Genomic DNA, 144,179 nt, shown 5'->3' on the forward strand with positions numbered 1-144,179 from the left:
ATTTTGCCTGAGTGGTTTGAGGGTGCCATGTCACATTAGCAGAGCCCCTGAGGTGCCAGAACAGCAGAACCCCCCACAAGTGACCCCATTTTACCAACTATATCTCCCAGTTAATTAATCTAGGGGTGCATTGATCATATTGACACCGCATGTGCCTCACAGAATTTTATATCATTGGGCGGTGAAGAAAAAATAATTAAATTTTTACCACAAAAAATGGTTTTAACCCCATAAATTTACATTTTCACACAGGAAAATGGGTAAAAATGACACCAAAAATTTGTCCCACAATTTCTGCTGAACGTAGAAATACCCCATATGTGGCTGTATAGTACTGCTTAGTCATATGGCGAGACTCTGGAGGGAAGGAGCGCTGTTTGCCTCCTGATTCACAGATTTTCCTCGAATAGTTTCCGGACTCCATATACAGAGACCCTAAGTTATAGAAGAGCAGAATCCCCCCTCAAGTGACCCTATTTTGGAAATTATACCCCTTTGGGAATTTATGTACAGGTGTAGTAATAATTTGACAGTCACCAAACAGCACAGTGAGGATCTGTGTTATGATCTGGTGGTTTAGGAGCAACATGGAACGAGCTCTGAAGGAAGTGGTACCTGTACTGACCGCAGTCCCTAAGCTCAACAGAACAGTAGAAGTAGCCGTGGGATGCTCCTAACACTCCCTAGGCACCTCGTCACAGCCTGAGAACTACCTACCCCTAGAGATAGAAACAGGAAAACTATCTTGCCTCAGAGAAAATCCCCAAAGGATAGATTAGCCCCCCACAAATAATGACTGTGAGTGGAGAGGGAAAAGACATACACAGAATGAAACCAGGATGAGCACAGGAGGCCAGTCTAGCTAGATAGATAGGACAGGATGGAATACTGTGCGGTCAGTATAAAACACTACAAAAAATCCACACAGAGTTTACAAAAATCTCCACACCTGACTAAAGGTGTGGAGGGTAAATCTGCTTCCCAGAGCTTCCAGCATCACTGAATTAATTCATACTGACAAGCTGGACAAGCATAGAAAGCACAGAACGGATAAGTCCACAACCTGTGGACAGAAAAGAGCAAGCAAGGACTTAGCTTAGCTGAACTGGTCAGGATAACAGGGAAATCCAAAGAGATGTGAATCCAACCAGGAACCATTGACAAGTGGCACAAGCTGAAGAAAAGAGCCAGGCTAAATAGCCGAGCAGAATAGACAATCAGTGGAAGCAGCTGCAGACAGCTAAATCCAAGGAGCAGCCATTCCACTTAAAACCATCGGAGGGAGCCCAAGAGCAGAACTCACAAAAGTACCACTTACAACCACCGGAGGGAGCCCAAGAGCGGAATTCACAACATATCTGTAGCCCTATATACAGGCCCACTCACTGATTCCAGGATTGTAGACCCCTGTGATGCTAGTTGGGGGACACACCGCGATTTAACATGTCCCTTTCGTCACATCATTTTCAGGGGTGCCATCATTTCTGTCCAGGGCTATTGCATGAGTTTTATTTTTAAAAATTTCCGTGGAAGCATGGTTGAAAAGCAATGTCTGACTTTCATTTGTTCATTTTCATAGATCTTTTCTTAATTACTACTTTTGTCAGATTCAAGTTATTTCTGTGACCATTGTGGGTTTTTCTGTCATTAAACGAGGGGTACCAACAATTTTGACCACGTGAGTATTCGTGTACTGATGGTGGGTTTAGTGATGCATTCATGTACTGATGGTGGTTCTGGTTACGTATTTATTTATTTATGGATGATGTTTCTAGTGTCATACTCATTTACTATTTATGGCTCTAGTGCTCTAAATAGGTACTGATGATAATTTTGGTTTTGTATTCAGGTACTGATGATGCTTCTGGAGATGAATATATCACCAGAATCATCTACTGGCTAACACGGTACGAAGATATATATCTTTCCTATATTAGAATCATCATCACATTAATTAAGCACCAACACAGTAATCACTACATGAATATGTTACCAGAAACGGAATGCGGCACCAGAACCCTTATTAGTACATAAATACATTCCCAGAATCACCACCAGTTTTGTTCAAGCTGTATTTGTTGCATGACGGACAAGCAAACCAACAAGCAAAGGACGTAGATCTGGGGATTTATTATGATGGAATATAGGCTGAACTGGATGGACAAATGTCTTTTTTCGGCCTTACTAACTATGTTACTATGTTACATATCCCTTTATCAATAATGGGGTCTGTGTATTTTCCATTAGGGTATCTGCCAAATGATTGACACCTTAATTGAAACCAAACAACCCCAATTATAGTTACGCTATACTAGTTTCCATTACTACCCTTTCGTACGACATTTTATAATATAGGACGTTAAGGATGAATATCGCAATTTTTTCCCCTGTATTGTGTAAATGGTCTGCACGCAATAAGTGATTGTAGCAATGAATGATCCGTGAAATCCACGGATAGCACTCGTACAAGAAAACCAGACGTCTGAATGAGGCCTTATCATACACATGTCCTATTCTAATTAATAGGTCGGGTGCATGATACCTGTTGGCAGACATGACACCTGAAACAGTCCCAATTGTGTGGAAGAGGTACAAACAAATTGATGGTGTCCAAGACCAAGAGAGGCACAGTTTACCTAAAAAGCACGCACAAATGGGGTATTTCCAGGTGGGATCGGGGATGTCCCAGGTGGAACCAGGACGAAAGCGTCCCTAAATTGCCAATACCAAGGTTGGTAACTATACATGTTACCATCCGCCTAAAGTTCATTTATATTTATGTATGTAAGAGCGGATATAGATGTTTGTGAACAAGTAGACCGCCATTTCACAGATAACACAGCGTGTAATTGGGTTGTCTGGCTGTACACACAAGGCCGTCATTGTGCTGAGCCTCTGCTCCTGTGTCCACACTGCTGGGGGCAGTCCAGGGATTTGTATCCATCCAGACCCTGCACCTTCTCATATAACATTGTGGTTTGTGCAACAACCATAAAAATCCAACACTGTGCAAAAGTTTTATGCAGGTATAGAAAAAAATAATGCAACGTTAGAAATTCAAGCTGTCCTGAAGGCTCAGGGTGCAACAGTGTCGCCGCGAACTATCCGTCCACATTTGAAAGAAATTAAACACTATGGCAGGAGACCCCACTGCTGACATAGACGTCAAAAAGCTAGACTGCAGTTTGCCAAAATGTACGTAAGCCAACGCTTTCGACCATGATTGTATGTCTATCATCATGGTATATATGTCGCTCATTCTAGCGCTATCCTGGTATATATATCCCCTGCCTTGGTTTTTGTCCCTTATTCTAGGCCCCATCCTGGTATATTTTCCCTTTTTGCTGCTGTTTTTTAAGGTATAGTAATAAAATAAACCAAGGGTGTACACAGCAGTCATAGGGCCCAAAAGCAGAAGTATAATCCACCCCCATAGTCTTCCATACAATATAATGCACCCCCCATAAGCCTCCATACAGTATAATGCGCCCCACAGTCCTCTATGTAGAATAACGTGCCCCACATAGTCCTCCCTTTATTATAATGCCCCCCACATAGTCTTTCATATAGTATAATGCACAACCCATAGTCATCCATGTAGTATAATTCAGAGCTTATAATCATCCATACAGTATAATGCACAACCCATAGCCATCCATGTAGTATAATGTACAGCCCCTATTCATCTACATAGTATAATGCACAGCCCATAGTCATCCATGTACTATAATGCACAGCCCATAGTCATACATGTAGTATAATGTACATCCCGTAGTCTTCCATGTAGTATAATGTACAGCCCATAGTAATACATGTAGTATAATGTACAGCCCATAGTAATACATGTAGTATAATGTACAGCCCATAGTAATACATGTAGTATAATGCACAACCCATAGTAATACATGTCGTATAATGTACAGCCCATAGTAATACATGTAGTATAATGCACAGCCCATAGTCATCCATGTACTATAATGCACAGCTTATAGTCATACATGTAAAGCAGATAAATGAAGCTGCAACCCATAATGAGGTCCTGGTTATGGGGGACTTTAACTACCCGGATATTAACTGGGAAACAGAAACCTGTGAAACCCATAAAGGCAACAGGTTTCTGCTAATAACCAAGAAAAATTATCTTTCACAATTGGTGCAGAATCCAACCAGAGGAGCAGCACTTTTAGACCTAATACTATCTAATAGACCTGACAGAATAACAAATCTGCAGGTGGTTGGGCATCTAGGAAATAGCGACCACAATATTGTACAGTTTCACCTGTCTTTCACTAGGGGGACTTGTCAGGGAGTCACAAAAACACTGAACTTTAGGAAGGCAAAGTTTGACCAGCTTAGAGATGCCCTTAATCTGGTAGACTGGGACAATATCCTCAGAAATAAGAATACAGATAATAAATGGGAAATGTTTAAGAACATCCTAAATAGGCAGTGTAAGCGGTTTATACCTTGTGGGAATAAAAGGACTAGAAATAGGAAAAACCCAATGTGGCTAAACAAAGAAGTAAGACAGGCAATTAACAGTAAAAAGAAAGCATTTGCACTACTAAAGCAGGATGGCACCATTGAAGCTCTAAAAAACTATAGGGAGAAAAATACTTTACCTAAAAAACTAATTAAAGCTGCCAAAAAGGAAACAGAGAAGCACATTGCTAAGGAGAGTAAAACTAATCCCAAACTGTTCTTCAACTATATCAATAGTAAAAGAATAAAAACTGAAAATGTAGGCCCCTTAAAAAATAGTGAGGAAAGAATGGTTGTAGATGACGAGGAAAAAGCTAACATATTAAACACCTTCTTCTCCACGGTATTCACGGTGGAAAATGAAATGCTAGGTGAAATCCCAAGAAACAATGAAAACCCTATATTAAGGGTCACCAATCTAACCCAAGAAGAGGTGCGAAACCGGTTAAATAAGATTAAAATAGATAAATCTCCGGGTCCGGATGGCATACACCCACGAGTACTAAGGGAACTAAGTAATGTAATAGATAAACCATTATTTCTTATTTTTAGGGACTCTATAGCGACAGGATCTGTTCCGCAGGACTGGCGCATAGCAAATGTGGTGCCAATATTCAAAAAGGGCTCTAAAAGTGAACCTGGAAATTATAGGCCAGTAAGCCTAACCTCTATTGTTGGTAAAATATTTGAAGGGTTTCTGAGGGATGTTATTCTGGATTATCTCAATGAGAATAACTGTTTAACTCCATATCAGCATGGGTTTATGAGAAACCAATCTAATCAGTTTTTATGAAGAGGTAAGCTATAGGCTGGACCACGGTGAGTCATTGGACGTGGTATATCTCGATTTTTCCAAAGCGTTTGATACCGTGCCGCACAAGAGGTTGGTACACAAAATGAGAATGCTTGGTCTGGGGGAAAATGTGTGTAAATGGGTTAGTAACTGGCTTAGTGATAGAAAGCAGAGGGTGGTTATAAATGGTATAGTCTCTAACTGGGTCGCTGTGACCAGTGGGGTACCGCAGAGGTCAGTATTGGGACCTGTTCTCTTCAACATATTCATTAATGATCTGGTAGAAGGTTTACACAGTAAAATATCGATATTTGCAGATGATACAAAACTATGTAAAGCAGTTAATACAAGAGAAGATAGTATTCTGCTCCAGATGGATCTGGATAAGTTGGAAACTTGGGCTGAAGGTGGCAGATGAGGTTTAACAATGATAAATGTAAGGTTATACACATGGGAAGAAGGAATCAATATCACCATTACACACTGAACGGGAAACCACTGGGTAAATCTGACAGGGAGAAGGACTTGGGGATCCTAGTTAATGATAAACTTACCTGGAGCAGCCAGTGCCAGGCAGCAGCTGCCAAGGCAAACAGGATCATGGGGTGCATTAAAAGAGGTCTGGATACACATGATGAGAGCATTATACTGCCTCTGTACAAATCCCTAGTTAGACCGCACATGGAGTACTGTGTCCAGTTTTGGGCACCGGTGCTCATGAAGGATATAATGGAACTAGAAAGAGTACAAAGGAGGGCAACAAAATTAATAAAGGGGATGGGAGAACTACAATACCCAGATAGATTAGCGAAATTAGGATTATTTAGTCTAGAAAAAAGACGACTGAGGGGCGATCTAATAACCATGTATAAGTATATAAGGGGACAATACAAATATCTCGCTGAGGATCTGTTTATACCAAGGAAGGCGACGGGCACAAGGGGGCATTCTTAGCGTCTGGAGGAGAGAAGGTTTTTCCACCAACATAGAAGAGGATTCTTTACTGTTAGGGCAGTGAGAATCTGGAATTGCTTGCCTGAGGAGGTGGTGATGGCGAACTCAGTCGAGGGGTTCAAGAGAGGCCTGGATGTCTTCCTGGAGCAGAACAATATTGTATCATACAATTATTAGGTTCTGTAGAAGGACGTAGATCTGGGGATTTATTATGATGGAATATAGGCTGAACTGGATGGACAAATGTCTTTTTTCGGCCTTACTAACTATGTTACTATGTTACTATGTAGTATAATGTACATCCCGTAGTCTTCCATGTAGTATAATGCACAGCCCATAGTCATCCTTGTAGTATAATGCATAGCCTATAAACCTCTATGTAGTATAATGTACAGCCCATAAACCTCTATGTAGTATAATGTACAGCCCATAATCCTCCATGTCATATAATGCCCAGCCCATAGTCATACATGCAGTATAATAAACACCTCATAGTCATCCATCAGAGAGACAAGTCATTCATGGTAAACAGTATGGTAACACCCCCACCCCCAGTAACATAAGTATAATCAAAACAGTTGGAAAAAATGTATTTGAAAAAATGTGGAAACTCCTCGTCCGTTTGTCAAACTGCATTGGATAAAAAAAAGGACTGTAAACAGTAATTAGTAGATAGAACAGCTGAGTATTGACCCAAAATGTTCAAAAATCACATTACATAAATGTAATCAAAATGTGCTCTGCATTTTCTAACACCCTATGAGGGCAAGAACACATACAGCGGGTACGGAAAGTATTCAGACCCCTTTACATTTTTCACTTTTTGTTTCATCGCAGCCATTTGGTAAATTCAAAAAAGTTCATTTTTTATCATTAATGTACACTCTGCACCCAATCTTGTCTGGAAAAAAAAAAAAACAAATGTAGAAATTTTTGCAAATTTAATAAAAAAGAGAGACTGTAGTCTACATCCGGTGGCGGCTGCATTAGCAGCGCTCCCGGTTGTAAACTGTACATTCCCCTAGATATGGATTACGGCGTGGGACTGACTGTACGCCAGACAGGTATGGGTATATTGTTGGTTTATTATTTGGGATTTTTTCGCAGGAGATCGAGGATTGGCAGACTAATAAAGATGGGAAACTTTGTGGTGTATGATTTCATTAAAAGACTTTATTCTTACTGTGTGGTGTTTTATTAACCCTTTAACAACTATAGGGTTAATAATGGAGAGGTGTCTTATTGACACCTCTCCATTACTAAGCCGGGCTTAATGTCACCTTACAATAGGAAGGTGACATTAACCCCTCAATACCCCGCTTGCCACTGCTACAGGGCAAGTAGGAAGAACCGAGCAAGGCTCCAGAATTGGCGCATCGAATAGATCTGGGCAGCTGTGGGCTGGTGTTTTTAGGCTAGGGGGGCCTATATCCATGGCCCCTTACCAGCCTGAGAATAGCCGCCTGTACCTGTGAGTTTTACTGGGTTGGTTTAAAAACATAGGGGGGACCCCATGTCGGGTTTTTCATTCATTCATTCTCCCCTGCTCATGCTGCTCGCTGGCAGAACAGGGGAGAATAATGACAGCCGCGTTCAGCACCAGCCGCCGGGGAACAGCACTTACTGTAGCGCTTCTTCCCCGGCGGCCGTCCATGTGCACTGTTCTCCGTGTACACGTGTGTGGCACGTTTTGCGGCCCGTGTGTCTGGGTGAAAAGGACATGTCCGCATGAAAACACGCTGACATATGTATAGACCCATTCATTTCAATGGGTCTATGTGTGTCAGTGTCTCTGATACGTCACCACAAGGACCGGAGGCACTGACATGTGAAACTGCTGTGAAAAGGTGTTTAGGGGCACGGGAATAGCTGTTGGACAAATTCCCCCCTTACACCTCTACCACCAAGGGTCTCCATATCATACAATTAAAGAGGCATAACACCACATTCTTAATAAAAGAGTCCCCCACCTTCTGCCACACAAAGAAATCCAATCATTTTACAGAGCACCATGACTGGCAATAACAGAATTATTCCACGGCACTTGGGCTGGCACTGATGTGGCCAATGTGAGCGGCACCAGAGAGTGCACAGGGGGCATTAGTGCTGGCACAGCGGGAGCATTGTGACTTACAAGGTGAGGCTCCATTGTGGCTGACTCTATAGGGACACTCTCATTGATAGTTACAGGGAATTGTGGCTGGCATTGAAGCATTGACTCATGGTGGCCACAGCTGGCACATTCATGGGGGAGCACTGTGACCCGCACATGGTATTAAAGTATGGGGCTGTGCATAGCACTATTATAAGGGGGACTGCTATGTGGGTCCCACGGCTTTACTCTTATTTTTTGTCAAAAGAAAATTATATATATATTAATAATTGAGAATGTGTTATGGTAACAGGGAGAAGGGCAGAGGCAGAGCGCCGAGAGTCTGAATACCACCCATCTGATATTGAGGGCGATATATGTTTATATCCATTTTGGGGAAAATTATCTCCCCAGCACTGGGCTGTAAAGAACTTGAATTTCACAGTTCTACATTTTAACCACTAGAGGGCAGGCAATGCATTACTTATTCTCTTTACCGCCACATCTGTTTGTAAAACCTGCTGGAGGCAGTGGTGGGTGGTGGGGGACACAGAGGAGGCGCCTGTGCAAAAACAGCAGAAATTGCAGTTTGGAGGAGGATCTGAAGGGAGAATTTGGTCAGGTGGCAAATAAATTAAAATATCGTAAATATCCTCAGTGGACAATCAATCGGGCAAAAAGGATTGTGGATGTAAAAGATCGCAAAGAGTTGGTAACATCTCAAAAAAGCGGTAACTTAGAAATGGAGAAAAAGCCATATATATATGTTTCCAATATAGTCCACAGTTTACCAAAATTAAGGATATTATTTATTCTGTGTGAGGATCAACAACTGTATGATATATTGAATTCTGGTATAAATGTGGTGTCCAGAAGAGCCCCGACAATTGGTAACAAGACAGCTCCTAGCATGTTCTGTTCTGATAGGACAAAACCCACAAAAAACCTGGCTTAATTATTCAGGGTTTTTCAGATGTGGCACAAATAATTGTAGCACCTGCAAACATGCTGTTGTCGCTAAAACAATTAAGGCTACTTTCACACTAGCGTTTTCTGCAATCCGTCACAATGCGTCGTTTTGCAGAAAAAACGCATCCTGCAAAAGTGCTTGCAGGATGCGTTTTTTCCCCATAGACTTGCATTGACGACGCATTTGCGACGGATTGCCACACGTCGCATCCGTCGAGCGATGGATGCGTCGTGCTTTTGCAGACCGTCGGGAGAAAAAAACGCTACATGTAACGTTTTTTTCTCCTGACGGACCGCTTTTTCCGACCGCGCATGCGCGGCCGGAACTCCGCCCCCACCTCCCCGCACCTCACAATGGGGCAGCAGATGCGCTGGAAAAATGCATCCGCTGCCTCCATTGTGCAATGCAGCAAACGCTAGCGTCGGAATCTCTCCCCGACGCATTGTGACGGGGAGATTCTGACGCTAGTGTGAAAGGAGCCTAAGTTTGATACAAAGCAGTATATTAACTGCAATTCAACCAACATAGTGTACAAAATTGACTGCAAAGAGTGTAACCTGTCCTATGTGGGATGCACGGCCAGGAAATTAAAGACACGCATTAGGGAACATTTATACAATATAGGCAACACGCACAGTGGGCATAGAAACATATCGGCAGCATCAAAACATTTTGCTACGCACCATGCACGTAGTACAACATGTTTCCAGGTCCACGGAATAGAATGGGTTAATATGTCTCCGCGTGGTGGAGACACCGGGCGCCGTCTCCTCACACGAGAAGCATATTGGATTTTCCAATTAAATACTCGATTCCCAATGGGATTAAACAAGAGAAATTAAATTAGGCTGCACTATTGTTGATTCTGAGGTGAATATTTTAATTATGTTTATATGTCTTGTATTGGTTTTAAGGTAGGACCTGTCAAATTGTCATGTGATTGACACAAGTGTTCTGGTTGGATGAGTTTCCTCATATAGAGGAGCACAGCCAGATTAAGGTATGGCTTTGATAAAGATCACTCTGATCGAAACGCGTTGCCGTATAGCTTCTGTTGCTTAGGGGCACATACCGGAGGGAGTCTGTACACCATGTACATTTGGCTTTTATTTTGGATTCAATAAACAGATTTTTTTAGGAGCTGGAACTCAACCCTTTTCTTTTCCTGAAGAACAGCAGTACAATGGCTCATCATAACGAACAATGCCACCTGCTTTTGAGGTGAAAGTCAGCTCCTTACATTCTGGGCCCTTGTGAAGCTGCACAGGTTGCTCCAATGAAGTGTCTGCCCCTGCGGTGGGTTGTAAAACACTGCAGGCTGTATGGAGCTGTGGGCTGTATGGGGCTGTGGGCTGTATGGGGCTGTGGGCTGTATGTAGCTGTGGGTTGTATGGGGCTGCGGGATGTATGGAGCTGTGGGCTGTATGGGGCTGTGGGCTGTATGTAGCTGTGGGCTGTATGTAGCTGTGGGTTGTATGGGGCTGCGGGATGTATGGGGCTGCGGGATGTATGGGGCTGTGGGCTGTATGGGGCTGTGGGCTGTATGTAGCTGTGGGCTGTATGTAGCTGTGGGTTGTATGGGGCTGCGGGATGTATGGGGCTGCGGGATGTATGGGGCTGTGGGCTGTATGGGGCTGTGGGCTGTATGGGGCTGTGGGCTGTATGGGGCTGTGGGTTGTATGGGGCTGTGGGCTGTATGGAGCTGTGGGCTGTATGGGGCTGTGGGCTGTATGTAGCTGTGGGTTGTATGGGGCTGCGGGATGTATGGGGCTGTGGGCTGTATGTAGCTGTGGGTTGTATGGGGCTGCGGGATGTATGGGGCTGTGGGCTGTATGGAGCTGTGGGCTGTATGGAGCTGTGGGCTGTATGGGGCTGTGGGCTGTATGTAGCTGTGGGTTGTATGGGGCTGCGGGATGTATGGAGCTGTGGGCTGTATGGGACTGTGGGCTGTATGGGGCTGTGGGATGTATGGGGCTGTGGGCTGTATGGGGCTGTGGGCTGTATGAAGCTGTGGGCTGTATGGGGCTGTGGGATGTATGGGGCTGTGGGCTGTATGGGGCTGTGGGCTGTATGGGGCTGTGGGTTGTATGGGGCTGTGGGTTGTATGGGGCTGTGGGCTGTATGGAGCTGTGGGCTGTATGGGGCTGTGGGCTGTATGGGGCTGTGGGCTGTATGGGGCTGTGGGATGTATGGGGCTGTGGGCTGTATGGAGCTGTGGGCTGTATGGAGCTGTGGGCTGTATGGGGCTGTGGGATGTATGGGGCTGTGGGCTGTATGGAGCTGTGGGCTGTATGGGGCTGTGGGCTGTATGGGGCTGTGGGATGTATGGGGCTGTGGGCTGTATGAAGCTGTGGGCTGTATGGGGCTGTGGGATGTATGGGGCTGTGGGCTGTATGGAGCTGTGGGCTGTATGGGGCTGTGGGCTGTATGGGGCTGTGGGTTGTATGGGGCTGTGGGTTGTATGGGGCTGTGGGCTGTATGGGGCTGTGGGCTGTATGGGGCTGTGGGCTGTATGGGGCTGTGGGATGTATGGGGCTGTGGGCTGTATGGAGCTGTTGGCTGTATGGAGCTGTGGGCTGTATGGGGCTGTGGGATGTATGGGGCTGTGGGCTGTATGGAGCTGTGGGCTGTATGGGGCTGTGGGCTGTATGTAGCTGTGGGCTGTATGTAGCTGTGGGCTGTATGGGGCTGTGGGATGTATGGGGCTGTGGGCTGTATGGAGCTGTGGGCTGTATGGGGCTGTGGGCTGTATGGGGCTGTGGGCTGTATGGGGCTGTGGGATATATGGGGCTGTGGGCTGTATGTAGCTGTGGGGTGTATGGGGCTGTGGGCTGTATGGAGCTGTGGGCTGTATGGAGCTGTGGGCTGTATGGGGCTGTGGGATGTATGGGGCTGTGGGCTGTATGGAGCTGTGGGCTGTATGGGGCTGTGGGCTGTATGGGGCTGTGGGCTGCAGTATGTAGCTGTGGGCTGTATGGGGCTGTGGGCTGTATGTAGCCGTGGGCTGTATGGGGCTGTGGGCAGTATGTAGCTGTGGGTTGTATGGGGCTGTGGGCTGTGGGCTGTATGGAGCTGTGGGCTGTATGGAGCTGTGGGCTGTTTGGGGCTGTGGGCTGTATGGGGCTGTGGGCTGTATGGAGCTGTGGGCTGTATGGAGCTGTGGGCTGTTTGGGGCTGTGGACTGTATGGGGCTGTGGGCTGTATGGAGCTGTGGGCTGTATGGAGCTGTGGGCTGTATGGGGCTGTGGGCTGTATGGGGCTGTGGGCTGTATGTAGCTGTGGGCTGTATGGGGCTGTGGGCTGTATGTAGCTGTGGGTTGTATGGGGCTGCGGGATGTATGGGGCTGTGGGCTGTATGGAGCTGTGGGCTGTATGGGGCTGTGGGCTGTTTGTATCTGTAGGTTGTATGGGGCTGTGGGATGTATGGGGCTATGGGATGTATGGGGCTGTGGGCTGTTTGGGGCTGTGGGCTGTATGGGGCTGTGGGTTGTATGGGGCTGTGGGCTGTATGGGGCTGTGGGCTGTATGGGGCTGTGGGATGTATGGGGCTGTGGGATGTATGGGGCTGTAGGCTGTATGGGGCTGTGGGATGTATGGGGCTGTGGGCTGTATGGGGCTGTGGGATGTATGGGGCTGTGGGATGTATGGGGCTGTGGGATGTATGGAGCTGTGGGCTGTATGGAGCTGAGGGCTGTATGGAGCTGTGGGTTGTATGGGGCTGCGGGATGTATGGGGCTGCGGGATGTATGGGGCTGTGGGATGTATGGGGCTGCGGGATGTATGGGGCTGTGGGCTGTATGGAGCTGTGGGCTGTATGGGGCTGCGGGATGTATGGGGCTGCGGGCTGTATGGGGCTGTGGGCTGTATGGGGCTGTGGGCTGTATGGGGCTGTGGGATGTATGGGGCTGTGGGATGTATGGGGCTGTAGGCTGTATGGGGCTGTGGGTTGTATGGGGCTGTGGGCTGTATGGAGCTGTGGGATGTATGGGGCTGTGGGATGTATGGGGCTGTGGCATGTATGGGGTTGTGGGCTGTATGGGGCTGTGGGTTGTATGGGGCTGTCAGCTGTATGGAGCTGTGGGATGTATGGGGCTGTGGGATGTATGGGGCTGTGGGCTGTTTGGGGCTGTGGGCTGTATGGGGCTGTGGGCTTTCCTGAAGAACAGCAGTACAATGGCTCATCATAACGAACAATGCCACCTGCTTTTGAGGTGAAAGTCAGCTCCTTACATTCTGGGCCCTTGTGAAGCTGCACAGGTTGCTCCAATGAAGTGTCTGCCCCTGCGGTGGGTTGTAAAACACTGCAGGCTGTATGGAGCTGTGGGCTGTATGGGGCTGTGGGCTGTATGGGGCTGTGGCCTGTATGGAGCTGTGGGTTGTATGGGGCTGCGATATGTATGGGGCTGCGGGATGTATGGGGCTGCGGGCTGTATGTAGCTGTGGGTTGTATGGGGCTGCGGGATGTATGGGGCTGTGGGCTGTATGGAGCTGTGGGCTGTATTGGGCTGTGGGCTGTATGTAGTTGTGGGTTGTATGGGGCTGCGGGATGTATGGGGCTGCGGGATGTATGGGGCTGTGGGCTGTATGGAGCTGTGGGCTGTATGGGGCTGTGGGCTGTATGTAGCTGTGGGCTGTATGTAGCTGTGGGTTGTATGGGGCTGCGGGATGTATGGGGCTGTGGGCTGTATGGAGCTGTGGGCTGTATGGAGCTGTGGGTTGTATGGGGCTGCGGTATGTATGGGGCTGCGGGATGTATGGGGCTGCGGGCTGTATGTAGCTGTGGGTTGTATGGGGCTGCGGGATGTATGGGGCTGTGGGCTGTATGGAGCTGTGGGCTGTATGGGGCTGTGGGCTGTATGTAGCTGTGGGTTGTATGGGGCTGCGGGATGTATGGGGCTGCGGGATGTATGGGGCTGTGGGCTGTATGGGGCTGTGGGCTGTATGTAGCTGTGGGTTGTATGGGGCTGCGGGATGTATGGAGCTGTGGGCTGTATGGGGCTGTGGGCTGTATGGGGCTGTGGGCTGTATGGAGCTGTGGGCTGTATGGGGCTGTGGGCTGTATGTAGCTGTGGGTTGTATGGGGCTGCGGGATGTATGGGGCTGCGGGATGTATGGGGCTGTGGGCTGTATGTAGCTGTGGGTTGTATGGGGCTGCGGGATGTATGGGGCTGTGGGCTGTATGGAGCTGTGGGCTGTATGGAGCTGTGGGCTGTATGGGGCTGTGGGCTGTATGTAGCTGTGGGTTGTATGGGGCTGCGGGATGTACGAGGTTGCTGGGTGTATGAGGCTGCTGGGTGTATGAGGTTGCTGGGTGTATGAGGTTGCTGGGTGGACGAGGCTGCTGGGTGTACGAGGCTGCTGGGTGTACGAGGCTGCTGGGTGTATGAGGTTGTTGGGTGTATGAGGCTGCTGGGTGTATGAGGCTGCTGAGTGTATGAGGCCGCTGGGTGTATGAGGCTGCTGGGTGTATGAGGCTGCTGGGTGTATGAGGTTGCTGGGTATATGAGGCTGCTGGATGTATGAGGCTGCTGGATTTATGAGGCTGCTGGGTGTATGAGGCTGCTGGGTGTATGAGGCTGCTGGGTGTATGAGGCTGCTGGGTGTATGAGGCTGCTGGGTGTATGAGGCTACTGGGTGTATGAGGCTGCTGGGTGTATGAGGCTGCTGGGTATATTAGGCTACTGGGTGTAAGAGGCTGCTGGGTGTATGAGGCTACTGGGTGTAAGAGGCTGCTGGGTGTATGAGGCTACTGGGTGTATGAGGCTACTGGGTGTATGAGGCTACTGGGTGTATGAGGCTACTGGGTGTATGAGGCTGCTGGGTGTATGAGGCTGCCGGGTGTATGAGGTTGCTGGGTGTATGAGGCTGCTGGGTGTAAGAGGCTGCTGGGTATATTAGGCTACTGGGTGTAAGAGGCTGCTGGGTGTATGAGGCTACTGGGTGTATGAGGCTACTGGGTGTAAGAGGCTACTGGGTGTATGAGGCTACTGGGTGTATGAGGCTGCAGGGTGTATGAGGTTGCTGGGTGTATGAGGCTGCTGGGTGTATGAGGTTGCTGGGTGTATGAGGCTGCTGGGTGTATGAGGTTGCTGTGTGTATGAGGCTCCTGGGTGTAAGAGGCTGCTGGGTGTAAGAGGCTGCTGGGTGTAAGAGGCTGCTGGGTGTAAGAGGCTGCTAGGTGTAAGAGGCTGCTGGGTGTATGAGGCTACTGGGTGTATGAGGCTGCTGGGTGTTTGAGGCTACTGGGTGTATGAGACTGCTGTGTGTATGAGGCTGCGGGGTATACGAGACTACTGGGTGTATGAGGCTGCGGGGTATACGAGACTACTGGGTGTATGAGGCTATGGGCTGTATGAGGTTGCTGGGTGTATGAGGCTGCTGGGTGTATGAGACTACTGGGTGTATTAGGCTATGGGCTGTATGAGCCTGCGGGGTTTAAGGGCCTGCGGGCTGTATGAGGTTGCGGCATGTGTGAGATACTGTTTATATTAAAGAACTAGATAGTGGCCCGATTCTAACGTATCAGGTATTCTAGAATATGTATAGTAGTATATAACACACCCCAAGTAGTATATAACACAGCCCACGTAGTATATAACACAGGCCATGTAGTATATAGCGAAGCCCCCACATGGTATATATCACAGCCACGTAGTATATAACACAGCCATGTAGTATATAACACAGCCCACGTAGTATATAACACAGCCCACGTAGTATATAACACAGCCACGTAGTATATTGCCCAGCCACGAAGTATATTGCATAGCCACATAGTATATAACACAGCGACTTAGAATATAACACAGCCACGTAGTATATAGCACAGCCCACGCAGTATATAACACAGCCCACATAGTATATAGCACAGCGGCGTAGTATATTGTATAGCCACGTAGTATAGAGCACAGCCATATAGTATATAGCACAGTCACGTAGTATATTGCACAGCCATGTAGTATATAACACAGCCCATGTAGTATATAACAGCCACGTAGCATATTGCCCTGCCACGTAGTATATTGCATAGCCACGTAGTATATAGCACAGCCACGTAGTATATAGCACAGCGACGTAGTATATAACACAGCCACGTAGTATATAGCACAGCCCACGCAGTATATAACGCAGTATATAGCACAGTGCACGTAGTATATAGCACAGAGACGTAGTATATAACACTGGCCACGCAGTATATAACACAGCCCATGCAGTATATAACACAGCCCATGTAGTATATAACACAGCCCACATAGTATATAGCAATGTGGGCACCATATCCCTGTTAAAAAAAGAATTAAAATAAAAAATAGTTATATACTCACCTTCCGGCGGCCCCCGGATCCAGCCCAGGCGTTCAGCGATGCTCCTCGCGACGGTCCGGTCCCAAGAATGCATTGCCGCAATAACACGTGATGATGTAGCGGTCTCGCAAGACCGCTACGTCATCATCTCGCGAGACTGGTACGTCATCTCCGGTCATTGCCGCAATGGATTCTTGGGACCAGAGCGTCGCGAGGAGCTGGAAAGGCGCCGGAAGGTGAAAATATAATGATTTTTTTTATTATTATTATTTTTAACATTAGATCTTTTTACTATTGATGCTGCATAGGCAATAGTAAAAAGTTGGTCACACAGGGTTAATAGCAGCGTTAACGGAGTGCTAAACAGCTATGGGGGCACTGACTGGAGTGGAGTAGGGAAGGGCGAATTCGCGGCCGGACTGTGCCCGTCGCTGATTGGTTGCAGCCGGCCTGCCGCGACCAATCAGCGACGCGGGATTTCTGTTACAGACAGACAAACAGACGGACGCGGACCTTAGACAATTATGTATATAGATGAGGACTGCTTAGCTCATTGTCATTAAAGGGCTATTGAGCGTCACCTGGACATAGACTGTAGCCTGAATCTAATGTGACATGACATGAATTGTGTATACCCTCCCAGAAAATAAATACCCCAAAAGCAGAACAAATGTTAAAAATTTTCAAGTTTTCGTGTAACTCCTTATGCCGCACACTCGGCATACAGCACCCAAACTCCCCACCCACCACCACCATTTCCCTTGGAAGCGTCTTCTATGCACCCATCAGTGACGGCCTCCAATCTCCTACCTGTCCAGGTTCTCATGGTTATATCCAATTTTATCTGTAGTGGAGGCTTAATGGAACATTTGCAAGAAAGGAAGCGCAGACTCGATAGCTGGACAGATTTGCTGTTATTGAGACCTTTCTGCAGTCATTATAGGGCCGTGGTGTGTGAGTCATTGCTGAGTGTTCTATGCTCCATAGGCGTCACATCCACACTCCAATCCTCATTGTACCCCTTTCGGAAGACACCAGCTCCTGATATGTCTGTTTAGTAACTAATTCTATTCCTACATTGTATCGTTCCTCTGTTGTTTCTTCTACAAAATTATGAAAAAATTAATAGGATTGTCTACTATCGTTTACCTTGTAAAATAAAAGCACCTTACAACTGCCTCTCGTTCCAGCATTGTTGGCATTGTTATAGTATGTGACCCCTGCAGCCAATCATCGGCCGCTAATGGACTGCTGTACTCTTACCTCGTCAGCTTGTCTGAGGTTCATCCAAAGGTGTCAAATAGAAGAAGTCAATAGTGACCACTGATTGTTATGTCACGTGAGCCCTGCAGCCAATGTCACGCGATCACTGGGAGACCCGATGCCGGTATGTTACGGGAGTACATGGTTTGTTTTTTTCAAGGTGGACTACTTCACTGAAAAAGGGTTGTCCACTGCCTGGCTGTTCCCATAGGGGGGTTGTGGTGCACCAAACAGGATTGCCAACCGCCTCTTATATCTTTTTCTTGCCACTTAGACCAAAAATCAGAACTTTTTAAAGACTTACATCACTCCTCTTTTTAGAGACCATGGACCCATCACATTTTCAGTTGCCAGCACCTGGAGAGGGCGGTCATGTGACCAAAAGAATGCAAACATATTTTTCGAGCACGCGGAAGTCACTTGGTTAGCACCTGAGCATGCTCAGATAACACCGAATCCGTGCACGTTCAGTCATCACTATTCGTCATCTTAGGACGATTTAGTGCTGATGCGTCACACACAAATTGAATTACAAACATATTTATACACAGGTTGTAGTGTAAAAAAATATGTAAAAAACCAAGAGGGGTGAATACTTATGCCAGCCACTGTAAGCCTCCATATCTGCGCAGTATCCGATTATGGCTGACATATGCATACAGCTCTGGCAAAAATTAAGAGACCACCACATCAAAACCCTGTCATGGGCAGCCCAATCTCCACACCTTAACTCCATTGAAAACCTCTGGAATGTAATCAAGAGGATGATGGATAGTCACAAGCCATCAAGCAAAGAAGAACTCAATCTGGCTTCCGTCCCCACCATTCCACTGAGACTGCCCTGACCAAAATTACTAATGACTTACTTACAGCCAAAGCTAACAGACAATTCTGTATACTCCTCCTCCTAGACCTGTCCTCTGCCTTCGACACAGTTGACCACTTCCTCCTACTACAGATCCTCTCTTCCTTTGGGGTCAAAGACCTTGCCCTATTCTGGATCTCCTCATACCTTGCCTACCACACATTTAGTGTTTCCTACTCCCACACTACTTCTTCATCTCGCCCCCTCTCTGTTGGAGTCCCCCAAGGCTCCGTCCTAGGACCCTTACTCTTCTCAATCTATACACTCGGCCTGGGACAACTCATAAGGTCCTATGGCTTCCAGTACCATCTATATGCTGATGACACTCAGATCTACCTCTCTGGCCCAGATGTCACCTCTCTGCTCTCCAGAATCCCAGAGTGTCTATCAGCCATATCCTCCTTCTTCTCCTCTCGCTTCCTCAAGCTCAATGTGGACAAATCTGAACTCATTATCTTTCCTCCATCACGCATACCTTCCCTACCTGATCTATCTATCAAAATAAATTAAATCATACTTTCCCCTGTCCCCAAAATCCGTTGCCTCAGAGTAACCCTTGACTCTGCCCTGTCCTTCAAACCGCACATCCAAGCTCTCGCAACCTCCTGTCGCCTACAGCTCAAAAATATTTCCAGAATCCGTCCTTTCCTCAACCCACACTCTACCAAAATGCTCGTGCGTGCCCTAATCATCTCCCACCTTGACTACTGCAACATCCTCCTTTGTGGCCTACCTTCTAACACTCTCGCACCCCTCCAGTAACTCCTCCATAACCCTGTAGAATGTAAGCCCACAAGGGCAGGGTCCTCTCCCCTCTGTACCAGTCTGTCATTGTTAGTTTTGTTTACTGTAAGTTATATTTGTATTTTGATTTAACCCCTTTACATGTACAGCACCATGAAATTAATGGTGCTATATAAATAACTAATAATAATAATATAGAACTGCTTACATTTTTGCAGCAGAAGCAGTGTGAACGATTGGTGGAAAGCATACCAAGACGCATGAAAGCTGTGATTAAACATGGTTATTCCACAAAATATTGATTTCTGAACTCTTCCTGAGTTAAAACATTAGTATTGTTGTTTCTAAATGATTATGAACTTGTTTTCTTTGCATTATTTGAGGTCTGAAAGCACTGGGGGGTTTTTTTTTGACCACTTTTCTTTGTCAGAAAAAAAATACAAAATGTCTTGCTTGGAAATTCTGAGACATGTTGTCAGAAGTTTATAGAATAAAAGAACAATTTACACTTTACTCAAAAATATACCAGTGGTCTCTTAATTTTTGCCAGAGCTGTATGTTCTACTATCATTTGTGTCACAGCAGCTCATTCACCAGTAATATTCAGCCTGGACGGTCGCATCTTGGCATCATCCAAAACTATTTATCACCGAGACATGGATTACGGTGAGGGACAGAACAACAGACAGGTGAGGGATATTTGTTGTTTTTTTTATTTTTGTTTTATTACAGGAGATGAGGGATTCAGTGGAATTAGGTCTTAGGTGAGTATAGCTGTGTTTATTATTTTTAAGTAAAAAAATGGAAAAGTGTGCTTTGTTCTATTTGTAATAAAATATTTTATTCTGACTGTGTCTTTATTTACCAGATAACTATAGGATTAGTAATGGATTGGTGTCTTATAGACGTCTCTCCATTACTAAGCCGTGGGCTTGATGTCACCAGACAATACAAAGGTGACATCAACCCCACAAATATGAACCCAACTTGCCACCACTACAGGGCAAGTGGGAAGAGGTGGGCAAAGCACCAGAATTCGTGCATCTAATGCGCCTTTTATGGGTGGCTGTGGGCTCATATTTTTAAATTGGGTCGGGCCAATGTCCATGGCCCCTTACCAGCCTGAGAATACCAGCGCCCAGCTGTCAGCTTTAGCAAGACTGGTTGTCAAAAATGGGGGGGGGGGCTCCACGCTGTTTTTTTAAATTATTTATTGAAATAATTTAAAAAAACAGCGTGGGGACCCCTTTATTGTTGATTACCAGCCTAGCTGAAGCTGACAGCTAAGGGTTACAGCTCCCAACTGTGAGTTTTGCCTGGCTGGTTATCAAAAATACAGGAGAACCCACGCCGCCAGATTTTTTATTTATTTAGAGCACAGATGACGGGTGATGAATACTCCCATCAGCCTCTGCCTACTATCACTGATATCAGTTGAATATAACTCTGATCATTCTCCCCTGGTTGCCCTGATCACCGGCAGAGTAGGGAGGAATGATGAGAACCTTCTTCAGCACTTGGCGCCAGGGAACAGCGCTTATTGTATCGCCACTCCCCTGTGGTTCTCATGCAGTACCTGAAATATTAGTATGTGTGAAACAGGCCTAAGACAGATTGATAAATGATAGATGCTGTATATGGATGAAGTAGATAGACAGAACCTCTTGATCCCTTTCTATAGTCTTTCATCCAGTTACATGTATTTCCCCAGCTGAGGATTCATTATTTCAGTTTTGTGCCAGTTGCTTTATTGCTGACTTTCTGCCTTGAAGAAATTTCTGTTCCATGTTGCAATAACAAGATCATCAATAATGTATTTGGGCGATGAGCTGTGGGGATGTATTCTGCAGATTACTGAAGACAGAAGGGAGACTGTGTTCAGACTTAAATATTGTACATGACGCACGAGGACTAGACGTGACCTTCGCTGGTCCACCTGTGCTGGGAAAAAGTATTTGCACCCTTCTAAATATCCTCAATTATTGGGTTTTTGTCATATTCTATTGCATTATTATTGCATTAATACATTTTATTTCAAGGGGTTCTCCATTTTTGATAATTCTTCACGCAGCCAGATGCACCCAATACCTCTTAGCCAGATATGTTTTTCATTCACCGTAAGGAAATTAAAGACATTTCTTCTGCCTGTGTCCCTCTCTAGGGGGAACTGTCATGACTCTGGATGGGCTGGTTCTACATCCTTCCTGGTCAGGTCTGGGTTAAATTAGTCCACCTCTCTTTGGCTCTGGGGCTGCTATTTAATGATGATAGTTCCTGGGTTCTGAGTCAGTTATACTTCTGTCTACACGGTCTGAGATAGCTGACCCAGGTTATTTGTCTGTAATCGTTGTGCGTGTGTGCCTTGCTGTGTATGACCCGGTTTGCCCCCTGACTTCTGCCCCTGTTTTCTGCTTGGTATGTCTCTGTCTGTCCTGGCTTTCTGACCGCTTGACTAGTCTCTGATTAATCTGATGTTTTGCCCCTTGGTACCTCGCTCCCGTCTGGCTCCCGACCCTCGGCTTGTCCTTTGACTACGTCTCTTTCTTACAACTCTGTGTCCTGCATTTTTTTGTAGTCCCTCCATTCTCGGGTGGTAGCTCCGCCCCATCGCCCCTGCAGTGACCACGTGACCTACCTAGTTCAGGTCCTGTGTGCACTGCGTGCCTCATTCCTCCCTCTCCCTGCGCTCCCGCTACTGCGGCGCCCCAGGGTCCTGGTCATCGCAGTGGTATTGCTTTCCTCTCGGGGAGAGTGATAATACGTTTGGAGGCAAGAAAGGATAACTGCATTCAGGTATCACAAACATGCAACACATTTCACACTCCAGGCCACCAGGCGGAGCTCCTGACCCTACTTATTAGGTCACTCCCCACATAGGTAAAACTGGTCGCCTGTAGGGAAAGTTACTTAGTTGCTGGCTGAGCTCTGCTCAGTTAGTTGGTCCCTGGCAGGGGTGGTATCCTGTCAGAGAACGAGGGAGAAGGACACGGAGCTGTGCATGCCCTCAGAGCTGCAGCTCCTAGGAAGAGACATTGAAGGCAGAACTGTATTGCAGCGAGCGTGAAGGACAGGTCAGAGAGGCCCGGCACCTGCGCACTGCAGTACTTTGCTCTGCCCTCAACAGGGCAGACAAAGTACGCCTGCGCCGGAGCCGCAGCGTGAAGATCACAAGAGGACATCGTCTGATGAAGATGGGAGGTGCCGGACCAGACCGCGACACCCATCAGACCGGACCGCGACCGCCCCTGGGAGAGTATAATATAACCTCTTTTTCTTATCTTTTAGGATACATCGGGGGCTTATCTACAGCATGCCAGAGTGCTGTAGATAAGCCCCTGATGCTGGTGGGCTTAGCGCAAACGCGATTTTTGGGGTGACAGGTTCACTTTAACATTAGCTAATGTGAGAGGGGCCTTTAGCTGCTTAGAAGTTACCTTGGGTTCCCTTGTATCTTTATGGAAAAATCTACAAATTGCTCTTGGAGTGATCTTGGTTAAATTGCCACCCCATTGAAGGGAAATAATGGTCTTGAATTTCCACTATTTGTACACAATGTGTCTGACTGTGGACCGGTTGAGTCCAAACTCTTTAGAGATGGTTTTGTAACCCATTACATCCTTAGGAGCATCAACAACTCTTCCTCTGAGGTCTCCTCTGTTCATATGGGTTGTAATGATCAAACTTTGATAGATCCCAGTTTTTTTTTTAATAAAACAGGTCACCCACTCACACCTGATTGTCATCCCATTGAAAACACCAAATTCTAATTTCACCTCCCAATAATCTGCAAGTCCCAAAGGTTCACCAAATTTTGCCACACACAGACATGTGATACTGGAGTATTTTGCTCAATAAAAAAATATGACAGAGTCTAAAACTTTCAACTTATTTGTTAGTTTTAGACACAAAAGAGAATGGTAAAACCAAAAACACTCAGTTTGAAAAAATGTTTGCAGTAATCCGCAAGTGCTAGTAAAAGATGTAAATAACAGGGTATTTGGTTGATACGTTTTTTGCAAAAAATGTATACTAAGCTGCTCTACCAATCTTCACGGTATACCCATATCAGAGCAGTCCTAACTAATGTATGCAATCCCTATCTGATGTATTTAAAAACCTGATCATCTGTATATTACCTGTGTGAACAGGGTTCAGAGAGGAAAAATCCATGTGTGCATACAGGGCAGAACAGCTTTTGTGCAGCTAGCCCAAGAGGAGTGGTGGAACTCCCCAGTCTTGTAGACACAAGAGAACAATCATGGAAACAGGAACACATGGGCTACTTGCACAGTGAACAAGTCTGTAAGAACATGTTCACACACCACCAAGAAACCTGAAGACACAAAAGAGAATGGTAAAACCAAAAACACTCAGTTTGAAAAAATGTTTGCAGTAATCCGCAAGTGCTAGTAAAAGATGTAAATAACAGGGTATTTGGTTGATACGTTTTTTGCAAAAAATGTATACTAAGCTGCTCTACCAATCTTCACGGTATACCCATATCAGAGCAGTCCTAACTAATGTATGCAATCCCTATCTGATGTATTTAAAAACCTGATCATCTGTATATTACCTGTGTGAACAGGGTTCAGAGAGGAAAAATCCATGTGTGCATACAGGGCAGAACAGCTTTTGTGCAGCTAGCCCAAGAGGAGTGGTGGAACTCCCCAGTCTTGTAGACACAAGAGAACAATCATGGAAACAGGAACACATGGGCTACTTGCACAGTGAACAAGTCTGTAAGAACATGTTCACACACCACCAAGAAACCTGAAGACACAAAAGAGAATGGTAAAACCAAAAACACTCAGTTTGAAAAAATGTTTGCAGTAATCCGCAAGTGCTAGTAAAAGATGTAAATAACAGGGTATTTGGTTGATACGTTTTTTGCAAAAAATGTATACTAAGCTGCTCTACCAATCTTCACGGTATACCCATATCAGAGCAGTCCTAACTAATGTATGCAATCCCTATCTGATGTATTTAAAAACCTGATCATCTGTATATTACCTGTGTGAACAGGGTTCAGAGAGGAAAAATCCATGTGTGCATACAGGGCAGAACAGCTTTTGTGCAGCTAGCCCAAGAGGAGTGGTGGAACTCCCCAGTCTTGTAGACACAAGAGAACAATCATGGAAACAGGAACACATGGGCTACTTGCACAGTGAACAAGTCTGTAAGAACATGTTCACACACCACCAAGAAACCTGAAGACACAAAAGAGAATGGTAAAACCAAAAACACTCAGTTTGAAAAAATGTTTGCAGTAATCCGCAAGTGCTAGTAAAAGATGTAAATAACAGGGTATTTGGTTGATACGTTTTTTGCAAAAAATGTATACTAAGCTGCTCTACCAATCTTCACGGTATACCCATATCAGAGCAGTCCTAACTAATGTATGCAATCCCTATCTGATGTATTTAAAAACCTGATCATCTGTATATTACCTGTGTGAACAGGGTTCAGAGAGGAAAAATCCATGTGTGCATACAGGGCAGAACAGCTTTTGTGCAGCTAGCCCAAGAGGAGTGGTGGAACTCCCCAGTCTTGTAGACACAAGAGAACAATCATGGAAACAGGAACACATGGGCTACTTGCACAGTGAACAAGTCTGTAAGAACATGTTCACACACCACCAAGAAACCTGAAGACACAAAAGAGAATGGTAAAACCAAAAACACTCAGTTTGAAAAAATGTTTGCAGTAATCCGCAAGTGCTAGTAAAAGATGTAAATAACAGGGTATTTGGTTGATACGTTTTTTGCAAAAAATGTATACTAAGCTGCTCTACCAATCTTCACGGTATACCCATATCAGAGCAGTCCTAACTAATGTATCTGCCCTGTATGCACACATGGATTTTTCCTCTCTGAACCCTGTTCACACAGGTAATATACAGATGATCAGGTTTTTAAATACATCAGATAGGGATTGCATACATTAGTTAGGACTGCTCTGATATGGGTATACCGTGAAGATTGGTAGAGCAGCTTAGTATACATTTTTTGCAAAAAACGTATCAACCAAATACCCTGTTATTTACATCTTTTACTAGCACTTGCGGATTACTGCAAACATTTTTTCAAACTGAGTGTTTTTGGTTTTACTATTCTCTTTTGTGTCTTCAGGTTTCTTGGTGGTGTGTGAACATGTTCTTACAGACTTGTTCACTGTGCAAGTAGCCCATTTGTTAGTTTTAGGTCAAATTTATGCAGAAAGATGGAAAATTCTTTCGGGTTCACAAACTTTTAAGCACCATTGTATTGAAAAATATATATTTTTTTCTTGTTCCCTTCATTTGAAGTTGCACAAATCTATATACAGTGAGCTCTTCCTAGTGGTGGGTGTATGCAATAGCTATGACTTTGTGCGAGAAAGCAGCTCAGTCCCGAGCCCCCTGCTCAGCGTAGACCCCTGAGCAGACAAGTGTTCTCTACTGTGGACTTGTTCATTGTGAATATACTCCTTTATATTATGGATTTTGGGGGGGTTTATGTCAGATTGTGTTTGCGTGCACAGATTTATCTCCGACGTTAATCACAGAGCTAACATAAATGAGACAGGCAGTCAGGCAAGCAAACAGGTGACGCACATTGTATGAAGTGGCAATATACATCAATGAACCGTAATAAATTGGACAAACTGTCACGTGCACGAACGCAGCAGATAACACGCGTGAAATATCGATAGACATGTGATTCTGTCTGCGTATACTTTAATGTCATTTTTTTCAATAAGCAAAAAAAAGTTTATTCTGTGGATATATAAGTTATATCAACTTCTCAGAAAACTAGGAGGCAGAAAATTCCCATCGCCGCCATTTTTGTACTCCCATAAAGATAGAAAGGCAAAACTGATTTATTGCAGTTAATTATAAAACGATCTACTAATCTCGGGTTCATTTTTCACAAAATAAAGTGAAAAATTAAGGAAAAAAAGTTTAATAAAAATAAAGATTAAAGACTAACTCACTCCCTTTTTCCAATTCCATTTTTTTTCTTTTATATTTGGTAAAAAGTTAAATTATTTAATGCGTATGGCAAATGTGAGAAAGAGAATGGAAACTCCAGAATTGACTGTTTTTTTTTTCAGTTGCTACACAACCCACCAACAATGCAATAAAAAGTGATTAAATTGTCGTATACGTACCTTAAAATTTTACAGCACGCAAAAACAATAAGCCCTTATACAGCTCCATCAATGAAAAATGTAAAATTTAAAAAATGACAACACAAAGAAAATTTATTTTTATAAAGTTCTACATTTTCTAAGTTTGGTATCACCTGGAGAATCACGTCATACTTGGTCGTGTTTATAGAACAATAAAAGCCATAAAAACTAAAACTAAAATGTTGAAAATCCTTTTTTTTTATCACCATTTCACCCCACTTGGAATTTTGATTTTTTCTTTGCTTTCCAAGACATTGTATGGTTAAAATGAATGGTGTCATTCCAACCTAGAACTCATCCCAAAAATAAAGATAAAAAATAAAGTTCAAAAATAAAAAAAAAGTTATTGTTTTTGGAAAAAGGAGTGGAAAATAGTGAAACTGGTGCAAAACCAGAAAATCACCGGGTCACAAATAAAGTGGTTTGCAGATTGTCTATCAAATGAGGTCAAGCTGTCTGTTAGCACGGGGACCATTGACATTTCACACATATAAAATATTTTTTAATTTTTTTTTTTTTTTGCTAGTTCTGTAAAGAAAAAGAAACTTCTGTCAACGTAGCGCAGTTATTTGAGCTGTTTATTTCATATTTTATTACAGTTATCCAAAACCTTATTTCAAAATTCAGCAAAACTGTATTGAAATCAGTAAAAAGCAGCAGAATACCGGTATTTACAAAACCAGAAAATTTAATCGTGTTCGGTTTCTAGACTCTTCATCGATTGTTTGAATGACTCAGTAAATGAAACTGATAACACTTACTTTTGGTAAGGCAGGAACAATCTGAAAATCCTCCCCAAAATAGGATTCAGGGTGATGTTATATGGTTGTAATATGGGCCGCACTTTAGGATCTGTATTATGGCCTCAACACTGGCATCTATGGATCCAATTCAGTCCTTCATAGGATTCTATACACACACATGTTTCTTTGACTCTTAAAGGGGAGCTCTCACTTTCCGTAAACATGTATGTTTTGTTACATGGTATAAATGCCACTGCTCTCCTGAATCTGAAGATGTTTTTATTTTCTTCTTGCGCCTCTCCGTTCCTGAGATATGGCCCCCTTTTCTATGTATTTAAATCTAGTCTTTTAGCTAAGTGGGTGTGGTCCTCACCTCTTCTTTATAGGAGTCTTCAAGGAGACCACACCCACTTAACTAACAAGACTACAAGGAAAAAGGGGCCATATCTCAGGAACGGAGAGGCGCAGGAGCAAGAGAAAAATATCGCCAGATTCAGGAGAACAGTGGCATTTACACCAAGTAAAAAAAATTCAATATTTATAGCAAGTGAGAAGTTTTTTTAAGGTGCATATTACAACCATGTCCAATCACTTATTAGCAATAAAAAAATATTCTTTGTATGATTTTCAAATTTTCCAACATATTTTCTGTATCCATTGTTCAAATGTTTCAAGATCTCTGCTTGCTGTCATTCATTAAAATCTGCCCTGGCTTGCTACCGCACACTTTGGTTTTATAACAACTGCGTGATCATTACATGAACAGAAAATTTTAATCCGCTGTTGTTAATGATGAGTGAATCAATTCTGATCTAATCAAAATCATTTAGAATTTCCAAAAAACTACAGATTCTGGCAAATATGAATTTTTTTGTGATTCCATTTGGGAGAATCCAGCAAAATGGCAACGCCATCTTGCTGGATTTATATGGACTGGCAAGTAGGCTATAGTGGTAGAGGTGAGGTGAGTATGATAGTTTATTGGGGTTTTATCCTCTTCCCGGCCCATTAGTTTATTATGTTTTGGAATCGAAAGACTTCAGTGCTTTTTTTCCGGTAATCGGGGCACATTCCAACCAAATTTGAGCCAGTCTGAGCTAATTAAAATTTTGGCAGATTTACTCCTCTCAAACTGGAAGTAAAATATTAACTTTTCTATTCAATGACAGCCAGCAAAAAAATCGTAACAAAATTTGACACAGAAAGTAAATCAGCAAATTGTATAACTTTTCAATACACCTTTATTTGCTAAAACCAGAATATCCATTTAAATATTGAAAAAAATATATATTATAAAATCCAAACTATATTGGAAAAAAAAAGATAAAAATGTACCCTGTTAATGTGCAACAACAGAAAGCTTAGAAATAAGTTTTGAAATATAATGTGATATTATTTAGATCCTGAGATCTGTAAATATATTCTCTGATTATTATCAACAGTGTTGGCGAATGATCCAAATTTAGTGTTATATTTTTTCCAATCTACAAATATACAATCCATATGATCTAGTATATTTTATCGTTTAGAGAGTTTTTAGACTTTTTTCTTATTAATTTATTTAATTACATGTTGATAACGGTTAATCAAGATATTTTTGTAAAACATAAAATTGCCCATAAAAATCGTAATTTATTATGTTAATATTTGGGGAGAATATCTTCTACTTTTTTTTTTCTTAAAAGTAAATATTAGTAGGCAACATGATGACAAATGCTATGTAGGAGCCCAAGGACAATCTAAGTTAATGTAGTTTAAAGAAACTTTTGATCAATTTTATCTGCATAAAAAAAAAAAAAACCAATCTGGTTTCATCAAGTATTATTGTAAATACAGTTGAGCAAAAACATTCGGACGACCCGTGGTCACAACGGTAGCCCGTGATCACCGGATCAGAACTCTGCCAACCTACTATTACCTGACAACATCCCTGGCGTCTCATAATTAGGAGACCCAGGGTGGCGCCACCATTGAGGAGTGATGTGCTGACAGGAAGGAGTAGATTCAGAAGAGTCTGTTCGACTGTTCCGACTACAATGTCAATAATCCATGGCAGCCGAACCAGTGCCCTACGAACCTCCTCCTACCTGCCAGCGTACCCGGCGCCTCTCCTGCTTAGTACACTCAGGGTGGCGCCATCATTGAGGAGTGATGTGCTGACAGGAAGGAGGAGGTTCGCAAGAGTCTGTTCGACTGTTCCGACTACAATGTCAATAATCCATGGCAGCCGAACAAGAGCCCTACGAATCTCCTCCTACCTGCCAGCGTACCCGGCGCCTCTCCTCCTTAGTACACTCAGGGTGGCGCCACCATTGAGGAGTGATGTGCTGACAGGAAGGAGTAGATTCACAAGAGTCTGTTCGACTGTTCCGACTACAATGTCAATAATCCATGGCAGCCGAACCAGAGCCCTACGAACTTCCTCCTACCTGCCAGCGTACCCAGCGCCTCTCCTGCTTAGTACACTCAGGGTGGCGCCATCATTGAGGAGTGATGTGCTGACAGGAAGGAGGAGGTTCGTAAGAGTCTGGTCCGACTACCATGTCAATAGTCCATGGCAGCCGGACCAAAGCCTTACGAACCTCCTCCTACCAGCCAGAATCTCAATGCCTCTTCTGATTAGTAGACCCAGTGTGACACCATTATTGTGGAGTGACGCTCTGGCAGGAAGGTGGAAGTTCACAAGGCTCTGGTGCGGCAGCCATGTTGATAGTCTGTGGTCGCTGGACTAGAGATTGGTGAACCTCCTCTTATCTACAGGCATCTCTGGTAACTCTACTGACCCAGCGTGATGCCATCACTGTAGAGTAATGCCCTGGAAGAAAGGAGGAGGTTTGCAGGGCTCTGGTCTGGCATCCATGTCGATAGTTTGTGGCCTGATGGACCAGAGCTCTGTGAACCTCATCTTGCCTGCTTGCATCCACGATGCGTGTTCTGATTAGTACACATAGTGTGAAACCATGATTGTAGAGAGACATGCTAGAAGAAAAGAGGAGGTTCATAAGGTCCTGGTCTGAGCCAATCGATAGTCTGTGGTCTGTCAGACCAAAACTCTGTGAACCTCCACCTACCTGCCATCATCCTTGATTACTCTTCTGATTAGTAGACCTAGAGTGATGCCATCATTGTGGACTGATGTGTTGGCAGAAAGGAGGAAGTTTTCAAGGTTTCCAAGGTTCTAAAATGGCAGCCACGTCAATAATAAATGACCTCCAGACCAGAGCTCTGCAACCCTCTTCCTACCTCCTGGCATCACAGATAACTCTTCTGATTAGTAGACCTAGTGTGATGGCCAACATAGTGGAGGGAGACGACAGCAGGAAGGAGGAGGTTCACAAGATTAAATGTGGCTGCTGGATCATGACCCTACAAATCTTTTTGCTAAACTCAAATTATAAGGCATCAAATATTGAGCATTGTTTGTTGCGAGCCTTTAAAATAAAAGGCATTAAAAGTTTTGCTATGTAATGAGGTTACATCAGCCGTACACAGATACAGAAAAATGGATCGCCTTCAGATACAGAAAAACTGATCGCCTTCCATCTTGAAGACTATCTGAGATGCTTCAGGCGATTGCACCATATTATTGATGCAAGATGCAACATCCTGGATTTTAAAAAAAATGTGCTCGGTACAATTTTTTGCCATCATTCATCGGTCGTCCTACCACCTGTCCTTCTGAAATACTTCCTTCTGAGCTATGTCATTCGGATGTTCAGAAATACAAGCCCCATTGATATCATTGAGTTTGTTGTCTGGCATTTCTTCCTGGCTGGTACATAGCTTTAACGCCCTGGTTATAAAAACATCCAGATCGAAAGAAGATTCCGCATTCTTGGAGATATCGTTAGGCGTGTGATGAGTAGGACATGGTTGACTTTGTTGAAGGTCCTCCTGTGTCTCGGAGACAGGACTTGCTGGACATTCAAGTCCTGCCTGGGTGCTCTTTACCCACTGAGCAATTTCCAAAAAGAGGTTTGATGGCTCTTCTTCCCTTACAAGGTCTCCCGTGGGTGGGATTGTATTGTTTTTCCAGGTGGAAAGATCTAAAATAAGTTTAGGTTCTGAATAGTGATGTGGCTTGTTGTCTCTCCATAATAATTTGTCCAGATAGGAAGGAGACCCTACTTTATACTCACATGACCTGCCACAGTCACCCTCAAAAACCCGGTCCATGGAAGAATGGGACTGTTCTAGGAACCTTTCTGAGCTACTTTGAGAGTATTTTCGAGGGTCAACCTGAGCTTCTTCTGCTTGTGATCCTGACCCCGCACGGGGATCTCGTTGGACGTCACTCATACCGAGACTCTGATCTTGTCTCCAGTCCATGTCTGAGGACAAACTCACTTGATACCTATAAGAAAATCTTCTATTAATAAAAAAAACTTTTCTAGTTACATCTACATTTTTTTTTTCATTTAAGAACAAAACTTTGTTTTTTTAATAAGAGGACCTGTTGTATACTCCTGACATATCTATTTGATTAAATATTAATGTTCCGCATGAAATAACAATTCTGAATGATGTTTTCTTAACATGTTATTCAGCTCCCCTCTTATTCCTCCAGGGAGTGGATGAATAAATTGACAACTGAGTGTTATCACTAGAAGGTCCTCAATGTAAATGAGAGTTTCCTGAAAATCTGTTCTGAGTTAATAGAGGGCTCCTCTGGTCAGGATCCACATCTTTTGACCAAATTGAAGACTGGCTACAAAGTGTGTCTGTCCAGTCCTACACAGATAACACATTGATATGAATGGACACTGTGTAATGCTTCATTCCTCCTGTGGTGGCGCTGCAGGGAAATTGAACACTTGCAACCAGGTTTACCTGCTGATTGATGGTTTCCCAGAAGGAGATCAGAACTTCTTTTACAACTAGGGGGACTACCCAAAGTGAAGACCTAATTTAATATGCTGAATGTAACCTAGAGAGAGGACAGTTGTGCTTGAAACTGCTGCTTTCAGCTCTGTTTTTACTTGGTTTATGTCCCCTTTCTCTATTTCCACTGCTATGCTAGTGTCGACAACCCTTTAAATGCAATATATGTTTACATAGGTGTAGAGGGGAAATCCCACAAGAAACATTTTCACCTATCTATGGGATAGGCAATAATTGTATGATCAATGGCAGGGGTGTCAAACTGCATTCCTCGAGGGCTGCAAACAGGTCATGTTTTCAGGATTTCCTTGTACTGCACAGGTGATAATTTAATCACCTACACAAATAATGAGTTGGTGATTAAATTATCACCTGTGCAGGACAAGGAAATCCTGAAAACATGACCTGTTTGCAGCCCCCGAGGAATGCAGTTTGACATCCCTGATCAATGGGATTCCCTACTGATCATTAGAATGGGTTCCTGAGCCACCTGTTCTGGAGAAGTGCCACCACCTTCTGAGTCTATGGCGCTAAGGGAGAAGCTAGCTGAAGCTTGTACTTGTCTATTGCCATCAGTCTCATAGAATTTGAACTAAGTAGGTGTCTGGATATGTGACCATGGTGGGGTCTTGTCGCTTGGGCCCCAAGCAATGAGGTAACTTTCTTAATTGCGCTAATCGTCTGCCAGTCTAGTAAGATGTTGTTCATTTGCTCGAGGCCACCGGCATCGTGGAAAGCTCTGGAGCCAGTGACCAAAACCATAGAAGATATCATCACTTATGAGAGAGCCAAAGAGGAGATACCAAATTATGCCTGGACACAAAGTTGACCAATTGTGCATGATTATCATCAAGAATGTCCATGGTGCCCACTGTCTTCTCTGTTCTATTCTCAATTACATGGTCATGTTTCTTTGGCGTGAATGGCTATCCTTAAAAGGGTTGTGCAATGAAAGAAAGTTATCACCTATTCATAGCTGATCAGTAGAGGTTTGACCGCTGGTACCAGAGATATTGGCAGAATGGGGAACTCTTTATTCCTGTTTGAATGAAGCGGCAGTGCACAGGCTCGAACCGAGCGCCACATTAACTCTTCAGGCTGATAAGTGCTGCACTTGGCTTTTTCTGGTTTCTACATGGAGAATGAATGGAGCGAGCATTGAGCATCCAATCTCATTTTCCGATCAGTGGAGACCCGAACCGATCAGTAAGTTATCACCTATCTAATGGATAGGAGATAACTTGTTTTCATTGGACAACCCCCTTAATGAGACACGTTAAGTATGAAGTGTTATTTGCAGTGCTCCATGGTGAAAAAAAACATGCCAATTAACTCTAGCTCAAAGGAGGAAAACTTGAGAGAATTTACCGAAATTCAAATTCAGCAGGGAAAATCGATTCACATCAAAATTAATTCAGTGCAATAAAGTGTGCATTATTATGTTCTGCAATTTATCCAGACCCCAAAGCATGATAAATAGACATGAAAAGAAACTCATCCGGCCATCATCTGTCCCACTATGGAGCCTGTTATGGCTGGCAATCAGGCAACACAGCGTGCAGTAATCAGCGCACATACAGAGATCTGGCAATAACCCAAAACAATAGGACGAGCTCTGAGACGTGGAATCTCTGTAGACTGCAGTACCTGATCTATCCTCACACAACTGGAAGCAGCAGTGGATTGCGCCTATCAACTACCTATGCAACTCGGCACTGCCTGAGGAGCTGACTAGCCTGAAGATAGAAATACAAGCCTGACTTACCTCAGAGAAATACCCCAAAGGAATAGGCAGCCCCCACATATAATGACTGTTAGCAAGATGAAAAGACAAACGTAGGAATGAAATAGATTCAGCAAAGTGAGGCCCGATATACTAGACAGAGCGAGGATAGCAAAGAGAACTATGCAGTCTACAAAAAACCCTAAAACGAAAACCACGCAAAGGGGCAAAAAGACCCACCGTGCCGAACTAACAGCACGGCGGTGCACCCCTTTGCTTCTCAGAGCTTCCAGCAAAAGATAATAACAAGCTGGACAGAAAAAACAGAAAACAAACTAGAAGCACTTATCTAGCAGAGCAGCAGGCCCAAGGAAAGATGCAGTAGCTCAGATCCAACACTGGAACATTGACAAGGAGCAAGGAAGACAGACTCAGGTGGAGCTAAATAGCAAAGCAGCCAACGAGCTCACCAAAACACCTGAGGGAGGAAGCCCAGAGACTGCAATACCACTTGTGACCACAGAAGTGAACTCAGCCACAGAATTCACAACAGTACCCCCCCCTTGAGGAGGGGTCACCGAACCCTCACCAGAACCCCCAGGCCGACCAGGATGAGCCACATGAAAGGCACGAACAAGATCTGGGGCATGGACATCAGAGGCAAAAACCCAGGAATTATCTTCCTGAGCATAACCCTTCCATTTGACCAGATACTGGAGTTTCCGTCTAGAGACACGAGAATCCAAAATCTTCTCCACAATATACTCCAATTCCCCCTCCACCAAAACAGGGGCAGGAGGCTCCACAGATGGAACCATAGGTGCCACGTATCTCCTCAACAACGACCTATGGAATACATTATGTATGGAAAAGGAGTCTGGGAGGGTCAGACGAAAAGACACCGGATTGAGAATCTCAGAAATCCTATACGGACCAATAAAATGAGGTTTAAATTTAGGAGAGGAAACCTTCATAGGTATATGACGAGAAGATAACCAAACCAGATCCCCAACACGAAGTCGGGGTCCCACACGGCGTCTGCGATTAGCGAAAAGCTGAGCCTTCTCCTGGGACAAGGTCAAATTGTCCACTACCTGAGTCCAGATCTGCTGCAACCTGTCCACCACATAATCCACACCAGGACAGTCCGAAGACTCAACCTGTCCTGAAGAGAAACGAGGATGGAACCCAGAATTGCAGAAAAATGGAGAGACCAAGGTAGCCGAGCTGGCCCGATTATTAAGGGCGAACTCAGCCAACGGCAAAAATGACACCCAATCATCCTGGTCAGCGGAAACAAAACATCTCAGATATGTTTCCAAGGTCTGATTGGTTCGTTCGGTCTGGCCATTAGTCTGAGGATGGAAGGCCGAGGAAAAAGATAGGTCAATGCCCATCCTACCACAAAAGGCTCGCCAGAACCTCGAGACAAACTGGGAACCTCTGTCAGAAACAATATTCTCAGGAATGCCATGTAAACGAACCACATGCTGGAAGAACAAAGGCACCAAATCAGAGGAGGAAGGCAATTTAACCAAGGGCACCAGATGGACCATTTTAGAAAAGCGATCACAGACCACCCAAATGACAGACATCTTTTGAGAAACGGGAAGGTCAGAAATGAAATCCATCGAAATATGTGTCCAAGGCCTCTTCGGGACCGGCAAGGGCAAAAGCAACCCACTGGCACGTGAACAGCAGGGCTTAGCCCTAGCACAAATTCCACAGGACTGCACAAAAGCACGCACATCCCGTGACAGAGATGGCCACCAGAAGGATCTAGCAACCAACTCCCTGGTACCAAAGATTCCTGGATGACCGGCCAGCACCGAACAATGAAGTTCAGAGATAACTTTACTAGTCCACCTATCAGGGACGAACAGTTTCTCGGCCGGACAACGATCAGGTTTATTAGCCTGAAATTTCTGCAACACTCTCCGCAAATCAGGGGAGATGGCAGACACAATGACTCCTTCCTTGAGGATACTCGCCGGCTCAGATAACCCCGGAGAGTCGGGCACAAAACTCCTAGACAGAGCATCCGCCTTCACATTTTTAGAGCCCGGAAGGTATGAAATCACAAAATCAAAACGAGCAAAAAATAACGACCAACGGGCCTGTCTAGGATTCAAGCGCTTGGCAGACTCAAGATAAGTAAGGTTCTTATGATCAGTCAAAACCACCACGCGATGCTTAGCACCCTCAAGCCAATGACGCCACTCCTCGAATGCCCACTTCATGGCCAGCAACTCTCGGTTGCCCACATCATAATTACGCTCAGCGGCAGAAAATTTCCTGGAAAAGAAAGCACATGGTTTGAACACTGAGCAACCAGAACCTCTCTGTGACAAAACCGCCCCTGCACCAATCTCAGAAGCATCAACCTCGACCTGGAACGGAAGAGAAACATCAGGTTGACACAACACAGGGGCACAGCAAAAACGACGCTTCAACTCCTGAAAAGCTTCCACGGCAGCAGAAGACCAATTAACCAAATCAGCACCCTTCTTGGTCAAATCGGTCAATGGTCTGGCAATGCTAGAAAAATTACAGATGAAGCGACGATAAAAATTAGCAAAGCCCAGGAATTTCTGCAAACTTTTTAGAGATGTCGGCTGAGTCCAATCCTGGATGGCCTGAACCTTAACCGGATCCATCTCGATAGTAGAAGGGGAAAAGATGAACCCCAAAAATGAAACTTTCTGCACACCGAAGAGACACTTTGATCCCTTCACGAACAAGGAATTAGCACGCAGTACCTGGAAAACCATTCTGACTTGCTTCACATGAGACTCCCAATCATCTGAGAAGATCAAAATGTCATCCAAGTAAACAATCAAGAATTTATCCAGATACTCACGGAAAATGTCATGCATAAAAGACTGAAAAACAGATGGAGCATTGGCAAGTCCGAACGGCATCACCAGATACTCAAAATGACCCTCGGGCGTATTAAATGCCGTTTTCCATTCATCTCCCTGCCTGATTCTCACCAGATTATACGCACCACGAAGATCAATCTTAGTAAACCAACTAGCCCCCTTAATCCGAGCAAACAAGTCAGAAATCAATGGCAAGGGATACTGAAACTTAACAGTGATCTTATTAAGAAGGCGGTAATCAATACACGGTCTTAGCGAACCATCCTTCTTGGCTACAAAAAAGAACCCTGCTCCCAATGGTGACGACGATGGGCGAATATGTCCCTTCTCCAGGGACTCCTTCACATAACTGCGCATAGCGGTGTGTTCAGGTACGGACAAATTAAATAAACGACCCTTAGGGAATTTACTACCAGGAATCAAATCGATAGCACAATCACAATTCCTATGCGGAGGAAGGGCATCAGACTTGGACTCTTCAAATACATCCTGAAAGTCCGACAAGAACTCTGGGATGTCAGAAGGAATGGATGACGAAATAGACAAAAATGGAACATCACCATGTACTCCCTGACAACCCCAGCTGGTTACCGACATAGAGTTCCAATCCAATACTGGATTATGGGTTTGTAGCCATGGCAACCCCAACACGACCACATCATGCAAATTATGCAGTACCAAAAAGCGAATAACTTCCTGATGTGCAGGAGCCATGCACATGGTCAGCTGGGCCCAGTACTGAGGCTTATTCTTGGCCAGAGGTGTAGCATCAATTCCTCTCAACGGAATAGGACACCGCAAAGGCTCCAAGAAAAATCCACAACGTTTAGCATAATCCAAATCCATCAGATTCAGGGCAGCGCCTGAATCCACAAACGCCATGACAGAATATGATGACAAAGAGCACATTAAGGTAATGGACAAAAGGAATTTGGACTGTACAGTACCAATAACGGCAGAGCTATCGAACCGCCTAGTGCGTTTAGGACAATTAGAAATAGCATGAGTAGAATCACCACAATAGAAACACAGTCTGTTCAGACGTCTGTGTTCGTGCCGTTCTACTTTAGTCATAGTCCTGTCGCACTGCATAGGCTCAGGCTTACTCTCAGACAATACCGCCAGATGGTGCACAGATTTACGCTCGCGCAAGCGACGACCGATCTGAATGGCCAAGGACATAGACTCATTCAAACCAGCAGGCATAGGAAATCCCACCATTACATCCTTAAGAGCTTCAGAGAGACCCTTTCTGAACAAAGCCGCTAGTGCAGATTCATTGCACAGAGTGAGTACTGACCATTTTCTAAATTTCTGACAATATACTTCTACATCATCCTGACCCTGGCATAAAGCCAGCAGATTTTTCTCAGCTTGATCCACTGAATTAGGCTCATCGTAAAGCAATCCCAGCGCCTGGAAAAATGCATCAACATTACTCAATGCAGAATCTCCTGGTGCAAGAGAAAACGCCCAGTCCTGTGGGTCGCCGCGCAAAAAAGAAATAATAATCAAAACCTGTTGAATAGGATTACCAGAAGAATGAGGTTTCAAGGCCAAAAATAGCTTACAATTATTTCTGAAGCTCAAGAACTTAGTTCTGTCACCAAAAAACAAATCAGGAATCAGAATTCTTGGTTCTAGCATCGATTTCTGATCAATAGTATCTTGAATCTTTTGTACATTTACAACGAGATTATCCATTGAGGAGCACAGAGCCTGAATATCCATGTCCACAGCTGTGTCCTGAAGCACTCTAATGTCTAGGGGAAAAAAAAGACTGAAGACAGAGCTAAGAAAAAAAAATGATGTCAGGATTTCTTTTTTCCCTCTATTGGGAATCATTGGTGGGGCTCCTTGTACTGTTATGGCTGGCAATCAGGCAACACAGCGTGCAGTAATCAGCGCACATACAGAGATCTGGCAATAACCAAAAACAATAGGACGAGCTCTGAGACGTGGAATCTCTGTAGACTGCAGTACCTGATCTATCCTCACACAACTGGAAGCAGCAGTGGATTGCGCCTATCAACTACCTATGCAACTCGGCACTGCCTGAGGAGCTGACTAGCCTGAAGATAGAAATACAAGCCTGACTTACCTCAGAGAAATACCCCAAAGGAATAGGCAGCCCCCACATATAATGACTGTTAGCAAGATGAAAAGACAAACGTAGGAATGAAATAGATTCAGCAAAGTGAGGCCCGATATACTAGACAGAGCGAGGATAGCAAAGAGAACTATGCAGTCTACAAAAAACCCTAAAACGAAAACCACGCAAAGGGGCAAAAAGACCCACCGTGCCGAACTAACAGCACGGCGGTGCACCCCTTTGCTTCTCAGAGCTTCCAGCAAAAGATAATAACAAGCTGGACAGAAAAAACAGAAAACAAACTAGAAGCACTTATCTAGCAGAGCAGCAGGCCCAAGGAAAGATGCAGTAGCTCAGATCCAACACTGGAACATTGACAAGGAGCAAGGAAGACAGACTCAGGTGGAGCTAAATAGCAAAGCAGCCAACGAGCTCACCAAAACACCTGAGGGAGGAAGCCCAGAGACTGCAATACCACTTGTGACCACAGAAGTGAACTCAGCCACAGAATTCACAACAGTACCCCCCCCTTGAGGAGGGGTCACCGAACCCTCACCAGAACCCCCAGGCCGACCAGGATGAGCCACATGAAAGGCACGAACAAGATCTGGGGCATGGACATCAGAGGCAAAAACCCAGGAATTATCTTCCTGAGCATAACCCTTCCATTTGACCAGATACTGGAGTTTCCGTCTAGAGACACGAGAATCCAAAATCTTCTCCACAATATACTCCAATTCCCCCTCCACCAAAACAGGGGCAGGAGGCTCCACAGATGGAACCATAGGTGCCACGTATCTCCTCAACAACGACCTATGGAATACATTATGTATGGAAAAGGAGTCTGGGAGGGTCAGACGAAAAGACACCGGATTGAGAATCTCAGAAATCCTATACGGACCAATAAAATGAGGTTTAAATTTAGGAGAGGAAACCTTCATAGGTATATGACGAGAAGATAACCAAACCAGATCCCCAACACGAAGTCGGGGTCCCACACGGCGTCTGCGATTAGCGAAAAGCTGAGCCTTCTCCTGGGACAAGGTCAAATTGTCCACTACCTGAGTCCAGATCTGCTGCAACCTGTCCACCACATAATCCACACCAGGACAGTCCGAAGACTCAACCTGTCCTGAAGAGAAACGAGGATGGAACCCAGAATTGCAGAAAAATGGAGAGACCAAGGTAGCCGAGCTGGCCCGATTATTAAGGGCGAACTCAGCCAACGGCAAAAATGACACCCAATCATCCTGGTCAGCGGAAACAAAACATCTCAGATATGTTTCCAAGGTCTGATTGGTTCGTTCGGTCTGGCCATTAGTCTGAGGATGGAAGGCCGAGGAAAAAGATAGGTCAATGCCCATCCTACCACAAAAGGCTCGCCAGAACCTCGAGACAAACTGGGAACCTCTGTCAGAAACAATATTCTCAGGAATGCCATGTAAACGAACCACATGCTGGAAGAACAAAGGCACCAAATCAGAGGAGGAAGGCAATTTAACCAAGGGCACCAGATGGACCATTTTAGAAAAGCGATCACAGACCACCCAAATGACAGACATCTTTTGAGAAACGGGAAGGTCAGAAATGAAATCCATCGAAATATGTGTCCAAGGCCTCTTCGGGACCGGCAAGGGCAAAAGCAACCCACTGGCACGTGAACAGCAGGGCTTAGCCCTAGCACAAATTCCACAGGACTGCACAAAAGCACGCACATCCCGTGACAGAGATGGCCACCAGAAGGATCTAGCAACCAACTCCCTGGTACCAAAGATTCCTGGATGACCGGCCAGCACCGAACAATGAAGTTCAGAGATAACTTTACTAGTCCACCTATCAGGGACGAACAGTTTCTCGGCCGGACAACGATCAGGTTTATTAGCCTGAAATTTCTGCAACACTCTCCGCAAATCAGGGGAGATGGCAGACACAATGACTCCTTCCTTGAGGATACTCGCCGGCTCAGATAACCCCGGAGAGTCGGGCACAAAACTCCTAGACAGAGCATCCGCCTTCACATTTTTAGAGCCCGGAAGGTATGAAATCACAAAATCAAAACGAGCAAAAAATAACGACCAACGGGCCTGTCTAGGATTCAAGCGCTTGGCAGACTCAAGATAAGTAAGGTTCTTATGATCAGTCAAAACCACCACGCGATGCTTAGCACCCTCAAGCCAATGACGCCACTCCTCGAATGCCCACTTCATGGCCAGCAACTCTCGGTTGCCCACATCATAATTACGCTCAGCGGCAGAAAATTTCCTGGAAAAGAAAGCACATGGTTTGAACACTGAGCAACCAGAACCTCTCTGTGACAAAACCGCCCCTGCACCAATCTCAGAAGCATCAACCTCGACCTGGAACGGAAGAGAAACATCAGGTTGACACAACACAGGGGCACAGCAAAAACGACGCTTCAACTCCTGAAAAGCTTCCACGGCAGCAGAAGACCAATTAACCAAATCAGCACCCTTCTTGGTCAAATCGGTCAATGGTCTGGCAATGCTAGAAAAATTACAGATGAAGCGACGATAAAAATTAGCAAAGCCCAGGAATTTCTGCAAACTTTTTAGAGATGTCGGCTGAGTCCAATCCTGGATGGCCTGAACCTTAACCGGATCCATCTCGATAGTAGAAGGGGAAAAGATGAACCCCAAAAATGAAACTTTCTGCACACCGAAGAGACACTTTGATCCCTTCACGAACAAGGAATTAGCACGCAGTACCTGGAAAACCATTCTGACTTGCTTCACATGAGACTCCCAATCATCTGAGAAGATCAAAATGTCATCCAAGTAAACAATCAAGAATTTATCCAGATACTCACGGAAAATGTCATGCATAAAAGACTGAAAAACAGATGGAGCATTGGCAAGTCCGAACGGCATCACCAGATACTCAAAATGACCCTCGGGCGTATTAAATGCCGTTTTCCATTCATCTCCCTGCCTGATTCTCACCAGATTATACGCACCACGAAGATCAATCTTAGTAAACCAACTAGCCCCCTTAATCCGAGCAAACAAGTCAGAAATCAATGGCAAGGGATACTGAAACTTAACAGTGATCTTATTAAGAAGGCGGTAATCAATACACGGTCTTAGCGAACCATCCTTCTTGGCTACAAAAAAGAACCCTGCTCCCAATGGTGACGACGATGGGCGAATATGTCCCTTCTCCAGGGACTCCTTCACATAACTGCGCATAGCGGTGTGTTCAGGTACGGACAAATTAAATAAACGACCCTTAGGGAATTTACTACCAGGAATCAAATCGATAGCACAATCACAATTCCTATGCGGAGGAAGGGCATCAGACTTGGACTCTTCAAATACATCCTGAAAGTCCGACAAGAACTCTGGGATGTCAGAAGGAATGGATGACGAAATAGACAAAAATGGAACATCACCATGTACTCCCTGACAACCCCAGCTGGTTACCGACATAGAGTTCCAATCCAATACTGGATTATGGGTTTGTAGCCATGGCAACCCCAACACGACCACATCATGCAAATTATGCAGTACCAAAAAGCGAATAACTTCCTGATGTGCAGGAGCCATGCACATGGTCAGCTGGGCCCAGTACTGAGGCTTATTCTTGGCCAGAGGTGTAGCATCAATTCCTCTCAACGGAATAGGACACCGCAAAGGCTCCAAGAAAAATCCACAACGTTTAGCATAATCCAAATCCATCAGATTCAGGGCAGCGCCTGAATCCACAAACGCCATGACAGAATATGATGACAAAGAGCACATTAAGGTAATGGACAAAAGGAATTTGGACTGTACAGTACCAATAACGGCAGAGCTATCGAACCGCCTAGTGCGTTTAGGACAATTAGAAATAGCATGAGTAGAATCACCACAATAGAAACACAGTCTGTTCAGACGTCTGTGTTCGTGCCGTTCTACTTTAGTCATAGTCCTGTCGCACTGCATAGGCTCAGGCTTACTCTCAGACAATACCGCCAGATGGTGCACAGATTTACGCTCGCGCAAGCGACGACCGATCTGAATGGCCAAGGACATAGACTCATTCAAACCAGCAGGCATAGGAAATCCCACCATTACATCCTTAAGAGCTTCAGAGAGACCCTTTCTGAACAAAGCCGCTAGTGCAGATTCATTGCACAGAGTGAGTACTGACCATTTTCTAAATTTCTGACAATATACTTCTACATCATCCTGACCCTGGCATAAAGCCAGCAGATTTTTCTCAGCTTGATCCACTGAATTAGGCTCATCGTAAAGCAATCCCAGCGCCTGGAAAAATGCATCAACATTACTCAATGCAGAATCTCCTGGTGCAAGAGAAAACGCCCAGTCCTGTGGGTCGCCGCGCAAAAAAGAAATAATAATCAAAACCTGTTGAATAGGATTACCAGAAGAATGAGGTTTCAAGGCCAAAAATAGCTTACAATTATTTCTGAAGCTCAAGAACTTAGTTCTGTCACCAAAAAACAAATCAGGAATCAGAATTCTTGGTTCTAGCATCGATTTCTGATCAATAGTATCTTGAATCTTTTGTACATTTACAACGAGATTATCCATTGAGGAGCACAGAGCCTGAATATCCATGTCCACAGCTGTGTCCTGAAGCACTCTAATGTCTAGGGGAAAAAAAAGACTGAAGACAGAGCTAAGAAAAAAAAATGATGTCAGGATTTCTTTTTTCCCTCTATTGGGAATCATTGGTGGGGCTCCTTGTACTGTTATGGCTGGCAATCAGGCAACACAGCGTGCAGTAATCAGCGCACATACAGAGATCTGGCAATAACCAAAAACAATAGGACGAGCTCTGAGACGTGGAATCTCTGTAGACTGCAGTACCTGATCTATCCTCACACAACTGGAAGCAGCAGTGGATTGCGCCTATCAACTACCTATGCAACTCGGCACTGCCTGAGGAGCTGACTAGCCTGAAGATAGAAATACAAGCCTGACTTACCTCAGAGAAATACCCCAAAGGAATAGGCAGCCCCCACATATAATGACTGTTAGCAAGATGAAAAGACAAACGTAGGAATGAAATAGATTCAGCAAAGTGAGGCCCGATATACTAGACAGAGCGAGGATAGCAAAGAGAACTATGCAGTCTACAAAAAACCCTAAAACGAAAACCACGCAAAGGGGCAAAAAGACCCACCGTGCCGAACTAACAGCACGGCGGTGCACCCCTTTGCTTCTCAGAGCTTCCAGCAAAAGATAATAACAAGCTGGACAGAAAAAACAGAAAACAAACTAGAAGCACTTATCTAGCAGAGCAGCAGGCCCAAGGAAAGATGCAGTAGCTCAGATCCAACACTGGAACATTGACAAGGAGCAAGGAAGACAGACTCAGGTGGAGCTAAATAGCAAAGCAGCCAACGAGCTCACCAAAACACCTGAGGGAGGAAGCCCAGAGACTGCAATACCACTTGTGACCACAGAAGTGAACTCAGCCACAGAATTCACAACAGGAGCCCCACTACAGTCCTGGCTTCTTCTTCAGTCTCGCCCATTCTGGCATCTTAAATGTCTGAGCCCCATAACTCATAACATCATTAGCCTTCATGTGACGTCACAATGTGCAACAGCCACTAGTCAACTTCAGAGGCGCCAAAGATGCCCCTCAAGAAAAGACAGACCGGAGCTACTACAGATAAGCGAATTGATTAACAAGATCCTGATTCAGCTACCAGCTCTGTGCTCTGTTGCCACTGGATGTGAGCTCTGTGAGCAGCCTCCTATCTGCCGTAATCCCCAGGCCCTCTTTTAATGAGCCAGTCTGGCATGGATGACAGCAGGTAGGTGCAGGACCACCATCTGAGCATTACTGTCCTTACTAGTGTATGGGGCTTGGTGAGCAGTAGCCAAAACAAGGGGGCCTAGTCCGGGCTCCGCTCTTTTTTGCTTCTGCTCCCTGGGCCCCAGGAGCAGGATTCTGCCAGTTCAGTAACTGAACATGCGTCCTCAGTTTAGTTAAAATCTATTGCCGTGTGGAAAGGCTTCCCGAACGGCAAAATTTAACAACTGCCAGCCAATTACAAGCCAGCAGCTGATGTCGGCGCGCACATCACAGCATACGATGTAACTGCCATGCGCCATTATGTCCACACCTCAAAATGCGTGAGGGAGAGGACGCCGCTAGACCGCGACCAGGAAAGGATAATTTTTTTAAGTTTTCTTTGTATTGAAAGCCGCAAAATGGGGACAGGATGGGAGATCATATGGGGGACAGGAAGGGAGATCATATGGGGGGCAGGATGGGAGAACATATGGGGGACAGGATGGGAGAACATATGGGTAATGGTGACACATGGGTGTTACGCCCAATGGCAGTGCACATGGATTTGTGGACCCACTGTGCCAGAGGAGCAGGCGTGCCTGCCTAAGAAGGGGTGTAGCTAAGCAGCTACCAGGCGTTCACTGGAGCTCCTGATGGTGGAGACAGACTGGGCTGCAGGTAGCCGCAGGTATCACTCCCGGTACTGCAGCTACTGACCCCAGTGGTCAGGTTAGCTGACACTGATTCGGGCTATGTTCAGACACACCAGTCTAGGATAATAGATCAGGGATTGGCTGCACAAAGATCGGGAGACAATGTTCAGTCACCGGCCGCACTGAGACAAGGGGACTTTGGGAACAGGCATGGCCGCATCGGGACTAGGGGACTTTGGATTCAGGACTGGCCTCTCCAGGACCAGGGGACAACGTTCACGACGCTGGCTGCATCGGACCAGGGGATCTTACAACTACACTGGTAGAACACCAGCTACCTAACGACTAAACTCATTGCTTGGTGACTCCCTAAGGGAGAGGGAATCTTTTTTACAGGATGACTCCCAGCAATTGTCTGGGAGCCATCTTGCAGGTATACACATTATACTAAATGCCTTTCAGCAACAAGTCGAGGGCATTTACCATAAGCACATGCTGCCCTTCTAAGAGCAGGGAAGCGTGCACACTAGGTGCGCCGCTGGGAACTGCGGCGCGCTCACCAGGAAGTAGCAGGAGCACATAGAGGAACCATGCTACGGGGCCAAGGAAGTGAGTAAGCCGGCATCCCTGCATAGAAGGAGAATGAGACACCATGCAGGGGTGCCGGCCACTGCGTTACAATGGGGCAGGATGGGAGAACATTGGGTCAGGATGGGAGAACATATGGGGCAGGATAGGGACACATGGGGCAGGATGGAGAAACATGGGGCAGGTAAGAGATACATGGGACAGGATAGGAGATCATATGGGGCATGATAGAGGCACATGGGGCAGGATGGAGATACATGGGGCAGGATGGAATATCATATGTGGCAGGATGGAGACACGTGGGCAGTATGGGAAAACATAGGGCAGGATGTAGATATATGGGGAAGGATGAGAGATGATATGAGTCAGGATGAAGACACATGGAGAACGATGGGAGAACATGGGGCAGAATGTAGGCACATGGGGGCAGAATGGGAAAACATGGTGCCAGGAATGAGTCACAAGGGGGCCAGGTTTGAGACATAATGGCCAGGACTGGGAACATCATTACAGGAAGGGGCCAGGATGTAGTACATTATTACTGCAGGGGCTAATTAAGGGATATTATTACTGCAGTGATGTATTTTATTTTTGAGAATACTGTTGTCGATGTGGGAGAGAGGACCTGTTACAGTGCAGGGCGCCGTATATAGCTTTTTTCTTCATCTGGTGTGGTGTAGAAGTTAGGGAAATATTAGGGAATGTGCTCTGGAAGCGGTGCTGTAGATAACTGTTATTTTCTACAGAGATGATACCTGGCTGGAAGAAATGATGGCGGTCTGTGCTAGATAAAGAAAAGCGAAGATGAAGGACTTAAACTAGAGACGTCACTAGTGAGTCAATGTGTTACCTGTCCACTGACACTATACACTGTATACTATGTACAGAGCTCCTGTGCATAATGTCACTTATGGTAATATTAGTACTGTGTTTTTTTATTAATATCAATATTGTAGCATTCATTCACTATGTGGTGGTAATATGTGGTCTGTTGTGTTATGCCCAATAGTACTGCATGTGGATTTGTGGACCCACTGTGCCAGAGAACCGGGCCAGCCTAGGAAGGGGTGTAGCTAAGAGGCTACCAGGTGTTCACTGGAGCTCCTGATAGTAGACACAGACTGGGCTACAGGTAGCCGCAGGTACCACTCCAAGTCAGATCCCTGTTATGAAAGGTAATTCAGTACCACAATGGACATAGAGGTCAGCGCACATACAGTGACCTGGCAATAACCCAAAAAACAAGAACGAGCTCTGAGACGTGGGAACTCTGTTGACCGCAATTCCTAATCCTCTCCAACCACACTAAAGGCAGCCGTGGATTGCGCCTGACGCTCCCTATGCAACTCGGCACGGCCTGAGAAACTAGCTAGCCTAAAGATAGAAAATAAGCCTACCTTGCCTCAGAGAAATACCCCAAAGGAAAAGGCAGCCCCCCACATATAATGACTGTGAGTTAAGATGAAAAGACAAACGTAGAGATGAAATAGATTTAGCAAAGTGAGGCCCAACTTTCTGAACAGAGCGAGGATAGGAAAGGTAACTTTGCGATCAACACAAAACCCTACAAAGACCACGCAAAGGGGGCAAAAAGACCCTCCGTACCGAACTAACGGCACGGAGGTACACCCTCTGCGTCCCAGAGCTTCCAGCAAGCAGAAAAAAACAAATTGACAAGCTGGACAGAAAAAAACAGCAAACAAATAGCAAAGAGGAACTTAGCTATGCAGAGCAGCAGGCCACAGGAACGATCCAGGAGGAAACAGGTCCAATACTAGAACATTGACTGGAGGCCAGGATCAAAGCACTAGGTGGAGTTAAATAGAGCAGCACCTAACGACTTCACCACATCACCTGAGGAAGGAAACTCAGAAGCCGCAGTACCACTTTCCTCCACCAACGGAAGCTCACAGAGAGAACCAGCCGAAGTACCACTTGTGACCACAGGAGGGAGCTCTGCCACAGAATTCACAACAGTACCCCCTCCTTGAGGAGGGGTCACCGAACCCTCACCAGAGCTCCCAGGACGACCAGGATGAGCCATATGAAAGGCACGAACAAGATCGGGAGCATGGACATCAGAGGCAAAGACCCAGGAATTATCTTCCTGAGCATAACCCTTCCACTTAACCAGATACTGGAGTTTCCGCCTTGAAACACGAGAATCCAAAATCTTCTCCACAATATACTCCAACTCCCCCTCCACCAAAATTGGGGCAGGAGGATCAACAGATGGAACCATAGGTGCCACGTATCTCCGCAACAATGACCTATGGAATACGTTATGTATGGAAAAAGAATCTGGAAGGGTCAGACGAAAAGACACGGGATTAAGAACCTCAGAAATCCTATACTGACCAATAAAATGAGGTTTAAACTTAGGAGAGGAAACCTTCATAGGAATATGACGAGAAGATAACCAAACCAAGTCCCCAACCCGAAGTCGGGGACCCACACAGCGTCTGCGATTAGCGAAACGTTGAGCCTTCTCCTGGGACAAAGTCAAATTGTCCACTACATGAGTCCAAATCTGCTGCAACCTGTCCACCACAGTATCCACACCAGGACAGTCCGAAGACTCAACCTGTCCTGAAGAGAAACGAGGATGGAACCCAGAGTTGCAGAAAAACGGTGAAACCAAGGTAGCCGAGCTGGCCCGATTATTAAGGGCGAACTGAGCCAAAGGCAAAAATGACACCCAGTCATCCTGATCAGCAGAAACAAAGCATCTCAGATATGTTTCCAAGGTCTGATTGGTTCGTTCGGTCTGGCCATTAGTCTGAGGATGGAAAGCCGAGGAAAAAGACAAGTCAATGCCCATCCTACCACAAAAGGCTCGCCAAAACCTCGAAACAAACTGGGAACCTCTGTCAGAAACGATATTCTCTGGAATGCCATGTAAATGAACCACATGCTGGAAAAACAATGGCACCAAATCAGAGGAGGAAGGCAATTTAGGCAAGGGTACCAAATGGACCATCTTAGAGAAGCGATCACAGACCACCCAAATGACTGACATCTTTTGAGAGACGGGAAGATCTGAAATGAAATCCATAGAGATATGTGTCCAAGGCCTCTTCGGGACCGGCAAGGGCAAAAGCAACCCACTGGCACGAGAACAGCAGGGCTTAGCCCGAGCACAAATCCCACAGGACTGCACAAAAATACGCACATCCCGCGACAGAGATGGCCACCAAAAGGATCTAGCCACTAACTCTCTGGTACCAAAGATTCCAGGATGACCAGCCAACACCGAACAATGAACCTCAGAGACAACTTTATTCGTCCACCTATCAGGGACAAACAGTTTCTCCGCTGGGCAACGATCAGGTTTATTAGCCTGAAATTTTTGCAGCACCCGCCGCAAATCAGGGGAGATGGCAGACACAATTACTCCCTCTTTGAGGATACCCGCCGGCTCAGATACACCCGGAGAGTCGGGCACAAAACTCCTAGACAGAGCATCCGCCTTCACATTTTTAGATCCCGGAAGGTATGAAATCACAAAGTCAAACCGGGCAAAAAACAATGACCAATGAGCTTGTCTAGGATTCAACGGCTTGGCGGACTCGAGATAAGTCAAGTTCTTATGATCAGTCAAGACCACCACGCGATGCTTAGCTCCTTCAAGCCAATGACGCCACTCCTCGAATGCCCACTTCATGGCCAGCAACTCTCGATTGCCCACATCATAATTTCGCTCAGCAGGCGAAAACTTCCTGGAAAAGAAGGCGCATGGTTTCATCACCGAGCAATCAAAACGTTTCTGCGACAAAACAGCCCCTGCTCCAATCTCAGAAGCATCAACCTCGACCTGGAACGGAAGCGAAACATCTGGTTGACACAACACAGGGGCAGAAGAAAAACGACGCTTCAACTCTTGAAAAGCTTCCACCGCAGCAGAAGACCAATTGACCAAATCAGCACCTTTCTTGGTCAAATCGGTCAATGGTTTAGCAGTACTAGAAAAATTGCAGATGAAGCGACGATAAAAATTAGCAAAGCCCAGGAACTTTTGCAGACTTTTCAGAGATGTCGGCTGAGTCCAATTATGGATGGCTTGGACCTTAACAGGGTCCATCTCGATAGTAGAAGGGGAAAAGATGAACCCCAAAAATGAAACCTTCTGAACACCAAAGAGACACTTTGATCCCTTCCCAAACAAAGAATTAGCACGCAGGACCTGAAACACCATTCTGACCTGCTTCACATGAGACTCCCAATCATCCGAGAAGATCAAAATGTCATCTAAGTACACAATCAGGAATTTATCCAGGTACTCTCGGAAGATGTCATGCATAAAGGACTGAAACACTGATGGAGCATTGGCAAGTCCGAATGGCATTACTAGATACTCAAAATGGCCCTCGGGCGTATTAAATGCAGTTTTCCACTCATCGCTTCGCTTAATACGCACAAGATTATACGCACCACGAAGATCTATCTTGGTGAACCAACTAGCCCCCTTAATCCGAGCAAACAAATCAGATAACAATGGCAAGGGGTACTGAAATTTAACCGTGATCTTATTTAGAAGGCGGTAATCTATACAAGGTCTCAGTGAACCATCCTTCTTGGCTACAAAAAAGAACCCTGCTCCTAATGGCGATGATGACTGGCGAATATGCCCCTTCTCCAAAGACTCCTTCACATAACTCCGCATAGCGGCGTGCTCAGGCACAGATAAATTAAACAGTCGACCTTTTGGGAATTTACTACCAGGAATCAAATCGATAGCACAATCACAATCCCTATGCGGAGGTAGGGTATCGGACTTGACAGACCTGACAGAATAACAAATCTGCAGGTGGTTGGGCATCTAGGAAATAGCGACCACAATATTGTGCAGTTTCACCTGTCTTTCACTAGGGGGACTTGTCAGGGAGTCACAAAAACACTGAACTTTAGGAAGGCAAAGTTTGACCAGCTTAGAGATGCCCTTAATCTGGTAGACTGGGACAATATCCTCAGAAATAAGAATACAGATAACAAATGGAAAATGTTTAAGAACATCCTAAATAGGCACTATAAGCGGTTTATACCTTGTGGGAATAAAAGGACTAGAAATAGGAAAAACCCAATGTGGCTAAACAAAGAAGTAAGACAGGCAATTAACAGTAAAAAGAAAGCATTTGCACTACTAAAGCAGGATGGCACCATTGAAGCTCTAAAAAACTATAGGGAGAAAAATACTTTATCTAAAAAACTAATTAAAGCTGCCAAAAAGGAAACAGAGAAGCACATTGCTAAGGAGAGTAAAACTAATCCCAAACTGTTCTTCAACTATATCAATAGTAAAAGAATAAAAACTGAAAATGTAGGCCCCTTAAAAAATAGTGAGGAAAGAATGGTTGTAGATGACGAGGAAAAAGCTAACATATTAAACACCTTCTTCTCCACGGTATTCACGGTGGAAAATGAAATGCTAGGTGAAATCCCAAGAAACAATGAAAACCCTATATTAAGGGTCACCAATCTAACCCAAGAAGAGGTGCGAAACCGGCTATATAAGATTAAAATAGATAAATCTCCGGGTCCGGATGGCATACACCCACGAGTACTAAGAGAACTAAGTAATGTAATAGATAAACCATTATTACTTATTTTTAGGGACTCTATAGCGACAGGGTCTGTTCCGCAGGACTGGCGCATAGCAAATGTGGTGCCAATATTCAAAAAGGGCTCTAAAAGTGAACCTGGAAATTATAGGCCAGTAAGTCTAACCTCTATTGTTGGTAAAATATTTGAAGGGTTTCTGAGGGATGTTATTCTGGATTATCTCAATGAGAATAACTGTTTAACTCCATATCAGCATGGGTTTATGAGAAATCGCTCCTGTCAAACCAATCTAATCAGTTTTTATGAAGAGGTAAGCTATAGGCTGGACCACGGTGAGTCATTGGACGTGGTATATCTCGATTTTTCCAAAGCGTTTGATACCGTGCCGCACAAGAGGTTGGTACACAAAATGAGAATGCTTGGTCTGGGGGAAAATGTGTGTAAATGGGTTAGTAACTGGCTTAGTGATAGAAAGCAGAGGGTGGTTATAAATGGTATAGTCTCTAACTGGGTCGCTGTGACCAGTGGGGTACCGCAGGGGTCAGTATTGGGACCTGTTCTCTTCAACATATTCATTAATGATCTGGTAGAAGGTTTACACAGTAAAATATTGATATTTGCAGATGATACAAAACTATGTAAAGCAGTTAATACAAGAGAAGATAGTATTCTGCTACAGATGGATCTGGATAAGTTGGAAACTTGGGCTGAAAGGTGGCAGATGAGGTTTAACAATGATAAATGTAAGGTTATACACATGGGAAGAAGGAATCAATATCACCATTACACACTGAACGGGAAACCACTGGGTAAATCTGACAGGGAGAAGGACTTGGGGATCCTAGTTAATGATAAACTTACCTGGAGCAGCCAGTGCCAGGCAGCAGCTGCCAAAGCAAACAGGATCATGGGGTGCATTAAAAGAGGTCTGGATACACATGATGAGAGCATTATACTGCCTCTGTACAAATCCCTAGTTAGACCGCACATGGAGTACTGTGTCCAGTTTTGGGCACCGGTGCTCAGGAAGGATATAATGGAACTAGAGAGAGTACAAAGGAGGGCAACAAAATTAATAAACGGGATGGGAGAACTACAATACCCAGATAGATTAGCGAAATTAGGATTATTTAGTCTAGAAAAAAGACGACTGAGGGGCGATCTAATAATCATGTATAAGTATATAAGGGGACAATACAAATATCTCGCTGAGGATCTGTTTATACCAAGGAAGGTGACGGGCACAAGGGGGCATTCTTTGCATCTGGAGGAGAGAAGGTTTTTCCACCAACATAGAAGAGGATTCTTTACTGTTAGGGCAGTGAGAATCTGGAATTGCTTGCCTGAGGAGGTGGTGATGGTGAACTCAGTCGAGGGGTTCAAGAGAGGCCTGGATGTCTTCCTGGAGCAGAACAATATTGTATCATACAATTATTAGGTTCTGTAGAAGGACGTAGATCTGGGGATTTATTATGATGGAATATAGGCTGAACTGGATGGACAAATGTCTTTTTTCGGCCTTACTAACTATGTTACTATGTTACTATGTTACTTGGGCTCATCAAATAAATCCCGGTAATCAGACAAGAACTCAGGAACCTCAGAAGGGGTGGACGACGAAATAGTCAAAAATGGGACATCACCATGTACCCCCTGACAACCCCAGCTGGACACAGACATGGATTTCCAATCTAATACTGGATTATGGACTTGTAGCCATGGCAACCCCAACACGACCACATCATGCAGATTATGCAACACCAGAAAGCGAATAACCTCCTGATGTGCAGGAGCCATGCACATGGTCAGCTGGGTCCAGTACTGAGGCTTATTCTTGGCCAAAGGCGTAGCATCAATTCCTCTCAATGGAATAGGACACTGCAAGGGCTCCAAGAAAAACCCACAACGCCTAGCATACTCCAAGTCCATCAAATTCAGAGCAGCGCCTGAGTCCACAAATGCCATGACAGAATACGATGACAAAGAGTAGATCAAGGTAACAGACAGAAGAAATTTTGACTGTACCATACCAATGGTGGCAGACCTAGCGAACCGCTTAGTGCGCTTAGGACAATCAGAGATAGCATGAGTGGAATCACCACAGTAGAAACACAGCCCATTCAGACGTCTGTGTTCTTGCCGTTCAACTCTGGTCAAAGTCCTATCGCACTGCATAGGCTCAGGTTTAAGCTCAGGTAATACCGCCAAATGGTGCACAGATTTACGCTCGCGCAAGCGTCGACCGATCTGAATGGCCAAAGACATAGACTCATTCAGACCAGCAGGCATAGGAAATCCCACCATGACATCCTTAAGGGCTTCAGAGAGACCTTTTCTGAAAATAGCTGCGAGCGCACCTTCATTCCACTGAGTGAGTACGGACCACTTTCTAAATTTCTGACAATATACCTCTATTTCATCCTGACCCTGACACAGAGCCAGCAAATTCTTCTCTGCCTGATCCACAGAATTAGGCTCATCGTACAGCAATCCGAGCGCCAGGAAAAATGCATCGATATTACTTAATGCAGGATCTCCTGACGCAAGAGAAAATGCCCAGTCCTGAGGGTCGCCACGCAAAAAAGAAATAACGATCCTAACTTGTTGAACTGGGTCACTAGAGGAGCGAGGTTTCAAAGCCAGAAATAGTTTACAATTATTTTTGAAACTCAGAAATTTAGTTCTATCTCCAAAAAACAAATCAGGAATAGGAATTCTCGGTTCTAACATAGAATTCTGAACCACAAAGTCTTGAATATTTTGTACTCTTGCCGAGAGCTGATCCACACATGAAGACAGACCTTTAATGTCCATTGCTACACCTGTGTCCTGAACCACCCAAATGTCTAGGGGAAAAAAAAGGCAAAACACAGTGCAAAGAAAAAAAAATGGTCTCAGAACTTCTTTTTTCCCTCTATTGAGAATCATTAGTACTTTTGTCCTCCAGTACTGTTATGAAAGGTAATTCAGTACCACAATGGACATAGAGGTCAGCGCACATAGTGACCTGGCAATAACCCAAAAAACAAGAACGAGCTCTGAGACGTGGGAACTCTGTTGACCGCAATTCCTAATCCTCTCCAACCACACTAAAGGCAGCCGTGGATTGCGCCTGACGCTCCCTATGCAACTCGGCACGGCCTGAGAAACTAGCTAGCCTGAAGATAGAAAATAAGCCTACCTTGCCTCAGAGAAATACCCCAAAGGAAAAGGCAGCCCCCCACATATAATGACTGTGAGTTAAGATGAAAAGACAAACGTAGAGATGAAATAGATTTAGCAAAGTGAGGCCCAACTTTCTGAACAGAGCGAGGATAGGAAAGGTAACTTTGCGGTCAACACAAAACCCTACAAAGACCACGCAAAGGGGGCAAAAAGACCCTCCGTACCGAACTAACGGCACGGAGGTACACCCTCTGCGTCCCAGAGCTTCCAGCAAGCAGAAAAAAACAAATTGACAAGCTGGACAGAAAAAAACAGCAAACAAATAGCAAAGAGGAACTTAGCTATGCAGAGCAGCAGGCCACAGGAACGATCCAGGAGGAAACAGGTCCAATACTAGAACATTGACTGGAGGCCAGGATCAAAGCACTAGGTGGAGTTAAATAGAGCAGCACCTAGCGACTTCACCACATCACCTGAGGAAGGAAACTCAGAAGCCGCAGTACCACTTTCCTCCACCAACGGAAGCTCACAGAGAGAACCAGCCGAAGTACCACTTGTGACCACAGGAGGGAGCTCTGCCACAGAATTCACAACAGATCCCGGTAATGCAGCTGCTGACCCCAGTGATCAGGTTCGCTGAAACTGATTTGGGCTATGTTCAGACACACCGCTCTAGGATACTGAATCAGGGAATGGCTGCACACAGACGGGAGATATGTTCAGTCACTTGCTGCACTAAGACCAGGGGACATTGGGAACAGGACTGGCCCCACCTGAACCAGGAGACAACGTGCAGGACGCTGGTCGCCCTGGGCCAGGGGACCTCACAACTGCACTTTTAGAACACCAGCTACCTAATGACTAAATTCATTGCTTGGTGACTCCCTAAGGGAGAGGGAGTCATTTACACAGGAAGACTCCCATTACACTAAGTGCCTCTCAGGATCAAGCTGAGGGCATTTACCATAAGCGTATGCTGCCCATCTGAGAGTAGGTAAGCGTGCACACTAGGTGCTCTGTTGGGAACTGAGGTGGGCACACCAGGAAGTAGAAGGAGCACACGGAGGAACCACGCTACGGGGGCCGGGGCAGTGAGTAAGCTAATGTCCCTGCATGGAGGGAGAAGGAGACACAATGCAGGGGTGTCGGCCATTGCGCTATAATGGTGCAGGATGTGAGAACATTGGGGCAGGATGGGGAAAAATGGGAGAACATATGGGGCAGGATAGGGACACATGGGGCATAATGGAGACACAAGGGGCAGGATGGAGACACACAAGGTAGGATGGAGAAACATGGGGCAGGATGTGGAACGTTATTACAGGAAGTGGCCAGGATGTAGGACATTTTTACTGTAGGGACTAATAATTGACATTATTACTGCTGTGATGTATTTTATTTTTGAGAATACTGTTTTCACTGTAGGGGAGAGGTCCTGTTACTGTGCATGGCGGCACTATATAGCTTTTTTCCTTCATCTGCTGTGGTTCACAAGTTGGGGAACGGTGGGGAATGTGCTCTGGAAATGATGCTCTATATTACTGTTATTTTATGTTTAGATGAGTTCTGATGTGGTATTGTTTGGTCACTGAGGTGGTAATATGTGGTCTGGTCATTGTGTGGCGGTATTTGTTTCTTGTATGTGGTATTATTCAGTCACTATGTGGTGGTAATATGTGATCTGGTCATGATGTGGCGGTATTTGTATGTGGTATTATTGCTCATTTTAAAAAATGTGTGTGACACATTCCCTTAAAGAAAAATAGATAAAAATGTACCTAAAAAAGTGCTGGATATTTTTAACAAATGTTTAATAGGTTAGAGAAGAGTAGGGCCCCGTCCAAAAGAGTCTACCTAGTTATAGTGGCAGCTTAAAAAATCTTTTGGCCAAAACAAAAAGCGGCTGGCTATGTATGTGATCTGGTGTTAGATGGGAACTGATAATGTGTGATTGGTGAGGACGTGGTGCAGAAGTGGAGTTTTTCCATTGGAGGACTGTGGGACTGTGAAAGATTTGAGGGGTGGAGGCGAAGCTGGGGTGGAGCCTTGAGTTTTAAGGAGGCCTGAAAATTTTGCCAGTATGTGGCCCTGAAATTCCTGGTGGCAGCCCTGCATTGGAGACGGTTTGTAAAGTTCCCGTCCAGCCTGACTTGGCCCCTGGAGCACGGGCTTGCAAATTGATTTCCTCATCTCTTGTAGCTACCCTTTAAGTCAACGACCAAACCTTAAAACCGGTCAACATGTCTAAGGACTTTAACCAAATCAGACCCCTCCATCTGTAGGCAGTTTTTTTGGGGTACTCGATCCTCCTTGTTTCTCTAGGAGAGAGCTGTACCTTAAATAAAAAGAACAACACGTGCACATGTAATTAGTGACAAATGGAGGAGAACCAAGTCTCACCTGTCCCAGTTGGATAATTGGCTTTGACTCGCTTCCATTAGTAAAATATCATCAATTTCATCTTCAATGCGGAAGGGGTGCAGAGATATCGGCTCATCCTCCGGGCAGGAATACGGGGACATATATGGATGCTGTAGCGCAGCTTCAGCTGTCAAACGGTCCATTGGATTAAAAGTCAAAATCTTCTCCAAGAAGTCGATGGCTAAGGGTTAGAAATAAAACAAAGCTAACATAGTATGGTAACGTTATAAATGGAGCTTATTTTTGCACTTTAAAGGGTTAATCCACCTCAGCTTACAGGGGTTCTCTAACTTTATATAAATTCATTTTTCATTTAATTTTTGGGACATGTGCAGTAATTGAAAAATGACAATTTTGGGGGTTACTTTTTTATTATTTTTTTTTGCTTTACATCTCTTACTGTACATGTTAAACAATTTTTGAATTTGATAGCTATATTAAATATTTATTTTTTTCATTTCTTTATTTTTAAAGGAGTGAGATTTACATTTTTAAAATATTTTTTAAATATTTTTTAGCTCCAATTAGAGCACTGGAACCTGGGATCGTTTGATGGCTTGTTGCTATAGCATATAAAGTCAGTATATAAGTAAAAATTATGGTCTACTATATAGTCAAACAGGCTATTGGGTGCCATATTTGCATCATGGGGGGTAGATGTATACTCCATATTGTGGGCCACTGCGAGCGAGACACTAAAATACTAAAATACCACTGTTGGAGATTAACAATGGCATTTAAGGGGTTAAACAGCAGCAAAGGGCATGAGCTCCGGTCGCTGCTGTTAAAGGCAGTTGCTGACTGTATAACACATGTCCGCCATGTGTGATGTAGGCTTAGCTCCTCACCCTGCTCCTTACACTGGCCCCTGTTGTGTCATGTGCACTAACGCCACATGTCGACAGGTGGTAAAATTCTAAGATACTATATTAATAGTCTTTGTTTTGGTGGACCTGCTCAAAATCTGGACCAAGTAAAGGGATGATTGAGTGTATTATAGCTAAGGAATAAGTCTGAGCTAAGGGTGGATGAGCCTGGCCTGACCTTGTCCAGTAGGACCCACCTTCCAGGTTCATTTCGGGTAGAAGTTTCCTCAGTGGCTTTTTGATTTCCCAGCTGCAGTTGACGAAGGATGGCATAACTTTCAGCAACTCTTCCTTGTCTTCTTTGTGAATGACGGGAATCGTGTCCAAAATCTGTTGCATCTGTTCCAGCTCGTGGCTTCCTAGACGCCCACAAAAAAATACACAGTTGTCAATCAATCGATGGACGTCGTAGATATCGGTCTAAGGCTGCGTTCACACGTTCAGTATTTGGTCAGCATTTTGTATCAGTATTTGCAAACCAGAAGTGGAACAATCAGAGAAGTAGAAAATAAAAAGGAGGCTTTCTTTGGTTTAATAGAGCTGCCAAAACCGGAGAGAAATAAACTTATAAAAAACCCTCTTTATGCGCGCTACATGTTACAGAGCTGAGTCTTAGGGCATGTGCACACAGGATCTTCTTAACAAGGCTCAGGTTCACGGCCACCTTTGGAACATACACTCTTATTGCAAGGATTCTGTGGTAGACTCTTAGGGCTGCCCTGTCAATTTTTCACTGCCTTAAAGGGGTTATAGCTAAAGTTGAGCGAATATATTCCAGTGGAATATTGTTTCACAGGTCAACATTTTTCTAAACCGTAAAGGACTATCAAAGTTAAAAAAAAAATCCTTATTCCCACCTCACCGCTCACCTTTCCAGCCCCTCCGCTCCCAACCATTACATATCCGGTCCTCGTCACGTATTCTCTTCTCCGCCACGCACGCTGAAATCCCCGGATAAGACAGAAATCACAGCTAAGTGTGAGAGGATCGGTGTGATTCTGTGCATGCACGCACAAGATCATGGGGCACAACTTGACATCATGAACCCTTCCGGGCATCATCAGGGTCGGAAGTCCCAACTCCATATGAGATGATCAGTGTGGTTCTGTGCATGCACGCAGAAGGTCACTGCGCAAAACTTGACATCATGAACCCTCCCAGTCATCATCAGGGTTGAAAGTTCTGGCTAAATGTGAGAGGATCGGTGTGGTTCTGTGCATGCACGCACAAGATCATGGGGCACAACTTGACATCATGAACCCTCCCGGTCATCATCAGGGTTGAAAGTTCCGGCTATGTGTGAGAGGATCGGTGTGGTTCTGTGCATGCACGCACAAGGTCATGGGGCACAACTTGACATCTTGAACCCTCCCGGGCATCATCAGGGTCGGAAGTCCAGGCTAAGTGTGAGAGGGTCGGGGATTTCAGTGTGGGCGGTGGTGATCAGAAGACGAGATGAGGTCTGGACAAGTGACGATGAGGTCTGTAGAGACCAAAATACCGGAAATTACGGTACAATTGTGGAGAATAACTTCTCTGCAAATCAAATTTGCCGTGAAAATCTGTACAAATAGGCACATTCAAATTTTTCCTGATACGTCCATTTCCAACTATGGCATAAATCTTAGAAAGTGTCCATCATTCTATTAGCCAGGGTGGCTCTGAAGGATTCAATAGGGAGCCCATGCTAAAAAAAAAATAAATAAATAAATATGGGCATATAGCTTCCATCTACAATATAGCACAGACAGTTTCTAGGGCCAATAGGAGCAATCAGCTGATAATTGATCTACTTCCAATGTATAAAGACTTTTATTGATCTAACAAGCCCAGTAAAAACATATTAAAGTTTTTAATTTTTTACTCACTAGATGGAGTCACTCATTAATCTTGATTTTTGAGTAATAAACCCTTCCTATGGCTGACACTTGAGTTAAGTATAGGAAAACATCAGGTTGGAGCATTAGTGGGGGTAGAAGTCAAACATTTACATTCCCATTGAAGTGATCCCTTTTCTCAGCCTATAATGAGTCATGTGGGACTTAATTATCCGACTGTGGTAAATGATGTGCGGCACAGCAATTAGAAAAGCTAGCTGCATGAGGCTTACTTAACGATACACAGCAATAACAGAAAGAAGCTGAAATTGGGTGCTTAAATCAGCAGGGACGGCAGATTCACATCAAAGGTAGAGCTCAACGCGTGCACAGACCCTACATTACAAAAATTATTTTTGTAGGGAAGCTCCGTACAAAATTTTAGTGGAGTTACAGACAATCTGCCACCCACTCACATTGGAGGACATTTAGAAAACTGTCTAAAAGAAAAACTGACTTTCTTGCCCAGACACTATTTCTTTAAGATGGTTTTAATAAAGGCGACATAACGGGTAAACTTTTTTGTTGTTTTTTCATGCTTTACATGACAGTAGTGATAATTCACACTGGCAGCTAGAGCAATCACAATCAGCTTACTTTTCCTGTTTTCCACAGCTTGCTTGTCAGCTTTGCTGTATAGACTAGGACATGGTGAGCAGAGTCATCTCATCATCATTTGGACAAGTTCATAACGGCTATATTGCGCGAGCAAAAAGGATATAGCAGCCTCTGTAAGCAATATGATTGAATATACACAATTTGGACTGCATTACTGCTATATAGAATATACTACTTAGGAAATGAAGGTACTAAGCACCCAAATTAGTCAATTTATGAGATCCCACCAGTCATGACAAGGCGACCTTTCTTTGATGGAACCCTAAGCCTATTATTTGTCACACATGCATTTCCTGGGCTAAATGCCTACAAATTTAAAGGGCAGGAAGGATCCAGCACTAATTAAGAACAGCTTTAGGCTGATGGGAGGAGCGCAGCCAAATATGGAGGCAGTCACCACCTCCAAAAGTGTACTACAAAAAAACAACAACAAAAAAACCCAGCAACTCATAACAGAATAAAACAAATGTGAACAGGTGCAAACTGCTATGACTCCATAATATACAAACAAAAGCATACAATGCAAACATTGAATATATGAAATTTAGTCTGCACTACTTCTATATAGAACAGTGACTGGTGGGCTCTCATTAAGTGGCCGATTCATGAGCTACGAACCTTCATTTTATATATACCATATAGCAGTAATGCAGTCCTAATCTACTACAGTAAAAATCAAAAGTTTGGACACACCTTCTCATTTAAAGATTTTTCTGTATTTTCATGACTGAAAATGTGAAAATTGTACATTCACACTGAAGGCATCAAAACTATGAATTAACACATGTGGAATTATATACTTAACAAAAAAGTGTGAAACAACTGAAATTATGTCTTATATTCTAGGTTATTCAAAGTAGCCACCTTTTGCTTTGATGACTGCTTTGCACACTCTTGGCATTCTCTTGATGAGCTTCAAGAGGTAGTCACCGGAAATGGTCTTCCAACAATCTTGAAGGAGTTTCCAGAGATGCTTAGCACTTGTTGGCCCTTTTGCCTTCACTCTGCGGTCCAGCTCACCCCAAACCATCTCGATTGGGTTCAGGTCTGGTGACTGTGGAGGCCAGGTCATCTGGCGGAGCACCCCATCACTCTCCTTCTTGGTCAAATAGCCCTTACACAGCCTGGAGGTGTGTTTGGGGTCATTGTCCTGTTGAAAAATAAATGATGGTCCAACTAAACGCAAACCGGATGGAATAGCATGCCGCTGCAAGATGCTGTGGTAGCCATGCTGGTTCAGTATGCCTTCAATTTTGAATAAATGGCCAACAGTGTCACCAGCAAAGCACCCCCACACCATCACACCTCCTCCATGCTTCACGGTGGGAACCAGGCATGTAGAGTCCATCCGTTCACCTTTTCTGCGTCGCACAAAGACTCGGTGGTTGGAACCGAATATCTCAAATTTGGACTCATCAGACCAAAGTACAAATTTCCACTGGTCTGATGTCCATTCCTTGTGTTCTTTAGCCCAAACAAGTCTCTTCTGCTTGTTGCCTGTCCTTAGCAGTGGTTTCCTAGCAGCTATTTTACCATGAAGGCCTGCTGCACAAAGTCTCCTCATAGGCTACGTTCACACTAGCGTTGCGCCGCCCTGCGTCGGCGACGCAACGCGCGACGCACGAAAAAACGCGCGCAAACGCGCGCAAAAACGCGCGCGTTTTGCGACGCGTGCGTCGTTTTTTGACCAAAATCGGACGCACAGAAAATGCAACTTGTTGCATTTTCTTGCGTCCGACGCTAGCGTCGGAAACGCCACCCTAAAAACGCACGCGTCCCCTATGTTAAACATAGGGGCGCGTCGCCGCTGCGTCGCCGCTGCGTCGCCGGCGCAACAGCAACGCACATTGGCGGAACGCCAATGTGAACGTAGCCTTAACAGTTGTTGTAGAGATGCGTCTCCTGCTAGAACTCTGTGTGGCATTGACCTGGTCTCTAATCTGAGCTGCTGTTAACCTGCGATTTCTGAGGCTGGTGACTTGGATAAACTTATCCTCAGAAGCAGAGGTGACTCTTGGTCTTCCTTTCCTGGGGCGGCCCTCATGTGATCCAGTTTCTTTGTAGCGCTTGATGGTTTTTGCCACTGCACTTGGGGACACTTTCAAAGTTTTCCCAATTTTTCGGACTGACTGACCTTCATTTCTTAAAGGGAACCTGTCACCCCCAAAATCGATGATGAGGTAAGCTCACCGTCATCAGGGGCTTATCTACAGCATTCTGGAATGCTGTAGATAAGCCCCCGATGTTACCTGAAAGACAAGAAAAAGAGGTTAGATTATACTCACCCAGGGGCGGTCCCGCTGCAGTCCGGTCAAATGGGCATCTCAGGTCCGCTCCGGCACCTCCTATCTTCATTCCATGACGTCCTCTTCTGGTCTTCACGCCGCAGCTCCGGCGCAGGCGTACTTTGTCTGCCTTATTGAGGGCAGAGCAAAGTACTGCAGTGCGCAGGCGCCGGGAAAGGTCAGAGAGGCCCAGCGCCTGCGCACTGCAGTACTTTGCTCTACCCTCAACAGGGCAGACAAAGTACGCCTGCGCCGGAGCTGCGGCGTGAAGACAAGAAGAGGACGTTATGGAATGAAGATGGGAGGCGCTGTACCGGACCTGAGACGCCCACCGGAGCGGGACCGCCACTGGGTGAATATAATCTAACGTCTTTTTCTCCTCTTTCAGCTAACATCGGTGGCTTATCTACAGCATTACAGAATGCTGTAGATAAGCCCCTGATGACGGTGAGCTTACCTCACCATCGATTTTGGGGGTGACAGGTTCCCTTTAAAGTAATGATGGCCACTCGTTTTTATTTACTTAGCTGCTTTTTTCTTGCCATAATACAAATTCTAACAGTCTATTCAGTAGGACTATCAGCTGTGTATCCACCAGACTTCTGCTCAACACAACTGATGGTCCCAACACCGTTTATAAGGCAAGAAATCCCACTTATTAAATCTGACAGGGTACACCTGTGAAGTGAAAACCATTCCCGGTGACTACCTCTTGAAGCTCATCAAGAGAATGCCAAGAGTGTGCAAAGCAGTCATCAAAGCAAAAGGTGGCTACTTTGAAGAACCTAGAATATAAGACATAATTTCAGTTGTTTCACACTTTTTTGTTAAGTATATAATTCCACATGTGTTAATTCATAGTTTTGATGCCTTCAGTGTGAATGTACAATTTTCATAGTCATGAAAATACAGAAAAATCTTTAAATGAGAAGGTGTGTCCAAACTTTTGGTCTGTCTGTACTGTATATAATCGTCTAATTCTGTCTGTTTGTCTGTAATGGAAATCCCGGGTCGCTGATTGGTCGCGCCACCCGCTCGCGACCAATCAGTGACAGGCGCAGTCCGGCCGCGAATTGGCGCGGGATTTGAACCACGCTTCGCTGACCAATCAGTGATATTGGTGCGCAGTTTAAAATTTATAATCCTGTGTATTCATTGCATTATTCTTAAATCTTCATAAATAAACTACATACATACTCTAAAATACCCGATGCGGTAGAATCGGGTCACCATCTTGTTATATATATATATAAATCAATTTCTCCTGACATTATCTGTCAGGGGAGAGTCATTGGGCCACCATACACTATCAGTCAGTTTTGATGGTTTTAGTCGAATTTTATCTATTGTATATAGGGGCATAAATACAATACAATGAAAAGGCTTTGTATGCAGTTTTCTCGTCACTCCCTGGGCTTTGGAGGATAGATATTCTATGTTTTGGGGTTGCCATAAAGCTGTACAGACAATACAGGAAGGAAGTGTGTCCTCAATATGGCCGCATCTATACAGACAATACAGGAAGGAAGTGTGTCCTCAATATGGCCGCATCTATACAGACAATACAGGAAGGAAGTGTGTCCTCAATATGGCCGCATCTATACAGACAATACAGGAAGGAAGTGTGTCCTCAATATGGCCGCATCTATACAGACAATACAGGAAGGAAGTGTGTCCTCAATATGGCTGCTTCTATACAGACAATACAGGAGGGAAGTGTGTGCTCCAATATGGCCGCCTGTATACAGACAACACAGGAAGGAAGTGTGTGCTCCAATATGGCCGCCTCTATACAGACAATACAGGAGGGAAGTGTGTGCTCCAATATGGCCGCCTCTATACAGACAACACAGGAAGGAAGTATGTCATCCAATATGGCCGCCTCCATACAGACAATACAGGAAGTGTGTGCTACAATATGGCCGCCTCTGTACAGACAATACAGGAGGGAAGTGTGTGCTCCAGTATGCCTGCCTCTATATAGACAACACAGGAAGGAAGTGTGTGCTCCAATATGGCCGCCTCTACACAGACAATACAGGAGGGAAGTGTGTGCTCCAATATGGCCGCCTCCATACAGACAATACAGGAAGTGTGTGCTACAATATGGCCGCATCTATACAGACAATACAGGAAGGAAGTGTGTGCTCCAATATGGCTGCCTCTATACAGACAATACAGGAGGGAAGTGTGTGCTCCAATATGGCCACCTGTATACAGACAATACAGGAAGGAAGTGTGTGCTCCAATATGGCCGCCTCTATACAGACAATACAGGAGGGAAGTGTGTGCTCCAATATGGCTGCCTCTATACAGACAACACAGGAAGGAAGTATGTCATCCAATATGGCCGCCTCCATACAGACAATACAGGAAGTGTGTGCTACAATATGGCCGCCTCTGTACAGACAATACAGGAGGGAAGTGTGTGCTCCAGTATGCCTGCCTCTATATAGACAACACAGGAAGGAAGTGTGTGCTCCAATATGGCCGCCTCTACACAGACAATACAGGAGGGAAGTGTGTGCTCCAATATGGCCACCTCTATACAGACAATACAGGAGGGAAGTGTGTGCTCCAATATGGCCGCCTCTACACAGACAATACAGGAGGGAAGTGTGTGCTCCAATATGGCCACCTCTATACAGACAATACAGGAGGGAAGTGTGTGCTCCAATATGGCCGCCTCTACACAGACAATACAGGAGGGAAGTGTGTGCTCCAATATGGCCACCTCTATACAGACAATACAGGAGGGAAGTGTGTGCTCCAATATGGCCGCCTCTACACAGACAATACAGGAAGGAAGTGTGTGCTCCAATATGGCCGCCTGTATACAGACAATACAGGAAGGAATTGTGTGCTGCAATATCGCCGCCTCTATACAGACAATACAGGAAGTGTGTGCTCCACTATGGCCACCTCTATACAGACAATACAGGAAGGAAGTGTCTGATCCAATATGGCCATCTCTATACAGACAATACAGGAAGGAAGTGTGTGCTCCAATATGGCCGCCACTATACAGACAATACAGGAAGTGTGTGCTCCAATATGGCCGCCTCTACATAGACAATACAGGAAGTGCGTGCTCCAATATGGCCGCCTCTATACAGACAATACAGGAGGTGTGTGCTCCAATATGGCCGCCTCTACATAGACAATACAGGAAGTGCGTGCTCCAATATGGCCGCCTCTATACAGACAATACAGGAAGTGTGTGCTCCAATATGACTACTGCCAAGTAAGTATTCAAAAATGAATTAAAAAAATAGCTGTATCATTAAAAAAACAAAAACAAAAAAACAAATGCATTATTTCTCCTCTTCAAACTGCTATCGAATAAATAAAGCTTAAATAATATGTATGAAACATTCCTTATTTAGCTATTATAGCTAAAAACTTACCTGCAAAAAGCATCCGACCTGTCAGCATTTCTGCTAATATGCATCCGGCCGCCCACATGTCAATGGCTTTGGTATAATTATTAGGTGAGAGGAGCAGGCGAGGAGATCGATACCACTTAGTCACCAGCCCTTCTGAGAGATAACCCTGAGAGGAAACACAATGGCAATATTTAATGGGGAGCTTCTCTTTTCACCTATTGCGTTGTTGGGTTACACGGTTTATTTGTAGTTTGCTTTTTATTTTATTTTTAACTCTGCAGTTACTTGCATCTAGAGACAGGTCTGATCTGAGGTTTGTGAGAAGGGGGTGAAGAAATAGATAACCAGGGTCACAAATAGGGGAACTGTATACTGGGTCTCATAGCTATGAATGTGCTGCTTCTTCCCAGGTCTCCGGCATTATCAATATTTGCAAAAAGTTGGCAAACAGTCAGGGAAGTGTCATCTTCTCACCAAACACCGGACAGTATTTTCAGATTTAAAAAAAAACCCTGTGTATCTGTATTATAGAGAGGTGTCACTAGCTGCAAAATTAAAGGGGCGGTCAGAAGACTAAGAAATTTTCATTCTAATTCTCTATCTATTTAGTGCCATAATCTAAATCATTTTATAATATACTTCTATTAAAATGCTGTGGGGGGGAGGTATTTACTGTGTGTGGGGGAGACTTACTGTACCGAGCCTGGGGGAGATTTACTGTGATGGGGGTATTTAGTGTAATGGCCCAATTATTTATTCAGGGGCTCAGTGCCGGGCAGATATTTTTATTCAGGAGCATTATAATGACACTGCTATCTTTAAAGGGAACCTGTCACCAGGTTTGGCCGACACGAGTTATGGCCACTGCCTTTCAGGGCTTAGCTACAGGATTCTATAATGCTATAGATAAGCCCCTGATCCGACCTGCAAGAGAAGGCAAACAACTTTTATACTCACTTGGGGGCAGTCCGGGCCAATGGGGGTCGCAGGTCCTGGTCGGGCGCCTCCCATCTTCTTGTGATGCGTCATCCACACCGGCTCCCCGGCATCGCGCTCCTGCGCAGGCGTACTTATCTGTCCTGTTGAGGGCAGAGCAAAGTACTGCAGTGTCAGGGCAGATAAGTACGCCTGCGCAGGAGCGCGATGCCGGCGAGCTTGTAAAGCAAGCAGGACGGGGATCTTAAGAAGATGGGAGGCGCCAGACCCGGACCTGTGACACCCATCGGACCAGACCGTCCCCAGGTGAGTATAATAAGTTATTTTTCTTCACTTGCAGGTCGGATCGGGGGCTTATCTATAGCATTATAGAATGCTGTATATCAGCCCTGAAAGGTGGTGGCTGTAACTCGTATCGGCCAAACCTGGTGACAGGTTCCCTTTAAGGGCGTCGTGTGGGGATGTGCTGCAGGAGACTGGAGAAGATGGAAGTCTGCAGAGACAGCTGTGGATGAGAAAACTCATCATGGAGTCTGGACAAGGTGAAGAAGAAAAGAAAGAGAACGACTCCGGAGACGAGGTCATCTATCAGGTACCTGGATGTAAACGTTTTTTTGTGATACTGACTGATTCTTATAATTTTATTTGTTAGGAGCATTAAAGAGGTTGTCCAAGTTTGTGATGAGTCTGCAGTCATTCTACGTGACTGCAGAATTCTGAATTCTCACAGTGCGCCCTGCACGCTGTCAGGATTCTCTGGTTCCGGCGATTTGCATACAGTCACGTGCCAACTAGACATGCGTGGCCTCACTCAATGAAAATGAATGGAGTGAGGCCTGAGAAGTCTAGATGGAATGTGGCCAGAAGTATCCAAATCACATACCTGTGCAAAGGAGAATCCTAAAAGTGAGCAGTGCATGCACTGTTAGAATTGAGAAGCTGCAGTCGCGTATAGTGACCGAATACTTTCATCTCCAACCTGGATGAGCACTTTAATTATAAAATGAAGCCCTGTAGCCAATCCTGACAGCGTGTAGTATTCTCACGGTCAGGATTCAGCTTTGCAGGTTCCAGCAGTCGTCACTTGAACACTTCACTCATGCGATTTTCAAACTTACTTTCACATTGCAATGATCTTCTCTTCCAGCTTCTCTGTTTTTTTACTGAACATTGAATGAGGAAAAGCAGCTCATCGACTCGGCACATGACTAAGTGTGCAAATCGCACAAGTGCTTGGGGTGAGGGGGGCGCCGAATTCTTGCCCTGCGTGCCAGAAAGCTTAGGTACACCTCTCCTGTCATGCGCCAGCATGCAGATGTCAAGTACTGGCCTCTGATTGGCTGACAGCTTGCATTGGTATTACTGTGCAGAGTCTCTACGCGGTAATACATTTCAATTAAATGTGCGTCCAAATTAAGAGCTGCCGGAATAAACATGTCACTTTGTCATTCAAATAATGCGGCTCCTCAAATTCAAATTTTTCTATATGTGGCCCATATACCCAGCCGAGTTTGAGACCCCTGATCTAAAACCATACTGCTCTGGCAGTATGTTTGGGATCATTGTTTTACTGGAAGGTGAACCTACGCCCCAGTCTCAAGTTTTCTGCACGCTCTAACAGGATTTTCCTCCAGGATTGCCCTGTATTTAGCTCTATCCATTTTCCTTTCAACTCCAACCAGGTTCCCTGTCCCTGCTCAAGAAATGCATCCCCACAGCATGATGCTGCCACCATCATGTGTGATGTTGGGGATGGTATTTTCATGGTGATGTGCAGAGTTTGTTTTCTGGCACACATAGCATTTTGCATTTAGCACAAAAATGTTTTACTTTGGTCTCATCAAACCAGAGCACCTTCTTCCACATGCTCGCTTTACCCATTTACATGGCTTTTTGCAAACTGCACATGAGACTTCTTATGGCTTTCTTTCAAAAATGGCTTTATTCTTGCCACTCTTCCAAAAACACCAGATTTGTTTAGTATACTAGTTATCCTGTGGACAGATTCTCCCACCTGAGCTGCAAATCTCTGCAGCTCCTCCAGAGTGGCCATGGGCCTCTTGGCTGCTTCTCTAGTTAGTGCTTGAGATGTCACATTAGGTGGACGGCCATGTCTTTGTAGGTTTGCAGTTGTGCCATACTCCTTCCATTTTTGGATGATGGCTTGAACAGTGCTCCGTGAGATGTTCAGAGCTTGGGCTATTTTTTTTTTTAACCTAACCCTGCTTTACTCTTCTCCACAACTTTATCCCTGACCTGTCTGGTGTGTACCTTGGTTTTCATGAAGCTGTTTGATCCCTAATAGAATCATAGAATGGAAGAGTTGGAAGGGACCTCCTGGGTCATCTGGTCCAACCCCCTGCTCAAAGCAGGATTTTCAAACAAACCTCTGAGGCCTTCACAGAACAGTTGTAGTTATACTGAGAAGAAATTACACACCAGTGGACTCATTTTAGTAATTATGTGACTTCTGGAGACAACTAGTCACTCAGAATTTTATTTAGGGGTATCATACTACAGGGGGATGAATACAAATGCATGTGGAGAGTAGGAGGTTGTGGGAGGATCGAAGATTACGTGAGGGAAGATATTGGGAGATTAGTTCAGAGATATAGGGAGGAGACAGGTTGTGGATGGCTTTGTAGATCAGTGTTAGTAGTTTGAACTGGATTCGTTGGGGAATTGGGAGCCAGTGGAGGGATTTGCAGAGGGGAGAAGCAGGGGAGTAGCGAGGAGAGAGGTGGATTAGGCGGGCAGCAGAGTTGAGGGCGGGCAGCAGAGTTGAGGACAGACTGGAGTGATGCAAGAGAGGTAGCTGGGAGGCCACAGAGGAGGGTGTTGCAGTAGTCGAGGCGGGAAATGATTAGGGCATGCATAAGAGTTTTAGTAGATTGAGGGCTGAGGAAGGGACTGATTCTGGCAATATTTTTGAGTTGGAGGCGACAGGAGGTGGCAAGAGTTTGGATGTGCAGTTTGAAGGACAGGACAGAGTCGAGAGTTACTCCGAGGTAGCGGATTACAGGTGCGGGAGAGAGCATGATGCCGTTTACCATAATAGATAGATTGGGTAGGGGAGATACACAAGATGGAGGAAAGATGATGAGTTCGGTTTTGTCTACATTGAGTTTTAGGAAGCGAGAGATGAAGAAGGAGGATATGTCTGATAGACACTTCGGGATTCTGGACAGGAGGGAGGCGATATCTGGGCCAGAGAGGTACAGGTGGTACTGGAAGCTATAGGACTTTATGAGTTGTCCTAGGCCAAGGGTATAGATGGAAAAAAGTAGGGGCCCAGGACAGAGCCTTGAGGGCCACCAACAGAGAGAGGGCAGGATGAGGAGGTAGTGTGGGAGTGAGAAATGCTAAATGTGCAGTCGGAAAGATATGAGGCAATCCAGGACAGGGCAAGGTCTTTGAAGCCAAGGGAAGAAAGAATCTGTAGAAGTAGGCAGTGGTCGACTGTGTTGAAGGCAGTGGACGGGTCGAGAAAGAGGAGGATGGAGAACTGTCTGTTAGCTTTGGCTGTAAGTCATTAGTAATTTTGGTGAGGGCAGTTTCGGTGGAGTGGTGGGGGTGGAAGCCAGATTGGAGTTTGTCAAGGAGAGAGTTAGATGAGAGGTGGGAGGAAAGTTGAGCATGGACATGCTGCTCAAGGAGTTTTAAAGCAAACGGGAGCAGTGAAATAGGGGGTATAGCTGGACGTAGCAGTTGGGTCAGGTTTGTTTTTTTGAGGATGGGTGTAATGGTGGCATGCTTGAAGGCAAAGGGGAAGATACCAGAAGATAGCGATAGGTTGAAGAGATGGGTTAGGGCTGGAATGAGCGTGTTATTGAGGTTGCGAAGCAGGTGGGAAGGGATGGGGTCAAGTGCATAGGTGGTGAGGTGTGATTTGGAAAGGAGGTGAGTAAGCTCTCCTTCAGTGGTGTTGGAGAGGGATGTTATTAGGGAAGGGCAGAGGTCTGGTATATAGAGTGGTTGGGGTGGAATATTTTTAAACATTTTTCAAAAGGGGGGGGACAGTCCTCGAAGCCCCAAATTATGACAGCCTCAGGTCAATATCCAACCTTGTCCCCAGGCCAAGTCCTGCCTCTAGCCGTTAAACACCAGTTCAGAGACGCCAAAAGACTCGACTGGCCAGTATCCGCCACTAATAACAAAGGATTCCATTTATCCTTTCCTTGTGACCATCACGTTCCCGTCCACTTAGTCCACCCAAGAGGGAGTCCAGGAACTCTTGAGATCCCCCACCATCGAATCGCCATTTTACTGGCATCACCAACTTTGAGGACCTCCCCCCACGCCATGCTGTCGCGACAAAACCATACCATTACTTAAAGATAAACTGCCCAAACCTTTAGACTGTGTTTTAACTAATCTCCATAATCGGGTTTCCACTGCATAGTTAATAATAAGGGAAGGGTGGGTGGGAGCTTGTTTCAGCTGTACTGGTGGCCCTTAAAATGGTTGCCCTACTAACATGGCCACCCCTTTTATATTAAGCCCCTTAACCTCACCTCCTAATCCCTCCTACTCCTCAAAGCCCTATCCCGGCCCTATTATTATTCAAATCCTTTAACCCTAAACACACTGCCCATATCACCATAACCAGCTCCCTATAGGCCCCCTCAACCCAGTCATGTTGTCCTACCTTCAAAGGCCTGCGGCCCAGTACGGCCTCACTTTAATTTTATAAAAGGGATTGAGATGATGCAAAACAGAGAAAAGTACAGGATATGATCTGGTGACTCATGTCTTGTGCTGTCTGAGACCTTTGTTTCCTCTGTGCTTTCATCATCTAAGACATAAAGGTTGTCCACAGCTAAAAAATAAATAAAAGTCTACAAAAACTTTCTATATAAGAAGCACATCATTCCAAAGGGGTCCTATAAGAAGAAGCCCATCAGACAAGTGAAATCTTATTGAAATTGTCAGGTTGTCAATCACCAGACATAATAAAGAAAAGTCAATGATAAACTAATGAAAAGATCTATCTAAGAAAATGACCTAAACATATTATTAGGCTTATGTAGGAATTCTACTCTGTTTGCTACAGCTTAAACATTCCAATTATGAATATGAGAAAATAAAATTGGTGGGGATCTGTTAGAAGGTTTTTGCTATGTAATCTGAGAGCAGCAAGATGTAGGGTAAGAGAGCCTGATTCCAGCGATGTGTCACTTACTGAGCTTCTTGGTGCAGTATTGATAGAATCCCTGTTTTCTCTGCTGCAGATGTAGCGGTGCTCACACTGCTGAGCTGTGTATAACTCCGCCCACACCACTGATTGGTAGCTTCCTGTACATTGTCAACCAATTGTTGGTGGGGGTGGGGTTACACACATTAGCTGACTGGCTTGCACATGACACCTAGTCCTCAAGTGATGATCTCCTGCTGATAAAACGCTGATTGTATTGAAACTAAAGCATGCTGGTAAGCAAGTGACAGATCCCAGGAATCAGACTCTCTGAGCAACTCTCACATTAAATAGGAAATAAGCAATTGAAATGCTACCATAGCTGGTTGTGGTCACCTCTCCTCCACATGCAATGTACAAAAGTCATATTTAGCCTCAAGTAGTACCAAACTACAGGCTGCCTCACAAAAAAAAAAGTCCCGCACAGCTCCATCGATAGAAAAATGAAACGTGTAATTATCTCAAGAAGTGGCCACACAACTTAACAATTGTTTTTAAACTTCTGATTTTTTTTTTCAAAAGCAGTGAAATACGGTAAATAAAACTGTACAAATGTGATATGACTGTGATCATACTGACCTGCAGAATTAAGGCGCCAAGTCATTTTTACTGCCCAGTGAATGTCGTAAACAGAAAACCCATAAAACAATGGCTGAACTGTTTCTCAATGTATTTCCTGTTTTTCAGTACATTACAGTATATGGTAAAATGAAGTCCTACACAATGTTGATGGAAACATAAGAAAGTTATGGAAAATGGGGAGAAAAAAAATAAATGAATATTGGTTTTTGATGGAAAGGGGGAAAAATCCTTCTATTTGGCTACAGGGTGAAATACTTCTTCCATGTACAGTATGTTGATAGACTCAATAGCGTAGGACAAGTTTTAGATTAACATTTTAATTAAAGGGGTTCCCAACAACAATACATGCTAAGCTGACCATTGGTTTTGATGGAAAGCGGGTAGAGTCTCCAGAAAACTCATTCCATTTGGCTATATGGTGGAACACTTCTTCCATGTATGCTGATAGACTCAATAGCTAAGGACACGTTTTAGAAAAACATGTTGCTAAAAGAGGTTCCTGACTACAATAAATGCTAAGCTGATCATACACATTACTGTAGACAAGTGTTGGGTGAACGATGGTTTGGATGACAGCAATCTCTCCCGTCTCCGCCATAGACAGTAATGCTCAGCCGAGCATTCCTATGTTCTCCTCTACGAGAGAGCAACATCTTCGAACAAAACTTTTTGGGCTATTAAGTTCCAATCAGTTGAATGCCCCCTTACATTATCTGTTTAGGGAAAGTCAAGAGGTCACATACCTATTAGATGGTCAGCCGATCTTGGCAAAATCATCAAGTTATGCCAAATTTGATTGATTGAATTGATTGAATTCCAGTAGGCCCAAGGTGGTGGAAAAAGGAAAAAAATATGCATCTCCTGGACCAGCACCACTCCTCCGTAGTGTGTCCTCCATCGGTCTCCTGGCATCAACAGGTGAGTAGAGCATATATTTGTTCTTCCACCACTGTATTGGACAACCCTTTAATCCATGACCCATCCATGAACACCTATGAATGACTTAGGCTGGTTTTACACATTTGAGAAGAATGGACCATGCTTGGATTGCAAGGCTTATCTGAAGCTAACTCAGATGTCAGGACTGGGTCTTACGATCTGAGCGTAGCATGTGTTTCACTGATGTGTGAAACTGGCCTGAAATAAACTTGTCAATGAGACCATTAACAAATTAGTTGCTGTAGATAAACTGGGGAACACAATTTTTTAAGAGTTAGGTCAGACAACTGTTCTTAATTAATTTTTGGATGCTGAATCCAGAAATGATCTCAGTTTTTCTCTATCACGTCAAGTTTTTGAACTATAGGATTTTTGTCTTCTCAAAACTATGTAAACTACTGTACCTAAAAAGTGTTGTTTTTTTTTTTAAATAGTACAAATATGAACAAAAAATGAAATATATAAGAAATAGGCATGACAAAGTTGTGACTACTCTTACAAGTTGACACGTAGCTCTATATGAGTCGAATTGTAATCAGATAACAAGTCTCATTACAGATATCAGTGCAATTGTGCTTCTCTGGCAGGTAAGTTGTGGAGGAAAAACGTGACGTGCTAGAAAAAAACTGACTACATTTTTGGAATCAGCATGCCAATTTTAGTATAAATCAGCTCAAAAACCTAACTCAACAGAAAATGTTTTTCAAATTGTTCCCCTGTGTAATGACGCACTTGGCATGGAAATGGTTGGAAAACCCACCAAAGATTGTCCATGATATGGAAGCATCGATTACTAGTCAATCTCTCAAACAGACCTGTTGAGTATCTGCTTGGGGCAACACATCCACACGTTTTTTTAAAAAGTTATGCCACTTAAGAGACTGATGATCAGCTACCATCCTAGATGGAAATTCCATGTAAAGGGATTGTCTTGTCAAAACGACCCCTTTTATACTGTAGCAGTGCTTGCCGGCCATTGAGATGAATGTACTTGATAGGTTGGATGAGAGCGAAACATGGCACATTGAGGTGAGTGACAAATTTGGTTCTTTTTTTGTGAAAAACGGACCGGCTATTCGGATCAGACTTTGATCGAAGTGGCATCAATTTTTCTCATATGTGGATATAAAAAAAAATGTTTTTCCATCTTCTCCTGTCAGCCCGTGAAAATTGGACCATACTTGGATATCACCCAAGTGCGGTCCGATTTTTTTCGAGGACCCATAGATTTGCATTGCTGATTTTTATGCGACCCTTCAGATCAAAATCGGACATGTCTCCGATTTTTTCCGCAGATAACTCATTCTTAGGAGAAAATATCGGACATCTGCACAGTCCTATAGAATATCATAGCCACGAGTGCTATCCGTGAAAACCACAGATATCACTCGTCCAAGAAAATTGGTTGGGTGCGTGAGCGCGGTCATGCATGAAATTGGATTCTCTAGTTGTATAATATTGCAATTTTTCACGTTTGAACTCCCCCAGATTTGTTTTCCAGATTTTTCCATATCATACTACAAATTATCGATGTTAAGATTTGCAAATGATTAGATAATAGAGACATTCCTGTAGTAGTGACATCAGCCTTAATAGATGAGATATTTCAATTGTTCTAATCTCTGTCTCTCCGACACGAGTGGGACGCATTCTCTGGGAACAGATCCAATGACTGGCTCACTGCTATCATTAGCGCTGCTGAATCAGACCTTGCACAAGAGCAGCAGGGTGTTATCAAATTAGCCTAATGTTTGCAGCGTCCTCCGGTACAGATTTCATTTGCTGGCAGAAAATGAATGAAAACAACGCGTTGCGTGATATTTTTAGATTTTCGGATTTTGCTTTTGCTTTGTACTTGCAGGAGATAATATGAGGGAAACCTGATGGGTGTAGAGATGATATCATTCGTTTTTGAGGCAATGATCATGTCCTGTAACACAGATACAACTTGTTAGCCTTCATCAGTGAAAGAATAAAGACCCCTTTGGGGACACGGGGATCGGTGGGTGCCCAGGTCCGCTAGCCGGAACCGCATTGACCAGGGATCGTTCCGCCGAATGCCCGCTCGCCTTTTAATGTGGGCAGAACACTACTCAGACAACATAGGGCGAGGGTGAAACAGTGTGGCAATTTATTGAACCACCAACACACAGTCCCAGCAAATACCTAAGTTGGTACAAATCACAGATACAAATAAACACCGTGTGCACTGCTATATATGTGGTGCAGAGACTAGGTTCCCAAACCATCAGCAATAAATATAAAAGTCTCGCACTCAACTTCAGTCTCATTGATTAGTGAATTTTATTGGTGCAAGGTAGCACTGGAAACGTTTCAGCTCACATAGAGCTTTCATCAGTCACGTGCTGTGCCTTAAAAGTGTTTAACGGACAAGTCCTAAGTTGGTATAGAGATCGTGCTTGATACAGCCAAAAAATGTGGAAGGATAAGATGGTGGTCCTGTGTTTAATACCTAAACTACAGAATAGAGGAGCTTATAATAATAAGTATTTCTGGAAAGGGCCAGGGGCCTCAAGGTAGCCAGCATGAGAGTAGGGGCTTATGTATATAGTGTCCGCGGTGGGAGGTGGTAGCCTCCAAGACGGTCACAAAAGGAACAGGGGCTGCTGTGAGGAGCCGCCTGGGTCTGGGTAACGTCCCCTGAGACGCGGAGTCCACCTATTCTGTAGCTCCTCTATTCTGTAGTTTAGGTATTAAACACAGGACCACCATCTTATCCTTCCACATTTTTTGGCTGTATCAAGCACGATCTCTATACCAACTTAGGACTTGTCCGTTAAACACTTTTAAGGCACAGCACGTGACTGATGAAAGCTCTATGTGAGCTGAAACGTTTCCAGTGCTACCTTGCACCAATAAAATTCACTAATCAATGAGACTGAAGTTGAGTGCGAGACTTTTATATTTATTTGGTACAAATTACAGAGTCTCAACCTTCCGCTGACTCGCCTGGATTAGAACTGCTTCCAGTGCCGCATACCCCCACCAGTGGTTCCCCACTTTTGGCAGGCCCCCACAGAGAGGAGGTAATGAAAAGATTAGGGAGCTAACCGAGAGCAATGAGGCATGTGGCCAGGTGAACCGATTGCCCCAACCTGGATACTTTAAGACGTGTCTGGGGTTTCAGTGATGGTCAATGAAGCAGTCCTGTGTTCTACCAGCCGGGTCCATAGTACCCAAAGCTGAGATCTTGAAAAGTCACATCGACCAGAAGAAAAAGTATCTTTATATAGTGGCACGTAACCTATTTTTTAGAGTTAACCAGTGTCCTTCAGTCCACCTTCACAGATAGGGGGAAGAATGGTGACAATCAAGTTGCCTTGTTTGATTGTGATCTATTTGCATAGATTTTCCTGCTCTTTTATAAAAGCCAACAAACTATCTGGGCTAGACATGTATAATTATCATATCAGTAGACCTCACTTTTCATCAAGGAAAAGAGCACACTATATTTTATCAAACATCAGCTTACAAGTCAATATTCCAGGCTTACACAAACAAAAGTCTGTTTTCTTGACCAACCAGAAATCAACACTTAAATCCAAAAGCCAACATACAGATAAAAAAGTCAATTCTTCATGGTTTGCTAAACATAATTGTCCGGTTAATTAAGATATAATCTGGTTTCTTCACACTTCCCCTTACACATAATTGTCACTTATTATGTAGGGGAAAATATCGATCCACAATGTCCGATTTTGAACTAAAGATCCTATCTTCTCCCGGAAATAAGCCACCACCAGACATGTCATCGGAGAGCTAGTCAAGAAGGCTCTTGGCCAAATAATCGTCTGAACCATCGTTTGTTCCAACAGACATCGAGCTGCCTCTGACGCGCGCTGAACCACTGACCACACACAGTGAGCACACGCATGCAGTATAACAAATCTGCCAATGCACACGGCCGATGTTAGACACGGGTCAACGTTCTACATGGAAAAAAATTGCGCCATGTACTAGTTTGGCCCAATTTCCAGACCAGACTAGTGCAGAAAAACAGAAGGTGGCTCCTGCACTCATCCGTTATGAACAGAGCTGCACATGACGTTTTATTACAGCCATCTGAACGTAAGACTGCGTTTACACGCAGTGATGAAGCTACAGCAGTCCCGTACCGCCGCGCTCTTCCACTGTTTCCCCGCACAATTATGTAGTATGTCATGAAACCAGCCGCCATTAGGACCGGTCATACGGTCTTGTGCAGGGCCAGAATGGAAAGTCCGAAGCAGCACAGGGCTTCTGCAATTTAAAATTGCAGCTTGACCACCGTATGTTAACGCAACCTAAAATGTAGGGACTTGCACCCAGTCCATTGTTTTCAACTCTTACGGAGTGCAACCTACAAAAAATGTCTTGATTTTCTTTTTTTTTGGGGGGGGGGGAAATTGATTTTAAACAGTGATTAGGATATGATTAATAAATATTGGCCAAAGTGCATTAAAAAATAGCAGTACTTGTCACTTATACAATGAAATAGAAATATCGAATTTGTATGTAATTTCACACACAAAAAATTCGGATTGCCTGGAATCCAAGTTTTTTGCAATTTGATTCAAGCAAACTCAGCAAAATGGCGGCATAATATACATTCGATTTGCGTTGAATAAACTTAACGCAAACTGGATTTCCTGGTCAAATCGGAGCGAACTGCTGAATTCGAGTTTCGGCAGATTTGCTCATCGCAGTCTTTCAGCGGCGGATTATTTGGCTCATGTGCTCGAAGGACATCATAATCTGGTTGTCCTGTCTGGTATCTCTCTGAGTGCTTCATAAAGCCATGGTTTCCTGCACTGACGTCATCCCTCAGACTAATGGGATCACGATACACGGACATCTCCATTGTTCTGCTGTCAAGGGTAATGTCATTTAATTACATCTTACTGCGATTTTCGTGTATTATGTACTGCAGTGGGAGGAAGGGGAGTCAGTGGACAGTGCTGGAGAAAATGACTGCTGCACCTTTCATCCAAAACCCAATACCTCCAAATTCATGCAAAACTGTCAACGTAATTACGATTATGTCAACAAAGAGTTAAAAAGAAGCAAATTTCCGCCCTAAACCAGAAAAATATCGATCATGGAAAATCTTGATGGAATTGACATGGACAACAATGCACGGGTACATTTCGAGCAGATTTCACTTGATTTGCTTTCAGTAAGAATTTCTAATCCGCCTCCTTCGTTGAGTTGGATGCATCAGTGAGGACCTCAGGGGCCAACGCTGACCTCATCAATCAAGTCCAAACAGTAATAAAAGCCGATTGTAGGGTACGGAGTGTCCGTAGTGACCAACCGAGCAACCACAGAACTTGATGAATGCTGATTCTCTGATGTTTGTTCCGCAGGCATTGTCCGGTCAAGCTGGCACTTGGTCACTGCGTAGCAGCAGCCAAGAAAACAGGACATTCGCTCTGCTGCTGTATTCAGCGCAGAACTGTAGATGTCCAGACTTGAGATGGGGATTAAAGCGGGGCTCCAATTAAAGTTGTTTGCACTATTTAGAAACTATCTTGCTTTTGTAAAAAAAAAAAAAAGGATCAGGAGGCGTAAAAAAGGACAAATAATTTACGTAACCAGTTGGAGACCTAAGAAAAAGATGACCGATTGATGTCATCATTTGTGGGAATAAGAGAAAGACAAATAAGTGATGTCATCATTTGGAGACTTTAGAAAGGGAAGATTAAGTGATGCTAAAGTTGGAATAATTTAAATGGTTTATCAAGGACAATTTTTAAAAAATTTCATTATGGATCTAAGAAATAACTGTGTGTCCGACGCCGATTTCTGAAGGCACATAGCAGTCACGGATCGCTCCTGCAGTCGATTCAGCGGCTTACACTGATGTCACGTAGACAGAACAGCATTTTCTCATCCACTCTGCTCTGTTGATGGGGCGTGACTGCCAAAGTCATGATGATTGACAGCTGGCTAAATCTCTACCTGACTGCAGGAGCTGGCTATCAATCATCATGACATCGGCAGTCACGCTCCATCAACAAAGCAGTCAGGGACCTCTCCTTTCATCGATTTAGCAGCTTACGCTGATGTCACGTCGACAGAACGTCATCAGAATGCTGATGGGGCGTCACTGCCCACGTCATGATGATTGATAGCTGGCTATGTCACTGCCTATCTGCAGCAGCTGGCTGTCAATCATCATGACCTCGGTAGTCACGCCCAGTCGACCGAGCAGCCTGGAAGAACTGCTCTGTTGACATGAAGCAGCTGAGTCACCAGCATGAGCGGTCGGTGACCGTTCTGAGCTGCCGCTAGTTAAAAAAAGGCAGGTAGTAGCCTCTGTAAGCAACATCCTGCCTGTTAGACTTTAGGCCCATACTAAAAAAAAAAACAATAGTCCTGTACAATCCCCTTGAAAGGTATTTCCGACCGAAGACTCTGAGATCATGTCAATAAAACCAGTGGATTTTGCCACCAAAATTTTTTTCAAAACCTCAGGAATTATATTTATAAATCCCTCAATGGCTGCAGTTAATATGGATTTCTTTCCAGAACACGGGAGCATAGAGGATAAGTAACACGCGAGCCGCGCTCTGCTGATTATATGCTTTATTGTGAATTATGGGCAGTGATGTTCCTCGCTTTGTCACTGAAAATTGCATCATTTCAGAAATGATCACTGGAGGAGGGAAAAAATGTCTGCAAAGCTGAGGAAACATCCGTGTTCTGCACAATCCTAATAGACATACTAATATTATATACATCAATAGATAATTTGTGGCATCAAACATGTAAAGCCCATGTCTTATTGATTTGTTCTGATATAATTATTGCTGTCTGACAAAGCCCGGGCAGCTATCTTATCTTCTTGGCTGTTCCTCCTCGCCACTCCATGCTTTTTCTCTCCTCCTTCCTGACTCCTTCTCTCCTCCTCGTTGGTCGCTCTTCCTTTCTTACACCTGTCTAGCTTTTCTCTGTTCCTCAAATTCTTAAATGCCCATCCTACTTGGCTGTTTTTGTCTCCACCCCAGTTATTCCTTGGCAGATTTTGCTCTGTATTATTGCCAGTGTTCTCCCCAGCGCATTGACTGCTGTCTTCCTCCTTGACTGCTCCTTGCCATTTTGCTTTCCTCTCTTTTTCCTCCTCTCTGGTTGCTTCTTTTCTCTTCATCCAAAGCCATATTTCCCATAAATACTAGCAGCTTCTCTCTTTCTCCTCATCTCTAACTGATTTCCCCCTCAGGCTGGTCCTTTCGCCTCTCGTTCCATTCTTTTCTCCAGACCCCTTCTTTCCTCCACCTCTTAGCCTACCCCTTCTAGACCCGTTCCTCTTCTCACTTTTATTCCCTAAAATCTCCATTTCTCCTCCTTAGTAGGTCATCAGTTTCTCATAATTTTCAGCTCCACATCTTCCTTGGCTGCTCCTTGCCTCCTATTCTCTTTCTACTTCTCTCCATGGATAGAACAAACAATACCCTCCAACCGAATTCCAGGTGGTCCTTTCTGCTAGCTGAAGTCCTATTTTTTATAGCTCTCTCTATATAAACCAGGCCTCACTCTCAAGAGCCCTGCTATATTTATCATGGCTCTGACCTCTCTTCACCTAGGCCCTATCTGAAAGCCCTATTCCTTTTTGTCTACACCCTACACTTTAAGGACATCATATCCCACTTCACTCATGTCCTCAAGAGTCCTACTAAGCTACCACTTCCTAGTGCCAACTTCATTCAATCTGAGGCACCACACAGCTGAACTACCCAGGCAACACTTCTAGCTTCCAGGCAAACAGGCCTCCACTACAGCTCTGCTCTAGTGCCCAAAGAACTGGTAACATGGGTTTACCGCGACAGAGAGTATCCAGAAGACCGCAGTGTCTGATTTCTCCTACTCCTGCACTGATTAGAAACACTTCACCTTCATATTAAATGGTGTAAATTTATTTTAGCAGTGCAGGAGTTAATCTGCTCAGTTGAGAGCTCCTGAAAGCTTTCCTGTGTTAAGGCTCAGCTGTTCACTGTTAGTCACTACCATCTTCTGTATTATCTGGACCCTGGCTAGCACTTATTTTCAGATATAGCTTATGCTGCATGACTGGAGGTTGTTGGTGGTTATTGGAGAAGGTGTTTGGTTGATTTATCTGTGACTGTTGCTAGATTTTGAGTGTGTGATAATTCCTTTCCTTCTCCTACTTTGGTTTTACACCATCCTCCACTGCTCTGTGTTTACCTCTGTTGTTTATGTGTATATTTTTATGATTGGTAATTTCCTTTATCCCTGTTTGTATTAACTTGTTAGTCTGGTTGTTGTATTACGGTACACTGCTACTCCCCTCTTACCTGGGTGCGGGAAAGGTTTAGACTAAGGGAGGATTCAGGAGCAAAGGCAAGGTACGTGGCCCGGCATCTTCACCATCAGAAGTAATTTGGGGAAGAGGGTGAGCTAGGGCATACCTAGAATTAGGGACAGGGAAGGAGCCCCTGGTTCTGGGACACCCGACAACAGAGTTGTGACAACTGGCTTATTTTACAGCCCTGACTGGAACCAACTATAGGCCCCAATCCTAGCTTAAGCTCAGCACTAGTTATTCCTCCCTTGCATTAGCAGTGGCCTACATACCTGCATATCCAAACCAACCTCTCCTATTGGCCACCTTCCCTACCCAGAGGGATTTTCAATAGTCACTTACTGCTTGCTTCCATGACAACTAACATGACAACTAAGAAAAGGATTCTTTTCTATTCAGTTAAGTGGCCAAAACCCTTCTTTTTAAAAAGTCTTACAAAAAAATACCCCAGGTAAGCCCTTTCAAGGCTTTTCTCAGGCCCCATGTCAAACCACCTGGTCTCCAGGCTTTTATCAATTCTGAACAGGCAAACGGCTCCCATCCATCAGTCTACCTATGTTCCTGATTTCTATGACAGCAATGGCTTTCAGCACTCCTCCGAAGTAGAGCGGGCTTAAGGACTAAAAATCTGATGGGACAACTCTAGTTGAAAGGGTGAACCATCTGCATTCTTCCCTCTTCTCAGCATCCCCCTTGTCCAGGCTGTTACATCCATGCCTGTACTCCTGTGCTTCTCTACTTCGATTCAACAAACTAGTACATGTGGCACTGCTTCCAAGCAGCGAACTTGTGGGTTAATTCCTCACATTATTGCCTTTGCACCTTGGATGGAGCCTTACACACTTTAAACCCCTAGCTCCCTGTTTCCAGTGCCATTTATTAGTTCTTCTTAACCTAGTTCACTTCTGTTCCTCTGCTCCTGCTCAGTTTTTTGACTAGTTTACTGCCTGACGACTTTATTCCTTATTGGAACTCTTGGTATTGACCTGACTTTCCGACCATCCACTGCCAACCCGCTCCACAGGCCAGCAGCTACATTGATGGAATCTTTCCACTGTGCGCCATTACACATGCACCAGGTTCTTCCTGGGCATACTCCTCTATACGTACCGTTTCCTATAAGTTACAGTCAAGTGTTTTATCTATTTGTCTGAAGAAGGGGTTTATACCCCAAAATACTTCTCAATTGATCTGAATAAAAGAAATTAAACATATCGATGATACATGTCTATTCTACATCCTAGTTCAACGTCCAAATTAAGGTCTCCATTTTTCCATATCCTGCATCATTCGAAGCTTAGTATCTCACATTGCTGCAACTATGCAGCTGCTGTGTGGTCGAAACACAACCATGATGCATCCAAACGTATGCGCCATCATCATGCAATCATTTTTTAAACAATCGGTTAATTTTAAAACCACGATGACTTAGCTGCATGATTGCCGCTTCTAGTCTATACAGTGGCTGTGTGGTGCTGCCAGATGACTCTCTGATTCACGTTTACAAGTCATTTCCTGAGCACACATGCATTGTATGTAATATCTGCAGAAAGTAGTTTGAGAAGCTTGCACAAATATTTGCCATTTCCATGATGGAACCCTTTCTAAATTAAAAAAGAAATCCCAATAAAAGGTTTTGCAAAGAGGTTTCAAGGATTAGATAAAAGTTGCAGCCACTCACGCGAACCACAGCCCAATCCTCATATGCACTGAGCAGAACAATGGGATGATATGAGGGTTCATCAGGCTGAATAAAAAGACATTTTCTTCAATATCTTCTGCTACAGTAAACATGAAAAAGAAACCTGAGCGATTCTGGAGTTTTCACATAAACTCTACATCTTTGTATCAATAGGGCTCAATTAGACCAATGAAACGCGTCTAAGGATATAGGCCAGAGCATAATCCTTACATAATTCCAGATTTCTACTTTAATCTTTTTCATACAGGATTTCTTTTTATTGATGAACAAAGAAACATAAAAGTGAAAGATTAATCCGCGGAAATCCTTAAGATAAAAAAAAAGGATCAATGTACTACAAAAAAAGTCAATGCTCAGCTGAAAAACCTGAATATTGACTTTTGGGTGGAAGGGTCAATCTCCTCAGAGTTTCTTACTCTTCAATGTAGAGCATATTTGACAACTCTACCAGGATAGCCGAAAGTCTACCGGAATATGGGAGACCTCCAAGACTCCAGAAAGAGGTCTCAAATTTCTTGAGCACGGCAGAATTGTCCAAGATATCATGCTTCCCAACCGTTTTTTTCTATCGTAAGGTCGAAGCCTGGAGTTCAAAGGCACAATCAGGGGCAAAATGAGGAATAAATTGCCCTTAAGAAATGGAGAGAGATTATGAATATAAAAATGTCCAAGCTACCGGGAAACATTTTTGGAAAAGTTGACAAGTATGATGTAGGGGTAGAAGTGGAGATCTAGAGAATTATCTTGGAATGACAATGGCTGTAATGGCGTGCAATCCAGACACCTGAAGAGAATAAAAGCCCCCATGCTCATTAGATAGATGTCTCTCCAGACTCCCCCTTACACAGAAACATCTTGGACAAGCGCTCTCGTGTTCTCTTTAAGAGAGCCGCTGCCTGGCTCCTCTACTCTGGAATAGGAATATAACTAAGAGGAATAGAACTAAGCAACAGCCCGTGTGAAAAAAATCTTGGGAAGACTAATATACTAATAGATCACAGACTACAAATGAGTCAACAGTGTGATGCAGCAGCAAAAAAGGCAAACACAGTTCTAAGATGAATTAAGAGAAGCATATAGTCTAGATCACGAGTAGTAATCTACTCCTCCTTGTTCAGGCCTCAGCTGGAATACTGTGTCCAGTTCTGGGCATCACATTTTAAAAAAGACATTGAAAAACTGGAGCAAGTTCAGAGAAGAATAACCAGGATAGTGAGCGGACCGCAAAGTATGTCCTACGAGGAACGGTTAAAGGATTGGTGTATGTTTAGCTTGCAAAAAAGAAGGCTAAGAGGAGATTTAATAGCGGTCTACAGATATCTGAAGGGATGTCACAGTGTAGAGGGTTCATCCTTATTCTCATTTGCATATGGAAACACGAGAAGCAATGGGATGAAACTGAAAGGGAAAAGATAAAGATTAGATATTAGGAAGAACTTTTTGACAATGAGGGTGATCAATGAGTGGAACAGGCTGCCACGAGAGGTGGTGAGTTCTCCTTCAAACTCTTACCTACGGGGAGGATGGCAATACCCTCTTTTAGAAAAGAAAAAATATATCTGTGTTGTTATTTTTTCCCACTTTTCCAGAGATAATGAGCGACTGTCCTCATACAACGGAGGAAGATTATAAAACGAGTGAATCGGAACATGTGTTTCATTACATAACCGCCTCTTATCACAAAGAGCCAACCTGATTACTGTAGCAAGTCAGGCCTGCATTATAACCTTATGAAATATTCAGGACAGTTTATTCTGGATGCAGCCCCAGAGAGGAAGAACGGAGACACCGCATTCACCCCGCAGCCTCTGAGCTTTACATAAAGCGCAATTCCCGCAGGACATAACAGTATATCCCTCTATATGGACACTGCGGCATCCTGACTCACCTACTGCCGCTGCAGACAGCAACATTTTAACCCTTACCCAGAGGCGTAAGGTGTAGGCACCATTGCAAAATCTCCAAAAAGGTCCCCAAACATCATGGGTCTTCAGTAGTATTGGTCTTCTGATATGGGCCAAAGATACCTTTTAGGCCCCATAAGCTCCAGGTGCAGATACAAACCCTGCACCCACTATACGTCCCTACTCTTCCCACTGCCCTTGGCCAAACATCATGCAGCCCACAACATGGATTATTTTGTTGGATGGGGGGTTGGCCACCATTGACTTGCTGATCGCTGGAAATCTGAGTGCTGAGACCACCAGTGGTCTTAAGATTGGAGCAATATCTGCCCCATCCTGAATGATGCAGAAGGTCACATGTTTGGCCCTTATTCCATTATTTATCAATTGGACTTGTGGAAAGAAGTAAAATCAGCAGTCTCATAGACAATAGATAGAGCGGAGGCCCCTCATGTTTATATATATGAGCCCCTGTGGCTTACGTGTTCACCCACCATTTCTTAATGTCCCCATTCTGGCCACTTTCTGTAATAATGTCCCCCATCCTGGGGCCCTTCTTGTAATAATGCTCCCAGCCTGGCCCCTTTATTTAATAATGACCGTCATACTGTCCCGTATTCTATGACCTTTCCTATAACAATGTCCTCTATCTTGACTTCTTTAATAGTGTCCCCCATCATGGCTCCTTTCTATAGTAATGTCCTCTATCCTGGACCCTTTATTTAATAATCTCCCCCATCCTGGACCCCTTCCAGTATTAATGTCCCCCATCTTGGGCCGCTTCCCAAATAATTTCCACATTCTGGGCCCCGTCGTGTAATAATGTACCCCATTGTGGGCCCCTTATTTTAATAATGTCCTCCATATTGACCCCTTCCTGTAATAATGTACCCCATCCTGGGCTCCTTTCTGGTCTAATGCCATCCATCCTTGGACCCTTCCGGTAACAATGTCCCCGTTTATGGCCCATTTATTTAATAATGTTCCCCATTATTGGGCCACTTCCTGGTATGATGTCCTCCATCATGGGTCCCCTTCAGTAAAAATGTCCTCCGTTCTTCTCCAACACTTTTAAAAAAAAAGTTAAACATTTCCTCTTACCTTCCCCCGGTCCCATGACATGCGGCGTCCTCTTCTATAGCCACCTTAGAGGCCAACACTACCTCTAGCTGGCGGTCACAGGCGGCATATAACGTTAATGCCATACGTCACTTGTGACAGGCATGCTGACGTCAAATGCCGGCCTCTGATTGGCCGACAGCATGTATTGCGGTGCATCAATCCAGTGCGTCTTTGTGCTGCAATACATTTCAACTGAATATGAGTCTGAGGACGCACATCCAGGTGAAATAGGCTCTGGTTCCCGCACCCTTTGTGACAGTGATCGTTGCGGTCCTGGCTACCATTGTGTCCTGCCTGTGGCAATAAGAGAACAGCGTGATAACAAAAACATTCTCCCAACTATCAAAGCATATTTATTTTCTTCCAAAAACAGCGCCAAACCTTTGAACTGGTTGCACATGGTATTGCAGCAAATGACTTATTGTCTTTTATAGAGTTGATAGAGTTGACCTGCAATACCACATACAACCCATGGACAGGTGCGGCGCTCTTTCTAAAAGAAACTAGCCAAGATTTCCCAACCCTGTGGAACCTCTTTCCAGTGGTCCTCAAACCCCTTCCCAATTCAGCAATTTTCCATTTTTGTACTTCCGCTTTTTCCTCCTCTTCTTCGAGGCAGAACTATTTTTATTTTTCCATCGATATAGTCACATGAAAGATTCATTTTTGCAGGACGACTTGTATTTGTGTTCGAAATTTTACCAATGGTCAAAAAAAGGCAATTTCACCATTACTTACTGTATTTGGTTTTCGTTTTTACAGCGTTCGTTGCGCCCTAAAAAATGGCCTAACGACACGATTTTTCTGCTCTGTAAGATTACTGGAATAATAAACTAGTATAGGTTGTTTTTTTTCCCGTATTTTAGTGGTTGAAAAATATTGGAGTTTTATAAAAAAAAATTATTTGTGTCACCATTTTCTGAAACCTGTAACTTTTTTTTATTTTTACGTCGATGGAACTTGTATTTTTTTTTATTGTTCCTATTTTGAGCTCCATAAGACGTTTTGATCGCTTTTTTTTGCCCATTTGGTGGCAGTTGTGTCAGCCTTAAAGGGAACCTGTCACCAATTTTTTCATGTCTGAACGAAGACTATCACCTTACTCAGCGCCTGTTCCACATTCCATAAAGAGGCATATAACCCCCTGACTCCCCCTGTATACTCCCCAAAAACCTTTTAAAATTCTCCTATGTAAATCCTGCCAGTCCGGACCGATATGCGTTCTTATTGAGGCGTCTATCCCTCCTCCCGGCATCCATGGAGTGCCCCCAAACGCAGGGCCGTGGGGTACTCGGTACCGGTCCTCTCTGTCTCGGTGCTGGGGTTGTCACGGTGGCTGGACCCGGTCCGTGACTGTGATACCTGGTCAGGTGAACTCCTTTAGTGCAATCAGATATAACATCACTCCCCTTAGTGGCAGAGTGACATTACTGCAATGACCAGGACTCTGGGGCGCTGCACTCATATACTGCAATACTATGTTATAGTAAAATTACTGATCTATGAAGCCCAGAGAAAATGATGGTGATGGGGGACATTAATAGGCCTCTGGCTGCCATGGCTTCCCGTTATTTCATCTGGGGAGTAATAATAGGTGCAGGAACGGTTGCGCCTCGCAATCGTGCCAATTAAATGTCAAGGACAGAAATGGCCGGGAGCATTTATACGGTTAATGAGTAGTTCCGGTATGGAACGGGCTCAGCTCATACATCTGAATCTGACCTAAGTCCTTTGTTGGGAAGACGCTAAAAGAGTTGAACTATTCTATAGCCGCGGACCCCCAGTATCACATGCTACATGGTCATATTTTAATAAACCCGTCCATGATGAGTCAGACATACCGCATGATAGGTATTCATTATGTCAATCATTTCTGGGAGCATAAAATTCTCAGGTCTTTTTTTGGAAACATTATTACGATATAAAACATTTACCGGCCCTTTAAAAGGTTACGAGGTTAGAAAATGTAACCCGAGTTTTGTGTCGCACCTTCTATGGCTCTGGTCACATGATGCCTTGAACTCACCAAGTGCTCATCAGCTGTGTCTTTCTTGTAGAAGGAACCAGCTGAGACCAGACGAGATTACGTTCCGCAATAACAAGAATCATACAGGGGAATTCTTGTAACGGATGTCCAATGTTATCTACAAATTCACCTTAAAGTCACAGTACACCTTTAAAGATCTAAAATCATGAGTGGGAGTCCAAAGACAATGACCACCACGAGGTGTCGGTGACGAGGGTGATGCCTCCTACCAAGTGCGGTGACCATTACAGAAATTTCTGCACATTTAGGGTGTTTTTCAATTCCATTTTTTGATGTCTTTCTAGATTCTTAACTCTTGGTGCAATATTTAGGGGCAACCTAAAGTCTCAGAGCAGAGATAAAAACTGTCTAAGGCCTCTTTCACACGCCAGTATGTCCAGTACGTGTGGTGACAATTTTCACATGTACCGGAGACACTTACACATGTAGACCCATTCAAGTGAATGTGTCTGTGCACATGTTAGTGTGTTTTCACAGACTGTGTGTCCGTGGGCAAAACACGCTGACATGTCCATTTTTTAACATCAGCACGGGCAGCCAAACGTCCCGCACACTAAAGACAAACAAATGACATCTGTGTGTCATCAGTGTGACATGTACCAGCGCCTGGGAAGCAGCGGTACTGTTAGCACTGTTGCCTGGCACCGGGTGTTGAAAACAGCTCTCATTAATCTCCCCTGCTTGCGCTGAGAGCAGGCGGTGGCTGATAGGAGTATTCATCAGTCGCCGGCTGCGCTGTAAATAAATCAAGAAAAAAATGACATGGCTTCCCCTCTATTTTTGATAACCAGCCAGGCAAAACTGACAGCTGCGGGCTGCAACCCTCAGCTGTTAGCTTTAGCAGGGCTGGTTACCAAGAATAAAGGGGTCTCCACGCCGTATTTTTTAATTATTTAAATAAATAATTTAAAAAATAAAAAAAATGGAGTGGGGACCCACATATTTTTGACAACCAGCTGATACAGGATGTATTTTCAACTGTCACATTTATTTATTTTTTTAACTAAACAGATGAGAGAAGTAATTATATGTTACGACGTACCCCTGCATCTAATTATTACAAGAACATGAATATTTTCTGTCTTTTCAGTTTCAAAGTTTTGTGAAGGTTTGTGCGTTTTGATATACTGCACTGTATACATAAGGTAAATATATGAACTCTGCACATCTTGTACCTTTATATTTAAGAAGTATGTTACGTCTCAGACTCTGCTTGTATCTAATTTTTGAGCCAGAAACTTTTATTCATTTTTACCAAAATGATAAATTTTTTATTCAAAATCCAAAATGGCAACAAAATGCAATTTTTTACATGTCTACACACACATATATATAATACTGTGTGTATATATGTGTATATATATATACAAATATTTATATATATATATATATATATATATAGTGTGCATATATATGTATATATATATATATATATATATATATATATATATAACATTTTATATTTACTCCTTTTTTATTTTGTGTGTATGTACATACTGTAAATAGAGGGGAAATAGAATCCATAACCCCTCCGTGAAAAGGCTTAAGCCGGGTAAGATGTAGCTATTGATGAGACATGGATGACTATCTTCAACAGGTCACTTATCTCAGCATATAAATAAGAGTGCTGAAAGACATTAAAGAAATGTTTGCCAATTTTATTGCAAAGTCCAAGATCAGAGAGAACGCCAATCGTGACCATTCATCCCTTAGATGTTCTGGTCAACTGAGACAGTGACATCCAAGCGGTTAGAAAGAAGGGGTTCCGCTAGTTTTACCATCAACACGGTCATAGTGCGCTGATGGGTTTTCATGGCAGTTGTTGGCTTAACAAGACAAGGCATAATAACTTAGCTAATCAGTGTAACACTGATGGGCATAATACATTAATATGTGTCAAGTTAAAGAATAACTAATTATTTACCTTATGTGAGTAATGCTGATCCACAATACGAGCCAACCCAAAGTCTCCAATCTTGAGAACAAGATCTTCTGTACTAATGAAGATATTGGCTGGTTTCAGATCCCTGTGGAGCACATTGGCTGAATGGATGTACTTCAAACCACGTAGAAGCTGGTAAATGAAAAGCTTGGCATGGTCTTCGGTAAGTGGCCCTTGCTCCAACAGCCGAGAAAGATCGGTCTCCATGTGTTCTTGTACAATGTAAACCACATTATACCGAAAAATGTCCCCTTGAAGGTCAGTCCCCCTGGGTCCAAGCACGGCGTGAACCTTCACAATATTATCATGGTTTAGACGTCGGATGATCTTAATCTCCCGTAAGGCGTGTTTCATACTCCGACAATCACTAATAGTAATCTTCTTTACCGCCACTTTTCGAGAATTTTTGCTGTCAGTGGCAGAAAGAACAAGACCATTGGCTCCAAAACCCAACGGCTTAAAATCCACAAAGTGCCCACCCAAATCATAGCCGTACACGTTAGCAATAAAATCACACTTCTCTGCCATGGCAATGAAAATTGAATTTTTTTTTTTTTTTTTTTTAATTATGGAAGGAGTTTTTGAAAAAAATAGGCCAAATATAAAGTTGCCGGAAAGAAACTAAACAGAGTTGTCATTTGCAAACAAAGAAGAAAAAATTGTAAAAATGACCTCAACGAGCGAAAACTGGAAAATTGGGATTGGATATTTTTGTAATTCCAACAGCAGATCTTTCCATCTGAACTTTATGTGCAGAGTACGAGCTTTACATAGTAGGTTGCTGGTTTTATACTCGCCTCTTGAAGTGACTGTGACGTAATATCGAGTGGTGCAGCCTTTCAATCCGCTGGCTTCGAGCGATGTTCATTTCCAAGCTTCTGCTGATTGTCCACCAGACCTGTAGCATCAAACCTCGAAAGAAAGCATTCCCGTTATTCCCATGCTTGTCACAGCATGGTGATAATTAATGAATAAGCTTATTCTCCTTCCCTTAATCTCCCTCTCGGTGATGCAATCCGTCCTGTGGGTAAACACAAGTCAGCAGCGAGCCATCCGAGCCTTCTTCGTCACAGCTGTAGAACCGTACACTTTTCCGATGGCATCGTCATTCCTCGGCGCTCATTCTAGCAAGCGATCTTTGCTCCTGGTACAAGACTGGAGCTCTGCGAGAGACTTGCATTGTCATCTGCGTCCAGCCTTGAGCTCTGTCTCTTTATCATTCTCTCTGAAAGCAAGAACGAGATTGATTGAATTCATAGGACAATAAATGGTGGTGGTTTATGTTAATTCTTACTGTGTGAAGGTTGACATGAAATCTACCGCAAAGTGTCGGAGCCTGACCTTTGGTAATTCATTAGCCCTGCTCACCTATGTTGCTACATTTTTTTTCTAGTACAAGAATTCTATAAATTGTAATGGCTTACAATAGGACAAGAAAAAACTGCCAAAGTGCCAAATGTCGAAAAAGTTTACCGGTAGCGTTGTCGTTTAGGAATGTCGTCAATATAGCCACCAATTGTGGGCTCCCAATTGGAACACCAAATGAAATGTATATGCACAATCTGGCCATGCAGAATTAGAAAGTTCACCTGGTCTATGGTGGGTGCAAGTCAGAAAAAAAAGACCACCGAGTCTTCTATTGGTCATCCATATCTAGTCTAGATTGAGAAAAATTGCCCCATTCCTCCTTTCACTCACATTACATTTTTGCAGACGCCTGGTGCCCAAAGAAGACATAAAGCTACCCCCTCATGGTTTAAAGAGAAAAATATCAACTGAACAGCTAGCCCCTTTAATACCCTAGACCACCAGGGAAAATATCATTAAGCTCTTCACCACTGTAGACCACAACGTATATATTGGCATAATCTCTTTCGCTGTCCTAAACCACCAGATATCTGGCTATCTAGCCTATCAACAATCCGAGACCACGAAGGATATCACTATAAACCCCTTCACACACCAAGACTTAACATTACATCATGGTTCACATGTATGGGCACATGAGTTATACAGGTGCATTATTCTGCCTGCAACAACAGTAATAGGACCTAGCACCTCTCTCTGGTGTTTAATGACTTAAACTCTTAATCTCTGACCGTAGCATTTAAGTGACATAATGCTTGTGGGGCATTCATTCAGTCCCTAATGTCCCACCCCTTGACCCCCACAACGACATCACTAGGTGTCGATGAGATTGCCATAGCAATCTGCTGTCCTCCTTGCCGCCATCTTGGCGCTCCTTTGAAGCTCAGCCAGAGACTGGACTTCAGCTGAGATCATTATTTGGACTCTATACTACATACATGGTCAGGTCCCCTATGGGGACTAAAAATAAAAATTAAAAAGTGAAAAGTACAGGGAAAAAAATATTTAAAAAAATATTTTTAAAAAAGTTTGAATTATGCCCCTTTTCCCATAGAAAAATAAAGTAATTAAAAAATATTTTTATAATCGCTGCTTCTGCAAAAGTTCAGTTTATCAAAATATTAAATTACGGTATTTAACCTGAAAGTTGAACACCATAGAAAAAAAAGGAATTGAAACCCTCAAATAGCTCCTTTGGTAATCACATCTCTCCCAAGAAAAGGCAATTCATGACGATCAAAATGTTGTATGTGGTCCAAAATAATATCAATAAAACTAAAGTTTAATATGTAAAAAACAAGCACTCATACTGCTCCATCGAAGGACAAATAAGAAAGTTACAGGTCTAGGAAAATGGCAACACAAACCAAATTTCAGTGTTATTTTAAAGGGACTCTGTCACCAGATTTTTATTATCCTGAAAGCAGCATGATGTAGGGGCAGAGACCTTACTTCTAGCGATATGTCACTTACTGGGCTGCATGTTGTCATTTTTATAAAAATCTATTTTATCTTCTACAGATCTAGCAGGGCTCTAAATGTTGACCTGCGTATAACCCCGCCCACACCACTGATTGGCAGCTTTCTGCCTATGTACAGTGTATTGGGAAAGCTGCCAATCAGTGGTGGGGCGGGGTTATACACAGCTCATGAATATGGAGGACTACCTGGCAGTAGGTTTACTAGTCCTTTAGTGATAATCTCCTGCTGATAAAACTGTGATTTTATATAAACTACAGAAAGCAGCCCAGTAAGTGACACAATGCTGTAGTTATGATCGGTCTCTACATTATACTGCTCTCAGATTAGGTGGAAAAAACATGGTAACACGTTCCCTTAAAATCACTAAAATAACAAAAAGCTATATTAAAAAAAAAAAAAACAAACAAAGGCAAAATAACGTTATTTTCAACATTTCACCTCTCTTGGGGGTTTTTTTTAATCCTTTTTTCAATACATTTTATGGTAAAAGGAAAGGAGTCAATCCAAACAACTCATTGCACAAAAAGCAAGCTAAAGTATGGCTACTTCAATGCAGTGATAAAAACAAGTTTTGGATGTTGGAAAAAGAAGGGGTAAAATGAAAGAGCAAATGTAGAAACTGGCCGTGTCCTTAAAGGGGTTGGAAACATTTGGGGATTTTTGTTTACTTACAGACATGTACTTAGAGCTTAAAATAATTTTTGTATTTCGGTTTTATTAAGAATGTTTCACTGTTTGGCTTTTTACAGGCTCTTCGGCACCGATTCATCAAAGCTTTCATGCTGGCATAGAAGGTTTAAAAAAAAAAAACTGAAGGCTTCAGCATCCACAGTCCAGAGCACCGGATCTCAGGGCAGGCAGAGTCCGGCCGGTTTGGAGGCAAAGCCAGAGTCCATTTATCCAGCTGGAAATCAGTAGCCTTCCTCTAGCGCCTGGGTGTTGTAGTACCTTATTGCTGAGCCTCTCATAGGGTCCTCACAACTGTTGTAGGTGTTCTAGATGTTGTGGCTCTCTCTGTCCCCCATTTGGATAGGAAAAACCCGTATGACCGGTGGCGTGAAGCTTTTTACAGGGACTCTATCATGCCCCAGCCTCTCGTGGGTGCCACCTTGCCTCCTGGGTATAGGGCAGGCAGGTAAAGTGGAATTAGCTGTCCTGCCGGTCTCTGGAGCAAGGCATAAAGAACTGTTGCTCCCTCGGTGTTCCGGCTACCGGGATCCTGCGCCTCAGAAGGAGGCAGCCTGTACAGGGCAGAACTCCTCCTGGTTTCCTCTCCTTTTGCTATGACTTCTTCTCACCCTCTACAATACAGTTCTCTGTTCGTGTCTCTTTCTGGAAGCTGCCGCACGTGGGGCAGGCACAGCTCCGTGGCCTTCTGTCTAGGCCTCTGACAGGATCCCAACCCTGTCAGGGACCAACTACCTGAGCCGAAGCTCAGCTGGCTTCTGCCTAACTTTCTATCCAGACCACCAGTTTTACCTAATTGTGAAGAGTGCCCTAATAAATAGGAGCATAGCTCCCCCTGGTGGACTGGAGTATGAAATGTGTTGTGTGTTGGTGTTACCTGACAAAGAGATCTCCTTTATTGCCTCCAAACGTAACATCACTCCCCCCCTAGAGGAGAATGATATTACTGCAACGACCAGGAACCTGGGGCGCTGCATTTCTGTGTGCTGATGCAATATAGGAGCATTTGTGGCCCCACTTTAAACTTTGTCTAAAACCGGCCCTGCATCTCCCCCTCTCCATAGACTTTAATAGGCAGCTGTTTTCCAGACGGACTGTTTAGTTCAGGAGGCAGGGGGAGGGGAAGTGGAAAAAGAAGCATATTTGTAAGATAAGATATATTGCAAAGTTTCTTATATTCTCTTCTACTATTGATTTCTGCTAAGTTACTTGTAACGATCGTGACCATATAAATGCAATTCTTCCTTTGAAATAATGCACGTTGTAAGGCTTCTAGGAATGATTACATTTCCTATACCTGCTCTCCAGATGCAAATTGTCCTACAGTTTTGATATTCTCAGAACTCTCCTATAACCAAAAGATTTATGATTTATATAAATCTGCAATAAAGAGGTATTTCTGTTACTTAGTCATAATAACCCTTCCCATTAGGAATTTCCCCTAAAAAAAAATCAATATGTGTGTTGATGATAATGTTCCTTCAGCTAACCGACACCAGGTCTATGGAGGTCCTTCTTCGCCTTTGATTTCTCCTCCTTGCCATCCAATAACTATAACTTTTTTTTATTTTTTTGGTCTGCAACTTGTCTCTTCAGAAAGGGAGAAGACTAAAACTCTAGCATCACCTAAACGTCAAAAATCATTGCATGGCTTACAAGTCTCCTCACTCTGACATGCCAGGCTCCACGAGCAGAAATGTGACCCCTTAGACCTTATTTTTTGGTCAGTAGAGTTGCATGAGAGCTTAATTTTTCTGGAGATTTTACTATTCCCATGATGGAATCCACGTGAATTTCTGATCTCTCTTTCTTTTATTTTTTTATGGAACTGAAGTGACCAAAAAACAGGAGTCCTGCCATTTTTTTCTCATTTTGGTGTTCATTAAATATGATAAATAATATACTATTTTAATATGTTTCGACAGTTACACAATCGACGATGGACAGCTTTTAGATTTTTACAACATTCCGGTAAAAGTGTGCTGATAATATATTTACATATATAATATTTTTTTGTTCTAACCGTTTAAATGCCACTGTCATAATTTACAGCAGCATCTAAGGGGTTAACCTGCTGCGATCAGAGCGAGATATACTATATCTACGAATGCATCTTTGATGTCTAATTTCAAGAATCTCTTGAAGAATCAGCTTGTAAATCTATTTTCCAGACGTATATATCTCCATCATCATGTCGCCTGTTTGCTTAATGGAGCGGAGAAGGCAATATATTCCCCAGATTATCCCTTTTTTATTGGAGATTACTGCGCACATTCCCTGGAACCTGCTCGCTCAGTTCAGTGTATGAATTGTTTTATTGACGGCGTTGTACGACAGGTCAGGGCTCGGCTTACTCGTCTCAAGAGCTGGAAAATAACATTTTATAGTGGAGATGTGTTAAAGTTTAAAAGAGAAGAACATACATTGTCACACACTAGGAAAAAAGGTTTTCATTTGTTTTTTTATACCATTGTGACCTATTACTGTTATTGTGTTGTTGTCATACATCTGAATAAATGGCAATGTGAATTATGTAATGTATGTACACAGTGACTGCACCAGCAGAATAGTGAGTGCAGCTCTGGGGTATAATACAGGATCTAACTCAGGATCAGTAATGTAATGTATGTACACAGTGACTGCACCAGCAGAATAGTGAGTGCAGCTCTGGAGTATAATACAGGATGTAACTCAGGATCAGTAATGTAATGTATGTACACAGTGACTGCACCAGCAGAATAGTGAGTGCAGCTCTGGGGTATAATACAGGATGTAACTCAGGATCAGTAATGTAATGTATGGACACAGTGACTGCACCAGCAGAATAGTGAGTGCAGCTCTGGAGTATAATACAAGATGTAACTCAGGATCAGTAATGTAATGTATGTACAGAGTCACTGCACCAGCAGAATAGTGAGTGCAGCTCTGGAGTATAATACAGGATGTAACTCCGGATCAGTACAGGATCAGTAATGTAATGTATGTACACAGTGACTGTATCAGCAGAGTAGTGAGTGCAGCTCTGGAGTATAATACAGGATGTAACTCAGGGTCAGTAATGTAATGTATGTACACAGTGATTGCACCAGCAGAATAGTGAGTGCAGCTCTGGGGTATAATACAGGATGTAACTCAGGATCAGTAATGTAATGTATGTACACAGTGACTGCACCAGCAGAATAGTGAGTGCAGCTCTGGGGTATAATACAGGATGTAACTCAGTATCAGTAATGTAATGTATGTACACAGTGATTGCACCAGCAGAATAGTGAGTGCAGCTCTGGGGTATAATACAGGATGTAACTCAGGATCAGTAATGTAATGTATGTACACAGTGACTGCACCAGCAGAATAGTGAGTGCAGCTCTGGGGTATAATACAGGATGTAACTCAGTATCAGTAATGTAATGTATGTACACAGTGATTGCACCAGCAGAATAGTGAGTGCAGCTCTGGGGTATAATACAGGATGTAACTCAGGATCAGTAATGTAATGTATGTACACAGTGACTGCACCAGCAGAATAGTGAGTGCAGCTCTGGGGTATAATACAGGATGTAACTCAGGATCGGTAATGTAATGTATGTACACAATGACTGCACCAGCAGAATAGTGAGTGCAGCTCTGGAGTATAATACAGGATGACTGGAGAATTATATCTAGATTATGTACAGATGAATACTTTAACATGTTGCTCATAGAGGGAACATACGCTGTGTGTGGAGATATTACAGTATTTTTTCCACTACAGATAGCTTTTCTCTCCTCTAGAACCCTGTACCCGGATCCTGGGTGCCCCCTGTTGCTTTGTTCCTCTGAGGTTCATTATGGAGATGTTCTCCTGCACCAGGCAGAATACATGAAGCCCCTGAGCAGTGAGGCTGGGAGCACAGAAATGAAAGCCTGTGAAGATGCTTGCTGGATTGGACCCAGCTCCAGAAATGAGGCCGAGCCGTGCCTGGCACATGCACAAGACGCATCACAAATTCAAGCCAAGACCCAGTAAAAGAGGAACAGGGAAATACATGGAGGGGTGGGGAGGATTAGTAGGACCACACATCAGAAAACATCCGAAGACAGAGGGTTCATTCACAGATTAAAGAGCGTTTGCTAGAAATAAAGATAAATCACATCATGAAAAATTCTGCAACTTTCTAATATCTTTTATGTTAACATTTATTACCATTTTAAAGTTTCTGCTTGGTGTCAATGAGTGAAAATTTGGTGTTTAAAGGGAGTGAAATCAGAAAATAGCCTATGAATTAAATCAGGTTTTTGTGTCAGATGTATTCAAAAATGGCATTTTTCACATTATTAATAGTGAGGAGCGAATATACTCGTTACTCGAGATTTCTCGAGCACGGTCGGGGGTCCTCCGAGTATTTGTTAGTGCTCGGAGATTTAGTTTTCATCGCCACAGCTGAATGATTTACATCTGTTAGCCAGCATAAGTACATGTGGGGATTCCCTAACAACCAGGCAAGTAAAAACTTGGTCACACAAGGTTAATAGCGGCGTTAACGGAGTGAGTTAACCGCGGCATAACGCGGTCCGTTACCGCTGGCATTAACCCTGTGTGAGCGGTGACTGGAGGGGAGCATGGAGCGGGCGCCGGGCACTGACTGCAGGGGAGTAGGGAGGGACTAATCGGACTGTGGCCGTCACTGATTGGTCTTGGCAGCCATGACAGGCAGTGACTTGCATTTCCATGACAGACACAGGCCGCGACCAATGAATATCCGAGCCAGACAGACAGAAAGACAGAAGGACAGACGGAATTGACCCTTAGACAATTATATAGCAGATTGATCAACAACTATGTTCTCAATCTACCCAAAAGACTCATAAATATCAAACTTAATATTTTTGGAAGTTGGAGTGGTTTTTTTTTTTAGATTTGGCTATCTTAGGAGGATATATGTTTGTGCAGGTAACTATTACTGTGCAGAATTATTAGGCAACTTAATAAAAACCAAATATATTCCCATCTCACTTGTTTATTTTCACCAGTTAACCAATATAACTGCACAAAATTTAGAAATAAACATTTCTGACATGCAAAAACAATACCCCCCAAAATTAGTGACCAATATAGCCCCCTTTCTTTATGATGACACTCAGCAGCCTCCATCCATAGATTCTGTCAGTTGCTTGATCTGTTTCCGATGAACATTGCGTCCAGCAGCCACCACAGCCTCCAGACACTGCTCCGAGAGGTGGACTGTTCTCCCTCCCTGTAGATCTCACATTTTATGAGGGACCACAGGTTCTCTATGGGGTTCAGATCAGGTGAACAAGGGGCCATGTCATTATTTTTTCTTCTTTGAGACCTTTACTGGCCAGCCACGCTGTGGAGTAGTTGGAGGCATGTGATGGAGCATTGTCCTGCATGAAAATCATGTATTTCTTGAACGATACCGACTTCTTCCTGTACCACTGCTTGAAGAAGTTGTCTTCCAGAATCTGGCAGTAGGTCTGGGAGTTGAGCATCACTCCATCCTCAACCCGAAAAGGTCCCACAAGTTCATCTTTAATGATACCAGCCCATACCAGTACCCCACCTCCACCTTGCTGGCGTCTAGTTCATCTTTGATGATACCAGCCCATACCAGTACCCCACCTCCACCTTGCTGGCGTCTGAGTCAGAGTGGAGCTCTCTGCCCTTTACTGATCCAGCCTCTGGCCCATCAAGGGTCACTCTCATTTCATCAGTCCATAAAACCTTTGAAAAGTCAGTCTTAAGATATTTCTTGGCCCAGTCTTGATGTTTTATCTTATGTTTCTTGTTCAGAGGTGGTCGTTTTTCAGCCTTCCTTACCTTGGCCATGTCCCTGAATATCGCACACCTTGTGCTTTTTGTTACTCCAGTAACGTTGCAGCTCTGAAATATGGCAAAACTGGTGGCAAATGGCATATTCACGCATGATTTTCCTCAATTCATGGGCAGTTATTTTGCGCCTCTTTTGCCCAGCACGCTTCTTGCGACCCTGTTGTCTATTTGCCATGAAACGCTTGATTGTTCGGTGATCACGCTTCAAAAGTTTGGAATTTTCAGAGCCCGTCAAATCTCTCTTCTGACCCATTTTGCCAAAGGAAAGGAAGTTATCTAATAATTACGCACACCTTATATAGGGTTTTGATGTCATTAGACAACACCCCTCCTCATTACAGAGATGCACATCACCTGATTTACTTAATTGGTAGTTGGCTCTCAAGCCTGAACAGCTTGGAGTAGAACAACATGTATAAAAAGTATCATGTGATCAAAATACAACTTGCCTAATAATTCTGCACACAGTGTGTATATATATATATATATATATATATATACTGCTAAAAAAAATAAAGGGAACACTAAAATCCCACATCCTAGATAACACTGAATGAAATATTCCAGTTGTAAATCTTTATTTAATACATAGTGGAATGTGTTGAGAACAATAAAACCTAAAAATGATCAACGTAAATACATAGTAACATAGTAACATAGTTAGTGAGGTCGAAAAAAGACATTTGTCCATCCAGTTCAGCCTATATTCCATCATAATAAATCCCCAGATCTACGTCCTTCTACAGAACCTAATAATTGTATGATACAATATTGTTCTGCTCCAGGAAGACATCCAGGCCTCTCTTGAACCCCTCGACTGAGTTCGCCATCACCACCTCCTCAGGCAAGCAATTCCAGATTCTCACTGCCCTAACAGTAAAGAATCCTCTTCTATGTTGTTGGAAAAACCTTCTCTCCTCCAGACGCAGAGAATGTCCCCTTGTGCCCGTCACCTTCCTTGGTATAAACAGATCCTCAGCGAGATATTTGTATTGTCCCCTTATATACTTATACATGGTTATTAGATCGCCCCTCAGTCGTCTTTTTTCTAGACTAAATAATCCTAATTTCGCTAATCTATCTGGGTATTGTAGTTCTCCCATCCCCTTTAAATCACAACTAATATCCCACAAAGGTCTGGAGTTGGAATTATGCTCAAAATCAAAGTGGAAAATGAAGTTACAGGCTGATCCAACTTCAGTGGAAATGCCTCAAGACAAGGAAATGATGCTCAGTAGTGTGTGTGGCCTCCACGTGCCTGAATGACCTCCCTACAACGCCTGGGCATGCTCCTGATGAGGCAGCAAATGGTTTCCTGAGGGATCTCCTCCCAGACATTGGCTAAGGCTATGTGCACACGTTGCAGATTAGGCTTAGGAATTTCTGGTGCGGATTCTGCCTCTCCTGGCAGAAAACGCACCTGCGGATTTGTCGCTTTTTTTGTGCAGTTCCACAGCGTTTTTTGTGGGTTTTTGCTGCGGTTTTCTTGTGGATTTGCTGCGTTTTTTAACCTTGCAGTTTTCTATAACGGAATGGGTACAAAAACGCTGCAGATTCACAAAAAAGAAGTGACATGCTACTTCTTTTAAACCGCAGAGTTTTCGCAGCGGATTTTCTGCAAAGTGTGCACAGTATTTTTTTTTTTCTCATTGATTTACATTGTACTGTAAATCAATTGCGGATCTGCAGCGTTTCTGCGCCTCAAAAAACACTGCGGATCCGCAGAGAATCTGCAACGTGTGCACATACCCTAAAGAATCCGCCAACAGTCTGTGGTGAAACGTGACATTGGTGGATGGTGCGAGACATGATGAACAGATATGTTCAATCGGATTCAGGTCTGGGGAACGGGCGGGCCAGTCCATAGCTTCAATGCCTTCATCTTGCAGGAACTGCTGACACACTCCAGCCACATGAGGTCTGGCATTGTCCTGCATTAGGAGGAACCCAGGGCCAACTGCACCAGCATATGGTCTCACAAGGAGTCTGAGGATCTCATCTTGGTACCTAATGGCAATCAGGCTACCTCTGGTGAGCACATGGAGGGCTGTGCGGCCCTCCAAAGAAATGCTACCCCACACCATTACTGACCCACTGCCAAACCGGTCATGCTGAAGGATGTTGCAGGCAGCAGATCGCTCTCCACGGCGTCTCCAGACTATGTCACATGTGCTCAGTGTGAACCTGCTTTCATCTGTGAAGAGCACAGGGCGTCAGTGGTGAATTTGCCAATCCTGGTGTTCTGTGGCAAATGCCAAGCGTCCTCCACAGTGTTGGGCTGTGAGCTCAACCCCCATCTGTGGATGTCGGGCACTAAGACCATCCTCATGGAGTCGGTTTCTAACCATTTGTGCAGACACATGCACATTTGTGGCCTGCTGGAGGTCATTTTGCAGGGCTCTGGCAGTGCTCCACCTGTTCCTCCTTGCACAAAGGCTAAGGTTGCAGTTCTGCTGCTGGGTTGTTGCCCTCCTACGGCCCCCTCCACGTCTCCTGGTGTACTGGCCTGTCTCCTGGTAGCGCCTCCAGCCTCTGGACACTACGCTGACAGACACAGCAAACCTTCTTGAAACAGCTCGCATTGATGTGCCATCCTGGATGAGCTGCACTACCTGAGCCACTTGTGTGGGTTGTAGAGTCCGTCTCATGCTACCACAAGTGTGAAAGCACAACCAACATTCAAAAGTTACCAAAACATCAGCCAGAAAGCATTGGTACTGAGATGTGGTCTGTGGTCCCCACCTGCAGAACCACTCCTTTATTGAGGATGTCTTGATAATTGCTAATAATTTCCATCTGTTGTCAATTCCATTTGCATAACAGCATGTGAAATTGATTGTCAATCAGTGTTGCTTCCTAAGTGGACAGTTTTATTTCACGGAAGTTTGATTTACTGGAGTTATATTCTGTTGTTTAAGAGTTCCCTTTATTTTTTGAGCAGTGTATATATATATATATATATATATATATATATATATATATATATAGTACATAAATATGTTTTCAAAGGTAAAACTAGAGACTAAATATTATTGTACAGAATGATGACATTTGTTTTTTGAGTCACATGAGACATTTGCTTGTACTAAAACGTCAGGGAATTTAATGTTGTTTCTGACTTGTTCAAGAAGTAAGTTTAAAGGGGATGATTGGTTTAAAAATGCATTCAAGTACTTAAAAGGTTTATTTTCTACTGCAATCATCATGTTATCTAGCACTGTGTACTTAACAATTGCTCGTTTTGCCTTTCTACCCAGATAATTCTTCTCTTTTCCAATAGGTCTAAGGGTGCCGTCACACTATACGATTTACCTACGATCACGACCAGCGATACGACCTGGCCGTGATCGTAGGTAAATCGTAGTGTGGTCGCTGGGGAGCTGTCACACAGACAGCTCTCCAGCGACCAACGATGCCGAAGTCCCCGGGTAACCAGGGTAAACATCGGGTTACTAAGCGCAGGACCGCGCTTAGTAACCCGATGTTTACCCTGGTTACCAGCGTAAAAAAAACCAAACAGCACATACTTACATTCCGGTGTCTGTCCCTTGCCGTCTGCTTCCCGCACTCAGTGACTGCCGGCCGTAAAGTGAAAGCACAGCACAGCGGTGACGTCACCGCTGTGCTCTGCTTTCACTTTACGGCCGGCAGTCACTGAGTGCGGGAAGCAGACGGCAAGGGACCTGACGGACACCGGAATGTAAGTATGTGCTGTTTGGTTTTTTTTACATTTACGCTGGTAACCAGGATAAACATCGGGTTACTAAGCGCGGTCCTGCGCTTAGTAACCCGATGTTTACCCTGGTTACGAGCGAACGCATCGCTAGATCGGTGTCACACACACCGATCTAGCGATGACAGCGGGAGATCCAGCGACGAAAGAAAGTTCCAAACGATCTGCTACGACGTACGATTCGCAGCAGGATCCCTGATCGCTGCTTCGTGTCAGACACAGCGATATCGTATGGCTATCGCTGGAACGTCACGAATCGTACCGTCGTAGCGATCGAAATGGCACTGTGTGACGGTACCCTAAGACATCAGATTGACTAGCTTAATCCTTCTAAGCTCTATATGGAAACAGGAAGTCTCTTTAACCTGCATGAGTCATCATTAGAACTACAATCCTATGTGACTGAAAGGTCTCTGGCTGCCCAGCTCTATCTTCTCTTCAATTCCTGACCCACCTGCTCCTGTCCCCTTGCTTTTATCTATCTTCCTTGTTTCCTTATGCCACTGATATAGGATTGTAGTAATAATGATGACTCATGCAGGGAAAAGAGACTTTCTGTTTTTACATAGAGCTTAGAAGCAGTCAGCTAGTCAGTTTTTAGTCATGTGAAGTTATAGACCTATTGGAAAAGAGAAGAATTATTTGGGTAGAAAGGCGAGATGAGCAATTGTAAGTACACAGTGCTGTATAATGACTGCAGTTTATTAAGAGGATACAAACTTTGATAGCAGTTTTTCTTTAACTGCATGTTCGTGTGGGTTAAAAATCACGTTTGCAGTCAGGTTTCTTTACAAATTTGGCAACATTTGCCTTCTATAGCCTGTGTTGCACTGTCTATTGCTGGCTGCAGGAAGAGTTAACTGAGTATCCATCAGTGAGCTCCTTCTGAGAGACTACAACTTTTATATCTGTCTTTTCTGACCTGCTCTCAGCTGATTTATGTCCACAGACCACATGAAAGTTGAATATGTAGGAAAACAAAGAGCCTATAAAAGCCAAACCATGCAACGATTTTAATGAAACCCAAATGAAAAAATTATTTTTAGCACAAAGTACATACAAGTAAAAAAAAAAATTGTCCCTAAAAGTGGACGCCTTTTTCTTCAAGGGTATCAATGACTGATAGGAGAGAAAATAAGCTACAAAAAGGGTCTTTCTTTCTTTGGAGGACCTGCTATGTGCCTGCATGTCATAAACAGACCACTGATTACAGAGGGAGCTGTGTAATGCTTCATTTCTACTGTGGTGGGGCTGCAGGAAAAGTGATAATTTCAACCAGGGATTTTCCATTACCGTTCACTGGAATCATACCAATTAAAGGACAAGGTTTGTGCAAAATCGAGTTTCAAAGGGAACGTGACATCAGAAAATTATTGCTTTTTATGTCAATTGTATTTTTTTTTTATTTACATTTTTTCCATTCCGTTATCACCTATTCTTGAAAAACTCCTTAGATCAATCACTCGATCAGCAGAAAAGTCAGTAATTGAGAAGATCCAATTTTTTTTAAAGTTGATAGATTGGATCTTACAGTTTATACATACAAAAGTTATGTTTTTGGTGAGTCCACAAGTGCTGATTTCAGTGACCCCAGTACAGGAATAGGACAGTGACCTCATCACACATGGCTGACCCTGCAAAACTATGTGTATAATAATGAGCACAAATCCTATCAAGAAATTCCAGGACTTTGCCCAGGAATATACAAAATCCAGCATAATCCCATAATCCTCAATGTGCTGCAGCTATTAGGACAGGACACAGCATCATCTTCTATATGGCTGTCACTCCCGGAATGGATTAGTCATTGAATATGTCGTCTACATACCACCAATTTCTGTAGAATCTGGATGTATTAGTCATTGAATACGTCAATACGTCATCTACATACCACGAGTGCCCTGTAGAATCTGGATGGATTAGTCATTGAATACGTCGTCTACATACCACCAATGCCCTGTAGAATCTCGATGGATTAGTCATTGAATACGTCGTCTACATACCACCAATACCCTGTAGAATCTGGATGGATTAGTGACTGAAGACATTGTCTACATACCACCAATGCCCTCCCTGTAGAATCTGGATGGATTAGTCATTGAATACGTCGTCTACATACCATCAATGCTCTGTAGACATAGAACACCCTATAATATAAATGCCAAAGTTTTATTTAGGGAAGAACATGTGCAAATACCTATTTTTGTAACAGGTCTGATGCACAAGCGAAGGGATTAGGCGGCAGCGTTGGTCAACATCTCTCTCTCAACTCCCCCCATACTCAGAAACCTTAATCTGGACCGATTCCTGTTATCTCCTGGAAAAGGAGATTGGTTATTGGTTATTTCCAACAACATCTATCGGGGAACAGAGATTACACCAACGTTTGCCAATCCCACCCATATTCGTGGAGTCTGATGTAGAAAGGAGCGGCAAATACAGTGGGGCAAAAAAGTATTTAGTCAGTCAGCAATAGTGCAAGTTCCACCACTTAAAAAGATGAGAGGCGTCTGTAATTTACATCATAGGTAGACCTCAACTATGGGAGACAAACTGAGAAAAAAAAATCCAGAAAATCACATTGTCTGTTTTTTTATCATTTTATTTGCATATTATGGTGGAAAATAAGTATTTGGTCAGAAACAAAATTTCATCTTAATACTTTGTAATATATCCTTTGTTGGCAATGACAGAGGTCAAACGTTTTCTGTAAGTCTTCACAAGGTTGCCACACACTGTTGTTGGTATGTTGGCCCATTCCTCCATGCAGATCTCCTCTAGAGCAGTGATGTTTTTGGCTTTTCGCTTGGCAACACGGATTTTCAACTCCCTCCAAAGGTTTTCTATAGGGTTGAGATCTGGAGACTGGCTAGGCCACTCCAGGACCTTGAAATGCTTCTTACGAAGCCACTCCTTCGTTGCCCTGGTGGTGTGCTTTGGATCATTGTCATGTTGAAAGACCCAGCCACGTTTCATCTTCAATGCCCTTGCTGATGGAAGGAGGTTTGCACTCAAAATCTCACGACACATGGCCCCATTCATTCTTTCATGTACCCGGATCAGTCGTCCTGGCCCCTTTGCAGAGAAACAGCCCTAAAGCATGATGTTTCCACCACCATGCTTTACAGTAGGTATGGTGTTTGATGGATGCAACTCAGTATTCTTTTTCCTCCAAACATGACAAGTTGTGTTTCTACCAAACAGTTCCAGTTTGGTTTCATCAGACCATAGGACATTCTCCCAAAACTCCTCTGGATCATCCAAATGCTCTCTAGCAAACTTCAGACGGGCCCGGACATGTACTGGCTTAAGCAGTGGGACACGTCTGGCACTGCAGGATCTGAGTCCATGGTGGCGTAGTGTGTTACTTATGGTAGGCCTTGTTACATTGGTCCCAGCTCTCTGCAGTTCATTCACTAGGTCCCCCCGCGTGGTTCTGGGATTTTTGCTCACCGTTCTTGTGATCATTCTGACCCCACGGGGTGGGATTTTGCGTGGAGCCCCAGATCGAGGGAGATTATCAGTGGTCTTGTATGTCTTCCATTTTCTAATTATTGCTCCCACTGTTGATTTCTTCACTCCAAGCTGGTTGGCTATTGCAGATTCAGTCTTCCCAGCCTGGTGCAGGGCTACAATTTTGTTTCTGGTGTCCTTTGACAGCTCTTTGGTCTTCACCATAGTGGAGTTTTGAGTCAGACTGTTTGAGGGTGTGCACAGGTGTCTTTTTATACTGATAACAAGTTTAAACAGGTGCCATTACTACAGGTAATGAGTGGAGGAAAGAGGAGACTCTTAAAGAAGTTGTTACAGGTCTGTGAGAGCCAGAAATCTTGATTGTTTGTTTCTGACCAAATACTTATTTTCCACCATAATATGCAAATAAAATGATAAAAAAACAGACAATGTGATTTTCTGGATTTTTTTTTCTCAGTTTGTCTCCCATAGTTGAGGTCTACCTATGATGTAAATTACAGACGCCTCTCATCTTTTTAAGTGGTGGAACTTGCACTATTGCTGACTGACTAAATACTTTTTTGCCCCACTGTACCTCCTGGTTGTGTTGTCAAAAAAGAAGGGGATGTTTTTATTTTATGTCTATGCTTTTTATTATGCTTTGTGATATATTTTGGTTTATGACTTTTTTTTCTGCGGGTTTACTGTTTTGATATGCTATGGTGTTTTCTCTCTCTGGGAAGAGTGCTATCCTTCATGAATTGGAAACCTCCTGGCAGTGTTGTCCAAAGGACAGAGGGAATTAGAGTTCTGTCCGCCACTTTGATGAGGTTGTCATCGGCCTCTGAACCCTGGAATAATGTTTATAAAATGTTTGGCGGAGATGGGATCCGAGACCTATGTCATGCAGTGTGTTATGATCTGGTGGCCTAGGAGCAGCATGAGACGGACTCTGGAGAAGGTGGTCCCTGTACTGACCGCAAACCCTGAACCTAGCAGCGCAACTAGAAGTAGCCGTGGGGGGTACCTAACACTCCCTAGACCCCTCGGCACAGCCTAAGATCTAACTTCCCCTAAAGACAGAAACAGGAAACCTATCTTGCCTCAGAGAAAATCCCCAAAGGATAGATAGCCCCCCACAAATATTGACTGTGAGAGGAGAGGGAAATAACATACGCAGATATGAAATCAGATTTTAGCATAGGAGGCCATACTAGCTAAAAAGAAAGAATAGAACAGAGTACTATGCGGTCAGTATAAAAACACTAGAAAATATCCACCACAGAAAATACGAATCACATCTGACTAAAGACATGGGGGGGGGGTATATCTGCATCTCCAGAGAAATAGCTAGACTGCAAAAAATCCTTCACAGACTAAGCTGGACAAGACAAAAACATAAAAATGCACAGAACTATAAGGTCCACAGCAGGTGGACAGCAAAAACAAGGCCAGGACTTATCTTTGTAGAAAAGCACAGCAAACTGGAGAGACCAGCAGGGAAGTGAATCCTTCAAAAACAATGGACAACTGGCACTGACTAAAGGATCCTGCAAAGCTATATACCCCAGTCAGTTTTGCAATTAGTAGATACACCTGTCCACTCCTGCAGTCCAGGCACAACTGCATTACCCTCTACAACCACCGGAGGGAGCCCAAAAGCTGAATTCACAACAATACCCCCCCTTGAGGAGGGGTCACCGAACCCTCACCAGAGCCCCCAGGCCGATCAGGATGAGCCCGATGAAAGGCACGAACCAAATCAACGGCATGAACATCAGAGGCAGAAACCCAAGAATTATCCTCCTGGCCATAACCCTTCCACTTGACAAGGTACTGAAGCTTCTGCCTCAAAAAACGAGAATCCAAAATCTTCTCAACAACATATTCCAACTCCCCATCGACCAATACAGGGGCCGGAGGATCAACAGAGGGAACAACGGGCTCCACATATTTCCGCAACAAAAATCTATGGAAGCTATTATGAATAGCAAAAGAGGCCGGAAGCGCCAGGCAAAAGGACACCGGATTAATAATCTCAGAAATCCTATAAGGACCAATAAATCGAGGCTTAAACTTAGGTGAAGAAACCTTAATAGGAACATGACGGGAAGATAACCAAACCAGATCACCAACCCGAAGCCGGGAACCAACACACTGACGACGATTAGCAAAACGCTGAGCCTCCTCAGCACCAAATTGTCCACCACATAAGCCCAAATCTGCTGCAACCTGTCGACCACAGAATCCACACCAGGAAGGTCAGAAGGCTCAACCTGCCCAGAAGAAAAACGAGGATGAAAACCAAAATTACAAAAAAAAAGGCGAAACCAAAGTAGCCGAACTAGCCCGATTATTAAGGGCAAACTCGGCCAATGGCAAAAAAGCCACCCAATCATCCTGATCAGCAGACACAAAGCATCTCAAATAGGTCTCCAAGGTCTGATTAGTTCGCTCAGTCTGGCCATTTGTCTGAGATTGAAATGCAGAAGAAAAAGACAAAAGGCCCGCCAAAACCTAGAAACAAACTGGGAACCTCTGTCGGACACAATATTCTCCGGAATACCATGCAAACGTACCACATGCTGAAAAAACAACGGAACCAAATCAGAAGAAGAAGGCAATTTAGGCAAAGGCACCAAATGAACCATCTTAGAAAATCGGTCACAGACAACCCAGATAACCGACATTCTTTGGGAAACAGGAAGATCGGAAATAAAATCCATAGAAATATGCGTCCAAGGTCTCTCAGGGACCGGCAAAGGCAGAAGCAACCCGCTAGCGCGGGAACAGCAAGGCTTAGCCCGCGCACAAATCCCACAGGACTGCACAAAAGAAAGCACATCCTGCGACAAAGAAGGCCACCAAAAGGACCTACTAACCAAATCTCTGGTACCAAAAATCCCAGGATGGCCAGCCAACACAGAACAATGAACCTCAGAAATCACTTTACTAGTCCATCTATCAGGAACAAACAGTTTCCCCACAGGACAGCGGTCAGGCTTATCAGCCTGAAATTCCTGAAGAACCCGTCGCAAATCAGGGGAGATGGCAGAAAGAATCACCCCTTCCTTCAAAATGCCGACCGGCTCAAGAACCCCAGGGGAATCAGGGAAAAAACTCCTAGAGAGGGCATCCGCCTTAACATTCTTAGAGTACCAGGAATGTACGAGACCACAAAATCAAAACGGGAGAAAAACAGGGACCATCGAGCCTGTCTAGGATTCAGCCGTTTGGCAGACTCGAGGTAAATCAGATTCATATGATCGGTCAGGACCACAATACGGTGCTTGGTCCCCTCAAGCCAATGTCGCCACTCCTCAAATGCCCACTTCATAGCCAACAACTCCCGATTGCCGACATCATAATTGCGTTCCGCAGGCGAAAACTTCCGAGAAAAGAAGGCACACGGTTTCATCAAGGAACCATCAGAATTCCTCTGAGACAAAACTGCCCCTGCCCCAATCTCAGACGCGTCAACCTCAACCTGAAATGGAAGAGAAACATCTGGCTGACGCAACACAGGGGCAGAAGTAAATCGGCGTTTAAGCTCCTGAAAGGCAGAAACAGCCGCGGAGGACCAATTCGTCACATCAGCGCCTTTCTTGGTCAAATCGGTTAGAGGTTTAACTACACTGGAGAAGTTGGCAATGAAACGACGATAAAAATTAGCAAAGCCCAAGAATTTCTGAAGGCTCTTCACAGATGTGGGCTGAATCCAATCATGAATGGCCTGAACCTTAACCGGATCCATTTCTATAGATGAGGGAGAAAAAATGAAACCCAAAAAAGAAACCTTCTGCACTCCAAAGAGTGCACTCACAAGCTCTCCTTCTCTACTCCCCTATTATCTCCTCTTCCCACAATCGCATACAAGATTTCTCTCGTGCATCCCCCCTACTCTGGAATTCTCTACCACAACATATCAGACTCTCGCCTACCATCGAAACCTTCAAAAAGAACCTGTAGACCCACCTCTTACGAAAAGCCTACAACCTGCAGTAACCACCGATTGACCAAACCGCTGCACGGCCAGCTCTACCCTCACCTACTGTATCCTCACCCATCCCTTGTAGATTGTGAGCCCTCGCGAGCAGGGTCCTCTCTCCTCCTGTACCAGTTGTGACTTGTATTGTTCAAGATTATTGTACTTGTTTTATTATGTATTATTATGTATACCCCTCCTCACATGTAAAGCGCCATGGAATAAATGGCGCTATAATAATAAATAATAATAATAATAATGAAGGATTGGAACACAGATGGGGCATTAGAGAGTCCGAATGGCATCACAAGGTATTCAAAATGGCCTTCGGGCGTATTAAATGCAGTTTTCCATTCGTCACCCTGCTTGATACGAATAAGATTATATTCCCCTCGAAGGTCAATCTTAGTAAACCAGCTAGCCCCCTTAATCCTAGCAAACAAATCAGTAAGCAAAGGCAAGGGGTATTGAAATTTGACCGTGATCTTATTCAAGAGGCGATAATCAATACAGGGTCTCAAGGAGCCATCCTTCTTGGCAACAAAAAAAAACCCCGCTCCCAACGGTGAAGAAGATGGCCGAATATGCCCTTTCTCCAAAGACTCCTTAATATAGCTCCGCATGGCGGTATGTTCAGGCACAAACAGGTTGAAAAGACGGCCCTTAGAGAACTTACAACCTGGAATCAAGTCAATAGCACAATCACAGTCCCTATGCGGTGGAAGGGAACTGGATTTGGGCTCATCGAATACATCCTGGAAGTCAGACAAAAACTCAGGAACTTCAGAAGAGGGGGAAGAGGAAATTGATAACAAAGCAAAATCTGTCTAATAAATACAATAAATAATCCTATAAATAATCCCAATACAGCAAAAAGGACTAATAAAACTTAACTTTTAATACTCAAAAAGTAACCTAAAAAAACACAGTGTGTTTTTTTAGGTTACTTTTTGAGTATTAAAAGTTACGTTTTATTAGTCCTTTTTGCTGTATTGGGAAGAGGAAATTGACATCAAAGGAACCTGATCATGAACCCCCTGACAACCCCAACTAGTCACAGACATGGATTTCCAATCTAACACCGGATTATGTAGCTGAAACCATGGAAAACCCAGCACAATATCATCATGCAAATTATGCAACACCAGAAAATGACAATCTTCCTGATGGGCTGGCGCCATGCGCATGGTCAGCTGTGTCCAAAACTGAGGTTTATTTTTAGCCAACGGTGTAGCATCAATGCCCCTCAAAGGAATAGAGTTCTGCAAAGGCTGCAAGGGAAAACCACAATGTCTGGCAAATTCTAAGTCCATTAAGTTCAGAGCGGCGCCTGAATCCACAAATGCCATGACAGAAAATGATGATAATGAGCAGATCAAGGTCACAGATAACAGAAATTTAGGTTGTATAGTACTGATGGCAACAGAACTAGCGATTCTCTTTGTACGCTTAGGGCAATCAGAAATAACATGAGCAGAATCGCCGCAGTAAAAACACAACCTATTCTGACGCCTGAATGTTTGACGTTCAGCTCTAGACAAAATCCTATCACACTGCATAGTTTCAGGGCTCCGCTCAGAGGACAACGCAACAGTGTGCACAACTCTGCGCTCGCGCAAGCGCCGATCAATCTGAATGGCCAGAGACATAGAATCAGTCAGACCAGCAGGCGTGGGGAACCCCACCATAACATCTTTAACGGATTCAGAAAGACCCTTTCTGAAAATTGCCGCCAAGGCATCCTCATTCCATTTAGTCAGTACAGACCATTTCTGGCAATACAATTCTGCCGCTTCTTGACCTTGACACAGGGCTAACAAGATTTTCTCAGCCTGATCCACAGAATTAGGCTCATCATACAACAACCCCAATGCCTGAAAGAATGAATCAACATTAAGCAAAGCAGGATTGCCAGTTTCCAGGGAAAATGCCCAATCCTGTGGGTCACCACGCAGCAGAGATATGATGATTTTAACCTGCTGAATAGGATCACCAGAAGACCGGGGTCTTAATGCAAAAAACAGTTTACAGTTATTTTTGAAACTCAAAAATTTGGATCTGTCACCAAAGAATAAATCAGGAGTGGGAATCTTAGGTTCTAAGGCAGGAGTCTGAACAATAAAATCTGAAATACCCTGTACCCTAGCAGCAAGCTGATCCACCCGAGAAACTAACTCCTGAACATTCATGTTAATACTAGATTCCGTAGCCACCCAGAGATAAAAAGGGAGGAACAGACCAAACAGGCTAAGGTAAAAAAAAATGGCTCAAAAGCTTCCCTCCCTTCTTCTGAGATGCAATTAACTCATTGTTGGCCAGTTGTACTGTTATGATCTGGTGGCCTAGGGGCAGCATGAGACGGACTCTGGAGAAGGTGGTCCCTGTACTGACCGCAAACCCTGAACCTAGCAGAGCAACTAGATTTAGTAGAAGTAGCCGTGGGGGGTACCTAACACTCCCTAGACCCCTTCGGCACAGCCTAAGATCTAACTTCCCCTAAAGACAGAAACAGGAAACCTATCTTGCCTCAGAGAAAATCCCCAAAGGATAGATAGCCCCCCACAAATATTGACTGTGAGAGGAGAGGGAAATAACATACGCAGATATTAAATCAGATTTTAGCATAGGAGGCCTGTTGTGAATTCTGTGGCTGAGTTCACTTCTGTGGTCACAAGTGGTATTGCAGTCTCTGGGCTTCCTCCCTCAGGTGTTTTGGTGAGCTCGTTGGCTGCCTTGCTATTTAGCTCCACCTGAGTCTGTCTTCCTTGCTCCTTGTCAATGTTCCAGTGTTGGATCTGAGCTACTGCATCTTTCCTTGGGCCTGCTGCTCTGCTAGATAAGTGCTTCTAGTTTGTTTTCTGTTTTTTCTGTCCAGCTTGCTATTAACTTTTGCTGGAAGCTCTGAGAAGCAAAGGGGTGCACCGCCGTGCTGTTAGTTCGGCACGGTGGGTCTTTTTGCCCCTTTGCGTGGTTTTCGTTTAGGGTTTTTTGTAGACTGCATAGTTCTCTTTGCTATCCTCGCTCTGTCTAGAATATCGGGCCTCACTTTGCTGAATCTATTTCATTCCTACGTTTGTCTTTTCATCTTGCTAACAGTCATTATATGTGGGGGGCTGCCTATTCCTTTGGGGTATTTCTCTGAGGTAAGTCAGTCTTGTATTTCTATCTTCAGGCTAGTCAGCTCCTCAGGCAGTGCCGAGTTGCATAGGTAGTGATAGGCGCAATCCACTGCTGCTTATAGTTGTGTGAGGATAGATCAGGTACTGCAGTCTACAGAGATTGCACGTCTCAGAGCTCGTCCTATTGTTTTTGGTTATTGCCAGATCTCTGTATGTGCGCTGATTACTGCACGCTGTGTTGCCTGATTGCCAGCCATAACAGTACAAGGAGCCACACCAATGATTCCCAATAGAGGGAAAAAAGAAATCCTGACATCATTTTTTTTTCTTAGCTCTGTCTTCAGTCTTTTTTTTCCCCTAGACATTAGAGTGCTTCAGGACACAGCTGTGGACATGGATATTCAGGCTCTGTGCTCCTCAATGGATAATCTCGTTGTAAATGTACAAAAGATTCAAGATACTATTGATCAGAAATCGATGCTAGAACCAAGAATTCCGATTCCTGATTTGTTTTTTGGTGACAGAACTAAGTTCCTGAGCTTCAGAAATAATTGTAAGCTATTTCTGGCCTTGAAACCTCATTCTTCTGGTAATCCTATTCAACAGGTTTTGATTATTATTTCTTTTTTGCGCGGCGACCCACAGGACTGGGCGTTTTCTCTTGCACCAGGAGATTCTGCATTGAGTAATGTTGATGCATTTTTCCAGGCGCTGGGATTGCTTTACGATGAGCCTAATTCAGTGGATCAGGCTGAGAAAAATCTGCTGGCTTTATGCCAGGGTCAGGATGATGTAGAAGTATATTGTCAGAAATTTAGGAAGTGGTCAGTACTCACTCTGTGGAATGAATCTGCACTAGCGGCTTTGTTCAGAAAGGGTCTCTCTGAAGCTCTTAAGGATGTAATGGTGGGATTTCCTATGCCTGCTGGTTTGAATGAGTCTATGTCCTTGGCCATTCAGATCGGTCGTCGCTTGCGCGAGCGTAAATCTGTGCACCATCTGGCGGTATTGTCTGAGAGTAAACCTGAGCCTATGCAGTGCGACAGGACTATGACTAAAGTAGAACGGCAAGAACACAGACGTCTGAACAGACTGTGTTTTTATTGTGGTGATTCTACTCATGCTATTTCTAATTGTCCTAAACGCACTAGGCGGTTCGATAGCTCTGCCGTTATTGGTACTGTACAGTCCAAATTCCTTTTGTCCATTACCTTAATGTGCTCTTTGTCATCGTATTCTGTCATGGCGTTTGTGGATTCAGGCGCTGCCCTGAATCTGATGGATTTGGATTATGCTAAACATTGTGGATTTTTCTTGGAGCCTTTGCGGTGTCCTATTCCGTTGAGAGGAATTGATGCTACACCTTTGGCCAAGAATAAGCCTCAGTACTGGGCCCAGCTGACCATGTGCATGGCTCCTGCACATCAGGAAGTTATTCGCTTTCTGGTACTGCATAATTTGCATGATGTGGTCGTGTTGGGGTTGCCATGGCTACAAACCCATAATCCAGTATTGGATTGGAACTCTATGTCGGTAACCAGCTGGGGTTGTCAGGGAGTACATGGTGATGTTCCATTTTTGTCTATTTCGTCATCCATTCCTTCTGACATCCCAGAGTTCTTGTCGGACTTTCAGGATGTATTTGAAGAGTCCAAGTCTGATGTCCTACCTCCGCATAGGAATTGTGATTGTGCTATCAATTTGATTCCTGGTAGTAAATTCCCTAAGGGTCGTTTATTTAATTTGTCCGTACCTGAACACACCGCTATGCGCAGTTATGTGAAGGAGTCCCTGGAGAAGGGAAATATTCGCCCATCGTCGTCACCATTGGGAGCAGGGTTCTTTTTTGTAGCCAAGAAGGATGGTTCGCTAAGACCGTGTATTGATTACCGCCTTCTTAATAAGATCACTGTTAAGTTTCAGTATCCCTTGCCATTGATTTCTGACTTGTTTGCTCGGATTAAGGGGGCTAGTTGGTTTACTAAGATTGATCTTCGTGGTGCGTATAATCTGGTGAGAATCAGGCAGGGAGATGAATGGAAAACGGCATTTAATACGCCCGAGGGTCATTTTGAGTATCTGGTGATGCCGTTCGGACTTGCCAATGCTCCATCTGTTTTTCAGTCTTTTATGCATGACATTTTCCGTGAGTATCTGGATAAATTCTTGATTGTTTACTTGGATGACATTTTGATCTTCTCAGATGATTGGGAGTCTCATGTGAAGCAAGTCAGAATGGTTTTCCAGGTACTGCGTGCTAATTCCTTGTTCGTGAAGGGATCAAAGTGTCTCTTCGGTGTGCAGAAAGTTTCATTTTTGGGGTTCATCTTTTCCCCTTCTACTATCGAGATGGATCCGGTTAAGGTTCAGGCCATCCAGGATTGGACTCAGCCGACATCTCTAAAAAGTCTGCAGAAATTCCTGGGCTTTGCTAATTTTTATCGTCGCTTCATCTGTAATTTTTCTAGCATTGCCAGACCATTGACCGATTTGACCAAGAAGGGTGCTGATTTGGTTAATTGGTCTTCTGCTGCCGTGGAAGCTTTTCAGGAGTTGAAGCGTCGTTTTTGCTGTGCCCCTGTGTTGTGTCAACCTGATGTTTCTCTTCCGTTCCAGGTCGAGGTTGATGCTTCTGAGATTGGTGCAGGGGCGGTTTTGTCACAGAGAGGTTCTGGTTGCTCAGTGTTCAAACCATGTGCTTTCTTTTCCAGGAAATTTTCTGCTACTGAGCGTAATTATGATGTGGGCAACCGAGAGTTGCTGGCCATGAAGTGGGCATTCGAGGAGTGGCGTCATTGGCTTGAGGGTGCTAAGCATCGCGTGGTGGTTTTGACTGATCATAAGAACCTTACTTATCTTGAGTCTGCCAAGCGCTTGAATCCTAGACAGGCCCGTTGGTCGTTATTTTTTGCTCGTTTTGATTTTGTGATTTCATACCTTCCGGGCTCTAAAAATGTGAAGGCGGATGCTCTGTCTAGGAGTTTTGTGCCCGACTCTCCGGGGTTATCTGAGCCGGCGAGTATCCTCAAGGAAGGAGTCATTGTGTCTGCCATCTCCCCTGATTTGCGGAGAGTGTTGCAGAAATTTCAGGCTAATAAACCTGATCGTTGTCCGGCCGAGAAACTGTTCGTCCCAGATAGGTGGACTAGTAAAGTTATCTCTGAACTTCATTGTTCGGTGCTGGCCGGTCATCCAGGAATCTTTGGTACCAGGGAGTTGGTTGCTAGATCCTTCTGGTGGCCATCTCTGTCACGGGATGTGCGTGCTTTTGTGCAGTCCTGTGGAATTTGTGCTAGGGCTAAGCCCTGCTGTTCACGTGCCAGTGGGTTGCTTTTGCCCTTGCCGGTCCCGAAGAGGCCTTGGACACATATTTCGATGGATTTCATTTCTGATCTTCCCGTTTCTCAAAAAATGTCGGTCATTTGGGTGGTCTGTGATCGCTTTTCTAAAATGGTCCATCTGGTGCCCTTGGTTAAATTGCCTTCCTCCTCTGATTTGGTGCCTTTGTTCTTCCGGCATGTGGTTCGTTTGCATGGCATTCCTGAGAATATTGTTTCTGACAGAGGTTCCCAGTTTGTCTCGAGGTTCTGGCGAGCCTTTTGTGGTAGGATGGGCATTGACCTATCTTTCTCCTCGGCCTTCCATCCTCAGACTAATGGCCAGACCGAACGAACCAATCAGACCTTGGAAACATATCTGAGATGTTTTGTTTCCGCTGACAAGGATGATTGGGTGTCATTTTTGCCGTTGGCTGAGTTCGCCCTTAATAATCGGGCCAGCTCGGCTACCTTGGTCTCTCCATTTTTCTGCAATTCTGGGTTCCATCCTCGTTTCTCTTCAGGACAGGTTGAGTCTTCGGACTGTCCTGGTGTGGATTCTGTGGTGGACAGGTTGCAGCAGATCTGGACTCAGGTAGTGGACAATTTGACCTTGTCCCAGGAGAAGGCTCAGCTTTTCGCTAATCGCAGACGCCGTGTGGGACCCCGACTTCGTGTTGGGGATCTGGTTTGGTTATCTTCTCGTCATATTCCTATGAAGGTTTCCTCTCCTAAATTTAAACCTCGTTTTATTGGTCCGTATAGGATTTCTGAGATTCTCAATCCGGTGTCTTTTCGTCTGATCCTCCCAGACTCCTTTTCCATACATAATGTATTCCATAGGTCGTTGTTGAGGAGATACGTGGCACCTATGGTTCCATCTGTGGAGCCTCCTGCCCCTGTTTTGGTGGAGGGGGAATTGGAGTATATTGTGGAGAAGATTTTGGATTCTCGTGTCTCTAGACGGAAACTCCAGTATCTGGTCAAATGGAAGGGTTATGCTCAGGAAGATAATTCCTGGGTTTTTGCCTCTGATGTCCATGCCCCAGATCTTGTTCGTGCCTTTCATGTGGCTCATCCTGGTCGGCCTGGGGGTTCTGGTGAGGGTTCGGTGACCCCTCCTCAAGGGGGGGGTACTGTTGTGAATTCTGTGGCTGAGTTCACTTCTGTGGTCACAAGTGGTATTGCAGTCTCTGGGCTTCCTCCCTCAGGTGTTTTGGTGAGCTCGTTGGCTGCCTTGCTATTTAGCTCCACCTGAGTCTGTCTTCCTTGCTCCTTGTCAATGTTCCAGTGTTGGATCTGAGCTACTGCATCTTTCCTTGGGCCTGCTGCTCTGCTAGATAAGTGCTTCTAGTTTGTTTTCTGTTTTTTCTGTCCAGCTTGCTATTAACTTTTGCTGGAAGCTCTGAGAAGCAAAGGGGTGCACCGCCGTGCTGTTAGTTCGGCACGGTGGGTCTTTTTGCCCCTTTGCGTGGTTTTCGTTTAGGGTTTTTTGTAGACTGCATAGTTCTCTTTGCTATCCTCGCTCTGTCTAGAATATCGGGCCTCACTTTGCTGAATCTATTTCAGTCCTACGTTTGTCTTTTCATCTTGCTAACAGTCATTATATGTGGGGGGCTGCCTATTCCTTTGGGGTATTTCTCTGAGGTAAGTCAGGCTTGTATTTCTATCTTCAGGCTAGTCAGCTCCTCAGGCAGTGCCGAGTTGCATAGGTAGTGATAGGCGCAATCCACTGCTGCTTATAGTTGTGTGAGGATAGATCAGGTACTGCAGTCTACAGAGATTGCACGTCTCAGAGCTCGTCCTATTGTTTTTGGTTATTGCCAGATCTCTGTATGTGCGCTGATTACTGCACGCTGTGTTGCCTGATTGCCAGCCATAACAGAGGCCATACTAGCTAGAAAGAAAGAATAGAACAGAGTACTATGCGGTCAGTATAAAAAACACTAGAAAATATCCACCGCAGAAAATACGGATCACCACATCTGACTAAAGACATGGGGGGTATATCTGCATCTCCAGAGAAATAGCTAGGCTGCAAAAAATCCTTCACAGACTAAGCTGGACAAGACAAAAACATGAAAATGCACAGAACTATAAGGTCCACAGCAGGTAGACAGCAAAAACAAAGCCAGGACTTATCTTTGTAGAAAAGCACAGCAAACTGGAGAGACCAGCAGGGAAGTGAATCCTTCAAAAACAATGGACAACTGGCACTGACTAAAGGATCCTGCAAAGCTATATACCCCAGTCAGTTTTGCAATTAGTAGATACACCTGTCCCCTCCTGCAGTCCAGGCACAACTGCATTACCATCTACAACCACCGGAGGGAGCCCAAAAGCTGAATTCACAACAGCAGTGGGTATGACGCCAAAACTGCAATTGGTCATAGAAAAGACTCTGTAACATATGTGGTTCTTACCAGATTAAATGAATCCCCAAATGGCCAGGAGAGAGGTGTTCTGGAGCCATAAAGGGTAAGACAAAATGAGTTTGCATAACCTTGATCGCCGCCTGAAGGAAAAAAAGAGAAATAGTGACAATACCATGCGAATATCACTTGAAAAAAAGAATGCGCCTTTCTGTTGAGTGTCACGTCTTCCACCATGAGTGGCCCTGTGCCTGCAGGGACAAGTGCCATCTGGTCAGTGCCACTCCTAAAACAGATTGTGTCAAAGTTAGTGGATACGACAGGACGAGTTGTGGATTAATTCATGTCGCTTGGGCATAATCTTATCCAAGAGGTCTAGAACCACATTTTATTAAGGACACATAAAATAACTATACGTGTGCGTAAAACATGATGTGACTATTTGCAAATTCTCAACTTAGAGCCAAAAGATCAACATTCATTGTTTCTAGGATAAATCACCAGTATTTAACAAGACTCCATCAACAATCCTGACATACCTGTAAAATAAAAAAAAATAATTATTCTGGAAGAGCTTTTTTTTTTTCTTCAGACCTTTCCTCTGTTATACTTTTTGGAAATGTAGAATTAAACGTCTACCTAGATGTCACATTTATCAAATAAATGGATGAATATGATATTAGGAAGCTGAAGGATTTATATTTCCACTATATTTTACTCTAGGGCAATTTTCTCTAACTCAAGGGTCCAATTTGATGAAAGGTTTATGTAGCTCAACAATAAAACAGCAAATGCTATGAATGTTCCTTTCCGTCCCCTTCAGGCGATGTAAATGTGCCGCAGTCTTATGTCCTGTCCTTTGGTAAAGCACATGTCGCTCCATGTAACAATGCGCTACAGTGCTAAAGGATTATGTACTGCATAACCACAGCCTCGCAATGTGTGAAAAATACAAAGCAATCTGGAAAGTGACTAATAACGGACTACTCAATGTTAATTAAAAAAACAAGCCCAGCTTCCTAGCTACTATAATACTGCCCCTATGTACAAGAATATGACTACTATAATACTGCTCCTATGTACAAGAATATAACTACTATAATACTGCCCCTATATACAAGAATATAACTACTATAATACTGCCCCCTATGTACAAGAATATAACTACTATAATACTGCTCCTATGTACAAGAATATAACAACTATAATACTGCCCCCTATGTACAAGAATATTACTACTATAATACTGCTCCTATGTACAAGAATATAGCTACTATAATTCTGCTCCTATGTACAAGAATATAACTACTACACTACTGCCCCTATGTACAAGAATATAACTACTATAATTCTGCCCCTATGTGCAAGAATATAACTACTATAATACTGCCCCTATGTACAAGAATATAAATACTATAATTCTGCTCCTATGTACAAGAATATAACTACTATAATACTGCCCCTATGTACAAGAATATAACTACTATAATTCTGCCCCTATGTGCAAGAATATAACTACTATAATACTGCTCCTATGTACAAGAATATAACTACTATAATTCTGCTCCTATGTACAAGAATATAACTACTATAATACTGCCCCTATGTACAAGAATATAACTACTATAATTCTGCTCCTATGTACAAGAATATAACTACTATAATTCTGCCTCTATGTGCAAGAATATAACTACTATAATACTGCCCCTATGTACAAGAATATAACTACTATAATTCTGCTCCTATGTACAAGAATATAACTACTATAATACTGCCCCTATGTACAAGAATATAACTACTACAATACTGCCCCTATGTACAAGAATATAACTACTATAATTCTGCTCCTATGTACAAGAATATAACTACTATAATACTGCCCCTATGTACAAGAATATAACTACTATAATTCTGCCCCTATGTGCAAGAATATAACTACTATAATACTGCCCCTATGTACAAGAATATAACTACTATAATACTGCCCCTATGTACAAGAATATAACTACTATAATTCTGCCCCTATGTGCAAGAATATAACTACTATAATACTGCCCCTATGTACAAGAATATAACTACTATAATTCTGCTCTTATGTACAAGAATATAACTACTATAATACTGCTCCTATGTACAAGAATATAACTACTATAATTCTGCTCCTATGTACAAGAATATAACTACTATAATTCTGCCTCTATGTGCAAGAATATAACTACTATAATACTGCCCCTATGTACAAGAATATAACTACTATAATTCTGCTCCTATGTACAAGAATATAACTACTATAATACTGCCCCTATGTACAAGAATATAACTACTACAATACTGCCCCTATGTACAAGAATATAACTACTATAATTCTGCTCCTATGTACAAGAATATAACTACTATAATACTGCCCCTATGTACAAGAATATAACTACTATAATTCTGCCCCTATGTGCAAGAATATAACTACTATAATACTGCCCCTATGTACAAGAATATAACTACTATAATTCTGCTCCTATGTACAAGAATATAACTACTATAATACTGCCCCTATGCACAAGAATATAACTACTATAATTCTGCCCCTATGTGCAAGAATATAACTACTATAATACTGCTCCTATGTACAAGAATATAACTACTATAATTCTGCTCCTATGTACAAGAATATAACTACTATAATACTGCCCCTATGTACAAGAATATAACTACTATAATTCTGCTCCTATGTACAAGAATATAACTACTATAATACTGCCCCTATGTACAAGAATATAACTACTATAATTCTGGCCCTATGTGCAAGAATATAACTACTATAATACTGCCCCTATGTACAAGAATATAACTACTATAATTCTGCTCCTATGTACAAGAATATAACTACTATAATACTGCTCCTATGTACAAGAATATAACTACTATAATACTGCTCCTATGTACAAGAATATAACTACTATAATACTGCTCCTATGTACAAGAATATAACTACTATAATACTGCTCCCTATGTACAAGAATATAACTACTATAATACTGCCCCTATGTACAAGAATATAACTACTATAATTCTGCTCCTATGTACAAGAATATAACTACTATAATACTGCTCCTATGTACAAGAATATAGCTACTATAATACTGCTCCTATGTACAAGAATATAACTACTATAATACTGCTCCTATGTACAAGAATATAACTACTATAATACTGCCCCTATGTACAAGAATATAACTACTATAATACTGCCCCTATGTACAAGAATATAACTACTATAATACTGCCCCTATGTACAAGAATATAACTACTATAATACTACTTCTATGTACAAGAGTATAACTACTATAATACTGCTCATATGTACAAGAATATAACTACTATAATACTGCCCCCTATGTACAAGAATATAACTACTATAATACTGCCCCTATGTACAAGAATATAACTACTATAATACTGCCCCTATGTACAAGAATATAACTACTATAATACTGCCCCCTATGTACAAGAATATAACTACTATAATACTACTTCTATGTACAAGAGTATAACTACTATAATACTGCTCATATGTACAAGAATATAACTACTATAATACTGCCCCCTATGTACAAGAATATAACTACTATAACACTGCTCCTATGTACAAGAATATAACTACTATAATACTACTTCTATGTACAAGAGTATAGCTACTATAATACTGCTCATATGTACAAGAATATAACTACTATAATACTGCCCCCTATGTACAAGAATATAACTACTATAATACTGCTCCTATGTACAAGAATATAACTACTATAATACTGCTCCTATGTACAAGAATATAACTACTATAATACTGCTCCTATGTACAAGAATATAACTACTATAATACTGCTCCTATGTACAAGAATATAACTACTATAATACTGCCCCTATGTACAAGAATATAACTACTATAATACCGCTCCCTATGTACAAGAATATTGCTGCTTTTTTACTGATCTTGTGCAAAAAAAAATATAAGAAAGATAATTTCTGACCATGTTATAGACATCTTGGGGACTTTTTCAACACGAGCTTCTGCCATTGACTTTTATTAACGAAGACAAAATGAATTTCTGTTTCTTGGTCGTCTATAATTGCTTTTATCAAATGACAGAGAGAGTCGTGATGCTCTGGCAGACAGACATGCTCTGCTGACCTCACGGAGCCGCACAGTAACTGGATGAGAAGTTATTATAATAATAATTAACTTAATAAATGTCTTGTCCTGATTTCCATCAATCTGGGTTTGATTAAACTGTCCTAAACTGTTCCAGTATGGACATCACACGGCAGCGAGCTTTTGCCTCTCTCCAACCCAAAAAGTACTAACCCGTTACCCTATTCATTACTGAGGGGGGGCAACCCCCCCACCAAAAAAAAAAAAAAAAATACGGTCAGCAGGTGATAGTTAATCTCCAATAAGTGGCACTGGAGAGTCAGAGTTCTCCCTTTTGAAGAAGACCTAATATAATGTTAGTGAAGCAAAAATCCCACTCAAATGTGTTTGCATATCACCAGTCCACATGACATGGACCAGAGCCAACGCTGAGACTTCCCGCTGAGGGAGAGGCAGAAAGAGCAGCTTACAAAAAAACAAGCTGTTTACATTTTTACTTCTAATATTCAGGTGAATGTGGGGGGAAGTAGGGTTAAAGATATAAAATATGAGGATAGAACTACTAAAAAGGAATGTCTGAGCTACCCCTTTAGAGTAAATCCTAATACACTAAAGTATATGAACAAAAGTATGTGACCCCTCCACATTACATCTAGCAAAACTTTTCTGTTCTCCCATTCTACATCCATAGACATTAATATGGAGTCTTCCCCTCTGCAGATATTACAGCTCGCGCTCTTCTGGGAAAACTTTCTTCAAGATTTTGGAGGAGTCTATGGGAACTTCTGCCCCTTCATCCAGTAGAACATTAGTGAGGTCAGACCCCGATGTTGGAGGAGGTCAGGCTCACAATCTCCATTATAGGTTTTGATTTCGGGGCTCTGTGCGACCTCTCATGTTCTCCCCCATCTATGTCTGTATGGAGCTTGTGCACTGGGCACAGTCATGGGGAATAGAAAAGGGTCTTCCCCAAAACTGTTCTCACAAAGTTGGAGGTTACAATTGTCTTGTGATGAAGAATAAAGATTTCACTTCACTGGAACTAAGCGACCCAGGCCGACCCCGATAACAGCACCTAGCATTATCCTCCTCCACCATCTGTACAGTCAGGGGTAACATTCTCCTCCAACAAACCCAGACTCCTCCATCAGAAGCCATATAGAGAAGTGTGGCCGGGTGTTACACACAGGAGGTTATGGGGCAGGTATTTTACACTGGAGGAAATGGGGCTGGATGTTCTACAGCGGGGAAAAGGGGCCGGATGTTCTACACCGGGGTAGAGGGGCCAGATGTTATACACTGGAGGTAATGGGGCCGGATGTTATACACTGGAGGTAATGGGGTCAGATGTTATACACCGGGGTAGAGGGGCCAGATGTTATACACTGGGGGTAATGGGGCCGGATGTTATACACTGGAGGTAATGGGGCCGGATGTTATACACTGGAGGTAATGGGGCCGGATGTTATACACTGGGGGTAATGGGGCCAGATGTTATACACTGGAGGTAATGGGGCCAGATGTTATACACTGGAGGAAATGGGGCCAGATGTTATACACCGGGGTAGAGGGGCCAGATGTTATACACTGGAGGTAATGGGGCCAGATGTTATACACTGGGGGTAATGGGGCCGGATGTTATACACTGGGGGTAATGGGGCCAGATGTTATACACTGGAGGAAATGGGGCCAGATGTTATACACTGGAGGTAATGGGGTCAGATGTTATACACTGGAGGTAATGGGGCCGGATGTTATACACTGGAGGTAATGGGGTCAGATGTTATACACTGGAGGTAATGGGGACGGATGTTATACACTGGAGGAAATGGGGCCAGATGTTATACACTGGAGGTAATGGGGCCAGATGTTATACACTGGGAGTAATGGGGCCAGATGTTATACACTGGAGGTAATGGGGCCAGATGTTATACACTGGAGGTAATGGGGCCGGATGTTATACACTGGAGGTAATGGGGCCGGATGTTATACACTGGAGGTAATGGGGTCAGATGTTATACACTGGAGGTAATGGGGCCGGATGTTATACACTGGGGGTAATGGGGTCAGATGTTATACACTGGAGGTAATGGGGCCGGATGTTATACACTGGGGGTAATGGGGCCAGATGTTATACACTGGAGGTAATGGGGCCAGATGTTATACACTGGAGGTAATGGGGCCAGATGTTATACACTGGAGGTAATGGGGCCGGATGTTATACACTGGAGGTAATGGGGCCAAATGTTATACACTGGGAGTAATGGGGCCGGATGTTATACACTGGGAGTAATGGGGCCAGATGTTATACCCTGGAGGTAATGGGGCCAGATGTTATACACTGGGAGTAATGGGGCCGGATGTTATACACTGGAGGTAATGGGGCTGGATGTAATACACGGGGGGTAATGGGGCTGGATGTAATACATGGGGGGTAATGGGGCTGGATGTTATTCAAGGGGGGTAATGGGGCCGGATGTTATACACTGGGGGTAATGGGGCCGGATGTAATACACTGGGAGTAATGGGGCCGGATGTTATACAAGGGGGGTAATGGGGCCAGATATGTTACACTGGAGGAAATGAGGCCAGATTTTCAACATCAGGGGTAATGGGGTTGGATGTTATACCCCTAGGGCCAAGGGGCCCCGAAGTATAAAAACTGGGGGTAATGGGGCTAGATGTTATACACGGGGATGTAATGGGGCCAGGTATTTTACACTGGAGGATATGGGGCTGGATGTTCTACACCGGGGTAGAGGGGCCAGATGTTCTATATCGGGGATAATGGGGCCAGATGTTATACACTGGAGGTAATGGGGCCGGATGTTATACACTGGAGGTAATGGGGCCGGATGTTATACACTGGGGATAATGGGGCCGGATGTTATACTGGGGTAATGGGACTGAATGAGACCAGATTTCAGTGATTAAAATGTGGAGCCCAATTCTTTTACCCATTGTGCATATTTTCCCTCAGTACCTGTACTACGAGCAGTATCATGATGTTCCCGGAACAAAGACATAGGGTCCCATTCATTAATACTGGCATTACGCAGACCATTCTTGATGAAGACACTGCTGGCGTAAGATGCGTCTCATTCATTAATTGGTACACGCTTCTTAAAGAATTAGGCACACCTTAAAATGCTGTGCGCCTCCTCCATAAATGTCAGGGACTTTGTAGATTTCTGGTGTAATCTACGTCACCAAAGTAGCATAAAATTTCATGAATTTGCCAGGCGGATCACGTAACATTCTGTCCCATCCACTTTGGTAAACATTGCCAAAAGTGATTAGGCTAGTATATATCGCAGTCAGACTTAAAGGGCTGCTGAGGACCATGTCTGGAGGACATGGCACGTCCTTGGGTTTACCCAGGTAGCCCATTGATTTCAGCAACGTCAGTGTATTGGTTCACTCCTCTTGTGATTCCCTCAGAGATCACAGTTGTTCTACACAGATCAAGCTCAATAGTCAGTGATCAGACCATTGTTAAAGGGATTGATAATAGTGATGAGTGACCATGCTCGGGTGCTGAGTGTCTGAAAATGCTCGGGTGCTGAGTGTTTGACCATGCTCGGGGGCCGTGGGTCTGACCATGCTTGGGTGCCGAGTGTCTGACCATGCTCGGGTGCTGAGTATCTCACCATGCTCGGGTGCTGAGTGTCTGACCATGCTCGGGGGCCAAGGGTCTGACCATGCTCGGGGTCCAAGGGTCTGACCATGCTCGGGGGCTGAGTGTCTGACCATGCTCAGGTGCTAAGTGTCTCAACATGCTCGGGGGCCGAGTGTCTGACCATGCTCGGGTGCCGAGTGTCTGACCATGCTCGGGAGCCGAGTGTCTGACCATGCTCGGGTGCCGAGTGTCTGAACATGCTCGAGGGCCGAGTGTCTGACCATGCTCAGGTGCCGAGTGTCTGACCATGCTCGGGTGCCGAGTGTCTGACCATGCTCGGGTGCCGAGTGTCTGACCATGCTCGGGTGCCGAGTGTCTGACCATGCTCGGGTGCCGAGTGTCTGACCATGCTCGGGTGCCGAGTGTCTGACCATGCTCGGGTGCCGAGTGTCTGATCATGCTCGGGTGCTGAGTGTCTGACCATGCTCGGGTGCTGAGTGTCTGACCATGCTCGGGTGCCGAGTGTTTGACCATGCTCGGGGGCCGTGGGTCTGACCATGCTTGGGTGCCGAGTGTCTGACCATGCTCGGGTGCTGAGTATCTCACCATGCTCGGGTGCTGAGTGTCTGAACATGCTCGGGTGCCGAGTGTCTGACCATGCTCGGGTGCCGAGTGTCTGACCATGCTCGGGTGCCGAGTGTCTGACCATTCTCGGGTGCCGAGTGTCTGACCATGCTCGGGTGCCGAGTGTCTGACCATGCTCGGGTGCCGAGTATCTGACCATGCTCGGGTGCTGAGTGTCTGAACATGCTCGGGTGCCGAGTGTCTGACCATGCTCGGGTGCCGAGTGTCTGACCATGCTCGGTTGCCGAGTGTCTGACCATGCTCGGGTGCCGAGTGTCTGACCATGCTCGGGTGCTGAGTGTCTGACCATGCTCGGGTGCCGAGTGTCTGAACATGCTCGGGTGCTGAGTGTCTGAACATGCTAGGGTGCTGAGTGTCTGAACATGCTCGGGTGCTGAGTGTCTGACCATGCTCGGGTGCTGAGTGTCTGAACATGCTAGGGTGCTGAGTGTCTGACCATGCTAGGGTGCTGAGTGTCTTTGGCGCACTCAAAAAATATGTTCGAGTCCCTGCGGCTGCAAACTCCCGACTGTTTGACAGGCGCAACACATTCCCGGGATTCCTGTTTATTAAGCAATCCCTGCATGTTTTGCGGCTGTCGAACAGTGGAGAGACATGCAGCCTCGGGGACTCGAGCATATTTTTCGAGCACGCCGAACACACTTGATTAGCACCCGAGCATGCTCAGGTAACACCTAATCCGAGAACGTTCACTCATCACTAACTAATAAGACAATTTTTGGCTTTTCCCTTTGAGTCCTGAAATCTGTTTTGAGCACCTGACAGTGATCTGAGCAAATCCATCCTCCCGACAGCGGTGGTGGCCGTACCAGGTTCACAGTCTGCATATCACATTTTCATCTCTTCCTGTGACAGCACTGCCTGTTCGCTGCTATCTCATTCACAAGGTGAAGCAAGAAGCCGCTGACACAGGTACAGGGGTTATGTGACACCTCATACTGCTTATGTCACCAAACCATAAAGTATCTGCAGAGAATTTAACCCCTGCTGCTGAATAACCTACAACTTTCTAATAAACCTTGTGCCCTCAAGTCCTCAGTGTTTATAAGATCTCTGCTTCTTGTCTGCAAGTGGAAATATTCTTGTAAGCAAACTCTCCAGCCAGCATTTATATTTGCCAGTTTTCAGTCTGGGCGCAGACAATAAAAGTTTAGGAGCAGAGATCTTGAAAATGGCCCAAAAAGTATGCGACGGTAAAAGACTACAGACTGGTTGCAAAAGTTTTCTTATTCTTTTATAAGAACATTGTAGATCTCTTCTTTTAGGCTTCATTCTATGATCTGTTTTCTACGACGTGTGAAGTCTATGAGGCCATTCACACGCCTGATTCATTTTCCTTAGGCCGAGTAGCCAGCAGAATATATTGGAGACATGTCTGATTTTGATCTGAAGGTGTGATCAAAACCGCCAATGCAAGTCTTTATGTCCATGAAAAAATCGAATGTCATCAGCGTGCGGTCAGAATGAAGAATGCGGAGAATTTTTCTTTCTAATTTCTCCACGTATGACACTCGTACCGCACTATGATCAGAATAATCGGTCCGATTTTCTCGTATGTGAAAAATATGGATGTCTGAATGAGGCTTTAGATAGCAAGGAAGCTTTATTTGCACAAAACGGAGGCACCCCTTTAAAGAGTCATTACGACCAGTTGCGAATAAGGGCTCATGTATATGGCAATGCTGCATGCACCGACCATATACAGTAAAATGCCACTTATGTGCCATATGTTGGCAGATATGCAACAAATACAGAATTATTTGTGTGCAGGAGGAGTTTACTCTCTTCTGACAGTAGATGGTGAAGTTGTTACTGTTATATGCTTAGTTGAATGTAATGCATATACTTGTTGTACTTTGGTTTCACTTTCTTTCTGGTAAAAGCTCCTTCCGACTTCCTGTTATGCTGTATTAAGAAGCTGATGCATGAACCTCATGTTCACTGTAGATAAAAGTTGAATTACCCCATATAATCTACTCTCACAAGTTTCTTCTGCGACCAGACTATGCAACACCATATGGGCCTATATTACAGGCCTGTAAGTAGCCTTTTGTACTCTGTGCCCACAGAGACTACTATTCTGCCCTAAAAGCATGGCTGCTAATATTACAGGGTCCATGGCGGACTTGTTACTATCTATTTTTCCTCTCCTTAGGAAAGTACCAGCGTCTTTAAAGCGTATCTGTCATTTCATCTGACTGCTTAGAGAAACCTGTCCTGGGTGTGAACATGAAGAATTTAACACTATTTAAAGAAGCACTTCTATCAAAAATTGTATCCTCTTAATATATTGCAGACATCATATTATACAGCGCTGTATACTCACAATTGCTAATTTTCCCTTCTACCCAGATAATTCTTCTCTTTTCCATCAGGTCTATGACATGGGATTAAAAACTGACGAGCTGAATCTTTCTAAGCTCTATGTAGAAACAGGAGGTCAATTTTCCCTGTATGGCTCATGAGTCACTGCAAAAGTCCCTGACAGGGAGGAGAAGGGAGCAGCTGGGTCAGAAGATGAAGATGGGAAAGTTAAAGTCAAGGACAAGAGACTTCCTGTTTCTACACAGAGCAGAGAAAAGAGAAGAATTAACCAGGTAGAAAGGCAAAATAAGCAATTGTAAGTACACAGTGCTATAAAATGATGACTGCAATATATTAATAGGATAAACACTTTGATTGGAGGAGAAGGAGCAAGAAGAGAAAGAGAAGGAGCAAGAAGAGAAAGAGGAGGAGAAAGAGGAGTGCTTCTTTAATTACAATATTTATATAACCTGTGTCCTGCATTTTTCACAAGATTCCTCGCTGTAGGCTGTATCTTTAGCAGTTGTCTCTGAGCTACTGGGTAGAGACTATCTGTTATGATGTTTCCCATACACAGCACACAGACATGAGGGATTCCTGCTCTCCTGTCTCTATATAACACATATTCAGAAGTACCAGCAGCATGGAGGCCATTATACAACAGTACTGAGTAAGGTAGCTGTGAATCCTGCTCTAGGGTGAGACAAATAGAGAAATAAGAAATACGCAGATTTCTCTGATAACATACATTGTAATCCTTGTCATATTCACTTATACAATAATTGGTAGACTTTTACAAAGTTTGTTGAAACTTTACCTCATATTTGCCAGATAGAGTAGAGTACTCCAGAATAATGACGTGGCCGTTGAACCAGGGTCATACAAATAGATTCACTCAACTCTATGTGGTTCGGAATCAGCTTTTCAGGGTCGGGACTTTGCTTATTAGGAGTTCTCATCTTAAGTCTGTGTTTTGAGGGTATACGTTCAGTCCAAGTTTAGGGTTAAATCACCTGTTCTTTCAACAAAACTATTATTTCTAAGAATTGTACCCACTGGGAATGGTAAGCTTGTTATGCAGTCCCTTGGAGACAAATTGCCAGTAAAGCTTGTTGTTACAAGGATAGACTGCTGCCATGTCTTTCAGCCACTCTTGAGGTTGCAGGCCGGTCATTCTTTAGACCGAGTATCTACAGTAGTCTGCGGTCTGTATTAGTTAAGAGGGGATGATCTAGATCTTTGTAACTTTAGGGAGCCTGGTCTGGGGTCTGTATATCTTTACTGGGTCTAGATTTAGGCCTGTAGGGATCTGATGAATAGTCCCTATTATTAACCTGGGGTTTGATTTGCACTATTGGTCCTAGGCTGATGTCTCTTTAGTCTAGCAGACTGTGTAGTGTGAGTTCTGTTGCATTTAGAGGGTCTGATCTGGTGTCTATTGAAATTTAAGGAGCCTGATCTGGGGTTTACATTACTTTTTACTGGGTTTAGCCTTACTCTTTTTGAGCTTGGGGTATCCTTCCTGGTATCTGGAGTGGTTTACTGGGCCTGTTCTGGGGTCTTTGTTGTTTTATAGGTTCTAGCTTTAGGTCTGTCTACTGTTGGGGTTTCGTCTTGAGGCCTTTAGTACTTTTGGGGTCTGGTCTAGGATATGTGGTACTTTAGGTAAGTCTCTTGTGAGGTCTGTTGACTTTAGGGGTTCTCACCTGGAGTCGGCCCATTTTCCGTTTTGTAATTTTTAAAATGTATAAGTTACACACGTATATATATATATATATATATATATATATATATACACAGTATATATGTATTGTCTAACATACAAAGGAAATGTGTCGTCTTTTACTTTAGACCTTTTAGAGATTATTTAATCTTCAACTTGCTTAACTGTTCACGATAGCTGTAATTTTGACCAGGTGCCTAAACTTTTACATGCCAGTGTATCTAGTATTTTTTTTTTTACCAAGTGGGTGTACTTTCTTAAGAAGACGCACCCACAGAAGAGTTGAGTATAACGACCTCTTGGATAAAAATTATCAATGTACAAACAGTGAAGCAAGGGCCATATCTCAACAACGGAAAGGCGCAGGAACAAAAGAAAAAACAGGTCAGATTCAGGAGAACGGCAGCATGCACACCAGGTACAAATATATGTATTTTTATGTTAGTGACAGGTCCACAGCAAGCAATCTGTCTTGTATTCGTCAGCGGTTTTCTTTACACCAAACCCTGCCTCGTCTTACTGTCTTATGTTAGTTACGATGGAGGGACGGCTCCTGTAATTACGTTCTAGTTTACTACAAGCCATCTGCCGTCACTGATGACGGGCAGTTCGTATTTTTAGGAAGCCGTTCTAGGTGGATGAGCTTTTTACGCTGAAGTCTCTGCGACCGGTACAATTCTACAATCGCTGCTTACAACTAGCTGACATGAATCATCCGCTGATCCATATGTTCATATCAAAGCACTATTCACAATATCAATATCAACAGAACGACGCCGTACATTTACTCTACCATTCACAATGGTGGACGAGACTTATGAGAATTTATTCAGTCGTTAGTAATAAATTCACACATCAGTATTGTCCTTTTGTAGCTTGAATATATAATATCACAATCATATACCAGCGGCGAATAAACTCCATACATAAAATATGACAGCAGTGAATAAAGCGCATACAGAATTATATGTTGAATACGTTTTTTTTTTTAAATAATTTATTTTAAATAATATTTTATTGACAATTAATAACTTGCCAAAATATGTAAGTTTTCTAAATCATTCTCTATGGTCAGATAAGGAAAGTGGGAGACCCTAACCGAGAAATCTACAGTGATTGTATGGTAAATGACTGCATGACCTGTGATCACTTCAGCCTGTTCGTGGCGTTATGTAACCTCCTCTAAGCAGAGATTAACCCCCTTGTATCATGGAAATACTTTTTAAGAAACCTTATGTAAGGCAGATAAACTGAACTGGAACATTCTGAAAAACAAAGGCAGGAATAGCGGCTGAATGGTTTACAGCTATATTCTGTGTGTATGTACATACTGTATATATACTGTGTATATATACACACAGTCATGGCCTAAAGTGTTGCACCATTAAAACTATTCCGGAAAATAAAGCATTTCTCACAGAAAATTATTTCAATTACAAATGTCATGTTATACATATGTTTATTTCCTTTATGTGTATTGGAACAACACAAAAAAAAAAAAAACAGAGAAAAAAGCAAATTGGACATAATTTCACACAAAAACTCAAAAATGGGTTGGCCAAAATTGTGAGCATCTTTCCAAAACTATGGGTAAACAACTTTGTTTCAAGCATGTGATGCTCGTCCAAACTCACCTGTGGCAAGTAACAGGTGTGGGCAAGATAGAGCTTTGTGGTAAAGGACATCATTCTCCTGTTTGCCGAAAATGGAATAAGACATACCAGTCAAAGAACACAGTGCCTACAGTCAAATATGATGGAGGTTCAAAGATGTTTTGGGGCTGTTTTGCTGCCTCTGGCACTGGGTGCCTTACCTGTGTGCAAGGCATCATGAAATCTAAGATTTCCACTACACTTGAAATGTTTTTCCCACTTTCAAGTACAAGATATGGCAAAAACCAATGGTGTTGTTCAAAAGTACAACTTGTCTGCAAAAAACAAGCCCTCAGACAGCCATATTGACGGAAAAAATAAAAAAGTTATGACTCTGGGAAGAAGTGGAGTGAAAAACAGAAACGCAAAAATGAAAAAGGGCTGCGGCATGAAGGGGTTAAGGGTGCAACACTTTCGACCCTGACTGTATATATCTATATACAGAAACACATACAATATACATATATATTTTTATTATTATTATTTTTTTTTAATATTTATTTTTACAAAAATATTTTTTATTTTAAATGCATTGGAAAAATAATAATAATAATAATAATAATAATAATAATAATAATAATAATAATAATAATTTAGCAAAAATAAAAATACCTCCATCCCCCTGATAGCAATTTGTGAAGATGCCTTAATCGCCCCCATTATATCATTTCTGTCACTCCTGTCCCAAATAGTTGGAGATGTCACAATTTCCTAAAAGGGTTATTCCTAATCACCTAAGTAAAGGAGAGTGACGTACACGTCTATCATCATCAGCGCCATAGAGAATGAATGGAGGGGTACCACACATGGTTGGCTACTGCTTCATTTAGAGGGGGATTTCAGAGCCCCATTCTTGGGATCGGTGTGGGATCTCAGCCACCAGATCCCTACTGATCCACAAGTTACTGACCTTTAAACCTTTTACCTATCAAAATGAAGACTGTAGAGCTTCTTATCCTCTGCTGGAGCACCGTCTTCATTTGGATTACTGCTCGGTGTACCAGGACTGCTCCAGCCGTGCACACCGGTGGATGTGAGATGGCAAATATCTACTGTCTGTAGCTCAAGAAGAGACAGAGGGAGTGTAGTAAAATTTGACTGCAAGGCTCAGACTACATTGGTTTTGTTTGTAGTCTGTTACCATACCAACAAATAGATCTGCGTAGGAGCTGTATACACAAAACGGCAGGATCAACTACACTAGGAATCATTTTTATTTTGTCATATGCATTGTAATGCCTGCTGCAGCGCAGTAGCACACAACCTCCACCAGGGTGTGCGGCTGAAGGAAGACAGGTACGCTCACAGTGAAATAACAGAGCAGCAGGCAGAAGCCACTAGATGGCGAAAGAGTGAGCAGAAAAAGTCGGGTCAGCAACAGAGAGGGAACGAAGTACCAGAGGGCACAGCAATACACGTGGTCAGAAACAAGCCAAAGAAGTCAGAGATGATCGGGAGCGGGAAAGCCAGAGACACAAGACAGTCAAACAGGTCAGAGGACAAGCTGAGTCAAACACCAAGGGGTTACAACACGGAGAGCAGGTATTATAACGATCGAAGTCACAGGGGAACACAGGATCGGGACCTAGGTAAAGAGGCAGAGGACAAATCAGGGCATAACGGGTCAGCTGCTCAAGCCAGAGACAGGAACTATAACTGATGCTGCTTGCAGGTAACAGCGGACTGAAATAGCCAGGCCAATCCCAAAATGAGGCAAGGGAGATTAACCCCCGCATGACCATCCCGGGGAGAGAATAAACAAAAACAAACCCCGGACTGGATCATGACAGTGCCTTTTTGAAACAGAGTTCTCCAAGCTATAAGTAAAGATGTGTACAACCTAGCTCTTACATGTAGGGTTGCATCATAATTCTACAACCCAAATTTACATAGAAACAAAATGTAAGTGAAAACCTGCTGTAGGTAAGTAAAAAGTAATAGTACATATAAATAACATAGGGTCTTAAACACTGTTTTTGATTAAAAAAAAACATAAAAGCCATCCACCAACGACAAGGTGACCCAAATCGGCATGGTCCTATACTATCGTTAATATTAAACCGCGACAAGGTGACCCAAATCGGGATGGTCCTATACTATCGTTAATATTAAACAGCGACAAGGTGACCCAAATCGGCATAGTCCTATACTATCGTTAATATTAAACAGCGACAAGGTGACCCAAATCGGCATGGTCCTATACTATCGTTAATATTAAACTGCGACAAGGTGACCCAAATCGGCATGGTCCTATACTATCGTTAATATTAAACAGCGACAAGGTGACCCAAATCGGCATGGTCCTTGTTGTGAGTTCTGTTTTTGGGCTCCCTCTGGTGGTTACTGATGGTACTGGGTGATTTGTGTTCTGCTGTCTCTGGTGTCCACCTGTTCTATTAGGATTTGGGAGTTTCCTATTTAACCGGGCTTTCTTGTCATTTCCCTGCCAGCTATCAAGGTTATCAGAGTGTTTTGTTACCTCAGCTTCTGGCTTCAGTAATCTTCAGGACGAGCTAAGTTTTTGATTTTCTTGTTCCACGTTTTGCTTTATTTTTGTCTTGTCCAGCTTGCATATAATTGTTTCTTGCTGCTGGTTGCTCTAGCGGGCTGTAATTGCTCCTCATGTTCCATGAGTTGGAACATGAGTTCAAGTAATTACAGGATGGTTTTTTGAAGGGTTTTTTGCTGACCGCACAGTTTACTTTTGTATCCTCTGCTATCTAGTTTTAGCGGGCCTCATTTTGCTGAATCTGTTTTCATACTGTGTATGTGCCTTCCTCTCATTTCACCGTCATTATATGTGGGGGGCTGCTATTTCTGTGGGGTATTTCTCTGGAGGCAAGAGAGGTCTGTGTTTCTTCTAATAGGGGAAGTTAGATCTTCGGCTGGTGCGAGACGTCTAGGATCAACGTAGGCACGTTCCCCGGCTATTGTTATTTGTGTGTTCAGGTTTAGTTTCGCGGTCAGCTCAGGTTCCATCACCCTAGAGCTCGTTGGTGCTTGTCCTTTTGTGATTCCCTGTCATTGGAATCATGACTGTATAGCCGGCCAAAAATGTTTGGGCTGAAGTAGGAGGAAAAGTAGTCTGAAGAAGTTTTTTTTTTTTTTTTTTTTTTTCTCCTCTGAGGTTGCTGCCTAGCCCTAATTGCAGCCTGGCTGATTTTTTTTTTTTCCTCCTCTTAATCCTTGAATGGCTCTGACCTTAGCTGTTTATCATGGACGTCCAGAGTTTAGCTTCCAGCTTGAATAATCTTGCTGCTAAGGTTCAAAATATACAAGATTTTGTTGTACATGCTCCTATGTCTGAACCTAGAATTCCTATTCCAGAGTTCTTTGCTGGAGATAGATCTAGTTTTCTGAATTTTAGGAACAATTGCAAGCTGTTCCTTTCTTTGAAATCTCGCTCTTCTGGAGACCCTGCTCAGCAGGTTAAGATTATTATATCTTTCCTGCGGGGTGACCCTCAAAATTGGGCATTTGCATTGGCACCAGGGGATCCTGCATTGCTTAATGTGGATGCGTTTTTTCTGGCATTGGGTTTGCTCTATGAGGAACCTAACCAAGAGATTCAGGCTGAAAAAACTTTATTAGCTCTCTCTCAGGGACAAGATGAAGCAGAAATATATTGCCAAAAATTTCGGAAATGGTCAGTGCTTACTCAGTGGAATGAGTGCGCCCTGGCTGCAAAGTTCAGAGATGGCCTTTCTGAGGCCATTAAAGATGTTATGGTGGGGTTCCCTGCGCCTACGGGTCTGAATGAGTCTATGACTATGGCTATTCAGATTGATCGGCGTTTACGGGAGCGCAAACCTGTGCACCATTTGGCGGTGTCTTCTGAACAGGCACTTGAGACAATGCAATGTGATAGAGTTCAGTCTAGAAGTGAACGGCAAAACTATAGGCGGAAAAATGGGTTGTGCTTTTATTGTGGTGATTCAGCTCATGTTATATCAGCATGCTCTAAACCAGGGGTCGGGAACCTATGGCTCGCGAGCCAGATATGGCTCTTTTGATGGCCGTATCTGGCTCGCAGACAGGGGGCCCGGGGCCGGCAAGTCAGACGCCCCTGGTCACCGCACTATGTCCGCCTCCTGCTCCCGCACACTTCCGTCACTTACTTCTATCTATAGATAAGCAGCAGTGCGCAGGCTCAGTGACGCTGCAGAGCGGCTCCTCCCATCCATAGCAGGGGGTGGCTCTCTGTATCCGCCGCCACGCCCCTGACATGCCCACTACACAAGCATCGCGTGCGGATGCTTTCTTCAGTTCCCATGTTTCCGGCGGTGCCCGGAAGCGGCAGCACCTGTTTCCATAGTGACCCGCGGCCGTCCTAGCCATGTCCTGTCACGCACTGCGGCTCCGACTCTGCCGCCTGTCCCCGGCCCTCAGGGGCCCCCGCAGGAGCCTTCATTATGTCCAGGGCCAGAACCCCCGACCTCTAAACCAAGGAGTACTTCTACTACATCGACCACCAGGGACAGGTACGGGGGCACAGTGCAGCAGGAGCTCGGGCCCCTGGGGCCCATAGCTGTGATCGGCTGCAGCGTGATTTCTCCTCTTTATTTTACAGCCCGCACAGTGGTATGTATATACCGCACAGCCCGCACAGTGGTCTATCCATCCGGCTGTGCTGTATAGACCACTGTGCGGGCTGTGCTGGATAGACCACTGTGCGGGCTGTGCTGTATAGACCACTGTGCGGGCTGTACCGCTGTGCGGCCTGTGCTGTATAGACCACTGTGCGGGCTGTGCTGTATAGACCACTGTGCACCCGACTAACCCGTGACGAAAAGAAGACAGCTCTTCTAGAGGTCTACTAAAGTTCTATAGCACAAGGACCAAAAGAAACCTGGAGTTGGCCCTGCTTGCAGACAAATCCACAAATTAAAGAAATAATGACTCAGAGCCTTCTTTTCACCCCACAGTACTGCCCTTTATTGAAGAAGATGGCTAAAAGAAAGAAGGATGAGGAGTATCGTACTTTTCAGCAGGAGTGGACAGACGAATTTGCCTTTGTGGAGAGAGCAGGTTCACCAGTTTGTCTTATATGCAATGATAAAATTGCATCCATGAAGCGGTCAAATATAAAGCGCCACTTTGACACACGCCATGCTTCATTTGCATCGAAATATCCTGCAGGGGACAGCAGGAAGAAAGCCTGTCAAGAGCTGCTGTGCAAAGTGCAAGCTAGTCAGCAGCAACTTCGAGTTTGGACCCAACAAGGTGACTTAAATTCGGCTAGCTTTGTTGGTGCTTTGGCAATTGTCAGAAACGGAAAACCATTCACAGATGGGGAGTATGCCAAAACATTTATGCTTGATGTTGCCAATGAACTTTTTGATGATTTTCCGGATAAAGCCAAGATTATCAAACGGATAAAAGACATGCATCTGTCAGCAAGAACAGTTCATGACCGTGCCATCATGATGGCAAATCAGATTGAGGCATCCCAAGTGAAGGACATAAATACAGCTCTGTTCTTTTCTCTTGCTTTGGATGAATCAACTGACGTAAGCCATATATCTCAGTTCAGCATCATTGCAAGGTATGCTGTCGGTGACACGTTACATGAGGAAAGTCTTGCTGTTTTGCCTCTGAAAGGGACAACAAGAGGGGATGATTTGTTCAAGTCATTCACTGAGTTCACTAAAGAAAAAAATCTACCAATGCATAAACTTATTTCAGTGTGTACTGATGGTGCTCCAAGCATGGTAGGAAAAAACAAAGGATTTGTAGCGCTTCTTCGTGAACATGAAAAAAGACCTATCCTTAGTTTTCACTGCATCCTACATCAGGAGGCACTTTGTGCTCAGATGTTTGGTGAGCAGCTTGGTGAGGTGATGTCACTTGTCATTCAGGTGGTCAACTTTATTGTTGCCCGTGCTTTAATTGATCGCCAGTTTAAAACACTCCTGGATGAAGTTGGGAATAATTATCCTGGTCTGCTTCTGCACAGCAACGTGCGCTGGCTGTCAAGAGGGAAGGTGCTCAGCCGTTTCGCAGCTTGTCTGAGTGAAATACGAACTGTTCTTGAAATGAAAAACGTTGACCATCCTGAGTTGTCCAACACTGAGTGGCTCCTGAAGTTCTTCTATCTTGTAGATATGACTGAACATCTGAACCAGCTCAATGTGAAAATGCAAGGCGTTGGTAATACAGTTTTATCGCTTCAACAAGCTGTGTTTGCATTTGAAAATAAGCTGGAACTGTTTATCGCAGACATTGAAACAGGTCGTTTAATACACTTTGAAAAACTGGGAGAGTTTAAAGATGCATGCACAGCAAATGACCCTGCACAACATCTTGATATTCAGCAGCTAGCAGGCTTTACATCCAATCTCCTGCAATCATTCAAAGCGCGCTTTGGAGAATTTCGTGAGCACACTCGTCTTTTTAAGTTCATCACTCATCCACATGAGTGTGCACTGGACAGCACTGACCTGAGTTATATCCCTGGTGTCTCCATCAGAGATTTTGAGCTACAAGCTGCTGACCTGAAGGCTTCAGACATGTGGGTGAATAAGTTTAAATCACTTAATGAAGATTTGGAAAAACTTGCACGACAGCAAGCAGAGTTGGCAAGCAAACACAAGTGGAGAGAAATGAAACAACTCCAACATGCAGACCAGCTGATTGTCAAAACTTGGAATGCACTTCCTGTCACATACCAAACACTGCAGCGTGTGGGTATTGCTGTACTGACAATGTTTGGCTCTACCTATGCATGCGAGCAGTCTTTCTCACATCTAAAGCACATCAAGACTAACATACGTTCACGTTTAACGGATGGAAGTCTCAACGCCTGCATGAAGCTAAACCTCACCACGTATGAACCAGATTACAAAGCCATCAGCAAATCCATGCAGCACCAGAAGTCACATTAATGGTAGGAAGTATTCTATTCATCGTTGGTTAGCAACAGCATTAAAACGTTATTATGTTATAAAAAAAAGAGTTCGGAGATTTGTTGTTCTTTAAAATTAAATACAAGTCAATGTGTGCACTTTATGTACAGTGAGACTATTTAATAAAGTTCAATTATTTATTACGCTGGGTGTGCCTGCTTGTATGTACCACTTTAAGTAGTAAATGCTTTAGTTCCCTATGGGTCTGAGCCTCTCTTTTTTGTTCATTTTCTGTAAGACCAACACTTTTAAAAGGGCCACTGACAGATACAATTGCTCCAGCGGTCACTTAGTACACAAAGGAGTGTTCCTCACTGCTGCACTAAGCCACCGCTGGACCTAAACAATAATTCGCTGTAAAATAATAAAATAGACAATTGACATAACTGACAATGCGTTGTGTGACATGTCCAACATTCCAGCTTCTTTCTTCTGCGAATGCCTCAAAGCTGGCATTCTCTCAACATCAGGTGGGAAGAATGCCAGCTTCCAGTCATGCGCAGGAAAAAGAAGAAGCCAGACTGCTGGACTGATGTCATGCATCGCAAGCTCACAATGTAAGTTATTTATTTAATTTTTTACTGCTAATTACCATTGTTTCAGTCCAGTTGTGGCTTTATACAGCAGGGAGGAGCATTCCTTGCTGTACTAAGTGAACATTGGAGCGATTGATCTGTCAATGGCCCTTTAAACATATTGTACGGCTCTCGCGGAATTATATTTCAAAATATGTGGCGTTTAAGGCTCTCTTAGCCAAAAAGGTTCCTGACCCCTGCTCTAAACGCACAAAAAAGGTTGATAAGTCTGTTGCCATTAGTACGTTACAGTCTAAGTTCATTCTATCTGTGACTCTGATTTGCTCATTATCATCCATTTCCGTTGATGCCTATGTAGATTCAGGCGCTGCCCTGAGTCTTATGGATTGGTCATTTGCCAAGCGATCTGGGTTTAGTCTTGAGCCTCTGGAAGTCCCTATTCCTTTGAAGGGAATTGACTCTACACCTTTAGCTATGAATAAACCTCAGTACTGGACACAAGTGACCATGCGTATGACTCCCGTTCATCAGGAGGTGATTCGCTTCCTGGTATTGTATAATTTACATGATGTTCTAGTACTTGATCTGCCATGGTTACAAACTCATAATCCAGTCCTTGACTGGAAAACAATGTCTGTGTTAAGCTGGGGATGTCAGGGGGTTCATGATGATGCACCTCCGATTTCTATCGCTTCATCTACTCCTTCTGAGATTCCTGTATTTTTGTCGGATTATCGGGATGTTTTTGAGGAGCCTAAGCTCAGTTCGCTTCCTCCTCACAGGGATTGCGATTGTGCTATAGATTTAATTCCTGGTAGTAAATTTCCTAAAGGTCGTTTGTTCAATCTGTCAGTGCCAGAGCATACTGCTATGCGGGATTATGTTAAGGAGTCCTTGGAAAAGGGACATATCCGTCCATCTTCGTCCCCTTTGGGAGCAGGTTTTTTTTTCGTGGCCAAGAAAGATGGGTCCTTGAGGCCTTGTATAGATTATCATCTTTTGAATAAGATTACCGTAAAATATCAGTATCCTTTGCCTTTGTTGACTGATTTGTTTGCTCGCATTAAGGGGGCTAAATGGTTCACTAAAACAGAAACGCAAAAATGAAAAAGGGCTGCGGCATGAAGGGGTTAAGGGTGCAACACTTTCGACCCTGACTGTATATATCTATATACAGAAACACATACAATATACATATATATTTTTATTATTATTTTTTTTTTTAATATTTATTTTTACAAAAATATTTTTTATTTTAAATGCATTGGAAAAATAATAATAATAATAATAATAATAATAATAATAATAATAATAATAATTTAGCAAAAATAAAAATACCTCCAACCCCCTGATAGCAATTTGTGAAGATGCCTTAATCGCCCCCATTATATAATTTCTGTCACTCCTGTCCCAAATAGTTGGAGATGTCACAATTTCCTAAAAGGGTTATTCCTAATCACCTAAGTAAAGGAGAGTGACGTACACGTCTATCATCATCAGCGCCATAGAGAATGAATGGAGGGGTACCACACATGGTTGGCTACTGCTTCATTCAGAGGGGGATTTCAGAGCCCCATTCTTGGGATCGGTGTGGGATCTCAGCCACCAGATCCCTACTGATCCACAAGTTACTGACCTTTAAACCTTTTACCTATCAAAATGAAGACTGTAGAGCTTCTTATCCTCTGCTGGAGCACCGTCTTCATTTGGATTACTGCTCGGTGTACCAGGACTGCTCCAGCCGTGCACACCGGTGGATGTGAGATGGCAAATATCTACTGTCTGTAGCTCAAGAAGAGACAGAGGGAGTGTAGTAAAATTTGACTGCAAGGCTCAGACTACATTGGTTTTGTTTGTAGTCTGTTACCATACCAACACATAGATCTGCGTAGGAGCTGTATACACAAAACGGCAGGATCAACTACACTAGGAATCATTTTTATTTTGTCATATGCATTGTAATGCCTGCTGCAGCGCAGTAGCACACAACCTCCACCAGGGTGTGCGGCTGAAGGAAGACAGGTACGCTCACAGTGAAATAACAGAGCAGCAGGCAGAAGCCACTAGATGGCGAAAGAGTGAGCAGAAAAAGTCGGGTCAGCAACAGAGAGGGAACGAAGTACCAGAGGACACAGCAATTCACGTGGTCAGAAACAAGCCAAAGAAGTCAGAGATGATCGGGAGCGGGAAAGCCAGAGACACAAGACAGTCAAACAGGTCAGAGGACAAGCTGAGTCAAACACCAAGGGGTTACAACACGGAGAGCAGGTATTACAACGATCGAAGTCACAGGGGAACACAGGATCGGGACCTAGGTAAAGAGGCAGAGGACAAATCAGGGCATAACGGGTCAGCTGCTCAAGCCAGAGACAGGAACTATAACTGATGCTGCTTGCAGGTAACAGCGGACTGAAATAGCCAGGCCGATCCCAAAATGAGGCAAGGGAGATTAACCCCCGCATGACC

At 43.9% G+C, this 144,179-nt stretch overlaps 2 protein-coding genes across 2 annotated transcripts; one reads left to right on the top strand and one right to left on the bottom strand.

Moving 5' to 3' along the window:
• Positions 1-27,201: 27,201 nt before the first annotated feature.
• Positions 27,202-91,934, bottom strand: MAPK4 (mitogen-activated protein kinase 4). Its single transcript, XM_069746276.1, has 5 exons — positions 90,819-91,934; positions 66,167-66,311; positions 58,177-58,338; positions 57,093-57,294; positions 27,202-31,734 (listed from the first exon to the last, which is right to left on the bottom strand). The coding sequence occupies exons 1-5, from the start codon at positions 91,362-91,364 to the stop codon at positions 31,044-31,046; spliced, it is 1,746 nt and encodes a 581-aa protein (XP_069602377.1). The 5' UTR covers positions 91,365-91,934; the 3' UTR covers positions 27,202-31,043.
• Positions 91,935-139,218: 47,284 nt separating this feature from the next.
• LOC138674430 (general transcription factor II-I repeat domain-containing protein 2-like) lies at positions 139,219-141,156 on the top strand. Its single transcript, XM_069762492.1, has one exon. The coding sequence runs from the start codon at positions 139,219-139,221 to the stop codon at positions 141,154-141,156; it is 1,938 nt and encodes a 645-aa protein (XP_069618593.1).
• The last annotated feature ends 3,023 nt before the right edge of the window (positions 141,157-144,179 follow it).

The sequence above is a fragment of the Ranitomeya imitator genome, chromosome 1 (genome assembly GCF_032444005.1).
Source record: "Ranitomeya imitator isolate aRanImi1 chromosome 1, aRanImi1.pri, whole genome shotgun sequence".
NCBI classification, from domain to species: domain Eukaryota; kingdom Metazoa; phylum Chordata; class Amphibia; order Anura; family Dendrobatidae; genus Ranitomeya; species Ranitomeya imitator.

Bases quoted from the DNA above. Each gene is read 5' to 3' on its own strand.
- LOC138674430 (XM_069762492.1), top strand. From the start codon at position 139,219: ATGGCTAAAAGAAAGAAGGATGAGGAGTATCGTACTTTTCAGCAGGAG.
- MAPK4 (XM_069746276.1), bottom strand. From the start codon at position 91,364: ATGGCAGAGAAGTGTGATTTTATTGCTAACGTGTACGGCTATGATTTG. The intron at 66,312-90,818 runs GTAAATAATTAG...GTTTCCTCTCAG, and splicing joins ATCAGCATTACTCACATAAG to GGTTATCTCTCAGAAGGGCT. The intron at 57,295-58,176 runs GTGGGTCCTACT...TCTAACCCTTAG, and splicing joins ACCCGAAATGAACCTGGAAG to CCATCGACTTCTTGGAGAAG.